This window comes from Taudactylus pleione, unplaced genomic scaffold (assembly GCF_031769625.1).
Source record: "Taudactylus pleione unplaced genomic scaffold, aTauple2 ptg000288l, whole genome shotgun sequence".
In the NCBI taxonomy this organism is placed as follows: Eukaryota; Metazoa; Chordata; class Amphibia; order Anura; family Myobatrachidae; genus Taudactylus; species Taudactylus pleione.
This window is the reverse complement of record NW_028284690.1, coordinates 1637806-1781984: the sequence shown is the minus strand read 5'-3', so window position 1 is coordinate 1781984 and position 144179 is coordinate 1637806. Positions and strand designations below refer to the sequence as shown.

The following is a 144179-nucleotide window of genomic DNA, read 5'->3' as shown; positions in this document are numbered from 1 at the left end:
ACTGCATAAGAAGAGACATTGTGATATCATAATGGGAGTGGCTATGTGTTGTGATAATCGGAGGGACAGTGCGACATCATAATGGGATTGACATTGTGATATCATAATGGGAGTACAAATGTGGTTTAGTAATGAGAATGACATTGTGATGTCATAATAGGAATGGCGATGTGATGGAAAAATGGGAGGGATAGTGTGGATTCATAATTAGAGAGACCTTGTGATGTCTTTATTAAAGTACAAATGTGGTTTAATATTGAGAATGACATTGTGATGTCATAAAGGTAGTGGCTATGTGATGTAAAAATGGGAGTGACAGTGTGACATCAAAATTACAGAAACATTGTGATGTCATAATGGAAGTATAAATGTGGTTTAATAAGAGTGACATAGTGATGTGATTTAAAAATGAGATGAACATTTAAAAATGAGTGGCGATGTGATTAAAAAAATGAGTTGAACAGTGTGATGTCATAATGGGAGTGGCTATGTGACAAAAATTGTAGGGACAGTGTGACATCATATTGGGAGTGACATTGTGATGTCATAATGGGAGTAGAAAATGCACTTTAAAAATGAATATGACATTGTGATGTCATAATTGGAGTGGTTATTTGACTTAAAAATGTGAGGTACGTTGCGACATCATAATGGGTTTGACATTGTAAAGTCATAATGGGAGTGGCAATGTGATGTAAAAATGGGATGGTTAGTGTGACATCATATTTAGGGAGACATTTTGATGTCATCATGGGAGTAGTAAAGTGGTTTATTAATGAAAATTACATTGTGATGTCATAATGGGAGTGGCAATGTGATGTAAAAATGGGAGTCACAGTGTTATGTAATAATGGGATTGACATTGTGATGTCATAATGGGAATGGCGATGTGATGGAAAAATGGGAGGGATAGTGTGACATGATAATTATAGAGACATTGTGATGTCATAATGGGAGTACAAATGTGGTTTAATAATGAGAATGACAATGTGATGTCATAATGGGAGTGACTATGTGATGTTAAAATGGTAGGGACAGTGTGACATCATAATTAGAGAGACATTGTGATGTCATCATGGGAGTACAAATGTGGTTTATTAATAAGAATGACATTGTGATGTCATAATGGGAATGGTGATGTGACGTAAAAATGGAAGGGTTAGTGTAACTTCATAATGGGAGTATATGTGTTTTAATATTTAAAATGACATTGTGATGTCCTAATGGGAGTCACAGTGCTATGTCATAATGGCATTGACATTGCAAGGTCATAATGGGAGTACAAATGTAGTTTAATAATGAAGATGACATTGTGATGCCATAAAGAAAGTGGCTTTGTGGTATAAAAATGGGATAAACAGTGTGACATCATAATTAAAGAGACATTGTGATGTCATAATAGGAGTAAAAATGTGGTTTAATACTGAGAATGACTGTGACATCATAATGGTAATGGCAATGTGACACAAAAATGGGAGGGACAGTGATACATCATAATTAGAGAGACATTGTGATGTTATAATGGGAGTACTAAAGTGGTTTAATAATGAGAGTGACATTGTGATGTCATAATGGGAGTGGCTATTTGATGATAATATGGGAGGTACATTGTGACATCATAATTGGATTGACATTTTGATGTCAATGGGAATGGCAATATGATGGAAAAATGGAAGACAGTGTGACATCATAAATGGAGAGACATTGTGATGTTATAATGGGAGTACTAAAGTGGTTTAATAATGAGAGTGACATTGTGATGTCATAATGGGAGTGGCTATTTGATGATAATATGGGAGGTACATTGTGACATCATAATTGGATTGACATTTTGATGTCAATGGGATTGGCAATATGATGGAAAAATGGAAGACAGTGTGACATCATAATTAGAGAGACATTGTGATGTCATAATGGGAGTACTAAAGTGGTTTAATAATGAGAGTGACATTGTGATGTCATAATGGGAGTGGCTATTTGATGATAATATGGGAGGTACATTGTGACATCATAATTGGATTGACATTTTGATGTCAATGGGAATGGCAATATGATGGAAAAATGGAAGACAGTGTGACATCATAAATGGAGAGACATTGTGATGTCTTAATGTGAGCACGAATGTGGTTTAATAATGAGAGTGACATTGTGATGTCACAATTGGAGTGCTGATGTGACGCACAACTGGGAGGGACAGTGTGATGTCATAATATGAGTGACAATGTGAATTCATAAAGGGAGTACAAATGTGGTTTATTAATGAGAATGACATTGTGAAGTAATAATGGGAGTGGCTATGTGATGTAAAAATGGGAGGGAGAGTAAGATATCACAATTAGAGAGACATTGTGATGTTATAATGGGAGTACTAAAGTGGTTTAATAATGAGAGTGACATTGTGATGTCATAATGGGAGTGGCGATGACGTAAAAATTGGAGGGTTAGTTTGACTTCATAATGGTAGTGGAATTGTAATTTCATAATGGAAGTACAAATGTGGTTTAATAATTAAAATTACATTATGGTGTCATAGTGGGAATGGCTTTCTGACGTAAAAATCGGTTGAACAGTATGACGTCATAGTGGGAGTGAAATTGTGATGTCATAATGGGAGTACAAATGCAGTTTAAAAAAGAAATTGACATTGTGATATCATAATGGGAGTGGTTATTTGACTTAAAAATGCAAGGTGCATTGTGATATCATAATGGGTTTGACATTGTGATGTCAAATGTGGTTTAATAATGAGAATGACATAGTGATATCATAATGGGAGTGGCGATGTGATGTAAAAATGTGTTTCACAGTGTTATGTCATAATGGGAGTGACATTGTGATGTCATAATGGGAATGGCTGTGTGGCATAAAAATTGGAGGGACAGTGTGACATCATATTGGGAGTGACATTGTGATGGCATAATGGGAGTGGTTATTTGATTTAAAAAAGGATGTACATTGTGACATCATTATGCGTTTGACATCGTGATGTCATAATGGGAGTGACATTGTGATGTCATAATGGGAGACGCGATGTGATATAAAAAGGGGGAGGGAGAGTGTAACATAATGGGGATGACACTTTAATGTCATAATGGGTGTACAAATGTGGTTTATAATGGGTGTACAAATGTGGTTTAATAATGAGAGTGACATTGTGATGTCAAAGTGAGTGGCTTTGTGATGTAATAATGGTAGGGACAGTGTGACATGATAATTATAATAATGAGAATGATACTGTGACATCATAATGGTAATGGCAATGTGACAAAAATGGGAGGGACAGTGAGACATCATAATTAGAGAGACATTGTGATGTCATAATGAAAGTACACATGTGGTTTATCAATGAAAATTACATTATGATGTCATAATGGGAGTGGCTATTTGACTTAAATATGGGAGGTACATTGTGACATCATAATGGGAACGACATTGTGATGTCATAATGGGAGTACAAATGTGGTTTTATAATGAGAATTACATTGTGATGTCATAATGGGAGTGACTATGTGATGTAAAAATGGTAGGAACAGGTTGACATCATAATTAGAGAGACATTGTGATGTCATAATGGGAGTACAAATGTGGTTTAATAATGATAATGACATTGTGATGTCATAATGGGAGTGGCTATGTGACAAAAAAATTGGAGGAACAGTGTAACATCAAAATGCAAGTGACATTGTGATGTCATAATGGGAGTACAAATGCAGTTTAGAAATTAAACAGAAATTGTGATGTCATAACTGGAGTGGTTTAATAATGACAATGATATTGTGACGTCATAATGGGACTGACACTGTGATCTCATTCTGGGAGTACTAAAATGGTTTAAAAATGAAAATGACATTGTGATGTCATAATCAGACTGGATATGTGATATAAAACTGGGAGGGTCAGTGTGACACCATAATGGGATTGATAGTCATGTCATAATCGGAGTACAAAAGTGGTATAAAAAAGAAAATGACATTGTGATATCATAATGGGAGTGGCTATGTGATGTAAGAATGGGAGTGACAGTGTGACATCATAATTAGAGAGACATTGTGATGTCATAATGGGAGTTCAAATGTGGTTTAATAAGGAGAGTGACAGTGTGATGTCAAAATGGGAGTGGTGATGTTACGTACAAATGGGATAGACAGTTTGACGTCATAATGTTAGTGACAATGTATATTCATAATGGGAGTACAAATGTGGTTTATTAATGAGAATTACATTGTGATGTCATAATGGGAGTGGCTATGTAATGTAAAATTGGGAGGGACAGTGTATCATCATAATGCAAGTGACATTGTGATGGCATAATGGGAGTACAAAAGGTGTTTAATAATGAGAATGACATTGTTAAGTAATAATGAGAGTGGCTATGTGACATAAAATTGGGACGGACAGTAGGGTATCATAATGGGGTTAACATTGTGTTGTCATAATGGGAGTACTAAAGTGATTTAACAATAAAAATGACAGTGTGATATCCTAATGGCATTGTAATGTCATAATGGGAATACAAATGTGGTTTAATAAATAAAATTACATTGTGGTGTCATAATGGGAATGGCTTTGTGACATAAAAATGGGTTAAACAGTGTGACGTCATAATGGGAGTGAAATTGTGATGTTGGCGATGTGATGTAAAAATTGGAGGGACAGTGTGACATCATATTGGAAATGACATTGTGATGTCATAATGGGAGTGGGTATGTGACAAAAAAATGGGAGGAACAGTGTAACATCAAAATGCAAGTGACATTGTGATGTCATAATGGGAGTACAAATGCAGTTTAAAAATGAAACATACATTGTGATGTCATAACCGGAGTGGTTATTTGACTGAAAAATGGGAGGTGCATTGCGACATCATAATGGGGTTCACATTGTGATGTCATAATGGGTGTAAAAATGTGGTTTAATAAGGAGAATGATATTGCGATGTCATAATGGGAGTGGTGATGTGATGTAAAAATGTATTTCAGTGTTATGTCATAATGGGAGTGACATTGTTATGTCATAATGGGAGTGGCTATGTGACATAAAATTTGGAGGGACAGTGTGACATAATGGGAGTATTAAAGTTTTTTAATAATAAAAATTACATTGTGATGTCATAATAGGAGTGACGATATGATGTAAAAATGGGAGTCACTGTGTGACAGATAGTGAGATATTGTGATGTCATAATGGGTGTGGCTATATGATGTAAAAATGGGAGGTACATTGTGACATCATAATAGGTTTGACATTGTGATGTCATAATGGGAGTACAAATGTGGTTTAATAATGAGAATGACATTGTGAAGTCATAATGGTAGTGGCTATATGATTTAAAAATGGGAAGGACAGTGAGAGATCATAATTAGAGAGGCATTGTGATGTCATAATGAGACTGCAAATGTGGTTTATCAATAAGAATGATATTGTGATGTCATAGTGGGAGTGGCGATGTGACATAAAAATTGGAGGGTTGGTGTGACTTCAAAATGGGAGTGGCATTGTGATGTCATAATGGGAGTACAAATGTGGTTTAATAATTAAAATGACATTGTGATGTCATAATGAGAATGGCGGTGTGACGTAAATATGACTTGAACAGTGTGACGTCATAATGGGAGTGAAATTGTGATATAATGAGAGTGACGATGTGATGTAAAAATGGGAGTCACAGTGTGACATCATATTGGGAGTGACATTTTGATGTCATAATGGGAGTACAAATGCGGTTTAAAAATGAAACTGACATTGTGATGTCATAACTGGAGTGGTTATTTGACTTGAAAATGGGAGGTACATTGTGACATCATAATTTGGTTGACATTGTGATGTCATAATGGGAGTACAAATGTGATTTAATAATAAGAATGATATTGTGATGTCATAATGGGAATGGCGATGTGACGTAAAAATAGGTTGTACAGTGTGACATCATAATGGTAGTGGAAATGTGATGTTATAATGGGAGTGGCAATGTGACGTAAAAATGGGAGGGACAGTGTGATATCATAATTAGAGAGACATTGTGATGTCAGAATGGGAGTAAAAATGTGGTTTAATAATGAGAATGACACTGAAATCATAATGGAAATGGCAATGTGACATAAAAATGGGAGGGACAGTGAGAGATCATAATTAGAGAAACATTGTGATGTCATCATTTGGAGTACAAATTTGGTTTAATAATGAGAGTGACATGATGTGATTTAAAAATGAGTTGAACATTTAAAAATGAGTGGCGATGTGATTTAAAAATGAGTTGAATAGTGTGACGTAAAATGGGAGTGAAATTTTGGTTTAATAATGAGAATGATACTGTGACATCATAATTGCAATGGCAATATGACAAAAATGGGAGGGACAGTGATGCATCATAATTAGAGAGACATTGTGATGTCATAATGAAAGTACAAATGTGGTTTAATAATGAGAATGGCACGGACATGTCATAATGGGATTGGCGATGTGACGTAAACATAAGTTGAACAGTGTGACGTCATAATGGGAGTGAAATTGTGATGTCATAATGAGAGTACAAATGTGGTTTAATAATGAGAGTGAAATTGTGATGTCGTAATGAGAGTGGCTGTGTGATGTAAAAATTGGAGGGACAGTGTGACATCATATTGGGAGAGACATTGTCATTTCATAATGGTAGTAGAAGTGTAGTTTAATAATGAGAATGACATTGTCATAATGGGAATGGCAATGTGATGTAAAAAAGGGAAGGACAGTGAGACTGCATAAGAAGAGACATTGTGATATCATAATGGGAGTGGCTATGTGTTGTGATAATCGGAGGGACAGTGCGACATCATAATGGGATTGACATTGTGATATCATAATGGGAGTACAAATGTGGTTTAGTAATGAGAATGACATTGTGATGTCATAATAGGAATGGCGATGTGATGGAAAAATGGGAGGGATAGTGTGGATTCATAATTAGAGAGACCTTGTGATGTCTTTATTAAAGTACAAATGTGGTTTAATATTGAGAATGACATTGTGATGTCATAAAGGTAGTGGCTATGTGATGTAAAAATGGGAGTGACAGTGTGACATCAAAATTACAGAAACATTGTGATGTCATAATGGAAGTATAAATGTGGTTTAATAAGAGTGACATAGTGATGTGATTTAAAAATGAGATGAACATTTAAAAATGAGTGGCGATGTGATTAAAAAAATGAGTTGAACAGTGTGATGTCATAATGGGAGTGGCTATGTGACAAAAATTGTAGGGACAGTGTGACATCATATTGGGAGTGACATTGTGATGTCATAATGGGAGTAGAAAATGCACTTTAAAAATGAATATGACATTGTGATGTCATAATTGGAGTGGTTATTTGACTTAAAAATGTGAGGTACGTTGCGACATCATAATGGGTTTGACATTGTAAAGTCATAATGGGAGTGGCAATGTGATGTAAAAATGGGATGGTTAGTGTGACATCATATTTAGGGAGACATTTTGATGTCATCATGGGAGTAGTAAAGTGGTTTATTAATGAAAATTACATTGTGATGTCATAATGGGAGTGGCAATGTGATGTAAAAATGGGAGTCACAGTGTTATGTAATAACGGGATTGACATTGTGATGTCATAATGGGAATGGCGATGTGATGAAAAAATGGGAGGGATAGTGTGACATGATAATTATAGAGACATTGTGATGTCATAATGGGAGTACAAATGTGGTTTAATAATGAGAATGACAATGTGATGTCATAATGGGAGTGACTATGTGATGTTAAAATGGTAGGGACAGTGTGACATCATAATTAGAGAGACATTGTGATGTCATCATGGGAGTACAAATGTGGTTTATTAATAAGAATGACATTGTGATGTCATAATGGGAATGGTGATGTGACGTAAAAATGGAAGGGTTAGTGTAACTTCATAATGGGAGTATATGTGTTTTAATATTTAAAATGACATTGTGATGTCCTAATGGGAGTCACAGTGCTATGTCATAATGGCATTGACATTGCAAGGTCATAATGGGAGTACAAATGTAGTTTAATAATGAAGATGACATTGTGATGCCATAAAGAAAGTGGCTTTGTGGTATAAAAATGGGATAAACAGTGTGACATCATAATTAAAGAGACATTGTGATGTCATAATAGGAGTAAAAATGTGGTTTAATACTGAGAATGACTGTGACATCATAATGGTAATGGCAATGTGACACAAAAATGGGAGGGACAGTGATACATCATAATTAGAGAGACATTGTGATGTTATAATGGGAGTACTAAAGTGGTTTAATAATGAGAGTGACATTGTGATGTCATAATGGGAGTGGCTATTTGATGATAATATGGGAGGTACATTGTGACATCATAATTGGATTGACATTTTAATGTCAATGGGAATGGCAATATGATGGAAAAATGGAAGACAGTGTGACATCATAAATGGAGAGACATTGTGATGTTATAATGGGAGTACTAAAGTGGTTTAATAATGAGAGTGACATTGTGATGTCATAATGGGAGTGGCTATTTGATGATAATATGGGAGGTACATTGTGACATCATAATTGGATTGACATTTTGATGTCAATGGGAATGGCAATATGATGGAAAAATGGAAGACAGTGTGACATCATAATTAGAGAGACATTGTGATGTCATAATGGGAGTACTAAAGTGGTTTAATAATGAGAGTGACATTGTGATGTCATAATGGGAGTGGCTATTTGATGATAATATGGGAGGTACATTGTGACATCATAATTGGATTGACATTTTGATGTCAATGGGAATGGCAATATGATGGAAAAATGGAAGACAGTGTGACATCATAAATGGAGAGACATTGTGATGTCTTAATGTGAGCACGAATGTGGTTTAATAATGAGAGTGACATTGTGATGTCACAATTGGAGTGCTGATGTGACGCACAACTGGGAGGGACAGTGTGATGTCATAATATGAGTGACAATGTGAATTCATAAAGGGAGTACAAATGTGGTTTATTAATGAGAATGACATTGTGAAGTAATAATGGGAGTGGCTATGTGATGTAAAAATGGGAGGGAGAGTAAGATATCACAATTAGAGAGACATTGTGATGTTATAATGGGAGTACTAAAGTGGTTTAATAATGAGAGTGACATTGTGATGTCATAATGGGAGTGGCGATGACGTAAAAATTGGAGGGTTAGTTTGACTTCATAATGGTAGTGGAATTGTAATTTCATAATGGAAGTACAAATGTGGTTTAATAATTAAAATTACATTATGGTGTCATAGTGGGAATGGCTTTCTGACGTAAAAATCGGTTGAACAGTATGACGTCATAGTGGGAGTGAAATTGTGATGTCATAATGGGAGTACAAATGCAGTTTAAAAAAGAAATTGACATTGTGATATCATAATGGGAGTGGTTATTTGACTTAAAAATGCAAGGTGCATTGTGATATCATAATGGGTTTGACATTGTGATGTCAAATGTGGTTTAATAATGAGAATGACATAGTGATATCATAATGGGAGTGGCGATGTGATGTAAAAATGTGTTTCACAGTGTTATGTCATAATGGGAGTGACATTGTGATGTCATAATGGGAATGGCTGTGTGGCATAAAAATTGGAGGAACAGTGTAACATCAAAATGCAAGTGACATTGTGATGTCATAATGGGAGTACAAATGCAGTTTAGAAATTAAACAGAAATTGTGATGTCATAACTGGAGTGGTTTAATAATGACAATGATATTGTGACGTCATAATGGGACTGACACTGTGATCTCATTCTGGGAGTACTAAAATGGTTTAAAAATGAAAATGACATTGTGATGTCATAATCAGACTGGATATGTGATATAAAACTGGGAGGGTCAGTGTGACACCATAATGGGATTGATAGTCATGTCATAATCGGAGTACAAAAGTGGTATAAAAAAGAAAATGACATTGTGATATCATAATGGGAGTGGCTATGTGATGTAAGAATGGGAGGGCCAGTGTAACATCATAATTCAAGTGACATTGTGATGGCATAATGGGAGTACAAAACTTGTTTAATAATGAGAATGACATTGTGATATCATAATGGGAATGTGACGAAAAAATGTGTTGAAAAGTGGGACATCATGATGGCAGAGACATTGTGATGTCATATTGGGAGTACTAAAGTGGTTTAAAAATGAAAATGACATTGTGATGTCATAAATGGAGTGGCTATGTTATGTAAGAATGGGAGTGACAGTGTGACATCATAATTAGAGAGACATTGTGATGTCATAATGGGAGTTCAAATGTGGTTTAATAAGGAGAGTGACAGTGTGATGTCAAAATGGGAGTGGTGATGTTACGTACAAATGGGATAGACAGTTTGACGTCATAATGTTAGTGACAATGTATATTCATAATGGGAGTACAAATGTGGTTTATTAATGAGAATTACATTGTGATGTCATAATGGGAGTGGCTATGTAATGTAAAATTGGGAGGGACAGTGCATCATCATAATGCAAGTGACATTGTGATGGCATAATGGGAGTACAAAAGGTGTTTAATAATGAGAATGACATTGTTAAGTAATAATGAGAGTGGCTATGTGACATAAAATTGGGACGGACAGTAGGGTATCATAATGGGGTTAACATTGTGTTGTCATAATGGGAGTACTAAAGTGATTTAACAATAAAAATGACAGTGTGATATCCTAATGGCATTGTAATGTCATAATGGGAATACAAATGTGATTTAATAAATAAAATTACATTGTGGTGTCATAATGGGAATGGCTTTGTGACATAAAAATGGGTTAAACAGTGTGACGTCATAATGGGAGTGAAATTGTGATGTTGGCGATGTGATGTAAAAATTGGAGGGACAGTGTGACATCATATTGGAAATGACATTGTGATGTCATAATGGGAGTGGGTATGTGACAAAAAAATGGGAGGAACAGTGTAACATCAAAATGCAAGTGACATTGTGATGGCATAATCAGAATGGATATGTGATATAAAACTGGGAGGGTCAGTGTGACACCATAATGGGATTGATAGTCATGTCATAATCGGAGTACAAAAGTGGTATAAAAAAGAAAATGACATTGTGATATCATAATGGGAGTACAAATGCAGTTTAAAAATGAAACATACATTGTGATGTCATAACCGGAGTGGTTATTTGACTGAAAAATGGGAGGTGCATTGCGACATCCTAATGGGGTTCACATTGTGATGTCATAATGGGAGTACAAATGTGGTTTAATAAGGAGAATGACATTGCGATGTCATAATGGGAGTGGTGATGTGATGTAAAAATGTATTTCAGTGTTATGTCATAATGGGAGTGACATTGTTATGTCATAATGGGAGTGGCTATGTGACAAAATTTGGAGGGACAGTGTGACATCATAATGGGAGTAATAAAGTTTTTTAATAATAAAACTTACATTGTGATGTCATAATAGGAGTGGCGATATGATGTAAAAATGGGAGTCACTGTGTGACAGATAGTGAGATATTGTGATGTCATAATGGGAGTTCAAATGTGGTTTAATAAGGAGAGTGATACTGTGATGTCAAAATGGGAGTGGTGATGTTACGTACAAATGGGATGGACAGTTTGACGTCATAATGTTAGTGACAATGTATATTCATAATGGGAGTACAAATGTGGTTTATTAATGAGAATTACATTGTGATGTCATAATGGGAGTGGCTATGTAATGTAAAATTGGGAGGGACAGTGTATCATCATAATGCAAGTGACATTGTGATGGCATAATGGGAGTACAAAAGGTGTTTAATAATGAGAATGACATTGTTAAGTAATAATGAGAGTGGCTATGTGACATAAAATTGGGACGGACAGTAGGGTATCATAATGGGGTTAATATTGTGTTGTCATAATGGGAGTACTAAAGTGATTTAATAATAAAAATGACATTGTGATACCCTAATGGCATTGTAATGTCATAATGGGAATACAAATGTGGTTTAATAAATAAAATTACATTGTGGTGTCATAATGGGAATGGCTTTGTGACGTAGAAATGGGTTAAACAGTGTGACATCATAATGGGAGTGAAATTGTGATGTTGGCGATGTGATGTAAAAATTGGAGGGACAGTGTGACATATTGGAAATGACATTGTGATGTCATAATGGGAGTGGGTATGTGGCAAAAAAATGGGAGGAACAGTGTAACATCAAAATGCAAGTGACATTGTGATGTCATAATGGGAGTACAAATGCAGTTTAAAAATGAAACATACATTGTGATGTCATAACCGGAGTGGTTATTTGACTGAAAAATGGGAGGTGCATTGCGACATCATAATGGGGTTCACATTGTGATGTCATAATGGGTGTAAAAATGTGGTTTAATAAGGAGAATGATATTGCGATGTCATAATGGGAGTGGTGATGTGATGTAAAAATGTATTTCAGTGTTATGTCATAATGGGAGTGACATTGTTATGTCATAATGGGAGTGGCTATGTGACATAAAATTTGGAGGGACAGTGTGACATAATGGGAGTATTAAAGTTTTTTAATAATAAAAATTACATTGTGATGTCATAATAGGAGTGACGATATGATGTAAAAATGGGAGTCACTGTGTGACAGATAGTGAGATATTGTGATGTCATAATGGGTGTGGCTATATGATGTAAAAATGGGAGGTACATTGTGACATCATAATAGGTTTGACATTGTGATGTCATAATGGGAGTACAAATGTGGTTTAATAATGAGAATGACATTGTGAAGTCATAATGGTAGTGGCTATATGATTTAAAAATGGGAAGGACAGTGAGAGATCATAATTAGAGAGACATTGTGATGTCATAATGAGACTGCAAATGTGGTTTATCAATAAGAATGATATTGTGATGTCATAGTGGGAGTGGCGATGTGACATAAAAATTGGAGGGTTGGTGTGACTTCAAAATGGGAGTGGCATTGTGATGTCATAATGGGAGTACAAATGTGGTTTAATAATTAAAATGACATTGTGATGTCATAATGAGAATGGCGGTGTGACGTAAATATGAGTTGAACAGTGTGACGTCATAATGGGAGTGAAATTGTGATATAATGAGAGTGACGATGTGATGTAAAAATGGGAGTCACAGTGTGACATCATATTGGGATTGACATTTTGATGTCATAATGGGAGTACAAATGCGGTTTAAAAATGAAACTGACATTGTGATATCATAACTGGAGTGGTTATTTGACTTGAAAATGGGAGGTACATTGTGACATCATAATTTGGTTGACATTGTGATGTCATAATGGGAGTACAAATGTGATTTAATAATAAGAATGATATTGTGATGTCATAATGGGAATGGCGATGTGACGTAAAAATAGGTTGTACAGTGTGACATCATAATGGTAGTGGAAATGTGATGTTATAATGGGAGTGGCAATGTGACGTAAAAATGGGAGGGACGGTGTGATATCATAATTAGAGAGACATTGTGATGTCAGAATGGGAGTAAAAATGTGGTTTAATAATGAGAATGACACTGAAATCATAATGGAAATGGCAATGTGACATAAAAATGGGAGGGACAGTGAGAGATCATAATTAGAGAAACATTGTGATGTCATCATTTGGAGTACAAATTTGGTTTAATAATGAGAGTGACATGATGTGATTTAAAAATGAGTTGAACATTTAAAAATGAGTGGCGATGTGATTTAAAAATGAGTTGAATAGTGTGACGTAAAATGGGAGTGAAATTTTGGTTTAATAATGAGAATGATACTGTGACATCATAATTGCAATGGCAATATGACAAAAATGGGAGGGACAGTGATGCATCATAATTAGAGAGACATTGTGATGTCATAATGAAAGTACAAATGTGGTTTAATAATGAGAATGGCACGGACATGTCATAATGGGATTGGCGATGTGACGTAAACATAAGTTGAACAGTGTGACGTCATAATGGGAGTGAAATTGTGATGTCATAATGAGAGTACAAATGTGGTTTAATAATGAGAGTGAAATTGTGATGTCGTAATGAGAGTGGCTGTGTGATGTAAAAATTGGAGGGACAGTGTGACATCATATTGGGAGAGACATTGTCATTTCATAATGGTAGTAGAAGTGTAGTTTAATAATGAGAATGACATTGTCATAATGGGAATGGCAATGTGATGTAAAAAAGGGAAGGACAGTGAGACTGCATAAGAAGAGACATTGTGATATCATAATGGGAGTGGCTATGTGTTGTGATAATCGGAGGGACAGTGCGACATCATAATGGGATTGACATTGTGATATCATAATGGGAGTACAAATGTGGTTTAGTAATGAGAATGACATTGTGATGTCATAATAGGAATGGCGATGTGATGGAAAAATGGGAGGGATAGTGTGGATTCATAATTAGAGAGACCTTGTGATGTCTTTATTAAAGTACAAATGTGGTTTAATATTGAGAATGACATTGTGATGTCATAAAGGTAGTGGCTATGTGATGTAAAAATGGGAGTGACAGTGTGACATCAAAATTACAGAAACATTGTGATGTCATAATGGAAGTATAAATGTGGTTTAATAAGAGTGACATAGTGATGTGATTTAAAAATGAGATGAACATTTAAAAATGAGTGGCGATGTGATTAAAAAAATGAGTTGAACAGTGATGTCATAATGGGAGTGGCTATGTGACAAAAATTGTAGGGACAGTGTGACATCATATTGGGAGTGACATTGTGATGTCATAATGGGAGTAGAAAATGCACTTTAAAAATGAATATGACATTGTGATGTCATAATTGGAGTGGTTATTTGACTTAAAAATGTGAGGTACGTTGCGACATCATAATGGGTTTGACATTGTAAAGTCATAATGGGAGTGGCAATGTGATGTAAAAATGGGATGGTTAGTGTGACATCATATTTAGGGAGACATTTTGATGTCATCATGGGAGTAGTAAAGTGGTTTATTAATGAAAATTACATTGTGATGTCATAATGGGAGTGGCAATGTGATGTAAAAATGGGAGTCACAGTGTTATGTAATAATGGGATTGACATTGTGATGTCATAATGGGAATGGCGATGTGATGGAAAAATGGGAGGGATAGTGTGACATGATAATTATAGAGACATTGTGATGTCATAATGGGAGTACAAATGTGGTTTAATAATGAGAATGACAATGTGATGTCATAATGGGAGTGACTATGTGATGTTAAAATGGTAGGGACAGTGTGACATCATAATTAGAGAGACATTGTGATGTCATCATGGGAGTACAAATGTGGTTTATTAATAAGAATGACATTGTGATGTCATAATGGGAATGGTGATGTGACGTAAAAATGGAAGGGTTAGTGTAACTTCATAATGGGAGTATATGTGTTTTAATATTTAAAATGACATTGTGATGTCCTAATGGGAGTCACAGTGCTATGTCATAATGGCATTGACATTGCAAGGTCATAATGGGAGTACAAATGTAGTTTAATAATGAAGATGACATTGTGATGCCATAAAGAAAGTGGCTTTGTGGTATAAAAATGGGATAAACAGTGTGACATCATAATTAAAGAGACATTGTGATGTCATAATAGGAGTAAAAATGTGGTTTAATACTGAGAATGACTGTGACATCATAATGGTAATGGCAATGTGACACAAAAATGGGAGGGACAGTGATACATCATAATTAGAGAGACATTGTGATGTTATAATGGGAGTACTAAAGTGGTTTAATAATGAGAGTGACATTGTGATGTCATAATGGGAGTGGCTATTTGATGATAATATGGGAGGTACATTGTGACATCATAATTGGATTGACATTTTGATGTCAATGGGAATGGCAATATGATGGAAAAATGGAAGACAGTGTGACATCATAAATGGAGAGACATTGTGATGTTATAATGGGAGTACTAAAGTGGTTTAATAATGAGAGTGACATTGTGATGTCATAATGGGAGTGGCTATTTGATGATAATATGGGAGGTACATTGTGACATCATAATTGGATTGACATTTTGATGTCAATGGGAATGGCAATATGATGGAAAAATGGAAGACAGTGTGACATCATAATTAGAGAGACATTGTGATGTCATAATGGGAGTACTAAAGTGGTTTAATAATGAGAGTGACATTGTGATGTCATAATGGGAGTGGCTATTTGATGATAATATGGGAGGTACATTGTGACATCATAATTGGATTGACATTTTGATGTCAATGGGAATGGCAATATGATGGAAAAATGGAAGACAGTGTGACATCATAAATGGAGAGACATTGTGATGTCTTAATGTGAGCACGAATGTGGTTTAATAATGAGAGTGACATTGTGATGTCACAATTGGAGTGCTGATGTGACGCACAACTGGGAGGGACAGTGTGATGTCATAATATGAGTGACAATGTGAATTCATAAAGGGAGTACAAATGTGGTTTATTAATGAGAATGACATTGTGAAGTAATAATGGGAGTGGCTATGTGATGTAAAAATGGGAGGGAGAGTAAGATATCACAATTAGAGAGACATTGTGATGTTATAATGGGAGTACTAAAGTGGTTTAATAATGAGAGTGACATTGTGATGTCATAATGGGAGTGGCGATGACGTAAAAATTGGAGGGTTAGTTTGACTTCATAATGGTAGTGGAATTGTAATTTCATAATGGAAGTACAAATGTGGTTTAATAATTAAAATTACATTATGGTGTCATAGTGGGAATGGCTTTCTGACGTAAAAATCGGTTGAACAGTATGACGTCATAGTGGGAGTGAAATTGTGATGTCATAATGGGAGTACAAATGCAGTTTAAAAAAGAAATTGACATTGTGATATCATAATGGGAGTGGTTATTTGACTTAAAAATGCAAGGTGCATTGTGATATCATAATGGGTTTGACATTGTGATGTCAAATGTGGTTTAATAATGAGAATGACAGTGATATCATAATGGGAGTGGCGATGTGATGTAAAAATGTGTTTCACAGTGTTATGTCATAATGGGAGTGACATTGTGATGTCATAATGGGAATGGCTGTGTGGCATAAAAATTGGAGGGACAGTGTGACATCATATTGGGAGTGACATTGTGATGGCATAATGGGAGTGGTTATTTGATTTAAAAAAGGATGTACATTGTGACATCATTATGCGTTTGACATCGTGATGTCATAATGGGAGTGACATTGTGATGTCATAATGGGAGACGCGATGTGATATAAAAAGGGGGAGGGAGAGTGTAACATAATGGGGATGACACTTTAATGTCATAATGGGTGTACAAATGTGGTTTATAATGGGTGTACAAATGTGGTTTAATAATGAGAGTGACATTGTGATGTCAAAGTGAGTGGCTTTGTGATGTAATAATGGTAGGGACAGTGTGACATGATAATTATAATAATGAGAATGATACTGTGACATCATAATGGTAATGGCAATGTGACAAAAATGGGAGGGACAGTGAGACATCATAATTAGAGAGACATTGTGATGTCATAATGAAAGTACACATGTGGTTTATCAATGAAAATTACATTATGATGTCATAATGGGAGTGGCTATTTGACTTAAATATGGGAGGTACATTGTGACATCATAATGGGAATGACATTGTGATGTCATAATGGGAGTACAAATGTGGTTTTATAATGAGAATTACATTGTGATGTCATAATGGGAGTGACTATGTGATGTAAAAATGGTAGGAACAGGTTGACATCATAATTAGAGAGACATTGTGATGTCATAATGGGAGTACAAATGTGGTTTAATAATGATAATGACATTGTGATGTCATAATGGGAGTGGCTATGTGACAAAAAAATTGGAGGAACAGTGTAACATCAAAATGCAAGTGACATTGTGATGTCATAATGGGAGTACAAATGCAGTTTAGAAATTAAACAGAAATTGTGATGTCATAACTGGAGTGGTTTAATAATGACAATGATATTGTGACGTCATAATGGGACTGACACTGTGATCTCATTCTGGGAGTACTAAAATGGTTTAAAAATGAAAATGACATTGTGATGTCATAATCAGACTGGATATGTGATATAAAACTGGGAGGGTCAGTGTGACACCATAATGGGATTGATAGTCATGTCATAATCGGAGTACAAAAGTGGTATAAAAAAGAAAATGACATTGTGATATCATAATGGGAGTGGCTATGTGATGTAAGAATGGGAGGGCCAGTGTAACATCATAATTCAAGTGACATTGTGATGGCATAATGGGAGTACAAAACTTGTTTAATAATGAGAATGACATTGTGATATCATAATGGGAATGTGACGAAAAAATGTGTTGAAAAGTGGGACATCATGATGGCAGAGACATTGTGATGTCATATTGGGAGTACTAAAGTGGTTTAAAAATGAAAATGACATTGTGATGTCATAAATGGAGTGGCTATGTTATGTAAGAATGGGAGTGACAGTGTGACATCATAATTAGAGAGACATTGTGATGTCATAATGGGAGTTCAAATGTGGTTTAATAAGGAGAGTGACAGTGTGATGTCAAAATGGGAGTGGTGATGTTACGTACAAATGGGATAGACAGTTTGACGTCATAATGTTAGTGACAATGTATATTCATAATGGGAGTACAAATGTGGTTTATTAATGAGAATTACATTGTGATGTCATAATGGGAGTGGCTATGTAATGTAAAATTGGGAGGGACAGTGTATCATCATAATGCAAGTGACATTGTGATGGCATAATGGGAGTACAAAAGGTGTTTAATAATGAGAATGACATTGTTAAGTAATAATGAGAGTGGCTATGTGACATAAAATTGGGACGGACAGTAGGGTATCATAATGGGGTTAACATTGTGTTGTCATAATGGGAGTACTAAAGTGATTTAACAATAAAAATGACAGTGTGATATCCTAATGGCATTGTAATGTCATAATGGGAATACAAATGTGGTTTAATAAATAAAATTACATTGTGGTGTCATAATGGGAATGGCTTTGTGACATAAAAATGGGTTAAACAGTGTGACGTCATAATGGGAGTGAAATTGTGATGTTGGCGATGTGATGTAAAAATTGGAGGGACAGTGTGACATCATATTGGAAATGACATTGTGATGTCATAATGGGAGTGGGTATGTGACAAAAAAATGGGAGGAACAGTGTAACATCAAAATGCAAGTGACATTGTGATGGCATAATCAGAATGGATATGTGATATAAAACTGGGAGGGTCAGTGTGACACCATAATGGGATTGATAGTCATGTCATAATCGGAGTACAAAAGTGGTATAAAAAAGAAAATGACATTGTGATATCATAATGGGAGTACAAATGCAGTTTAAAAATGAAACATACATTGTGATGTCATAACCGGAGAGGTTATTTGACTGAAAAATGGGAGGTGCATTGCGACATCATAATGGGGTTCACATTGTGATGTCATAATGGGAGTACAAATGTGGTTTAATAAGGAGAATGACATTGCGATGTCATAATGGGAGTGGTGATGTGATGTAAAAATGTATTTCAGTGTTATGTCATAATGGGAGTGACATTGTTATGTCATAATGGGAGTGGCTATGTGACAAAATTTGGAGGGACAGTGTGACATCATAATGGGAGTAATAAAGTTTTTTAATAATAAAACTTACATTGTGATGTCATAATAGGAGTGGCGATATGATGTAAAAATGGGAGTCACTGTGTGACAGATAGTGAGATATTGTGATGTCATATTGGGTGTGGCTATATGATGTAAAAATGGGAGGTACATTGTGACATCATAATAGGTTTGACATTGCGATGTCATAATGGGAGGACAAATGTGGTCTAATAATTAAAATGACATTGTGATATCATAATGAGAATGGCGGTGTGACGTAAATATGAGTTGAACAGTGTGACGTCATAATGGGAGTGAAATTGTGATATAATGAGAGTGACGATGTGATGTAAAAATGGGAGTCACAGTGTGACATCATATTGGGAGTGACATTTTGATGTCATAATGGGAGTACAAATGCGGTTTAAAAATGAAACTGACATTGTGATGTCATAACTGGAGTGGTTATTTGATTTGAAAATGGGAGGTACATTGTGACATCATAATGGGTTTGAAATTTTGAGGTCATAATGGAAATGACATTGTGATGTCATAATGGGAGAGGCTACGTGATGTAATAATCGGAGGGACAATGTGACATTATATTGGGAGTGATATTGTGATGTTATAATGGGTGTCTATTTGATGTAAATATGGGAGGTACATTGTGACATCATAATTTGATTGACATTGTGATGTCATAATGGGAATGGCGATGTGATGTAAAAATGAGTTGTACAGTGTGACCTCATAATGGGAGTGAAATTGTGATGCCATAATGGGAGTGGCAATGTGATGTAAAAACGTGTTTCACAGTGTTACGTCATAATGCGAGTGACATTGTGATGTCATAATGGGACTACAAATGTGGTTTAATATTGAGAGTGACATTGTGATGTCATAATGGGAGTGGCTCTGTGATGTAAAAATGGGTTGAACAGTGTGACGTCATAATGGGAGTGACATTGTGATGTCATAATGGGATTAAAAATGTGTTTTAATAATGAGAATGACAATGTGACATCATAATGGTAATGGCAATGTGAAATAAAAATGGGACGGACAGTGAGAGATCATAATTAGAGAGACATTGTGATGTCATAATGAGAGTGCAAATGTGGTTTATCAATAAGAATGAAATTGTGATGTCTTAGTGGGAGTGGCGATGTGACGTAAAATTGGGAGGGTTAGTGTATCATCATAATGGGAGTACAAATGTGGTTTAATAATTAAAATGACATTGTGATGTCATAATGGGAATGTCAGTGTGACGTAAAAATGTGTTGAACAGTGTGGCATCATAATGGGAGTGGCGATGTGATGTAAAACTGGGTTTCACAGTGTTATGTCACAATGGGAGAGGCTACGAGACGTAACAATCGGAGGGACAGTGTGACATTATATTGGGAGTGATATTTTGATGTCATAATGGGAGTACAAATGAAGTTTAATAATGAAAATGACATTGTGATGTCATAATGGGAGTGGCTATTTGAAATAAATATGGGAGGTACATTGTGACATCATAATTTGGTTGACTTTGTGATGTCATAATGGGAGTACAAATGTGATTTAATAATGAGAATGATATTGTGATGTCATAATGGGAATGGCGATGTGACGTAAAAATGGGTTGTACAGTGTGACGTCATAATGGTAGTGGAAATGTGATGTTATAATGGGAGTGGCAATGTGACGTAAAAATGGGAGGGATAGTGTGATATCATAATTAGAGAGGCATTGTGATGTCAGAATGGGAGTAAAAATGTGGTTTAATAATGAGAATGACACTGAAATCATAATGGAAATGGCAATGTGACATAAAAATGGGAGGGACAGTGAGAGATCATAATTAGAGAAACATTGTGATGTCATAATTGGGAGTACGAATTTGGTTTAATAATGAGAGTGACATGATGTGATTTAAAAATGAGTTGAACAGTGTGACGTATAATGGGAGTGAAATTGTGATGTCATAATGGGAGTAAAAATGTGGTTTAATAATGAGAATGATACTGTGACATCATAATTGTAATGGCAATATGACAAAAATGGGAGGGACAGTGATGTATCATAATTAGAGAGACATTGTGATGTTATAATGAAAGTACAAATGTGGTTTAATAATGAGAATGGCACGGACATGTCATAATGGGATTGGCGATGTGACGTCATAATGGGAGTGAAATTGTGATGTCGTAATGGGAGTGGCTGTGTGATGTAAAAATTGGAGGGACAGTGTGACATCATATTGGGAGAGACATTGTCATTTCATAATGGTAGTACAAGTGTGGTTTAATAATGAGAATGACATTGTTATGTCATAATGGGAATGGCAATGTGATGTAAAAAAGGGAAGGACAGTAAGACTTCATAAGAAGAGACTTTGTGATGTCATAATGGGAGTGGCTATGTGTTGTGATAATCGGAGGGACAGTGTGACATCATAATGGGATTGACATTGTGATATCATAATGGGAGTACAAATGTGGTTTAGTAATGAGATTGACATTGTGATGTCATAATAGGAATGGCGATGTGATGGACAAATGGGAGGGACAGTGTGGATTCATAATTAGGGAGACCTTGTGATGTCTTAATTAAAGTACAAATGTGGTTTAATAATGAGAATGATATTGTGATGTCAAAGGCAGTGGCTATGTGATGTAAAAATGGGAGGGACAGTGTGATATCATAATGGGAGAACAAATGTGGTTTATTAATGAGTGACATTGTGATGTCATAATGGTAGTGGCAATGTGACGGAAAAATGGGAGGGTTAGTGTAAGTTCATAATGGGAGTGGCATTGTGATGTCATAATGGAAATACATATGTGGTTTCATAATTAAAATTACATTGTGATGTCATAATGGAGTATGAATGTGGTTTAATAATGAGTGACATTGTGATGTCAAAGAAAGTGGTTATGTCATGTAAAAATGGTAGGGACAGTGTGACATAATTAGAGAGACATTGTGTTGTCATAATGGGTCAAATGTGGTTTAATAATGAGAATGACATTGTGATGTCATAAGGCTTTGTGATGTAAAAATGGGAGGTACATTGTGACATCATAATGGGATTGACATTGTGATGTCATAATGGGAGTAAAAATGTGGTTTAACAATGAGAAAGACACTGACATCATAATGGAATTTGCAATGTGACACAATAATGGGAGGGACATTGAGACATCATAATTAGAGAGACATTGTGATGTCATAATGAAAGTACAAATCTGGTCTATAAATGAAAATGACATTGTGATGTCATAATGGGAGTGGCTATTTGACGTAAATTTGGGAGGTACATTGTGACATCATAATGGAATTGACATTGTGATGTCATAATGGGAGTACAAATGTGGTTTAATAATGAGAATGACATTGATATGTAATAATTGGAATGGCAATGTGACGTAAAAAAGGGAAGTACAGTTAGACATTATAATTAGAGAGATATTGTGATGTGATAATGGGAGTACAAATGTGGTTTAATAATGAGAATGACAATGTGATGGCATAATGGGAGTGACTGTGATGTAAAATGTGAGGGACAGTGTGCCATCATAATTAGAGACATTGTGATGTCATAATGGGAGCGGCGATGTGATATAAAAATGGGAGGGAGAGTGTAACATCATAATGGGACTACAAATGTGGTTTAATAATGAGAATGACATTGTGATGTCATTAAGGGAGTGGCTATGTGATGTAAAAATGGGAGGGACAGTGTCACATCATAATTAGAGAAACATTGTGATGTCATAATGGGAGTACAAATGTGGTTTAATAATGAGAGTGACATTGTGATACCATAATGGGAGTGGCGATGTGATGTAAAAATGGGAGGGACAGTGTGATTTCATAATGGAAGTATAAATGTGGTTTAATAAGAGTGACATTGTGATGTGATTTAAAAATGAGTTGAACATTTAAAAATGAGTGGCGATGTGATTAAAAAAATTAGTTGAACAGTGTGATGTCATAATGGGAGTGGCTATGTGACTTAAAAATTGTAGGGACAGTGTGACATCATATTGGGAGTGACATTGTGATGTCATAAATGGGAGTAGAAAATGCACTTTAAAAATGAATGACATTGTGATGTCATAATTGGAGTGGTTATTTGACTTAAAAATGTGAGGTACATTGTGACATCATAATGGGATTGACATTGTGATGTAATAATGGGAGTGGCAATGTGATGTAAAAATATGAGATATGGTAAGAACTTACCCTTGTTATCTCTATTTCTACGAAGTCCATAGGGTTCCACAGGATACCTTGGGGTATAGGTGATGACGTCAGTCTTCAGGCACCACAGAGTTAAAGTTTTCAGCCTCCCAGGATGCATCTGGGTCCCTCTCCTATACCCCGCCCCCGGGCCAAGGCATCTCAGTTACGTCACAAGCCAATAGGCCGGAGGAGGAGAAGAAAGAGAGAGAAGAAAAAAAAAAATCTGGACACTCACAAGAATCACATTCTCACCATAGGGAGACGGAAAAAACGGTGACCAGAATAAAGCCCATCTGCAGTATAGGTGCGACAGGGCGGGAGTCCTGTGGAACCCTATGGACTTCGTAGAAATAGAGATAACAAGGGTAAGTTCTTACCATATCTCATATTTTCTACTTCAGGGTCCATAGGGTATCCACAGGATACCTTGGGGATGTCCCAAAGCAGTATCCTTTAAGGGTGGGGACGCTCCTGTGCTGAGAGGAGAATCCGCCGCCCGAAGGAAGCATCCTGAGAGGCAAAGATGTCAAAAGCGTAATACCTCACAAAGGTATTGACAGAAGACTACGTAGCAGCCTTGCAGATCTGAACTGCAGAGGCACCACGTCTAGCTGCAAACGAAGGACCCACAGACCTAGTGGAATGAGCCCTCACCAAGGAGGGAACTGGAAGACCTTCATGAAGATAAGCTTCTGAAATTGCCATACGAATCCAGCCTGCCAAAGTCTACTTTGAAGCAGGCCAACCCTTTTTACGGAAGCCATAGAGGACAAACAAGGCGTCCGACTTCCTAAAAGAAGAAGTGCGATCAACATAAATTCTCAATGCCCGCACAACATCCCAAGTGGCGTCACCCACTGAAAGTCCAGGTGAATTGAAAGCCGGCACAACAATTTCTTCATTGATGTGAAAACTGGATACCACTTCGGGAAGGAATCCCGGACGAGTGCGAAGCACCGCCCTATTCCTATGAAAATTCAGAAAAGGGGGTCTACAAGAGAGAACCCCTAAATCCGACATCCGTCTGGCCGAGGCAATGGCCAGAAGGAATATGGTTTCAGCTGTAAGCCATTTAAAGTCCACTGAGTCCAGTGGTTCAAACGGCGGTCCCTAGAGAACTCTCAGGACCACAGCCCAATTCCAAGGCGCCACCGGTGGAACAAAAGGTGGCTGAATGCGAAGAACACCTCGCATAAAGGTGTGCACATCAGAGAGCGCAGCAATCCTACGATGAAACCAGACTGACAGGGCAGACACCTGCACTTTCAGAGAAGCCAGGCGAAGCCCATGATCCAGTCCAGCCTGTAGGAAAGCCAACACCCTAGACAGGCGGAACTCCCTAAGGGAATAACCTCTAGGTCTACATCACCGGAAGAAAGTATGCCACACACGATGGTAGATTCTTGCCGAGGAAGGTTTACAAGCTCTTAGTATGGTTTGCACCACGGAGCTAGAAAAACCCTCTGGACCTTAGCATGACCGTTTCAACAGCCACACCGAGTCAGGTCCGGGTGAAGACAAGGACCCTATGACAGCAGATTCGGTCGTAATGGTAACCTCAGAGGAACGTCTACTGACAGACTCTGGAGGTCGGAGAACCAGTGCCGTCTGGGCCACTCGGAAGCTATCAACAGTAGCGTACCTCCTTCTTGATTTGAATTTCCGTAATACCCGCGGAAGAAGGGAAAACGGAGGGAAAAGGTAGGCAAACTTGAACATCTACTAGACGGACAGGGCATACACCAGAGACGCCTTTTCGTCTCATGTTCGAGACCCGTACACCGGCAACTTGTTGTTGTGCCGGGACGCCATGAGGTCTATCTCTGGAAGACCCCACTTGTCCACCAGACTCCGAAAGACATCCTGGTATAAAGACCACTCTCCCGGTTCCTCCTTGCTGGTTTAAATAGGCCACCGTGGTGGCGTTGTCCGACGGGACCTGCACAGGGTGACCCTGGAGAACCGGCTGTGCCCGCTGGAGAGCTCTTGACACCGCATGGAGCTCCAGAATGTTTATTGGAAGCTCCGCTACCGCCCGAGTCCACCTGCCCTGAAACAAGTGTGGACCCGTGACAGCTCCCCAGCACCGGAGACTGGCGTCCGTTGTTAACAGGACCCAGTTCGCCACCCAGAACGGGCGTCTGCAAACACCAGGTTAGAGACAGGCGAACATCCGGAGTGAGCCCCATCGTCTGGGACTTGAGACACTGAGGCAATCCATTCCATCTGGACCGGATCAATAGCAGCAGAGGTTTGGAGTGAAATTGGGCGTACTCCACCATGTCGAATACCGACACCATTGAGCCCAATAATCTCTTTGCCAAGTGTGTCGACACTCGACGACACTGCAGACAACTGCGCACCCTCAACTACAAAGCAAGGATCTTTTCCTCCGTCACAAAGATCCACTGCTGCCTGGAGTCCAATAAGGCCCCGAGGTGCAGGATCCTCTGAGACGGGGTGAGAGTGGACCTCTGCCAGTTTGTCAACCAGCCGTGATGTTGCAGTACCGCAATCGTCAGATCCAGATGGTGTAAAAGAAACTCTGGAGACCCCGCTATCAACAGGAGGTCGTCCAGATAAGGCAACAGTCGGACTCCATGCGTCCGCAGGAGAGCCGCCATGACCGCCATGACCTTGGTGAATACCCGTGGAGCAGTCACCAGGCCAAAAGGCAGTGCCCGGAACTGGAAATGTTCGTTGCAGATTGCCAATCTGAGGAACTGCTGATGGCGCAAAAAAATAGGGACATGCAGGTAAGCGTCCTGGATGTCCAATGACACCATGTAGTCCCCAGAATAATGGACCGCAGGGTCTCCATCCGAAACAGAGGCACCCTCAAGGACTTGCTGAGGGCCTTTAGGTTTAGTATTGAACGGTAAGACCCATTGGGTTTCTGCACCAAAAATAGAATGGAATAGAAACCCAGGCCCCTCTGGGAAATTGGAACATGCACTGCGACCAGCACCGGGCGAACTGAAGCAGGCGCCCCCCACTTTGGGGTCCCCCAAAAGGAAGCCTGGACCGTCAGGCCGCAGGTTTGTTATCTGACCTAGGAGCCGGACATCTGGTACTCCAGACCTGATTCTTGGGCTTGGACAATTTCTTGGCCCCAGCCTGCCGTGGACAGGACTGTACTTTAGGTCTACCTTGGGCCCTGTGAGGCCAAAAGGACGACCCACCAGCACTAGAAAGAATCGTAGCAGACAGAAGACATGCAGATTTTGCTGCTGCCAACGTAACTACAATTTTGTCCAGATCTGGACCAAATAGTACCTGTCCAGACCTTCTAATCCCTTTTTGGAATCCGCGTCCGCTTTCCAAGAACGCAACCATAAGGTGCGACGAGCAGCCACGGCTGCAGAGGAGATCCTAGAGGTGAGCATACAAATATCTAAGGCCGCTTCATTAATGTAAGTGGCCGAGTCTCGGAGATTGCCCACCAACTCGGTCTGTTCAGCCGAACAGTCAGAGTCCAAAGACGCCTCCAAATTATCCGCCCAGCGCTCCATAGCTCTGGCTACCCAACACACGGCCAGAGCCGGTCTTGATGCTTCCCTGCAAGGGAATAAACGGCTTTGAGGCAGATCTCCACCTTGCGGTCAGTGACATCCTTCAAGGATGACATCGAAGGCATAGGCAATGTGGCACTTTTGACTAGGCGTGTGACATGTGAATCCACTTGCGTAGGGGATTCCCGCTTAGAAAAATAATTGACCGCAAACGGATAAGCCACGGCTAAGCGTCTCTGGGGCTGAAACCGTTTACCTGGATTTTTCCACGCCTCCTCTAAATGATCCACTAATTGATCAGAAAGAGGGAACACCGTAGCCTCACCCTTAATATCCTTAAAAAGGCATATATGAATGTGGCCACCAAAGGATCAATATCCTCAATAACTAAAGCCGAGCGGACCGCTCGAATAAGACCAGGGATATACACCTTGGACTTAGCGTCCGGCTCTTTGGTACGGAGAGGTTCTTGGTCAGATAGATCCAGAATCTCCCCATGATCTGACGTCTCATCGTCATCCCCATAAGGAGCAGATAAAGACGCCACCGGCCATTATGAGGCCGCAACACAGACTCCCCCTGTAAAACATCGGACAAATGCTGAACCGATGTAGTTAAGAGTATTAACCCACGCAGGCTCCGGAGAAACCTGGGAAGGGACAGGGAGACTGTGGGGTACCATCAATTGTCTCGGGAACTCCCGCATGGGTGACGACACCACTGACTGCTGGGACAAACCCGTCTGGGTAAACGCAGGTGGCGGAGCTAGCTGGCCCACAAGGGTTGTAAGCGCCTTAGCGAAACAAGCCCAGGGAGGTTCCTGTACCGGGACCGTGACCATAATCGGCCGTGACAGTGCCAGGCACTGGGGGCATAACCCCTCCGCGTTACCCTCTCCCTCCGCTATTGGTTCCTGTACCGGGACCGTGACCATAATCGGCCGTGACAGTGCCAGGCACTGGGGGCATAACCCCTCCGCGTTACCCTCTCCCTCCGCTATTGGTACCTTACATTTAGTACACATGAGCTGGAGAGGAAAATCAGTCTCAGACATGATGGTAAGTATGTGACACTCACACCTATACGTATTGGTATAGTGTGAATAACACCCTGCACACCGCGCACCGCAAGGGCTTTGAGCAGAGCAAGATCAGGGACAGTAATAAAGCTGACAGTAGAAAGTGAAAGTACAGACAGCAGGCTAGCAGTTCAGTCACATACAATGCAGAAGAAACAAATCCCTGCACTATTAGCGCTGATTCTCAACTACTCAGACCCTCAGGCTGGTAGGACTCAGCGCTGCATACACTGACCTGTGACAAACAGAGGAGAGGTATGCTGGGGGACCCAGACCGCAATGCCACCGCTCACAGGCTTCCAGCAGTGTTCACCATGCTTTAAAGATGGCCACCGAGGAGCAGAAGATGAAGGAGGCCGGCCTGGGGAGGACAGCTGACACACTGTGGCCAATCAGGCAGAGCAGAGAGGCTGTGTGCAGCAGGGGAGGCGCCGGCTGTGAGACAGGGAAAGCGCGCTCCCCTGGCATGCATTTAACCCCTGGGACGCCGCAGCGCATGCCGCTCAGCAGCGGCCCGCTGTCCCAGGGGGTAGTGGAAACGCAGGTTGGTCGCCTGGCTCCACGCTGCAGCCAGTCCCCAGGGAGCCCCCTGCCTGGGGACTCAGGACCATGTGACCAGCAGGGACCCACCGCGGGACCCCGCTGCTTACCTGCATCCCCTTGGATCCGGCCATGGTCCAAAACATCTGGGGACACCGCTAGCCGTGACCCCAGATGTCTACCAGCATCCCCGGATCAGTACCGGCGTTCTGGTACCGGCGGGGTGTAGGGGAGACGGCATGGACGTCAGTACTGACTGTCCATGCTGTACTCCCAGATGTGCAGCCAGCGCTGCCTTTAAAAGAAACTTCAGGGGCTCTTCATAGCCCCCCTCTGCACAGTGCCTCCGACTCCGGCCAGGCACCGACGAAACTGAGATGCCTTGGCCCGGGGGCGGGGTATAGGAGAGGGACCCAGATGCATCCTGGGAGGCTGAAAACTTTAACTCTGTGGTGCCTGAAGACTGACGTCATCACCTATACCCCAAGGTATCCTGTGGATACCCTATGGACCCTGAAGTAGAAAATGGGATGGTTAGTGTGACATCATATTTAGGGAGACATTTTGATGTCATGGGAGTACTAAAGTGGTTTATTAATGAAAATTACATTGTGATATCATAATGGGAGTGGCAATGTGATGTAAAAATGGGAGTCACAGTGTTATGTAATAACGGGATTGACATTGTGATGTCATAATGGGAATGGCGATGTGATGGAAAAATGGGAGGGATAGTGTGACATGATAATTATAGAGACATTGTGATGTCATAATGGGAGTACAAATGTGGTTTAATAATGAGAATGACAATGATGTCATAATGGGAGTGACTATGTGATGTTAAAATGGTAGGGACAGTGTGACATCATAATTAGAGAGACATTGTGATGTCATCATGGGAGTACAAATGTGGTTTTTATTAATAAGAACGACATTGTGATGTCATAATGGGAATGGTGATGTGACGTAAAAATGGAAGGGTTAGTGTAACTTCATAATGGGAGTATAAATGTGTTTTAATATTTAAAATGACATTGTGATGTCATACTGGGAGTCACAGTGCTATGTCATAATGGCATTGACATTGCGATGTCATAATGGGAGTACAAATGTAGTTTAATAATGAAAATTACATTGTGATGCCATAAAGAAAGTGGCTTTGTGGTGTAAAAATTGGATAAACAGTGTGACATCATAATTAGAGAGACATTGTGATGTCATAATAGGAGTAAAAATGTGGTTTAATAATGAGAATGACTGTGGCAATGTGACACAAAAATGGGAGGGACAGTGATACATCATAATTAGAGAGACATGGTGATGGTATAATGAAAGTACAAATGTGGTTTATCAATGAAAATGACATTGTGATGTCAGAATGGGAGTGGCTATTTGATGATAATATGGGAGGTACATTGTGACATCAGAATTGGATTGACATTTTGATGACATAATGGGAATGGCAATGTGATGGAAAAATGGGAGGTACACTGATATAACTAGAGAGATATTGTGCTGTCATAATGGGAGTACAAATGTGGTTTAATAATGAGAGTGAAATTGTGATGTCATAAAGGTAGAGGCAATGTGATGTAAAAATGGGATGGAGAGTGCAACATCATAATGGAAGTGACATTGTGATGTCATAATGGGAGCACAAAAGTGGTTTAATAATGAGAATGACATTGTGATGTCATAATGGGAATGGCAATATGACATAAAAATGGGTTCAACAGTGTGACGTCATAATGGGAGCACAAATGTGGTTTAAAAATGAAAATGACATTGTGATATCATAATGGGAGTGGCAATGTGATGTAAAAATGGGAGGGATAGTGAGACATCATTATAATACCCCTTTCAGACATACATCCCGGGAAATTTCCTGCTCAGACCCGGGAATTTCTCCCGTGAAAAATCCCGGGTATTTGATCTAGACCCCCCTTTCAGACTACACTGTCTACCCTGGAAAATTCCCGGGTAGACCCCTTTCAGACAAGAGCAGGGTTTTTGAGAGTTTGACAGTTTTATTAAAGTGGACAGTAAGGCGCAGAGGGACAGGTGGGGAAAGTGACAGAGGGACAGGTGGGGAAAGTGACAGCGGGACAGGTCACTGAAAATATCTGCTCCTACTCCCTTTCTCCCCACCAGCCCCTCTCCCGTATGCAGCATGTGTGAAAGAGCAGAGCAGTCTCCCTGTACCTGTAGTTTCCCAGCACAGCTCCGTGCAGCATTGAGAACACGGGGAGGCTGTAACCTCTCCCTCCACTTCTGCCTGGTGACAGCCGGAAAGTTCCCCCGCTGGGGCTGAGGACAGAGAGCCGCTGATCTCAGTGCTGCTGCCGCTGAGTATGGGAAGGGGGGAGGTGCAGTCGCTGTTACCGGTGGCGCTGCTACCGCTGGTAATTACAGGGACGGGGGGGGGGGCACTGCTCTCAGTGCTGTCGGCGCTGAGTATGGGAAGGGGGGGAGGTGCGGGCGCTGTTACCGGCGGCGCTGCTACCGCTGGTAATTACAGGTACAGGGGGGCCGCTGCTCTCAGTGCTGCCAGTGCTGAGTATGGGAAGGGGTGCGGGCGCTGTTACCGCCGCTGGTGCCGCCTCCCCAGTGGCTCAGTCGGAGCCAGGGCCAATCAGAAACTGACTGGTGCAGCCCGGGAGTAAAATCCCCAGGTTGCAACGTTCACACTAGAGCAGTGTAGTCTTCCCGGGACTTAAGTCCCGGGAAGACCCGTGTTCCCGGGTAGGTACCTTTCACACAGACATGAGACCCGGGAATTTTGGCCGAGGCAGGCCAAAATCCCGGGAATCTCAGTATGTCTGATAGGGGTATTAGAGAGACATTGTGATGTCATCTTGGGTGTACAAATGTGATTTAATAAGGAGAGTGACAGTGTGATGTCATAACGGGAGTGACAATTTGAATTAATAATAGGAGTACAAAAGTGTTTTAATAATGAGAATGACATTGTGATGCCACAATGGGAGTGGCTGTAATGTAAAAATGGGAGGGACAGTGTGACATCACAATTAGAGAAACATTGTGATGTCATAATGGGAGTACAAATGTGGTTTAACAATGTGAGTGGCGATGTGACATAAAAATGCGAGTGACATTGTGATGTCATAACAGGAGTACAAATGTGGTTTATGACATCACAGTCATTAATTGGAGTGGCGATGTGATGTATAAATAGGTGTCAGTGTGACATCATAATTAGAGAGATATTGTGATGTCATAATGGGAGTGGCTATTTGATGTAAAAATGGGAGGAACAGTGTGGCATAATTAGAGAGACATTGTGATGTCATAATAGGAGTACAAATTTGGTTTAATAATGAGAATTACATTGTGATGTCATAATGGGAGTGGGTATGTGATGTAAAAATGGGAGTCACAGTTTGACAATAATTAGAGATATTGTGATGTCATAATGGGAGTGGCTATATGTAAAAATGGGAGGGACAGGGTGGCATCATAGTAAGAGTGACATTGCAATGTCATAATGGGAGTACAAATGTGGTTTAATAATGAGAATGATATTGTGATGTCATAGTGGGATTGGCGATGTGACGTAAAAATGGGTTGAACAGTGTGACTTCATAGGGGAGGCCCGCCCCATCAGGCTGTAGGTTTATCCTTGGAACTGAAAGCTGGACTTGTTTGGCCAGGAGTTACTGGATTGCGGTTTCCTGCGAAAACTGGTTCTGGAGGAAGGCTGACCATTTGCTTTTCCTTGTGGCCAAAGGGCTCAAAAGGACGACTGCCTGGGTCTGACAGTAAATGCTGAAGGCAGACCAGCTGTCTTAAAGACTGCCACCCTAGCCACAATTTTATCTAGTTCTGTGCCAAATAGAATGTCCCCCGTAAACGGAAAGGATTCCAGGGCTTTCTTAGACCCTGCATCAGCTTTCCAGTCCCTTAACCAAAGGGCTCTGGGAGCCACAACTGAGACCACTGATGCTTAAGAGGATAATATACCAGCATCCAATGCTGCCTGTCTAACATGAGATAATATCCTGCTGTTCCCTGAAAGTCTCTGGCAATCTGTTCCAGTGCCTTCATCCATCCCTCAATGGCTTTGGAAACCCAGGCCATAGCCGGGCGAGTAACAGCTCCTGATAGCGAAGACTGCCTTGAGACAGGCTTCAAGTCTCCTATCTGTGGAATCCTTAAGGGAGGATGCAGATAGTATGGGCAATGTGGCGCTCCTGACCAGATGTGCCACATGCAAGTCTACTGTTGGTGGAATTTCCCATTTAGCGCACAGGTGTATAAGGCCGCAACAATTTCTGTAATATGGAATTTCCTATCGGAGAATTCCATGCTTCTCCCATAAGTTCCGAGGTGCGCTCAGATTTGGGAAACTTAGCCTTTACCATTTTCTGGCGTTTGAATACTGGAGCCTTTCTTTGCACTGGCTTTTCATCATCTATGTTTAACACAGCTTTGACCACCCTAATTAGGGATGGGACATTTACTCTTGCTAAATGGTCTTCCTCTCCTGAGATTCCTGAAAGGAGCCCTGTATATCCCCACACTCAGACTATGTACCAGAATCTGTAGGCTGGACGGAGTGATAGGATGAGGCAGACCGCCTTCTGGTCTTTGGCAGTACCGGGTCTAGCTGCTTGCAGCAGTTGCTGAAAAGCTGCTAAGGATGAAGCCATACTCTTACTGGAGCGAGCATACACGTCCATCCATGACGGATGCATAAACATAGTAGGTTGCCGTTGTTGAGGGTACCCCATCATCGGGACTTAATTAGGAGCCGCCAACCGATCTACAACAATGAAGTGGGTTCCTGCCCAGAGGCTGGTAGGTTTAACTGATGTGGTGACTTTAAAACAGTGACCACATAATCCATCTTGTATGAAATCCTGTGGGGATAACCCCGCTTTGCAGGCCATACATGATACCAGCACAGGGGCCTCAGCCACCTGTTTCTTTCAATAGCACTAACAATGTTATGTCCAAAGTTCTTATGCAATGTGACAATGTTTCACACCCAAATATAACACACACACCTGCAGTAGAGGGTTTATGAGGGGAAACAGCAGTGATAGTTTAGAACGGACAGTTATTGAATAATAAAAAAGGCAGTATAACAGCAGTTCACAAGTCACATGCAATGCAGTGATATACAATAAAGAGCATATTGCAAATATATGTAATCAACTACAAAAGCACAGCAGCTTAGTAGGATATTTGAACTCAGTATAAACTGAACACTGTAGGAAAGGTAAACAGGGAGACTGACCCAACCTCCTGAGCACACCGAGAGCACCTGAGAGTAGTCTCTGGCTGACTCATACAGAGGGAGGCTGGGAGGAGCAACCAAGACGCGGGAAACCTCAAATCTGGACCAGCATCTGGGTCAGGGGAGGGGCCGCCAGGGAGAGCAAACCTCCCCTCTGCTGTATGGATACACCCGGCACACTTACATGGCTACCATTATTAGTCATTATTAGCCCCCGGTTGTCAGGATCCCTCACGTCCCGGTGGTCTAGTGTTGGAGGCAGTTTAGATGTGACTCCTCACTACAGCCTCCTCCGGGAGGCACAGCTGCTACATGGTTCCCCGTCTCAGCGGACGCAGGGAACTCTTATCTGCATCCCGATGTTCCCGCCTGCAGTCCAGGGCTCAGTCCAAGGCCCGCCGAAATCACTAGTTCCCTCAATGGTGTTGCGGCGCTGGCGGGATAAGTCGGAGTGGGCAGCACGGGCGTCAAGTCGTTCAGCTTGTGCTGCTCACTAAAAAAAACAACAACAACTTGTCACTGTCTGCACGGTGCACTCCTGCACACCAAACAAAAAAACTACGTGCTGCCAGGGCAGGGTATATATGGAGGAGGACCCAATGCATCCTGGGAGCTGAAGCTTGGTAACTGTTTGATGCCTGGGTCACTCCAACCACATACCCCAAGGTAATTCCAGTGGACCCCGAAGAAAAGGTACTGAGCCCATCCCTGCAGCTAGAATGGACTCTGAACAGAAGGCACAGGTACCCAGAGCCCGGTTTTGTCAGTCAGAATGAGATTTAAAACAAATCCTGTCCACCTAAATGGAAGGCAAATGTTATTCAGAACTTATTTTCAACATGTGGGCCTGATTCAGAGTTGTACACTACGCCGATATACACAGTTGAAAGTTTATCGGTAAACTGCCAATGCGTCCAAGTCGCTCTGCACATGTTTCAAGGTACATTACTGTAGTCGCTCGCTGCAACTATTTACTTGCTGTGATTGACAGTCAGGGACTGTTTGGGGGAAATAACGGGGAGTGGGCGGCAAAGAACGCAGGCATGTCGGTACCATTTTGGGAAAATGTAACATCCTGAGTCTGCGATCCCACAGGCAAGAGAAATGGTTTCAGCGCCCATTCTGCGCGACCGATGTTTCATACATCTGCGTGCAAAGTTGTACTTGCAAAGTCACAGGTGGGTGTCTCAATACATTTTTCGGCGTCTGTACACTTTGCTGTGCGAAACTATGCAAATGTCAAAAACGCAGAAGCAGCGGCATAATGGTGCATACACACGGTCAGATTTTTCCTTCAGATATGAACGATAACGATTTAAAAATCGTTCAGTCGTTCATATCTGAAGGAAAATCGTTCATATCTGACATGCCTGAACGATGGACGATCAACGATGCGCGTTCCCGATGGTCAGATAACGATTTCTGACATCTGATGTGTTTGCAGTCAGACTTGGACGATTCCATTCATTTTAATGCAGTCAAAAATCGTTCAATCGTTCAAATCGTTCAAAACTTTGGTCAAATCGTCCAAATCGTTTAATCGTTCAGTCGTTCATCTGACAAATCTGACAAATCTGACCGTGTGTATGCTCCATTAGGGTACAACTCTGAATCAGGCCTGATGTCCTATGTTGCCCTCTAATCTGTATGAAAACTCAATTCTCAAAAAGTTAACCTAAGTGTCTATCCTTTAATGGTTCAAGGTTGTCCTGAGAAAGTCTGCCGTCATTTGTGTAAAGAGCTTAAAAAAGATTACAGTTGTGTACACTATAAAAATACTGCAATTTGCTTGAAACTGATATAATTAACGAGGTTTAGCTCATAAGAGACTTGTTATTGATCTATTTACATAGCCACATGCTCTGATTGGGTGCTGAATCATTTATATGGTCTGACATTTTTGACACTCAATTTGTAGAGTTAAAACAATGTGTTCAACGGAACATACACATTATGCAAATGAAAGCCTAATCAGATATAAAGCAAAAAAAGAAACCCCACATCCATGCTCTCACAGATTGGGTTTGAATATGGGAAGTTAGTGGGTAAGTCGTAGAGTGTCTGATGGCTATTGGGCACTAAGTGGGATGGTTGGGGGACAATGCAACACTTGAGTTTATGAGAAGTAAGAACACCCATGATTCAACGTCACGTGGGAACTAGATGCTGCTTTTTAGTTCTGCTCAGAAATTATCATACATTAATTTCTCAAATTACTAATTCTTATATACACAAATATATGAAAGTGTGTGCATACCTACACAGTTGTCTGTGTTTGGGCATAAATTAATGTTATGTACATGCATCTGATAAACAATAGGCATTTTAGGGTAGTCAGAACACTGGAGCATGGAGGATGAATGGCCTTTGACAATGTAACTAGAAATCCCACATGGACCACTATAGGTGATATAGTAACTACTGGATTAAAAAATTGAAAGTACATGGCTTTTTTATTTTTTTTGTAACATCCCTTATATACTGCCCAATATGATTTTTAGTTTACAGTAGAATTTTCACAAATGTGTGAAGAAAGTTGTACCTGAGTAAATTTAAAACACTGAAACAGAAATGTTAGGCCAACTCTTGCTATGCATATTAATAAATATTCTTTATTTTTTTCAGTTCTGCACATTGCACTTTTACATGATCAAATCCAAAACACTTAGCAAGTGGATGTCTAATTTAGCTAAACCCTATATTCTTTTCATTACCATTTTGTACAAAATTACCATTACAATATTACTTATGGTACTAAAGGATGTAAAGCATGTGTGTACGTTTATAATTTTGAAATTAACAAAAAAAAAACTGGAGTGAGGGGAGAAGCGTGATGAGTCATTATAGAAATTACAGTCCAAAAGTAAAACAAAAACGTGCTTAACCTCTTCCCTATTAAAAAAAAAAAAAGAAAAAAAAGGGACAAAATTTGGTAAAAGTTTAATGTTGACAGACAGAAAAGGTGCAGTAGTCATTCTGATTGTTTCAAAGAAAGACAGCAGTAGTTTATTAAGTTTAAATTGCTCCAGCTGTAACCAACCAGCTACTACAAAGAGGATTCCTATGATCATGTAGAAGACAGTACTTGTTAAACTTTTCCTTCAGATACTGCCTGAATTGTTGCCGATTGCTGTAAAAAGACTGGTTGCTTGCCATAAAGGCCTGTATTTCATCTTGAGAGAGACCATCTTCCTCTTCTGAAGTGCATTCGGATTCATCCTGAAAATTAAACAAGACAAGGTTATTTCAATGTATTCTCAAACAAATGTGAAAACGTTAGTATAAATCCAATACGGTGAGAGTGCAAAACAATCTAAACCAGGAGGTTCCCAAACGCGGTCCTCATTGAAGTTCAGGTTTAAGCACAGGTGGTTAAATCAAATTGCCTAAGTCACATGTGCTCAACATGGATCTCTCTAAAACCTGAACTGTTGGGGAGCCTTGAGAACCGCATTTGGGAATCTCTGATCTAAGCGATTGTGAAAAGAGCAGATTTAATAAACTTAAGTGGAAGACACCATTATGTGAACTGTATCCTCACTAAAACAAGTACTTCCCCCTATAGCCAGCTTTATTTATATCTAAACAGCTAGAGTCAGCCACAACATTTAACATTCGGCCTTAGAGACATTGTCGAGTCTCTGAAAAAAAAAAACATACACAATCCTTGTTAACCTTGACAAAGCTTGACCAACAATCTTAAGAGCACATAGGAAGCCATAATAGCAGAGGACTTAGTAGCGCAGATAAAATGAAAAAAAAAAGGTAAGAGACATTCATCACTCTTTTTGTAGCCACCAATAACAAATGGGTAATATTTCCATAAAACAGCTAATTTGAAGGCCAATTCTAGAGTTTTTGGAGATGTTGATAGTCTGAGGGTGCAGACATAATTAAAAGTATGACTCCATGATACAAAATATTCATGAAAATCTATGGATGTGAGGAAATCGTTTTTGCTGATGGTAGATAGGCTGAAACGATTGGTGATTGACAAATTTAGGTCCAGAAGAGCACAAAAGGTTCCTGAGGATTTTTTTTTTTTTCTTTAAAAGGAGAGTTATGGTAAAGCTTCCCTTGGTTAACTGTCTTTCTTTGAAATCCATAGGGTTCACAAGGAGACACTGGGGTGTACGTAGGACCTGGAGGACAAGACACCAACAGCAAAGCTTTTCAAACAGAGGATGCTCCGGTCCTTCCCCCTATACCCCGCCCACAGCCTGAGGGCAACTCAGTTTTGTTAACAAGCCCAAGGCAGGAGCAGGATGGGAGAGAAAGAAGACTGGTACACTGAAGAATCACACTCTCACACAGAGAAGGAAATAAGTGACCAAGAGAAGAAACCAATAGAAGCCAAGTGCATCAGGGCGGGTGCCCTGTGGACGTCGAAAAAAGTTAACCAAAAAGGTAAGTTTTACCATAACTCCTTTTCTTCTTCAGGGCCCATAGGGCTCCACAGGGAGACAAGGGACATGTCCCAAAGCAGTTGTTCAAGGACGGGGACGCTCCTGAGCTAAGAGGAGAACCCGGCATCCGAAGGAAGAATAATGAGGCAATTGTATCAAAAGCATAGAGCCTAAGACAGAATACCATGTGGCCGCCCTGTATAGTTGTTCGGCAGAGGCGCCATGTTGGGCTGCCCACGAGGTACCCACAAAGTGAGTAGATACTATAGCTGGCATAGGAAGTCCAGTCTGTGTGTAAGCCTGTGAGATAGACTCTGGCCATATGGCTTTGCATGACTGTCTGCTAGCTGGCCATCCATTCTTGTGGAGTCCGTATGGGACAAAGAGGGAGTCAGATTTCCTGATAGCACGGTCCACGGAGATCTTCAGAGCACGGACCACATCCAAAGAGGCCTCACTTACCGGGAGGTCTGGTGATTGAAAGTCTGAAAGCACAGTTTCCTTATCAAAGGTGGAAACGAGAGACCACCTTAGGAAGGAAGCAAGGGCATGTCCTGATGAAAGATTAGAAAGGGGGAGCGACATGAGAGCGCCCCTAAATCTGACACTCTTCTGGCGGACGCTATAGCCAGAAGAAAAAGTATTCACTGTTAGCAACTTGCGTTCCACAGAATCCAGGGGTTCAAATGGAGGACCCTGGAGGGCACGAAGAACTACTGACAAATCCCAAGGAGCACCTGGAGGGACAAAGGGAGGTTGAATCTGGAGGACACCCTGGAGGAAGGTGTGGATATCCGGTATTGGAGCAAGTCTACGCTGGAACCAAATGGACAGAGCAGAGACATGCACTTTCAGTGAGGCCTGGAGGAGACCAAGCTCCAATCCAGCTCGAAAGAATCCCAGGACTGTGGAAATCCTAAACACTTGGGGGTCGTAGCTGCTGGTACGACGCCATTGGAAATATGTACGCCACACTCTGTGGTAGATCCGAGCAGAGGCTGGCTTACGTGCTCTGAGCATAGTTTTGACTACAGAGCTAGAGAATCCTTTTGACCTCAGGAGGGATGTCTCAAGAGCCACGCCGTCAAAGACAGACGACCAAGGTCCGGATACAGGCAAGGACCTTGAGACAACAGGATCAGACGTTGAAACAGCAGGAATGGAGTGTCGATGGAGAAACTCCGAAGAGCTGAAAACCAGTGATGTCTGGGCCAAGCTTGAGTCACCAGCAGGACAGTGCCTCAGTCTTGTTTGAACTTCCGAAGAATTCGCACGCAAACTGGAAGGCCCACTTCACTGGTGTGTCTACAAAAGATGCCTCGGCATCTCATATTCTGGATCCTTACACTAGCAGTTTGTGATAGTGTTGGGAGGCCATGAAGTCCACCTCTGAGAGGCCCCATCTGTGCACTAGGAGTTGAAAAACCTCTTGGAGAAGCAACCATTCCCTGGGATTCACGTTGTGGTGGCTTAGGAAGTCTGCTTCCCAGTTGAGAACTCCCAGAATGAACACCGCAGAGATGGCCGGGAGGTGACCCTCAGCCCATGTCAGAATGCGCAACACTTCTGTCATTGCTGCCCGACTTAGAGTGCCTCTTTGATGGTCGATGTAAACCAACTTAGTGGCATTGTCGGATTGAACCTGTACAGGTTTTCCGTGAATTATGTGCTGGGCCAGGTTGAGGGCTCTGTAGACAGCTCGAACTTCCAATATGCGAATTAGCAGGGTTGATTTGACCGATGTCCAACAGTCCTGAATGGAGTGCGGACCAGTCGCTACGCCCCAACCCGGGAGACTGGCGTGCGTTGTTAGAATTGCCCAATCCGGGAACCAAAAGAGGCAACTCTTGGTTAGATGAGATGTTTGTAGCCACCAAGATAGAGACAGACACACCTCTAGAGAGCACCATCGTCTGAGCTTTCATCAGATAGTGGGAACCCGTTCCACCTGGAGAGGATCAGCATTTGCAAAGGCCTGGAATGGAACGAAGCATATTCCACCATGTCGAAGGCTGACAACATGAATCCCAGAACCTGCATTGCTGAGGGGATCGACACTCAGCGACTGTGGAGACATCTGCGCACACGTAGTTGAAGTGTGGAGATCTTGTCTGATGTCAGATAGATTCTCTGACCCTGAGAATCCAGCAGGGCTCCCAGTTGAATCACTCTGAGGGATTCAAGGAGGACTTTTTATAGTTGATTAACCATTCTTGCTTGTGCAGGAAAGCAATTGTTAACTGCAGATGGCGGTGAAGCACTTCTGGGGATCCTGTTAGGAGCAGGAGGTCGTTCAGGTACGTTAATAGCCGGACACCCTGACCACGCTGGTGGGCCGCCATGACAGCCATAATTTTGGTAAACACCCATGGAGCTGTGGAAAGTCCAAAGGGCAGAGCCTGAAATTGGAAGTGTTGCCGGAGTATAGCAAACCGGAGATATCGCTGATGTGAGGGTGTTATAGGTAATTGTAGGTACGCATCCTGAATATTCAGAGATACTATAAAAAGTCTATATACTATAAAGTCCCCAGGCTCCAAAGCTAGGATGATGGAGCGTAGATTACCATCCTAAACTTTGGCACCCTTAGGAATTTGTTCAAGGATCTGAGGTTGAGGATAGGCTGATGAGACCCATTCGGCTTGTGAACCAGAAAGAGTAGAATAACCAGATCCTCACTGAGATAGTGGGACTGGCACAATTACCCCTGCTTGCAGCAAGGACAATATGGTTTTCTGGATATGCAAGGCCTTGTTCGGGTCTGAATGAGGGTCTGTGCAGAAAAGCTGGTGGGGAGACAGTCTGAGAAATCAGACGACGTACCCATTTGAGACCACTTCACTTATAAAAGTATCTGTGGTGTTTTGACACCAGTACTGGGCGAAATGAAGAAGTCGGCCTCCCACTCTGGGATATCCCAGAGGAAGGCCCATCCGTCAGGCTGAGGGTTTATCCTCAGGCTTTGAAGCAGGGCATCTGGTGTTCCAGGTTCCGCTTGGTCCTGGGTTTGGCGGCTCTAGTGTAAGCAGACTGCCTAGGCTTTCCTAGGCCTAGTAGAAGTAGTTACAATCTTATCAAGGTCTGTGCCCAACAAGATCTCCCCATTGTAGGGTAACCCTTCTAGGCCTTTCTGGGAATCCAAATCAGCCTTCCTTGAGCATAGCTACAGGGTATCCCTGGAAAAGAGTATATCGATTTCAGACAAGCTTCTACTTTCCTATCCGTAGGATCCTTCAAGTAAGTAACTGTAGGAATAGGCAATGTAGAGCTTTTTAATTAAACGTGTAACAAGTGAATCCACCGCAGTGGGTGCTTCCCATTTTGCACAATGAGACATAGGAAAAGAGTAACATGAGGTCAGTATGAAACCTCTTACCAGGCGATTGCCAGGCTGCAGCCATGAGCTCCGCTAGAAGATCCGATAGAGGGTTTTCTGCTGAAGCTACTTTCTGTCGTTTAAACAGAGGGTGCTTGGATTTAGGGGCTGGCTCATCATCTTCTATTAATAAGATGGATCTGTCAGCTGGCTCTCCACGCACAAGATGTGGACTGTGACGATAACACAGGACGCTTAGAGAGCTTACTGCGTAAGGGCATCACGCCTTGCAACATGTTTTGAAAGGCATTAGATGTAGCCATCAGACTCTGCACTGAGTTAGAGAGTATGTCTAACCCATGGTGGGGGTACAGGAGGTACCTGTATCTCCTAAACCTGATGTGACAACCCCTAAGGGGGGGGATTACTACTGTCATAATCCCCTCGATATAGATACAGTGGGGCAAAAAAGTATTTGGACAGCCACCAACTGTGCAAGTTGTTGCACTTTAAAAGATGAGAGAGGTGTGTAATTTCCATTATAGGTACACTAACTGTGAGAGACACAATCATAAAAAAAATTCCAGAAATCACATTGTATGATTTTTAAATAATTTGTATATTCTTGCGGAAAATAAATATTTGGACACCTACCAACCAGCAAGAATTCTGGCTTTCACAGACCTGTTACTTCTTCTTTAGGAAGCTCATCACTCGTTACCTGTATTAATGGCACCGGTTTGAACTGGTAACTGTATAAAAGACACCTGTTCACACCCTCAAACAGTCAGACTGCAACCTCTCCACCATAGCCAAGACCAGAGAGCTGTCTAAGGACACCAGGTACAAAATTGTAGACCTGCACAAGGCTGGGATGAGCTACTCGACAATAGGCAAGCAGCTTGGTGAGAAGAGATCAACTGTTGGTGCAATTACTAAAAAATGGAAAAAAAATACAAGATCACTGACAATATCCCTCGACCAGGGGCTCCATGCAAGATCTCACCTCGTGGGGTGTCAATGATCTTGAGAATGGTGAGGGATCAGCCCAGAACTACATGGGGGGACCTGGTCAATGACCTCAAGAGAGCTGGGACCAGTGTCACAAAGGTTACCATTAGTAACACACTACGTCGTCATTGATTCAAATCCTGCAGCGCACGAAAGATCCCTTAAGCCAGCACATGTCCAGGCCCGTCTAAAGTTTGCCAGTGACCATCTGGATGTTCCAGAGGAGGATTGGGAGAATGTCATGTGGTCAGATGAGACCAAAATAGAACCTCACAAAATACTTTGTTCTATAAATGTGAGGCACAGGAAAACCCCTGAATACACCTGTATGTTAAGGCAGTAGTCCGAGAAAAAACACTGGTCCTGACTGACGCTTGGATAAGATGCAGGAGCCCACTGCCTAAGTATGCAGCACGCAAGAGCCCTTTGCCTAGATATGGCACAGTGCAGCACACAATAGTATGCGTCAGACATCACAAATCTTTTATAGATGTATGCGAGTTAAAAGAACCAACTTAAATACACCTGTATTAGGGCAGAATTAGAGGAATGGTATAGATATATGCTGACAGTTAGGAAACAAAGACACAGACAGGCAGCGCCAGCATGAGTCACATACAATGCAGAAAGTATACTGCAAAGTGGCACTACAATCATCCGCCCAGATTTAGTGTCTGGGAAGGCTATAGTGTAGCATACACCAACCCAAGGGAGAGGTATGCAGGGGGACTGGACCACACGCTGGCCTGAGAGATTTGCGAGTGCACCATAGAAAATGGCCACCGGAGACATGAGGGGGCGTGGCCAGAGGAGAAAACAGCTCAGCAAAACCAGACCTCAGTGGAAAGGCTCGCTGAGCTGAAGGGAGGAGCCGCTACACAGGGAAGGCTGCCTCTCCTTGCTGGCAATTAACCCCAGGGACGCTGGCTCCCTTACTAACTACAAGTCCCTGGTTGTCTAGTGGAGCGCAGGGTATTGTGTGCCTGCTTCCACAGCCAGCACCTCCGGTCTATCCTGAGACCGGAGGTAGGACTGCTAATACGCGGGTCACCGCAAGCGGCGACCTGCTCTTACCTGTCCCCGTACGTCCGGCTGCAGTCCGGGATGTCCCGCGGGGCCCGGATAGCACAGACCCCGGGGTCCTGCCGAGATCCCCAGATCGGCACTGGCGTTGCGGCACCGGCGGGGTGACAGAGCGGCAGGGCAGAGGACAGTCTGCTGCTGCGCACTCTGATAGAAGAAACCCCCCCCCCCAAAAAAAAATCATATAAAATCAGCTTTGGGGCTGCTAAACAGCCCCCAAGCAATAACAGTGACCCGACTCCGGCCAGGCGCCAACTATAACTGAGGTGCCTCTGGCTCGGGTGCGGGGTATAGGGAGGATGGACCAGTGCATCCTTGGAGCAAAAGCTTTAACTGTGTGGTGCCCGGCATCCAGAGCCAACCTAAACCCCAAGGTCTCCTAGTGGAGCCTATGGACCCTGAAGAAGAAATCCCTGTTTTTCGCCGATTGCAGCTATTTGGATACCCCCATTAGGCTATTGTTTGTGGATGCAATATCCATGCGTATGTCCAGTCTACTTTGCTACAGGAATAGGAAATGCAGACGGAGCTCATTCTCTTCCCCTCTCTTTTTTCTGTCTCTACCTATCTAGAAGAGACCTACACCATTATAAAAGCTGCCATCAGTCTTGAAGGAGAAATATTCTGGCTACACATAATACTAAGTTGCACATAAAAATATGTACATGCACATCCTAGATATATTCACATTAATTATTTTTCTATGAGAAATGCCCATCACAATTAAACGCAGCCTGTAACAATTAATATACTAGAACTAAGGCTTTAATATGATAAATATTTCGGCAAAAACTATACCTAGTTTATGTAAATTCTGTAAAAAAATTATAATGCCTATACTTTAAATATAAACATTTTTGTAGGAACACTAACCAGGAGTTCCTTCAAGCTCTTTGTTTCTTTTCCACAGTCAGAACTGTGTGTGGGTTGTGCAGAGCCTAAACATTTACATTTTCCACTCCTGTGATCTGCCCATGACTGTCCAGTGCTTTCCATTGAACAGCAGCCATCAACCTTCCCATTTTTGGACTGATCACCATGCACAATGCTTGAGGTTTCTTGACTACAGGTTGCCTGTGTCTGTATAAATATAATTAAAAAATAAATAAATTACACACATACATACACACACACACACACATAAATAATGTCAGTTAAAATTCAGAATAGGTTTAAAAAAAATAAAGTCTAAACCAATAATTACTTAAGAATTCAAAAGATATAAATGCTGCCATTTTTCATTAGTTTTAAGATGTAGTAAAGCATTAAGACAGTTTTAACTCTTATATTAAAAATACAGTATGATATTGCCTACAATACTATTGTTATTTCAAGAATACTTATGTAATTTGGGTAATTAGTTTCTATAATGAATAGGTTAACCAGGATAGACAATTATTTTATAATTTTGCGAATGTTCATATCATTAGCCATACTATTGTTAAGTCTGTACGTCGTGAGGTCTTTACTTTTACACCATCTACACTTTAAAAACACCTAAATAAAAAAAAAACACAGAGTGCATAGTAAATATCCACTACTAGTTGCAGAGTAATATCCACAAGGACATGGATATGTGCACCAGTTTCAGGGAACTTTATGAAACTTGCTCTCTACAAGTAATTCCTTTCTACAGACGTGTCCTTGCTCATCTAGCCTCAATACACCACGCAGCATGGAATGCCTGGCGTGAGTGAGCCACGAGAGGAAGAATCCACATCAAAGTCCTCACCTGACTGGAGAACCGAAGGTATCTTAGCAGAACATTGAGGTTTTTTAAAAGCATATTGAGAAAAAAAAAAAAAAAACACCTAGACTAACACAGAGCGCACAAGCCCCTGGGCCCTGATCAGCTCTAATACTTGGGAAGATGGAATAAACACGAGAGGGTTGCACCCTCTGGTGTACTTCTGCAGCTGACACGACTTGCCTAGAGGCCGCTACTTACTGGGACAATTCAGACATTGCCCCAGCCAATGCAGGCACCCAGGACAGCATCAGCAGGTGTAGGGACCAACACAGGATCAGACACCGACTGACTTCACAGGTGTCACACAAGGCCCCCAATCTGAACGTGAATGTGCCAACTTCTTCTTACACGTAGAGCATGCAAACACTTTCTGGTAGGTATTCCCCTTATCAGATGGGACAGACTGCATAACCCTTTTCAGCCATAAAGAGAATAGGAAAAAGGCAAAGGAGACAACAGGAAACACTACACACACAGACAGTAGGAGAGAAACACAATAGGCAGCAATTATCCTATATAGATATATGGAAAACAGTAGCAGCTATAGAGGGGGAGACAATTCACAAGGATACCCCCACTCGCTATCTGAGGAAAGGCTGTAGCAGGAACTCCAAATATCTCCAATCCCTTCAGTGCAACTCACGGACCACAGCAGAGGAAGGAGGATGAGCGCTGACCATGGGGAATCTGCTACTGTATGATGATGGCACCAGGAGGAAAGAGAGGGGAGAGACCACCTCCTTTACAGGCTAGCAATGGGGAGAGCCCAGGCAAAGTAAACTTTTTCCCCAACGCAGCCACCTGAGCGAAGGCACCTGATTGGCCCGGCGCCAATGCTAAGCCCCGCCCCCATCCATGTTCCCGCTGCAGCCGATTGTAAGCTATGCCACAAAACTCGTTTTTTTATTATTTTTTTTTTCCTATGGATTACCTAAAAGGCTGGAGCACCACGACTATCTCCCCTGCCTATTGCTACATGCCAGTGCGTGGATAGCACAGAGTACGGCAACCCTGTGGCTAGGGACCAAGGTCCACTTATTACCCGTTTATACCCCATACTTCAGTGTTCCCCAGTGGATGAAGAAGAAATAGAGTTTACGGTTTGCATATTAATTTGGTTATCGATTTGTAGTTAAATTAATTTTTCTCCTACTACTTTTAACTCACATTCGCATTTTCACATTTATACTTCTTCTTCTTCTTCTTTCCCTTAAGGCTGTCTTTTGATGAATTGGCCCAACATTCTACACAACTATAGCCTTCTTCCTCTTTATCACAGTTGACACACAAATATTCCCCTATAAATGACAGAAGTTAAAACAAAGTTTTATTAATAAAAAAAAGAACACATCAAACAAATCTATAACCTAAAGTACTGCAAATGAATACCTGTTTCATCATGGTTACAAATTCCTTCAGAGCAGGCCACGTCTGACCCCTCCTGAGAGCCCGATTCACTACCCTCCATGCTAGATGAATAGCCGCAATCACTGCCATTAGAACGCGGTGTCAAGCTTGCTATACAAGTACATAAAAACAGAGCCACAAGTATGTTGTTTAGATCGATTGTCACATGTGTCATACAAGAGGATACAACTACTTAAAGCCTCAAATTCTAGTTTACAGTTTGTTTTTTCTCATACCTGCGATTGGTGAAAGATGGGGATTTTGAACGAAATTGGATATATCTCACGAAAACACAGGGACGGCGATAAGCTCGCAGAACTGTGTGTTTTCGCCTATTTTGGGGTCAAAAAACGTCACTCATCATGGATTTTTTGGGACACATCAGGTCCAGAAAAATATCCACGATAAGTGCCAGCGTTGGGTGGCATTTCGGGGCTAAGAGGATAGTCCCGTTGCGATCAATTAGCATCACTACTTTAGTGCTGCGAATTGGACACCCCAGTTAGGTTGCTTACCTGTTAAATCTTTTTCTTCGACTCCATAGGGGGCATAGGGGATGACACTGGAGTGGTGACTCTGGGCACCAAATAGTTAAATTATAGTTACACACAAGCCCAGGCTCCTATCCTCTATACCCCGCCCCCAGCCACAGGTCATCAGTTTAGTTTGCAAGCCCATGGCAGGAGCGAGGCAGAAGAGAAGGACGTCTGGCATACACACAGAACCATCCAAACCATGGAAAATACAGCCGGACAGGTCACCAAGGAAACAGTCAGGTGCGTCCTGTGCCCTCTGAAGTTGAAAAAAGGGACTTAACAGGTAGGCAACATGATTTCTCCTTTTCTTCTTCCTCAAATAGGGGGCACAGGGATGATACTGGAACGTCCCAAAGCTGCCCTTTATGGGAGAGGACCCTCCTGAGCTGCAGTGAGCACAGAATGCCCGAAGGCGTCGTCCAAGGAAGCTAAGGTATAGAAGGTATAAAACTGGATGAATGTATAAGACGACAATCATGTGGTAGCCTTACAGAGCTGTGCTACAGCAGCCCCACAGCGTGATGTCCAAGATGAACCCACTGACCAGGTGGAATGGCAGTTACCACGGCAAAGTAGGAAGGTTCGCCAAGGAGTAAGCTTGACGAATTGTGATGTGGAGCTAGCGGGCCAAGGCCTGCTTAGTAGCCAGCCAGACCCGCTTATGAACGACAGATAAGACTAACAGAGAATCCGACTTGCGAATCTCCCTGGTCCTCTTAAAGTCAGAGAGCCATTACCACATCCAAGGAAGCCTCTGGCTGAGAAGGAGCCACAGTCTGGATAGCAGGTACCACAATCTCTTGATTTAGGTCGAAGCGAGACACCACCTGGAGCAGGAAGCCCAGACGAGCAGCACAGCCCTGTCGGAATGGAAAATAAGGAACAGGGAGCGACAAGATAGGGTGCTAAAATCGGACACCCTCCTGGCCAACACAATGGCTGGCAGAAGAACAGTTTTCCAAGTGAGCCAGCGTAAATCCAGTCTGTAACTGTTCAAAGGGAGCTGACTGAAGACAGGTACCAGGGAGCCACAGGAGACACGAGAGGGGGCTGGACGTGGAGAACTCCCTGAAAAAAAGTTTGTACGCCGAGAGCAGAGCTATCTGCCTTTGGAAGAGGACAAGGCCGAAACCTGGACCAAACACAGACCTGTCTGCAGAAAGGAAAGGATACGGGAAAGGCGGAAAGACCTGGGGTTAAGACCCCTAGTCGTACACCAAGAAAAATGGGTACACCAAACCCGGTGATAGATACATGCCGAAGAAGGCTTCCAAGCCTGCAGCGTGGTCCAAATGACACTCCTGGAGAATCCTTTTGGTCTTGGGATGGATGTCTCAAGAGCCACCCCGTCAAAGAGACAGGTCAGTACCGGATAGAAACACGGACCCGGAGACAGAAGAGCAGGCCGCAGAGGAAGATGCAGTGGTGCATCGTTTGAGAGACCCAGTAGATCTGTGTATCACACGCGCCAAGGCCAATCCGGTGCCACCAGGATCAAAGTGCCTGCCTCCAGTTTGAACTTACGGAGAACCTGAGGAATCAATGCGATCAGAGTGAAGGTCAAAGGAACCACTAGGTCATCTACCAGGAGAGGTTCTGCATCCCTGGTGCTGGAACAGCATCGCGGTAGCTGACGATTGAAACGAGACGCCATCATGTCGATGTCCAGTAGGCACAATGGTGGACTTGGAAGACGTCAGCGCCCACTCTCCTGCATGAACATCCCGACTACTCAGGAAGTCCGCTTCCCAATTCTGAAATCCCGGGATGAAGACTGCGGACAGTGCTGGAAGATGATGCCCTGCCCAACAAAGAACACTGCTGACTTCCTGCATGGCTCCCTGACTGCGGGTGCCATCCTGGTGGTTTATGTACGTCACTGCAGTTGCATTGTCCGACATTACCTTCACCGGACTTTCCTAAAAGAGGTGATGTGCCTGACACAAGAGAGTCCTGTATACGGCTCCAGGATGTTGATGGAAAGCTGGCTCTCCTGAAGAGCCCAATGGCCCTGAAAGGTTAGGTGACAGGACACTGCCCCCCAGCCCCAAAAACTTGCATCAGTGGTAAGAACCACCCAGTCCTGGATCCAAAAGGGGTGTCCTTTGTCCAGATGTAAGCACTGGAGCCACCACAGTAGGGAGAGACGTACTTCCTGGGGAAGAATGAGGGGTAAATTTACTAAAATGGGAGTTCCAGGTATCTTCTAGAAGGTGCTAGATAAATAATAAGAAGAATCTGATTGGTTGCTATGGGAAACATCACTTCCCAAACAGAACTCCCATCTTAGGAAATTTACCCCTGAGAGTCTGTGCTTGAGGTTTGGGCGAGACTTGATTTATCGGTTTAGAATAACCCTTTAGGGAGGCCGGGAGTGGAACTGACCGTACTCCACCATGTTGAACGTTGAGACTAAAGACCCTAGAATCTGCATGCACAAGTGTATGGACACCCGACGCTGGCCTAGAAAGGTGCGGATTCTGGCTTGTAAAATCAAGATCTTGTCCAGAGGGAGGAAGACTGAGCTCTGGAATTCAACAAGGCTCCTAGGTGGAGCATCTCCTGGGACGTGATAGCGTGGATTTCCGCCAACTGATTATGCATCCGTGGGACTGTAGAAGCTCCAATGTCACATAAATTTGATCTGTGAGAACTGTTGGAGACTGGGCCAAAAGAAGCAAGTCCAAATTCAAAGACAGATTAGGAATATGCAGAGGCGCTCCCTAGTTCAGCAGCCTAGGTAGTTCTAGGTGGTACCCGGCCACCAGCCACAAATGTCTATATGCAAGAACTATTAGAAGAATCTTTGGCGCTACTAGAATACCAAAAAGAACAGATTAGATTCTACCTCAGAGCTGAGACTGTTTCAACCAATCCGAAACGCATTGGTTTAATTGGACACCCATCTGCAACACAAAAAACACTTAAGACGTGCTGCCATTGCCGCCATGACCTTTGTGAACACACGAGTGGCCGTGGACAGACCAAAGGGTCACGCCTGAAACTGATAATGGTTGGTTTGTATTGCAAACCTGAGAAAGTGTTGGTAATTGGCTCGTATAGGCATATGCACATAGGCATGCTGGATATCCAACGATGCCATAAAATCCCCCGGTTCCAAAACTAGGTTGATGGCCCGTAGGGACTCCATGCAGAATTTGGGAATCCAGAGGAATTTGTTCAGGTGTTTCAAATTGAGGATGGGTAGATGAGAGCAGTCCGGCTTCTGAACCAGAAACAGATTGGCGTAAAAGCCTAACCCTGGGACGGGGGAACTGGAATAACGACCCCAGAGCGAATACACTCCTCGAGAGCTTCCGCCTTTTCTGGCTGTGTAGGAAGGCAGTGGAAAAGAACCGGGAAGGCGAATGCTGTCAACAAGTGAACGGAGGTCTCTGACCCAAGCATCTGTCGTGGTCTGCACCCACATTACCTAAAAGCGTAGGTCTCTGACCCAAGCATCTGTCATGGTCTGCACCCACATTAACGAAAAGCGAAGAAGCCTGCCTCCCACTCCGAAGAGGCATGTTTTTCTTACTTGCTTGGCAGCCCGGACACCTAGTGGGCAAGGTTTGCTTACCTCTGGGCTTCAAGATTTAGGGGCCGAATTCTGGCTTCTGGGAAATGGTTGACCTCTGGCTTTGCCCTGTGGACGAAAGGAATAAGACTTTAGTCCTAAATGAGAGTCTGTGCCTTGAGGATTGGCCGAGACCTTATCCATCGCTTTGGAGAGGCCAGGAGTGAAACGTTGAGACCAAAGACCTCAGAATCTGCCTGCACGAGTGTATGGAAACCCGATGCTGGCTTGGAAAGGTGCAGACTGGGTTTTGTAAGGTCAAGATCTTGTCTGGAGGAAGGAAGAGTCTTCGTTCTGTAATCCAACAAGGTTCCCAGGTGGGGCATCTCCTGGGACGGTAATGCTCCTACAGCGGGATGATTTGGAAAAGTGAAAGCGTACTCCCAAGACACAACGTCTGACCCAAGCGTCTGTTGTGGTGTGTATCCACACTACTGAAAAGCAAAGAAGCCGGCGTCCCACTCCGAGGTCCCCGAGGAGGCCTGCCCCATCATGCGGCAGGCTTGTGCACTGGCATGGCAGCCGGACGTTTAGTGGATCAGGGTTGCTTACTTCTGTGGGCTTGAAGCTTTTAGGGGCCAAACCCTGGCTTCTGGGAAATGGTTGACCTATGGCTTTGCCCTGCGGATAAAGGAACAAGAGACTGACGTCCTAGGTCTCGGGAGTGGCGACTGACGGTAAGAAAGAATTTAGATGCTGCTAACGTGGTCACTATCATGTCCAATTCCGGACCGAACGTCACGTCACTTGAAAAGGGAAGGGCTTCCAGGGTCTTTTTGGATTCAGTGTCCACCTTGCAGGTTCGCAGCCTGAGTGCTCTTCCGGATGCAATTGTCAAAGTCAAAATTTTAGAAGTCAGAATCTGTGGCTGCTTCAGAGAGATAAGAAGCTGCTTCTCTAACATGCGCAACTAGGGCGAGTCCACGTCTCCACCAGGAGGTCTTCCAACTGTGCTTAATACGGAAAGTCTGCAACTGTTTTCTGCCTCGGCTCCTTGCATACAGGGAGCCGCCTTACCTTGTCCCCGATGAACGCCAGCTGCGGCTTCAGATGCGTAGGAGTCTGCGGCCGAAGTCCCTGAACCAGGCGCTAGGGCGGCAGAGGGGGCGTCCTATAGGAAGCCTTACACTGTCCGCTCGTTGTAAAAATTAAATAAATAAAATATAATAAACTGCGTGGGACCACCTAAAGTATAAACTGACGCACAGCTCCTGCCGGCACCAAACAAACTAAGGTCCTGTGGCGGGGAGAGGGGTTCAGAGGAGAGGAGCCTGTGCTTGTGGATAATTTTAATTTTCTCTTTGGTGCCCAGACTGTCCTCTGCAGACTATACCCAGTGTCATCGTTATGAACCCTAATGGAGGAAGAAAAAAGGCTAACAAACACTTCATTCTATATTTTATACTTACAAATAAAAAAGGTCTAACACAAAGCAAAATGCAGATACCTTTTTTTGTTTTTGGAGATGCCAACAGATCACCGCCACTTGGACATGTGCATGAAGAATTTTCATTTGTTATTACAACTTCTACACTACCACTGTTGTCTTCTGAGGAACTGCAGGAGTTGCAACCAATTTCCATAAAGCCTGAAGGCTCCTTAAAGAGAAAAAATAAAATAATAATAATTACCTAACAATTTCTATCAGAGACAGAAATATACACATAAAACAAAATCACTCTGAGATGCTATATCCACGGTCTTAAACCAATGATGACATGCTTAAATATAGGAGTTTTACTGCAACTCTTTCACTGGCTACCCGGATCATCTGTGACCGTACAATATAGTGCAGGAGTAGGCAATGTGTGGTACGCTAGCTGCTGTGGAATTACACCTTCCAGCATGCCCTACTACAATTTTAGTATACCTTAGGAACAGAACTGCAGCAGGGTATGCAGAGAGGTGTAGTTTCCCTGATAGAATATACCGTAGTGCACTGTGCAAGCACTTAATTGTAATCAAAGAGATTGCATGTAAAGACCTAGGAAGAAGGTTCACAGAACACTATCTAATGGAAGGAGGGCTGATGGGGTGTTTTTGTGGATTGTTAAATTAGTATTTAGCTTTGCAAACTTCTTGCCAATGCTCAAAGTTGTAAGAATAAATACTGGGTTAGATTCTATGCTGACTTATTGCTATTAAAATGTAATGGATTAATATAAAAAAGTAAATAAACACTACACTAAAAGTAGTATTTTAGCATACTTTAACAGGATTTTTTTATTTACTGTATGTTAAATCCCTTCTCAGTCTGTGGAGAGCACTGGAATATTGGGGTATAGAGATGCAGCATGAAGGAAAAAAAAATAAATGAAATGAAATTAACACAAAAAAAAAAAAAAAGACTGAAGTCTGCGGTGCCCCTCCTCTATATCTAGACGACTGAGAAGAACTATTTAGCAAAGCCCCAGCAAGTGGATAATTAAATTTAGGGGAGAGAGAAGAAATCAACATCAGAAATAGGAACTTGTCAAAAAAAAAAAAAAAAAAAAAAAAAAAAAAAACAGTCCAGGGTATAACAAACGAGGATGCAATTACAAAATGGAATAATAGTTGTTTTGGCTAGTCTCAATATAGGGGCATCTACTGATTGTTCAGAATCATTCAAAGGAAATAAAAAGGATGGAAGTCGTACGGTCCACGTAGATCTTCAGAGCACATCCAAAGAGGTCTTACCTGCCGAGAGGTCAGGTGATTGAAAGGCTGGTACCACAATTTCCTCCTTTAGGTGGAAACAAGAGACCACATTGGAAAAGGAATCAAAGGCATGTTCAGAATCATCCTGTCCCTATGAAAGTTTAAAAAGGGGGAGAGACATGAAAGCTCCCCTAAATCTGATACCCTACGGGCAGATGCGGTAGCCAGAAGAAACAGTCTTTGCAGTGAGCCACTTGACATCTACCGATTACAGGGGTTCGAACGGAGCTTCCTGAAGTGCTTGGAGCACCACTGCCAAATCCCATGCAACCACAGGAGGGACATAGGTAGGCTGTATACGGAGAACACCTTGCAGGAAAGTGTGAACATTTGGTAGAGCCAGTATGCGCTGATTAAACCAGAGACCTGCCCTTTCAGAGATGCTCGGCGGAAGCCTAGATCCAATCCAGCCTGAAGAAAGGCAAGAATTCTAGACATTAAAAACTTAGGGGGGGGATCTGGGGGGAGTCATAGTTTTCTTGGAGCACACCATTGGAAATATGTATGCCATATTATGTGATAAATCCTGGCTGAGGTCGGTTTACGGGCCCTGACCATGGTCTGGACCACAAGGCTGGAAAATCCCTTAAGCCATTAGGAGGGATGTCTCAAGAGCCAAGCCTTTAAAAGACAACTGGGCCATGTCCGGATGTAGACATAGCCTGAGACATCAGGTCTTCCCGTAGAGGAAGGTGAAGAGGAATGTCTATGGAGAGACTCTGAAGGTCGGAGAACCAATGGCGTCTGGGTCAACACAGAGCTATCAACAGGACTGTGCCAGCTTGAACATCCGAAGAACTTGAGGAAGCAGGAATATTGGGGGAAAGAGGTATACCAAATGGAAGGTCCATTTCACTGACAAAGCGTCCATGAAGGCTGCGTAGGGGCCCCTTGTCCTGGTTCCATATAATGAAAGTTTGTTGTTGTGTCTTAAGGCCATGAGATCCACATCCGGCACACCCCATTTGTCTACCAGGAGCTGAAAGACTTCTGAATGTAGAGAGCACTCTCCTGCACGCACGTCGTGATGGCTGAGGAAATCTGCTTCCCAATTAAGAACACCCGGGATGAATACCGCGGAGATGGCATTCAGTCCATGTGAGAATGTGGGACACTTCTGTCATTGCTGCTCGACACAGAGCGTCTCCTTGGTGATTGAGGTAGGCCACTGCCATGGGGTTGCTGGACTGTACTTGCCTGCCCTGGAGAATATCTGAGAGTGAGAGCTCTGTAATGGCTCAAGGTTCCGAGACATTGATTGGTAACTTTGCCTGGACTAGGGTCCAGTAGGCCTGGAAGGAGTGCTGGCCGGTCACTGCACCCCACCCTCGGAGGGTTGCGTCCATAGTAAGGAGAGCCCAACCCGGGATCCAAAAAGGGCGACCCTTATCTAAATGGAATGTCTGTAGCCAGGCTAGGGACAGGCAAACCTCTGGGGGGGAGCCCATCATCTAGGATCGAAGTAGAAGGGGTAGGCAGTTCCACCTGGAGAGGATCAGGTGTTATAGGGGCCTGGAGTGAAACTGAGCAAACTCCACCATGTCGAAGGTGGATACCATTGACCCCAATGTCTGCATTGCAGCATGAATTGACACTTGGCCAAGAGGGCTCCTAAAATGTACCATTCTATGAGAAGGTATCAGGGAAGACTTCTTCCAGTTGATCAGCCACCAGTGCGTTTATAGGAAGGCAATGGTTACCTGCAGATGGCGGTGAAGAATCTCTGGGGAGCTGGCCAACAGCAACAGGTCGTCTAAGTACGGGAGTAGTCTGATCCCTTGACGACGAAGGGAGACAGCCATAACTGCCATGATTTTGGTAAAGCCTCGAGGGGCCGTTGAGAGACCAAACGCTAGGGCCTGAAATTGGGAATGCTGCTGTAGGATAGCAAACTGGAAATATTGTTGATGAGAACGCACTATAGGTACATGTAAGTAAGCGTCCTGAATGTCCAGAGACACCATACAATCCCCAGGCTCCAAAGCCAGGATAATAGAATGGAGGCTTTCCATACGTAACCGGGGCACCCCGATAAACTTGTTCAGAGATTTGAGGTTGAGGATAGGCCGATGAGACCAGTTGGGCTTCTGAACCAGGAAAAGGGTAAAATAATAGCCCTTGCATCGTTGTGAGGAGGAGACCGGAAGTATTACTGCTGAATTCAGTAATGACTGAATGGCTTTTTGGAGCAGTAGGGCCTTGCTTGGGTCTGATGGAGGCCCTGTGCAAAAGAACTGTTGAGGCGGTCGCCTTTGTAAGGATAGAGTATATGTGTGGGAGACCACTTCTCTTACCCAGGCATCTGATGTGGTCTGATGCCAAAACTAGGCGAATTGAAGAAGTCTGCCTCCCACCCTGTGAGCCCCCGTCCCGTTCGGCTGTAGGCTTGTCTTCAGACTTGGCAGGTGGACGTCTAGTAGCCCAGGCTAGTTTGGCCCTAGGCTTGGGGGCCTTTGCTGATGCTTGCTGCCGTAGAAAGGACTGACCCTTAGCTTTTCCTTGAGGGCAAAAGGACCGAAAGGATGACATCCAAGGCTTTGTATTAAATGTAGAGGGCAGGAATGCAGTCGTGGAAGCGGCCAAAGTAGTCACAATGTTATCTAATTCTGGATCAAATAGGTTATCTCCAGAATAAGGAAGGGACTCCAGGGGCCCTTTGTGAACCTGAGTCTGCTTTCCAGGAACAGAGCCAAACAATAAGGCGAGCCACTACCAAAGTGGCAGATATCCTAGAGGCCAGGAAAGCCGTATCCATAGCTGCTTCTCCCAAGTAGGAGGCTGCATCTGTAATGAGAGATATGTAGGACAGCTGTTACCTCGAAGCATCAGGGTGTTTTCGAATTTTACACCTTTTACCGGGCATATTCCATGCTTCACTCATGTGATCAGATAGCTGATCTGAGTTAGGGAACACTGGTAAACCTTTTGTTTAAAAAGTGGTTGCATTTTTCTTAGTAGTGGGTTCTTCCTCTTCTATTTGTAAAAAAGATTTTACAGCTCTCACAAGAGCAGATATATGTAATTTAGAGGGTGGCTCCTCGTCTCCTAAAACGGAGTCAGTGAAAAAGGTCTGCATCTTCTGCCTCCCCAGATGATACTGTATAACAGAATCACATAACTGGGTGGACTGGAAACATAACACTGCAAGTTTATTAGGTTTAGTAGGTAAAGGCTTTTCCTTTTGCAACATTTGCTGTAAAACTGTAGGAGGTATTAGCCATACTCTGTACTGCGGTAGAGAGTACGCCTACCCATGGGGGAGGAAAAGGTTTTGCAGGCAGTACCTGCTGTGGTCAACCCACAGGGGGGGCTATCACTGGGATTGCCAAGTTGTCCGCAATCTTTGTCAGTACCTGAGGGGCCTGAGTCTATGCAACAATTTGTACAAAGACCATCCTGAATGAGGTCCTCTTGGGCTAAGCCCGCTGAGCAAGACTTACAAGACACCACAGTAGGAGCAGCAGCAACAACCTGCTTGTTATACTTTCCTCTGCTAGACAAAGCCACAAGAATAATAAAACAAACAGTATTATAGAGTGCAGTGAACACCCTGCAGTATGTGTAATATGGCACAGTGTGTGCGCAACCGTGCTATATAGTATGTGACAGCCCTCACAAATATATAGGAGATGTGAGGTACAATGAACCCCCTATACCTTAGTATGTCAGGGTAAATTAGAAAAAAGTATAAGGTATAAAAAGGTATAAGTTGACAGTAGATCAGCGCTAGCACAAGTCACATACAAATGCAGAAAAAAAAAAAAAAAAAACACTACACATCTGCAATTGGTACTACTATCAACTACACAGACGGCAGTGGCTGGCAGGATATAGCGCTGTATAACCTGGCCCGTGGGAGAGGTATACAGGAAGACTGGACCCAGCGTTCCCGTAGACATGTGAAGCAGAAAATTGCTGCTGCACGTCTAAGGGGGTGGAGGGTGAGGGAGGAGCAGCTCAGGGAACGGCTAGACCACAATGGAATGGCACCCTGAGGTGGGGGGAGGGGATGCAGGGAGAGCGCCTTGTCCCCGTGCTGACGTTAACCACTGGGTCCCCTGGCCTCTAAATATGCCTCTGTGCCAGTATATTAATGCCCCGGTGGTTTATTGGAGTCGTGGGTACACCAGTGTCCACAGAAGCTCCTACGGTCCCCGTCTCCTGAGACCAGAGGCTAGAATGCGTAAAGACACGGGCCCGCACAAGCGGGGGTCCGCCTTACCTGTCCCCTGGATTCCGGGCTGCAGTCCAGGGAGCTTGCTAGCTGGTCCCCACAAGAGTCCCGCCGGGAGTACCTAGTCGGGGCTTGGTGTCACGACACTGCAGAGGGGTGATTGAGCAGCAGCAGACATGTCCAAGGGACAGTTTTTTGCTGCTGCTCAGTTTAAAACAATAGAAATAAAAAAATAAATCTTAAAAATCAGCTTGGGCTCCTTGAAGCAGCCCCAGTTAAAAACTGTGACCCAGCTCCTGCCAGACACCAACGAAACAGAGTTGCCCTCAGGTTGTGGGCGGGGTATAGGGGGAAGGACGGGAGCATCCTGGGATTAAAAAGCTTTGCTGTTGGTGTCCGGTCCTCCAAGGTCTCGCCTACACCCCATTATCTCCCTGTGGTGCCCTATGGACCCTGAAGAAGAGGAAAATTATGCCAAATTCTGTTCAGAGTTAGACAATAATTGGGCATATTGTGATTCCTCCACTGGACAGTGGAGTATAAGCTCCTGTTGGACCAAATACTTAGTAGACATAACAGAAGAACTGTTTTAGAAAGAGCTGAGAAAAGTTTAATTTGGCAGCAAAGCGCATATAGCCATATATATATATTTTTTCCCCAGATAGGTTCCACCAGCTCAGCACTACCAGTGGAAGGTGAGCAAAGCAAACATCACAGGACAAAAAGTATCAGATCCAGTCTGCCCAGAAAATAATTGTGAATTTGTCAGAAATGTTGAAAGGGGGATAAAAAGATGAATACATTAGTGTGGAACATTACTACAGAAGAGAAAAAATGAGAGATATGGTAAGAACTTACCTTTGTTATCCATCTTCTTTCGAAGTCCATAGGGTCTACAGGATTGACCTTGGGGTAAAGCTGGATCTGGATCACAGGCACCACGCAGTTAAAGCTTTAGCTCCCAAGAAGCACTGGGTCTACCCTCCTCTATACCCCGCCCCCAAGCCACAGACACCTCAGTTGGTAAGTATCCAAGGCCGGAGGAGGAAAAACAGAGAGGGAAGACTGGAACACCCAAGAACCATACTCACAGAAAGGGAGACTGAAAACCGGTGGCCAGCCACACAGCCCATATGAAGCCAGGTGCGTTAGGGCGGGCGCCCTGTGGACCCTATGGACTCGAAGAAAGAACAAGAACTTACCATCTAATTTTCTTCTTCAGGGTCCATAGGGGATCCACAGGGTTGACCATGGGGATGTCCCAGAGCAGTCCAATTAATGGCGGGGATGCACCGGTGCTGAAAGGAGAATCCGGCGCCCAAAGGAAGCATCCTGAGAGGCAAAGGTGTCAAAAGCATAGAACCTCAGAAAAGTCTGGATAGACCATGTGGCTGCCTTACACAGCTGAACAGCTGAGGCGCCACGGCTAGCTGCTCACGAGGAACCCACAGACCGAGTAGAATGAGCCTTAATAGAGGCTGCAACAGGCAAACCCTGCTGTGTAGAAGCCTCACAAATAACCAAATGAAGCCAACGGGCCAGATTTTGTTTGTTGGGAGGCCACCCCCTCTTGTGAAAACCAAAGAGGACGAATAAGGAATCCGACTTCCGAATAGAACTAGTCCGGTCCACATAAACTTTGAGAGCAAGGACCACATCCAAGGAAGCCTCACCAGCCGAGAGATCAGGTGACTGAAAGGCCTGCACAACAATTTCCTGATTAATTTGGAACTTAGAAACCACTTTAGATAGAAAAGCTGGACGAGTACGAAGCACCACCCTGTCCTGGTGAAATATCAGAAACGGAGGATGACAGGAAAGTGCCCCCAAATCGGACACCCTCCTGGCCGAAGCAATCGCAGGAGTCTTAACAGTCAACCACTTGATTTCCACCGACTCAAACGGTTTCAATGGAGGGCCCGAAGCATAACCGCTAAATCCCAAGGAGCTACTGGGGGAACGAAGGGAGGCTGAATCCTGAGAACACCCTGGAAAAAGGTGCGGACATCTGGTAGTGGAACTATCCTTCACTGGAAAAGCACAGATATAGTGCACACATGAACTTTCAAAGAAGCTAGGCATAAGCCTAGGTCCAAACCAGACTGAAGGAACGCCAAAATCCTAGAAACACTAAACACTTGAGGATCGTAGTTTCTCGTCTCACACTCTGTGGTAAAACCTGGCGGAGGCAGGTTTGCACGCTTGCTGCATCGTGCTGATGACCGAGCTAGAAAAACCCTGGGACCTTAAGATGGATGTCTCAAGAGCCACGCCATCAAACACAGACGACCCAGATCCGGGTAAAGGCAGGGACCCTGAGAAAACAGGTCCGGACGTTGAGGCAGAAGGAACGGAGCGTCGATTGAGAGACTCCGAAGATCTGAGTACCAAGGATGTCGGGGCCAAGCCGGAGCCGCCAACAGAAGCGTGCCGCCATCCTGTTTGAATTTCTGAAGAACCAGAGGAAGTAGGGATATCGGAGGGAATAGATATGCCAACTGGAAGGTCCATCTCACCGTGTCCACCAGGCTTGCGTCGGCATCTCGTTTTGGACCCGTACACGGGCAACTTGTGATTGTGACAGGATGCCATGGGGTCCACCTACGGCAGTCCCCACGAGTAGTTGAAACACCTCTTGGTGAAGCAACCATTCCCCGGGTTGCACGTCGTGACGGCTGAGGAAGTCCGCCTCCCATTTGAGGACTCCTGGAATGAACACTGCCAAGATGGCTGGAAGGTGGCACTCCGCCCAAGACAGGATGCGTGACACCTCTGTCATTGCTGCTCGACTGCGAGTGCCCCCTTGATGGTTGATATGCGCCACCGTGGTGGCATCGTCGGACTGAACCTGCACGTCCTTTTGTGAAAGAGTGTGACATGACAACTGGAAGGCCCTGTACATGGCCCGAAGTTCCAGAATGTTGATCGGGAGAATTGCTTCTTCCACTGACCAACAGCCCTGAAGTGAAAGTGGACCTGTCACTGCAACCCAACCCCGGAGACTGGCATCTGTTGTGAGAAGAACCCAGTCCGGGATCAAAAGGGGCGACCCCTGGTGAGAGGAGATGTCTGAAGCCACCAAGCTAGAGACAGGTGCACCTCTGGAGACAACACCAGCATCTGAGTCCTGATCCGGTGTGGTAATCCATTCCATTTGGATAGAATCAGCCCCTGCAGGTGCCTGGATTGGAATTGGGCATACTCCACCATGTCGAACGCTGACACCATGGACTCCAGAACCCTCATTGCCGAGTGAACAGACACCCGGCAACTCTTCAGGCAACTGCACACCCGCCGTTGTAGGGAGGAAATCTTTTCTGGGGTCAGAAAGATCCTTTGTTGATGAGAATCCAGAAGGACTCCCAAATGAACCATCCTTTGTGATGGAATCAGAGAGGACTTCTTCCAATTTATCAACCACCCGTGCGCTTGCAGACAAGCGATCGTCAGGTGTAGATGTTGTAGAAGTACCTCCAGAGTGCTTGCCAGCAATAGGAGGTCTTCGAGATACGGCAGAAGCCATACACCCTGGCTCCATAGATGGGCAGCCATGACAGCCAGAAGTTTGGTGAATACCCTTGAAGCCATGGAGAGGCCAAAGGGCAGAGCCTGAAACTGGAAGTGGTGCTGTCGTATAGCAAACCGCAGATACCGCTGGTCTGAAGGTGCTGTAGAAACCACAGGCACCTCAGTTGTTAAGCAGCCAAGGCCGGAGGAGGAGACTAAACAGAGAGAAGGAAGACCGGAACACACAAGAAACCATACTCACAGAAATGGGAGACGGAAAAACCGGGGACCATCCACACAGCCCATTTGAAGCCATGTGCGTCAGGGCGGGCGCCCTGTGGACCCTATGGACTTTGTAGAAACAGAGATAACAAAGGTAAGTTCTTACCATATCGCCTGTTTTCTACTTCAGGGTCCATAGGGGGTCCACAGGGTTGACCTTGGGGATGTCCCAAAGCAGTTCAACTAAGGGCGGGGACGCTCCTGTGCAGAAAGGAGAATCCTGCTCCCAAAGGATGCATCCTGAGAGGCGAAGGTGTAAAACGCATAAAACCTCAAATAGTCTGAATTGAAGACCAAGTGGCTGCCTTGTACAGCTGAACAGCGGAGGCACCACGTCTAGCAGCCCAAGAAGGACCCACAGACCGAGTGGAATGAGCCTTAACAGAGGCTGGGACAGGTAAACCTTCCTGTATATAAGCCTCACGAATAACAGAACAAAGCCAAAGGGCTAAAGTTTGTTTGTTGGCAGGCCAACCCCTCCTGTGAAAACCAAAGAGGACAAAGAATCTGATTTTCTAACAAAAGCAGTCCGGTCCACATAAGTTCTGAGAGCACGGACAACGTCCAACGAAACATCACCAGCTGTAAGGTCAGGTGACTGAAAAGCTGGCACCACAAGCTCCTGATTGATGTGGAACTTAGAGACTACTTTAGGCAAAAACTCAGGACGAGTGCGAAGCACCGCTCTGTCCTGGTGATAAATTAAGAAGGGGGGACTATAGGAAAGCGCCCCCAACTCAGATACCCTCCTGGCTGAAGCAATAGTCAGGAGAAAAACAGTCTTAAGTGTTAACCACTTGAGGTCAACTGACACAAGAGGCTCAAACGTAGGTCCCTGCAGGACCCGAAAGAACCACCGCCAAGTCCCACGGAGCCACTGGAGGCACAAAGGGAGGCGAGATTTGAAGAACACCCTGGAAAAAGGTGTTAACATCAGGCAGTGTAGCGATCCTACGTTTGAACCACACAGACAGAGCTGACACATGAACCTTCAGGGAAGCCAGACGTAAGCCCAGGTCAAGACCTAACTGGAGAAACGCCAAAATCCTAGAAAACATGAACACCTGAGGATCAAAGTTTCTGGACTCACACCACTGAAAGTAAGTGTGCCACACCCTGTGGTAAATCCAAGTGGAGGCAGGTTTACGCGCCCTGAGCATGGTACTGATGACAGAGCTCAAAAATCCCCTTAAGACTGCTGTCTCAAGAGCCACGACGTCAAAGACAGTCAACCCAGATCCGGGTAAAGGCAGGGCCCCTGAGACAGCAGGTCCCGACGCTGAGGTAGAAGGTACGGCACGTCGACAGACAAGCTCCTGAGATCAGAGTACCAAGGACGTCTGGGCCACGCTGGAGCCACCAGCAGAAACGTGCCTCCGTCCTGTTTGGCAACAGGGAGATCGGGGGAAACAGGTAAGCTACGTGGAATGTCCACTTAACCGACAGCGCGTCCGCCAGACTTGCGCTGGCGTCCCTTGTCCTTGAGCCATAAACAGGCAACTTGTAGTTGTGACGGGAGGTCCAACTCCAGCAGTCCCCATTTGTCCACGAGAAGTTGAAACACCTCTGGGTGAAGCGACCATTCCCCTGGGTGCACGTCGTGACGGCTGAGGAAGTCCGCAACCCAGTCGGGGACTCCCGGGATGAAGACTGCAGAGATCGCAGGAAGGTGGCACTCCGCCCAAGACAGGATGCGAGACACCTAACATCGCCGCCCGACAGAGTTCCTCCCTGGTGATTGATGTACGCCACCGTGGTGGCGTTGTCGGATTGCACCTGTACCGCCCTTCCGTGAAGAGCGGTGCCGGACGACAGCAGAGCCCTGTACACGGCCCGCAGCTCCAGAATGTTTATCGGAAGAATCGCTTCCTCCGCAGACCAACGGCCCTGAATAGACAACGAGCCGGTCACTGCCCCCCAACCCCGTAGACTGGCATCTGTTGTGAGCAGCACCCAGTCCGGGATCCAAAAGGGGCGAACCTCGATGAGATGAGCTGTCTGAAGCCACCAAGCTAGAGACCGGCGCACTTCCGGGGACAAGATCAGTGTCTAGGATCGGATCCAGTGAGGTAACCCGTTCCATTCGGACAGAATCTGCCCCTGCAAGGGCCTGGAATGGAACTGGGCAAACTCCACCATGTCGAATGCCGACACCATGGACCCTAGGACTCTCATTGCCGAGTCGAATTACCGACACCCTGCAACTGCTCAGGCAACTGTGTATCCTCAGTTGTAGGGAGGACACCTTTTCTGGAGTCAGGAAAATCCTCTGCTCCCAGAAGGGCTCCCAAATGGACCATCCTTTGCGATGGGATCAGAGATGACTTGTTCCAATTTATCAACCACCCGTGTGCCTGAAGACAAGCAATGGTCAGGTGGAGATGTCGAAGTACCACCTCCAGGGAGCTCGCCAGCAGAAGATCATCCAGATACGGCAGCAGCCGTATACCCTGGACCTGAAGGTGGGCAGCCATAATTGCCATCAGCTTGGTGAACACCCTCGGAGCCGTGGAAAGGTCAAAAGGCAACTCCCGAAACTGGTAGTGATGTTGCAGGAGAGCAAACCTCAGCACCTGCACACCAGCGGTATCTATGGGCACGTGGAGATAGGCGTCCTGGATATCCAGGGAGACCATGGAGGGTTCCATCACGTAACGTTTCCATCCTGAACTTGGGAACTCTGAAGTATTTGTTCAGAGACTTCAAATTCAGGATAGGGCAATGAGAACTATTGGGCTTCTGTACAAGAAGCAGAGTAGAATAGTCCCCCACCCCGCGCTGAGACTGTGGAACGGGAACAATGACCCCTGCTTGTAGCAAGGATTGTATAGCCACCTGAATCTAGGAAGCTTTGGTCTTGTCCAGAGAAGGACTCATGCAAAAAAACTGGTGGGGCGGCCTGAACCGAAAAGACAGGGCGTACCCCTGAGAGACTACTTCTCGAACCCAGGCATGCGTGGTGGTATTGTGCCAACACTGGGCGAATTGGAGTAGTCGGCCTCCCACACTGAGGTCACCCAGAGGGAGGCCCGTCCCATCAGGCAGCAGGTTTATCCTCCTACTTGGAAGAAGAGCGCGGAGCACTCCAGGCTTGCTTCTTGGATTTAGTGGCGGTCTTAACCGCCGACTGCCTCTGCAAGGACTGACCTTTTGCCTTACCCTGAAAGGAACGAAAGGCCGAGCTCCGGACCTTGGCAGGCGTTGCTGCTGAAGGGAGGAAAGCTGACTTGGATTTAGCCAGGGTATCCACTATTTTGTCCAAGTCCGGACCAAATAGCAATTCTCCATTGAAAGGTAAGGCCTCCAGACCTTTCTTTGAATCAGCGTCTGCTCTCCAGGACCTCAGCCATAAGGATCGGCGGGCAGACACTGCTGCAACCGATACTCGAGAGGTCAGCAGACTAGCATCCAAAGAGGCTTCTCCAATGTAGGAAGCAGCGTCTCTCATCTGTCCTAACAATGCCCTCTGGACATCCGGAGCATCATCCGGAAAGGTATCCTCTAATGCGTTGGCCCAACCCTCAATGGCCTTGGCCACCCAGGAGATGGCCATGGACGGTCGGGCCACTGCCCCTGAGAGGGAGTAAATGGACTTTAGGCAAGTCTCAACTTTTCTGTCCGTGGGATCCTTCAGCGAGGATATAGACGGTAATGGCAGAGTAGCGCTCTTTATTAAACGGGTGACATGGGAATCCACCGCCGGTGGAGTTTCCCATTTTTTACAATGTGCCTCAGGAAAAGGATAACTAGAAGCCAACCACTTCTGTGGCAGGAATCTCTTACTGGGCGCCTGCCAAGCCACCACCATATGATCCGTCAACTGATCAGACAGGGGAAACACCGCAGAAGCCACCTTCGTTTTTTTGAAAAGAGGATACTTTGACTTAGGAGCTGGTGCCTCATCCTCTATTAGGAGAATGGCTCGCACCGCCCTAACCAGTGCTCGCACATTAATGGACGACTTGGTATCTATCTCCTGGACCGATGTGTCCAAGTCCGTTTCTTCATGAACCTCCCCATCATCTGAGGGCCCCTTGGAGTCCGATAAATGCGCCACCTGCGCCATTAGTGCGCGTTTTGGCGCCCTTGAAGGCATGTTACTCTGCAACATTGACTGAAAAGCCGAAGATGCGCCCGCCAAATTATGTACTGAGTTGGAGAGCACATCCACCCAGCGTGGAGGAGCCGCCACAGGGGCCGGGAAGGGCAACACAGACTGCTGCATCATAGGGGAAGCCTGTATATAACCACGCATAAGGACCATCAGACTGAGACCCGGGGGGGGGGGGCTCCACAATAATTGCGGGACACCCGGGGAATGGGGGATGGCCGGCTGGGGCAACGCCCTAGTAGGGACAGCAGTTGGGACCGACAGACTGTCCGCAATAGACACCAGCACCTGAGAAGATATCGCCCATGGTGGTTCCTGCTTCATAGGAGGTTTTGATGGGCCAGGAACCACCTGGCACCGTCTACACAGGCCGTCCTGTGACAAATCCTCCCTATCCACTCCTGCAGAACAGCGTCCGCAGGAGACCAACACTTGAGCCACGGAGTGCTCAATCTCCTCTTCCGACATGACAAAATATATTATATAAATAAATATATCTGGCAACAGAGCAGAATCAAGCGCACTCACCAGTGTGCTGAACAACAGCCCACAATATGGCACTGTGTAGCACACAACTGTATGTGACAGACCTAACAAATACGTGATTTATATAGGTGAGGTCTGTAGAAACGCCCCTCCCCCACACACCTGTAGGGCTTGTAGGAGAAGGAAAGGGATAGATATAGGCTGACAGTAAGTAGAAATAAACACAAGACAGGCAGCACTAGCAAAAGTCACATACCATGCAGGAAGATATACTCACTGCACCTTTCCACTACAATCAACCTGCCAGATACAGTGCTGTGTACACTGTCCTTGATCGGGGGAGAGGTACACAGGGGGACCAGTCTGCGTGCTCCCTGAGAGATCTGCGCTGCCAGAGAAAATGGCCCCCAGAGACCTCAGAGGAGTGGCCAAGGAATCTGCAGCTCAGCGACGCCAGACTTCGTGCTGAAAGGCACGCTGAGCTGAGGGGAGGAGCCACTAAACAGGGAAGGCTTCCTCCCCTGGCTAGCTATTAACCCCCGGGTTGCCGGCAACCCGCTTGCCACTAAATAACCCTGGTGGTCTAGTGGACTGACGGGGTATTCCTCCGATGGAGGGGGAGCCCGCCGCCACCACTAGCTCCCCCGGTCTGTCCTCAAAACCGGGGGGCATAGGACTGCATTTTACTGGCACCCGCGAGTCTCCGCTAATCAGCGACTCGCGACTTACCTGTCACTCCCCGGCATCTCCGGCAGCAGTCCAGGGAGGTCTAGTACGGACTCTGGCCTCCCGCCTCGATCCCCAGTGCAATACTGGCGTCGCGGCGCCAGCGGGGAGTAAGAACGGCAGCGTGGGCGTCTGCACAGACAGCCCTTCGCTGCCACTCTGAAGAGCCCAGTAAAAATAAAAAATGAAAAAGGCTCTATAAAAAATTAAAAAGCTTTGGGGGGCTGCTTCTGCAGCCCCTCTGCGCAGAGTGACCCGACTCCGGCCGGGCACCAACTCAAACTGGGGTGCCTGTGGCTCGGGGGCGGGGTATAGAGGACGGACCCAAGTGCAGCCTTTGTGTTCCCTCTAGCTCCGGCGCGAGGCAGGGCGCCGGAGCTAGAGGGGGCATGTCCGTGCGCGCGCGCGAGAAGGGGGCGTGGTCATCAAAAAGGGGGCGTGTCTATAAGACGCGTCCCCTTTTCGTCACTCTTGGGGGCGTGCCCGGCACTTACGGACACGCCTGGCAGCCCCCAAGCCCTGCAGACAGGGAGAATAGATGACGGGCGCATGCGCCCGGCGTCTATTCTCCGGCGGTGACCGGGTCACTGCACATTTCTTCACCCGCGGGACACTGCGACCCGCGGGTGAAGATGGTTCCCGCAGGCTGTTAGGGCAGGGCGCTTTTTGCCCTCCTTCTGGAGGGCAGGGCGCTTTTTGCCTTCCAGAAAGAGGGCAGGGCGCCGCGCCCCGCTAAAACAGCCTAATGGGAACGCTACATCCTGGGAGCAGCTAAAGCTTTAACTGCGTGGTGCCCGTGGATCCAGATCCAGCTATACCCCAAGGTCAACCCTGTGGATCCCCTATGGACCCTGAAGTAGAAATATATATATTTATATTATCAAATCTATTGGGAAGTCAAGTGGCTAACTACTGGCGAACCCACAAGCATGCAAAACAGGACCACAGATGTGGTACCGTGTAGCACGCAGCTATGTGACCGACCTCACAAATATATAAATTCATGTAAGTGAGGTCATAGAAAAGCCCTTCCCACACACACCTGCCAGGACCATAGGAGAAGAAGGAAAGGGATAGGTATAGACTAACAGTATTTTGACATAAAGCAGACAGTCAGCGCTAGCAAAAGTCACATACAATGCAGAAGTTAATACTCATTGCACCTTGTCACTACAATCAACCTGCCCAGATTCAGTGTCTGGGAGGGCTATAATGCTGTGTACACAAGGGGACCGGTCCACGCGATGCCTGAGAGAGCTACGCTGCCCTTGTAAAGATGGACGTCGGAGACTTCAGAGGAGGAATGGCCGAAGGAGGAAGCAGCTCAGCGACACCACACCCGAGCGAAAAAGCCGCGCTGAGGAGAGGAGCCGCTGAGCAGGGAAGGCTGCCTCCCCAGGCCGGCTATTAACCACCGGGATGCCGGCTCCCGCTTGCCGCATTAATCCCTGGTGGTCTAGTGGACGCGCGGCGTATGCCTCAGGTGTGGGGGAGCCCACTGCCAGCGCCTCGGGTCTGTCCCCAGAGACAAGACACTGCATGTACCTGCTCCCCGTCGATCTGGCAGCAGTCTAGGGGATCCCCCAGAGCCTAGCTAGCACAGTCTCTGGGGTCCCGCCGTAATCCCCAGATCTGTACTGGCGTCACAGCGCTGGCGGTGTGTAGGAGCTTAGGGGCTGTCAACCAGCCCCCTGTGCAAATGGTGACCCGACTCCGGTCGGGCACCAACTTAAACTGAGGTGCCTGTGGCTTGGGGGCTGGGTATAGAGGAGGATGGACCCATTGCATCCTGGGAGCTAAAGCTTTAACTGCGTGGTGCCCGTGGTTCCAGATCCAGCTAAACCCCAAGGTCAACCCTTTGGACCCCTTATGGACCCTGAAGAAGAAAGCTATACAGGTTGAGTCTCCCATATCCAAATATTCCGAAATACGGAATAATTTTGGCATGACTGAGATAATAAAACCTTTGATTTTTGATGGTTCAATGTACACAAACTTTGTCTAAGGCACAAATTATTAAAAAATATGGTATAAAAATACCTTCAGGCTGTGTGTATAGGGTGTAAATGAAACAAATTTATTTCATGTATGTACACAAACTTTGCTTAAGCCACAAAAGTATTGAAAATATTGTATAAAATGAGCTGCAGGCTGTGTATATAAGCTGTATATAACACATAAATGTATTCTGTGTGTATATTGGGGTCCCATTCCCAAGATATTTCATTATGATAGCAATTATTTCAAAATACGGAATATTCCGTTATCCAAAATACCTCTGGTCCCAAGCATTTTGGATATGGGAGACTCAACCTGTAATATTATACACGGTTAGAAACAGAAGGATAGGAGTTATCTGTAATAAGGATTTAATCATTATAAAATGTAAATCACAAACAGAGTTTCCTGTGGCTGGGAGAAAGATGTTGACACTGTAGCTGCCTCAGATTCCGGTCAGCTTTCCACATAGATGAAATACTGACAAAAACAGGAACTATATATATGAGGGGTTAAGAATAAATAGCACCATCAGCATTAATAAATATCTGCCCAAAGGCAACCACATATAAGTACCACCCTCAGGTTCCCATAGGGAGAGAGGAGACAGCTTCCAAATCCACAACATTGGCCAGAGCTGTCTTTTTGTTATGGTCACTGTAAGTAGCAGGTATCCACCCTAACAGCAACAGGGATTGGCATATATTTTGCAAAGAAAAACAGCCTCCCAAATTTTAATACAGAAGGCAATGCTCACAACACTTAATACATTAAACCCAAATGAAAGACTTAGCATCCTCAGGTAGCAATACTGTAAAGCTCTGCTCCAAGGGCACCTGGGGAAAAATTTTAGTTATGGTAGCCTTACCTAGATAACTCCTTTTCTGCGAGGTCCATAGGGTCCACAGGGATACCATGGGGATATTATGGTTGGAGATATCCAGGCCCCAAACAGTTAAAGCCTCAGCTCCCAGGATGCCTCCATATATATCCCTAGTAACTGGCCTTCAGTTTTGTTAACAAGCCTCAAGGCAGGAGAAGGAAAGAGGAGACGGAAGAGCAATTGTACACCAGAAACATTTATACAAGATGAGGATTCCGTGACCGAAAGAAAAAAATTATCCATGCAACCAGGTGCGTCAGAGTGGGTGCCCTGTGTACCTCGAAGAAAATGAGTTATCTAGGTTAAGTCTACCATAAATAATTTTCTTCAAGGTCCATAGGGATCCACAGAGATACCATGGGGATTTCCTAAAGCAGTTCTCCTAGGGTGGGGGATGCTCCTGAGCAGAAAGGAGAACTCGTCGCCAAAAGGAAGCATCCTGAGAGGCAAAAGTATCAAAGGCATAGAACTTAAGAAAAGTGTGGACAGAAGACCACGTGGCTGCCTTACACAACTGTACAGCAGAGGCACCACGACTCAATTGTTACGATGGCCCTACAGACCGGGTAGAATGTACTGTCACCGTGCTTGGGACAGGGAGATCAGCCTGTGTGTACACCTTAGAGATAGTCATATGTAGCCATCTCGCCAGAGTCTGCTTGCTAGCTGGCCATCCTCGTTTGTGAACCCATATAATACAAAAATCTGATTTTCTAACAGTTTGTACGCTCCACATAAATACGGAGAGCACGTACTACATCCAGGGAGGATTCACCTACAGAAAAATCTGAAGCCTGAAAAGCTGGAACTACAATTTCTTAATTCACAAGAAAACGGGACACTACCGTAGGAAGGTAACCCTCCCTTGTACGAAGAACATCTTTATCCTGGTAAAAAAAAAAATCAAAAATGGGGAGCGACAAGTTAGCGCTGCCAAATCAGAAATACTGCGTGCAGAAGAGATAGCGAGGAGAAAAAGTGTCTTTACTGTGTCCAGGGGTTTAAATGAGGTAGCCCCTGAAGAACCAATGACAAATCCCATGGTACTACCAGTGGAACAAAAGGAGGCTGAGCTCGCAGCTCTCCCTGAAAAAAAATTCTAATATCTGGTAATGAGGAAATCTTCCTCTAGAACCAGACTGACAGTGCAGAAACCGGCACTTTCAAAATGGCCAGGCGGAGACCACGGTCTAAACCCGCCTGGAGAAAAGCCACTGCCCTGGAAATCCTGAACACCTTAGGATCATACTTTCTGTGGGAACACCACTGACCAAAAGAATGCCAAACCCTATAATTGATGCGGGTAGAGGCAGGCTTTCATGCCCTAAGCATTGTCTGAATTACAGAAATGGAAAAACCTTTTGCTCTTAAGATGGGAGATTCAAGAGCCACGCCGTCAAAGCCAGACGAGATAAGTCCGGATGCCGGCAGGGACCCTGCGTTAGCAGATCCTGCCATAGAGGAAGAGGATACGGTCTATTGATAGATTCTGTATGTCGGTGAACCAATGACGTCTGGGCCATGCCGGAGCCACCTGTATTACTATTCCGCCTTCCTGCTTTAATTTCCCCGAGAACCATTGGGAGGAGGGAAATCAGAGGAAAAAGATACGCCAGCTTGAAAAGCCATCTTACTGCCAGTGCGTCCACAAAAGGTTGCTGATGGGTCTCTGGACCCGGACCTGGGGACCTTGTGGTTGTGATATGACGCCATGAGATCTCTCTCTAGTAGACCCCGTTTACCAGTAACTGAAACACTCCCGGAAGGAGAGCCCATTCTCTGGCGTGCATGTCCTGACGACTTAAGTCTGCTTCCCAATTGAGTACTTCTGGTATGAATATTGCCGAGATGGCCAGAAGATGACGTTCTGCCCATATCAGAACCTTTGTCACTTCTTTCATGGATGCGCAACATCTCGTGCCTCCGATAATTGAGGTAGGCCACTGTAGTCGCATTGTTGGACTGGATCTGGACTGGCCTCCCCTGGAGCAGGGGAGGCCAGTGCCATGACAAGTGCTTTGTATAGTGCTCACAGTTCCAGAATGTTTATTGGCAATGACTTTCCTGACTTGTATCTTCCCTGAAAGGTGTGATGACCTGTCACTGCCCCCCATCCGCGAAGACTGGCGTCTGTGGTGAGAAGCACCCACTTTAGAATCCAGAATGTGCGACCTTTGTTCAGATGATCTTTTCTCAGCCACCACAGGAGGGAGTGACAAACCTCTGGAGTGAGAATGATCCTCTGGGACCTTATTAGATGATACTGTCCGTTCCACTTGGAGAGAATCAATTTTTGCAGAGGCCTGGAATTAAACAGGGCATACCCCACCATGTCAAAAGTGGATACCATTGATCCCAGTATCTGCATTGCTAACAATGGATACCCTTCGCTTGTATAGCAACTTGCATTCTCGCAATCTTGTCCTCTGGCAGAAACACAGTTTGTGCCCGAGAATCCAGAAGAGCTCACAGACGTACCATCTCTGCTGTGTTGGAGAAAGCGACGACTTCTTCCAATTGATGATCCAGCCGTGCTTTTGTAGGCAGGCTATGGTCAGTTGAAGATGGTTTTGTAAAACAACCGGAGTCTGCGCCAATATTAGAAGGTTGTCCAGATATTGCAGTATTCTGACTCCGACACGTGAGATAGGCCATCATTTTGGTAAATACCGGGGAGCCTTAGATATGCCAAAGGGTAGCGCATGAAATTGGTATTGTTGCTGAAGGACAGCAAACCGTAAAATATGTTGGTGGGATAGTTAGGAACATGCAGATATGCATCCTGAATGTCCAGGGAAACCATGTAATCCCCTGGTTCCATTGCCAAAATATTTGACCGGAGAGTTTCCATACGAAACTTGGGTACAATGATAAACCTGTTGAGGATTTTTAGATTTAGTATAGGACAATGAGCCCCATTCGATCTCTGAACCAGGAACAGATTGGAATAACCACCACTTCCCTGTTATGACACAGGAACTGGGATTATTACCCCCGCCTGCAGCAAGGAGTGAATGGCTTCCTGAAGGGTCAAGGCCTTAACTGCATCTGATGGAGGATCCATGCGAAAAAACTTCTGGGGAGGATGCCTTCTGAAAGTGAGGGCATACCCCTGAGAGACCACTTCTCGGGCCCAGGCAACTGTTGTTTGACGCCAAAAATCCGCAAACTGAAGATGGCCTCCCACCCAGGGATCCCCCAGGAGGAGGCCTGCCCCATCAGGCTGAGTGTTTGTCGTCTGGTTTAGAAGCTGGACCAGACCTCCTAGTTTGTCGCCTTATGAAAACTTAGAGGAAGACTGTTCCCTTGCTCGGCCCTGAGGACGTTAAGAACAAAAAGAAACCTGTCTATAGTTGCTGTAGATGGCAGACCTGCTGACTTTGAAGCCGTCAAGAGTAGCTATTATTTTATCAAACTCTGCTCCAAAGTCTAAAAGTCTAGCATCTACTGCAGCTACTCCCAGAAAGGAAGCCACTTTCTGTATATGGCAGATATACATCCTCTGGTCACTGGTAGCATCTGGTAGTGAATATTCCAATGCCCCCATCCATTTTTCAACAGCTTTGGCTACCCAGGATCCAGCCATAGCTGGACGAGTAACAGCTCCAGATGATAGAAAAATTGAAGCATGTTTAAGACAATATTTTCATCTGTGCCATTTCCATCAGCATCTTCTCTGAAGGATTCCAATGTAGCATTTCTGATTAAATGAGTCACATGAGTATCCACAGTAGGAGGTACCTCCCACTTAGTACATACAGAAGCCAGGAAAGGATAAAACGATATTATTTTATTCACATAAAACAGTTTGTCCGGATTACCCTCATGCCCAATCCATAAACTCAGTGAGCTGTACAGATACAGGAAACTCAGTTTTGGCCACCTTCCGGTGGTGAATAATCATTGGAGCCTTCTTATTATGAGCTGGTTCATCATCCTGAATATCTAGGATTGATTTAACCGCCCTCACCAAAGAAGGAACCATCCACTGTGGAAGAATGGTCCTCTTCCCCCGAGCTAGACCCTGGAGAGGAACCCTGTGCATTGTCCGATTCCTCCGATGATGCTTCTGAATCCATATGTTGGGCAGACTGATAAAACAAGAGATATGGTAAGAACTTACCTTTGTTATCTCTGTTTCTACGAAGTCCATAGGGTCCACAGGGTGACCTTGGGGTATAGCTGGATCCTGGATCCTCGGGCACCACGGAGTTAAAGCTTTTAGCTGCTCCCAGGATGCACTTGGGTCCAACCTCCCCTATACCCCGCCCCAGAGCCACAGGCACCTCAGTTGGTAAGCAGCCCAGGCCGGAGGAGGAGACGAAACAGAGAGAAGGAAGACTGGAACACACAAGAACCATACTCACAGAAATGGGAGACGGAAAACCGGTGACCAGTCACAGAGCCCATATGAAGCCAGGTGCGTCAGGGCGGGTGCCCTGTGGACCCTATGGACTTCGTAGAAACAGAGATAACAAAGGTAAGTTCTTACCATATCTCTTGTTTTCTACTTCAGGGTCCATAGGGGTCCACAGGGTGACCTTGGGGATGTCCCAAAGCAGTCCAACTAAGGGCGGGGACGCTCCTGTGCTGATAGGACAACCCGGCGCCCAAAGGATGCATCCTGAGAGGCGAAGGTGTCAAACGCATAGAACCTCAAAAAGGTCTGAATGGAAGACCAGGTGGCCGCCTTACAGAGCTGAACAGCAGAGGCGCCACGGCTAGCAGCCCAAGAAGGGCCCACAGACCGAGTGGAATGAGCCTTAACAGAGGCTGGAACAGGTAAACCCTCCTGCATATAAGCCTCAATAATAACAGAACGAAGCCAACGGGCTAGAGTCTGTTTGTTGGCAGGCCAACCCCTCTTGTGAAAACCAAAGAGGATAAACAAAGAATCAGACTTCCTCACAGAACTAGTCCGGTCCACATAAACCTGGAGTGCACGGACAACGTCTAAGGAAGCCTCCCCAGCCGAAAGATCAGGCGACTGAAAGGCTGGTACAGCAATTTCCTGATTAATGTGGAACCTGGAAACCACCTTAGGCAGGAACTCAGGACGAGTGCGAAGCACCGCTCTGTCCTGATGAAAAATCAGAAAAGGGGGACGACAAGAAAGCGCCCCCAAATCTGAAACCCTCCTGGCAGAAGCAATTGCCAAGAGGAAAACAGTTTTAAAAGCTAGCCACTTGAGCTCCACTGACTCCAAGGGCTCAAAAGGCGGACCCTGTAAGGCCCGAAGAACCACCGCCAAATCCCACGGGGCCACAAAGGGAAGCTGGATTCTCAAAACTCCCTGGAAAAAGGTGTGTACGTCCGGCATAGCAGCGATCCTGCGCTGGAACCACACCGACAGAGCAGACACGTGCACCTTCAGCGAAGAAAGACGTAATCCTAAATCCAAACCCGACTGAAGGAAAGCCAGAATACGCGAAACCCGGAACACCTGGGGATCATAGTTTCTGGCCTCGCACCACTGAAAGTAAGTGTGCCACACTCTGTGATAGATCCTCGCGGAAGCAGGCTTGCGCGCCCTCAGCATGGTGGTAATAACGGAGCTAGAAAAGCCCCGAGACCTCAGGACGGCTGTCTCAAGAGCCACGCCGTCAAAGATAGTCGACCCAGATCCGGGTGAAGACAGGGTCCCTGAGACAACAGGTCCCTCCGTTGAGGTAGGAGGTACGGAGCGTCGATGGACAGGCTCCGCAAATCGGAGTACCACGGCCTTCTGGGCCACGCTGGGGCCACCAGGATCAGTGTGCCTCCGTCCTGTTTGAACTTGCGCAGGACCCGAGGCAGCAGAGATATCGGAGGGAACAAGTAAGCCAGATGAAACAGCCATTTCACCGACAGCGCATCTATCAGACTTGCGCCTGCGTCCCTTGTCCTTGACCCGTACACAGGCAGCTTGTGATTGTGACGGGACGCCATCAGGTCCAGCTCTGGCAGCCCCCACTTGTCCACGAGTAGTTGGAATACCTCTGGATGAAGCGACCATTCCCCGGGATGCACGTCGTAACGGCTGAGGAAGTCTGCCTCCCAATTGAGGACTCCTGGGATGAAAACTGCCGAGAGAGCTGGAAGATAGCGCTCCGCCCAAGCCAGGACGCGGGACACCTCCGACATCGCAGCTCGACTGCGAGTCCCTCCCTGGTGATTGATGTACGCCACCGTGGTGGCGTTGTCTGACTGCACCTGAACGGCCCTTCCGTGAAGAGCGGTGCCGGACAACTGCAGGGCTCTGTATACTGCCCGCAGTTCCAGGATGTTGATTGGAAGAATCGTTTCCTCCGCCGACCAACGACCCTGAAGTGACAAGGAGCCTGTCACCGCCCCAGAACCCCGGAGACTGGCATCTGTCGTGAGCAGAACCCATTCCGGGATCCAAAAGGGGTGCCCCTCTAGGAGATGAGCCGTCTGCAGCCACCAGGCTAGGGACAGACGCACCTCCGAGGACAACACCAGCATCTGAGAGCGGATCCTGTGTGGCAATCCGTTCCATTCCGAAAGAATCAGCCCCTGCAGGGGCCTGGAATGGAACTGGGCAAACTCCACCATGTCGAATGCCGACACCATGGACCCCAAAACTCTTATCGCTGAGTGCACCGACACTCTGCCACTGCTCAGACAACTGTGAATCCGCAGCTGTAAGGAGGAGACCTTCTCTGGAGTCAGAAAAATCCGTTGCTGACGAGAGTCCAGCAGGGCCCCCAAGTGAACCATCCGCTGTGATGGGATGAGGGAGGACTTCTTCCAGTTGATCAACCAGCCGTGCGTCTGTAGACAAGCGACCGTCAGGTGGAGATGCTGGATCAGTACCTCCGGGGAGCTTGCCAGCTAGAGGAGGTCGTCTAGATACGGTAGCAACCGTATTCCCTGGCTCCGAAGATGAGCCGCCATGACCGCCATCACCTTGGTAAATACCCTCGGTGCCGTGGAGAGACCAAAGGGTAGAGCCCTGAATTGGTAGTGGTTGTGGAGAATAGCAAACCGCAGAAACCGTTGGTGCGATGTTGCTATAGGCACATGGAGGTAGGCATCCTGGATATCCAGGGAGACCATATAGTCCCCTGGTTCCATCGCCAGAATGATGGAACGCAAAGTTTCCATCCTGAATTTGGGAACCCTGAGAAACCTGTTCAGGGGCTTCAAATTGAGGATGGGGCGATGAGAGCCATTGGGTTTCTGTACCAGAAACAGCGTAGAGTAATACCCCATCCCACGTTGAGACTGTGGTACGGGTATAATGACCCCCGCCGTCAGCAAGGCCTCTATGGCTTCCGGAACCTGCAAGGCCTTGGTTTTGTCCCGAGAAGGACTTGTGCAAAAAAACTGGCCAGGCGGCCTGTGCCGAAAAGACAGGGCGTACCCCTGGGAGACCACTTCTCGCACCCAGGCATCCGTGGTGGTATTGTGCCAGCACTGGGCGAATTGAAGAAGTCGGCCTCCCACTCTGGGGTCCCCCAGAGGGAGGCCCCTCCCATCACGCAGAAGGCTTATCTTCTTGCTTGGAAGAAGGGCGCCTAGCACTCCAGGCTTGCTTCTTTGGCTTTGAGGCGGTCTTGGGTGCGGACTGCCTCGGGAAGGACTGACCCTTTGCCTTGCCCTGAACCCGAAAGGAACGAAAGGCCGAGCTCCGGACCTTAGCAGGTGTAGTAGCTGAAGGGAGGAGGGCTGACTTGGATTTTGCCAGGGTATCTACTATTTTGTCCAGGTCCGGACCAAATAGTAATTCTCCATTAAAAGGTAAGGCCTCCAAGCCTTTCTTTGAATCCGCGTCTGCTCTCCAAGACCGCAACCACAAGGATCTACGAGCAGACACTGCTGCCGCCGAAACCCTAGAGGTCAACAGGCTAGCATCCAACGATGCTTCTCCAATGTAGGAGGCGGCATCTCTCATCTGTCCTAACAACGCCCTCTGGACGTCCGGAGCTTCATCCGTAAACGTGTCCTCCAAGGCGTTGGCCCACCCCTCAATGGCCTTGGCCACCCAGGAGATGGCCATGGACGGCCGGGCTACAGCCCCTGAGAGAGAATAAATAGACTTTAGACAAGTCTCCACCTTCCTGTCCGCAGGATCCTTCAGCGAGGATATAGACGGCAATGGCAAAGTAGCACTCCTGATGAGGCGTGTTACATGGGAATCGACTGCAGGCTGAGTTTCCCATTTCTTACAATGCGCTTCCGGGAATGGATAATTGGACGCCAAGTGTTTCTGTGGCAGGAAACGCTTACTGGGTGTCTGCCAGGCCACCGCCATGTGATCAGTCAACTGATCAGACAAGGGGAACGCTGCAGAAGTAACCTTAGCTTTTTTAAAACTAGGATACCTCGACTTGGGAGCGGGTGCCTCATCCTCAATCAGAAGAATGGCCCGCACCGCCTTAACCAGAGCCCGCACATTGATGGAAGACTTAGCGTCTACCTCCTGGACTGAGGCATCTGAGGCTGAGTCATCCTGCACCTCACCATCATCCGAGGACCCCTCAGAATCCGAAAGATGCGCAGCCTGCGCCATGACTGAGCGTTTAGACGAACTGGAGGGCACGTCACTGCGCAACATCGACTGAAAAGCCGAAGATGCTGCCGCCAAAAATTGGACAGTGTGGGAAAGCGCATCCACCCAGGGTGGAGGAGCTGCCACAGGAGCCTGAAACGGCACCACAGCCTGCTGTGCCACAGGGGTGGACTGAATATACATTGGCAACCCCGCATAGGGACCAACAGGCTGAGACCCCGGGGGAGTCTGCAATAATTGTGGGACACCCGGGGAATGGCAGGCTGGGGCAACGCCCTAGTAGGGGCGGCAGTCGGGACCGACAGACGGTCCGCGATGGACACCAGCACCTGGGAAAACATCGCCCATGGTGGCTCCTGGTTTAGACATACCAGGGAGCGCCTGACACCGTCCGCACAGGCCGTCCTGTGACAAATCCTCCCTATCCACTCCTGCAGAACAGCGCCTGCAGTAGAACAATACCGGAGCGCTCAATCTACTCCTCAGACATGACTTAGGAAGAAAACGTGCGCACTCACCAGTGTGCTGAACAACAGCCCACAATATGGTACTGTGTAGCACACAACTGTATGTGACGGACCTCACAAATACGTGATCTATATAGGTGAGGTCAGTAGAAACACCCTTCCCCCGCACACCTGTAGGGCTTGTAGGAGAAGGAAAGGGATAGGTATAGGCTGACAGTAAGTAGAAAAAAGACACAGACAGGCAGCACTAGCAAAAGTCACATACCATGCAGGAAGATATACTCACTGCACCTTTCCACTACAATCAACCTGCCCAGATTCAGTGTCTGGGAGGGCTATAGTGCTGTGTACACTGTCCTTGTTGGGGGAGAGGTACACAGGGAGACCGGTCTGCGTGCTCCCTGAAGATCTGCGCTGCCACTTGAAGAAAATGGCCCCCAGAGACCTCAGAGGAGGAGTGGCCGAGTAACTGCAGCTCAGCGACGCCAGACTACGTGCTGAAAGGCGCGCTGAGCTGAGGGGAGGAGCCGCTAGACAGGGAAGGCTTCCTCCCCTGGCTAGCATATTTAACCCCCAGGTTGCCGGCATCCCGCTTGCCGCATAATTTACCCTGGTGGTCTAGTGGTCTGGCGGGGTATGCCTCCGCTGGAGGGGGGGCCCGCCGCCACCGCTAGCGCCCCCGGTCTGTCCCCTAGACCGGGGGCATGGGACTGCATTTACAAGGAACCCGCGCACCGCCGCTAATCAGCGGTGCGCGGCTTACCTTAATCTCCCCGGCGTCTTCCGGCAGCAGTCCCGGGGGAAGCCAGAGTCGGCTAGTAGAGGCGTCGCGGCGCCAGCAGGGAGAAGGAGCGGCAGCGTGGGCGTCTGTACAGATAGCCCATCGCTGCCGCTCTGGAGAAAAAAACTATAGTAAAAAAAAAATTAAACTAAGTTAAAATAAAAAGCTTTAGGGGGCTGCTCCTGCAGCCCCCCCCGCAGGGTGACCCGACTCCGGCCGGGCACCATCTTAAACTGAGGTGCCTGTGGCTCGGGGGCGGGGTATAGGGGAGGTTGGACCCAAGTGCATCCTGGGAGCAGCTAAAAGCTTTAACTCCGTGGTGCCCGAGGATCCAGGATCCAGCTATACCCCAAGGTCACCCTGTGGACCCCTATGGAACCTGAAGTAGAAAAAGATAATTTGCGCTTAGGCACCTTCTACCGGTCTGCTTTCAACATTAGATGGTGCCATACTCTGACTAGAATGGCCATAAACATGGAAAGATGCATAGGAGGTGCAAACATAGCATACTGTGGACACCCCATCCAAGGAGGCATTGTGGGAGCAGCCATACGATCCACAGCCTTCCTCATAACCTGGGACAAAGAGGATACCAAAGATAGCTCTTGTCCAGGGGCAGGTAAACTGGACTGGTGAAATGGCTCTTTATAATAGACAACACACAAACCATCCTTTAAGTTCTGAAGGGACAAACAGGCCATACTGGATTTACATGAATCGGCACAGGGGGCTCCCCATCCTGCTTCCCTTTAACTTTTGACATGTTCAATAAAAGGTAATAAATGCAATGTTATGTGACAGCCTTCACAAAATCTTAATGAATGTGAAGCGCTCAAAAAAATACCTCCACCCCAAAAGGATGAAGAGAATAAACAGTGATAGTTATAATCGACAGACAGAAATAAAAAGACAGTGTCAAAACAGCACCTAGCAAACAGTCACATACAATACATAGGCAATATAATTACAATTGAGTAAATCAACTACACAAACACCAGGAATGGTAGGATATAGGGGGTCATTCAGACCCGCTCGTGAGCGGCAGTACGCTCGCAAGCGGGTCGATGTTCCCCCACTGCGCATGCGCACGACGCAGGGAGCTCCGTCGTGCGCATGCGCGAGACCCGGCGAGCGACGGGCTCTCCATCGCTCCGGGTCTCGCACCAAAGGGGGCGTGCTGTCGATGTTGACAGCACGCCCCCTTTGGTGGGCGTGCCTGCCAGACGGAGGCGTTCCCATGGGAACGCCTACCGGCTGAAGCGGCCACACTGACATCACTAGTGATGTCAGTGGGAGTGATTTTGGCTCTGATAGAGCCAAAATCACTCCAGGGCTTGCGGCAGCGAGACCCTACCGCAGGGTCTCCGTCGCAAGCCCGATGGTCGCGATGGTCAAGACCATCGCGACCATCATCATGGACGCTCGCTATAGCTGTGGGTGGTAACCCACAGCTATGCGAGCGTCCATGAGGACGCTCCAAAAAAAGGTAGGAGGGCCCTGATACAGAGCGAGCGCTCTGGTCAGAGCGTTCAGCTCTGAATCAGGCCCATAGAGCACAATATACCTAAACCAAGGGAGACTGAGCCAAACCCTCCTGAGACCAACAGCTACAGCAGCGCACTGGTAGTGGACCGTGAGCGTCTCAAATACACGTGGAGGGTAGGCGGCGCAACCCATCCGCGCAAATTCCTTCATAGGGACTGCGTCTGAACTGGAGGAGGAGCTGCCAGGCGAGCGCCTATCTCCCACTAAGCTACATCAACCAGCCGGGTACGCTGGCCTCATGGCAGCAGATATACATTTGCTGCAGATCCCCAGCGTCAGATGATAAGGCCTCTGTGGTCTAGTGAGGACGCAAGCTCCCAGGCCCTGACTGCAGCGGCTTTTGGTGCCGGAAGCAAGGACTGCCACGCGTGATTCCTCATAAGCGATGAGTCGCCTTACCTGACATCTCCATGCGTCCAGTTGCAGTCCGGGTCCCGCCAGAATCACGAGTGTCACTGGTGTTGCGGCCCGACGGAGGTAGATGGAGTCGTAGTATATGCATCTTAATTTAGACGCTTAGTACTACCAACTCAAAAACAGAAAATAAAACCTAAAATAAAAAGCTTAGGCCTGAGTCCCGTTACAATGGTGCGTCTTATTTCTGCCTGTGGCTAGGAAGCCATGGCATCCTTGGAGCTGAAGCTTTTGGTGGGATCAGGGGTATTTTGGATAACGGAATATTCCGTATTTTGGAATATTTGCATACCAAAATTAGATATCTTGGGAATGGGACCCAAACATACGCACAGTAAACATTTGTGTTTTATATACACAGCCTGCAGGTAATTTTATACAATATTTTCAATAATTTTGTTGTTCAAGCAAAGTTTGTGTACATACATGAAATTCATTTATGTGTCATATACACCTTATATATACAGCCTGAAGGAAATTTTACACAATATTTTTAATAATTTGTGCCTTAGACAAAATTTGTGGACATCAACCATGATATACACTCCAGCTTAATATTGTCAAAATAGACGAGTGGTGGGGGAAGGGTTATGGCTGAATGAGAATCTAAAATGCATCGAGCACTAGAGAATGCGGTTGCAGTAAACTTACATTTTGCTGACTTGTAACTGCGGTTTCGGTAGTTTCTTGTGAAGCTGGTAGATCACAAGGGCACTTATTTTTTCTCCTATTTTTCTTCTTTTGACGTTTCTTTTCTTGCTTCAGTTCTTGAACTCTCTCTTCTTCCAAAAACTCTTCACACAGCTGTTCTAATCGGCTTATTCCTTGTACCTTCTCAACGGTCACCTACAAAACAGGAATAAAGGACAGATATATTTCTTAAATGAGTACTTAAGCCAACAGGCTCAATTTCTGGGTTTGTTGCAAGCAAAGAAAGTTTTGTAGATTTTCTGTAAATCTCCATAGCACTGTTCTGGTTTTGTGTCTTTTCAAAATGCAGGCCTGCTGTGTTAAGGAGGAGATCAATGGGAATGGGCATGGCCGGCGTTCGATTCCCGTCAGCGGCAGCCCGACAAGAGCAGAGTTAGAAGCAGCGGAAGCCCGACAGCGCTGCAAATCCCGATCGTGGATAGGTAAGTATCTACTAACCTAACCCCCCTAACCCTCCTTAGGGGTGCCTAACCCTAACTTCCCTCCCAAGTGCCTAACCCTAACCACCCCCTTCCCCGCTGCCTAAACCTAAGTCCCCCGAGGGGGGGTGCCTAACCCTAACCCTCCCCCTAGCCTAACCCTAACCCCCCCCCAGGAGCCCTAAACCTAACCCTCTCCGCTCGCGGTGCCCGGCATCACTACGATCGGGATGCCGGGCTCCGGTCTCCCGGCGTCGGGGAAATGCGGGCGTCTACATCTAGACGCCCCCAAATTTCATCCTTGCCGGGAAATGATAGACGGGAAGCCGGCTGCCGGTATATAGGCAGTCGGTTTCCCGATTGCTTCCCGATCAATGCACATTATGTGCATGAAACCTCAGACTTCAGCTTTTTTGTTTTCCAGTGCTCTATGCTTGTACAATGATGAGACAGTTCAAACATACCAAAAAAAACATCAATCTTTAATGCTTTTATAAACCTCACTTAGCTGACCCTGTAATCACTGGTAAAAAAAGGTAATTCACAAAAATACAGCTAACTGTCCAAAAAGGGGATTTTTGGTTACTTACCATTGAATCCTTTTCTCCGAATTAGGCTGGGGGACACTGGACCAGGGGGTTGTAGATGGGACTGCAAGTAGCTGGCACTTAAACTTTAACCCAAGCTCCTCCCCTCTGCAACCCCATGACTGCAGTACAACTTCAAAAGTGCCTGGTAAGGAGAAGCAGTAACTCAGTGTAACTGTTATAACAAACAAATTAACAGTCCCGCAGGGACCAGCGTTGTAAAAAAATGCAACGCAACATGACTGAGCGGGAGGGAACGCAGTGTCCAGGATTCAACAATAAGTAACCAAAAATCCCCTTTTCTCTTTCATCAACGCTGGGTGACACTGAACCATGGGACATTCAATAGCCACCCCCAGGGGAGGGAATCATCAGGCTGCCTGACCGAAGAACACGACGCCCAAAGTGGGCGTTGCTGGAGGCAAAAACATGAAACCTTTAAAAACGTGTGGACAGAGCACATGTAGCTGTGCTGCAGACTTGTTCAGCCAAGGCCCCATGATGCGCCACCAGCCAGGAGGTTGCTACTGGCCGAGTAGAATGAGCCGTCAGTGAGTTGCTCGGGCAGTTCAAGGGAAATCATTGACAACATTGTATCTTTTAGGAGTCGTCCAGTGTGTAGATAGATAGGTACATAAAAGCTACCTGGATGGTATACAAGGCAGCTCCTCCTCTTGCTCTATGTCTAAGTGATATGCTAAGCTCTCTGACAAATATATAATATCCTAAACATGGGTGGAAAAACTGTGCTACCAGAAAATAGAGGAAAAGGAATTAACCGTAATTCTAATTTTGTGGTTCTCCTGTTCAATCCTCCATGGCAGTATAATAGGAAGGGCAAAGAAACTAAGCCACATATGTTGCATAATCAAACATCTATTTAAAGTGGGAATTCAACTGTTTTCTCGTGCCCGGAACTAGACGGCGCCCACAATTCAATTGTTCTGCCTTTTGAGCGCACAAAGAAGGAGCTGCACACACTTCTGCTTGCAGCCTCCTGAGTTGGTGAGCAGAAATGTGTGATATGTCATAGGAACAACTACCATAGGTGCAGCTTTATGGGTCCCAGACCTTAGGGGGGAGGGGTGGGGGGCATCTTCCTGGTCAAAGTTACATGTGTTTTATACATTTTTCACCAATAGGGCTCCTTTGCTATGGGGCCTTCAAATACCTAGTAACCCCCCTGAGATAAGTTGGGAGACATGTTTTCCAGTCAGATACTTAGGGGGGGAATTCAATTGTTTCTTTGGACGCATCTAAAGCAATGGGTGTCTGATCAGAGCAACAATTGAATTGTTCCGACAGGCGCCCAAAGACACAATTGAATTCCCCCCCCCCCCCCAAGTGTCTGACTGGAAAACATGTCTCCCAAACTACAGCTGTAGAGGATAATATACCCACCAGATGACTAAAGAAGGTACGGATAGATGGTCAGCCTGCTGCCTTGCAAAGCGCTTTCCCAAAGGCTTCAGCATTTTATGCCCAAGAGGTTCCCACCACTTCAGTTGAATAGATGGGCTCATATTAACATGCATGTCACCTTAAGCCCAACTTTCTTATGTTTGCTTCTCAAATGCATGAAAATCGATTACAGGGAAATCCTTCCAAGCAAGCCAACTACTGTTCTGTATTCCTATGACCCTATGTTCTGAATATACATAGATTACTCCAACAAAATCTGGTAAATGAATGCTCTTCTCTATTATGTCCACTGTATGTGGATAAAAGAAAAAGTCTGCTAAATATAAATACAACTTATTGTAAGACGTCTGTATTGGATCTTGGAACCAAGTTATCGTTGTAATTTATAGATTTATTTTTTTTAAAGTGTTCCTTGAACTATAGTGCTCAACACTTCTGACACAAGAAATAGTCAACATGTACAATACCTTCAGTGCCATCAAAGTTCTCAGTGTATCAAAGTGCCTGTACGGTTCAAACTGGACATCCAACAGAATATTAAGAACTAGACTGAAATCCCACATTGGAACAAATAACCTAATTGGTGAAAGACTGCTATTCATTGCTTGGAAGAAATTAACGATAAATTTGCCTTATACCAATATGGTCCCCAATAAAACACTAAATGCAGATACTGGTACTTTGAGCGTGGTTAGGCAAGATCTTTACAGAGTCCATTCTGTAGAAAGTCAAGGATATGTGAAATGGCTGCCTTAGCTGGTTTTAGCTTATTCTAACATATTTTAATAAATCTCACCAAACTCTGTAGCACTTGAGGACTAATTGAGAGCCATTGTTACAAACAACAGATAATGTTTTGTGAATTTCTCAAAACACAACCTGTTGGGAAATCCTGTGGATTGAGATGCACTGCTCTATAACATATTATTGAAGAGTTCTCTTACTTGCCTTAAAAAAAAATGTGATTAGAGACCAAGTATATTTACTAAACGACTTAGCAGCAGAACAATATTATTAAATGCAAATCACACTAGTCTTGCCTTTAATAGTTTTGCCCTTTTAACCACTTAACTGTAGATTTTTCCAAAAAAAAAAAAAGTCAGAAATTGCCAGGTCCGCAGATGAGTCCGGGGAGTCAGGAGATCAGTTCTGCACATGTGTAGAACAAATGTCCTCTTCAAAAACACAGCGGGGCGGTGCGGTCGCACCTTGTTAGCTGAAGTACAGTTGGCTGCATTCGCATCCCATACGACCAAGTCAGTCAAGTGGTTAAATCCAGCAACCAGAAGAGTGGCTTAGTAATTATACCCCCAATACTCCATGCGAGTTAACATATGTTAAACATATGTTTGAAAGACTGTACAAAAACAAATTAATTCTGGCCAAAGAGGTAGTTGTTCCATCTGAATTATCTCTCAGGCTACTGGGAACCACAAATATCATGGTCAAAGTGGAAGGAATGCGATCACTTCTACTTTCTCTTTTTTCTAATAATTTCCTTCTTCAGCAGGCAAGGGATGAGAAAATAATGGATGGAAGACATAGGCTATTTGAAACCTCTCCATGGGATTGACAAGGCTTCCACTCCTCTTGTCACTGGAACTTTGTGTGAAAAGAAGAACCAGAATATTCTGACCTTCTGGTTTTCAGCCATAATGTCCACTTAAGGAAGCTCCAATTTTTTACTCTGTAATTGAAAAACTGCCTAATGTAAAAAAATATTCCATAGAACTTGCTTTCAGCTCAGATAATCCACCACTGCATTTTCCATGTCTGACATTCCTTTCTGCCCAATATATCAATTTCGCTACTTCAAACTATCACATGTGGCTCCACAGCAATTTATGAAGGTCAACACTGCTCTATGGCCCGTATTCAATTAGAGGTGAAAAGTCGGAAAAGTTTTGCCTGTCCGACTTTCCGCCTCCTTCGCCTGTTTCAGAGACGAAAACTTTTCGTGCATATCCCTGCTTTTTGCCCTACTCAATTCCAAAATAGGCGAAAACGGAAACCGACAAATGCAGAACAGGCGGAAAGTACTGTTAGAAGTGGGGAAATCAGTCTGTAGCCCTAAAACAGATGCAGTAACATATGAAATCAATGTAGAATGTATTAGCTCTAAGAAAAGTGTTTGGGGTACTTAAGTAGTTTAAATAGCTTCTTATTAGCGTCTTTGTAAAAAGTGATGAAGAATGGCATAAAGCTGTATTTTTTGGTGAAAATAAGTAGTCCAGGTAAATTTGGGGTACTTGAAAATGGGTGCTAGCATATTTTTGTCTCTAAAGTGAACTTCAAAAAAAAAAAACGTCAAAAAAACGCACCTGCGGCATGGCATGCACCTGCCCCATCCTTGCACACCCCTAAGAAGTCTACTTCGCTAGTTTTTATGCTTGTCCCCCCACTTTTTACTTTCGCCCCCCAAAATGAAAGTACTTTTTGGGATGTTCTGATGTAATTTTTTTTTTGTGTTGAATTGTTCTTTGAGGGACTGTCCCAGTAGTTTCCCCACGTTGGCACCCCAAAATAACGATTTTGCACTTTTTTTTCTCCTGCTATTCATAGGAGATACTTTTCCGCCTATTACATTGCATTGAGTTTCCGCTTAGTTGAAATTGTCCTGGAATTGAATATGGAGATAATTTGATAACAGGCAGAAAGTCCGAATTTGCGGAAACTTTTCGCCAAAAGGCACTTCGCCTCTAATTGAATAAGGGCCTATGTCTGGGAATACCTGGAAGGCCAGATCCAATTAGCAGCAAACTATGTTGAGCAACTTGTTGCTCATTAATGCAGGTTTTCAATTGGACGAATCACAGCTTTCTGTTTGGGAACCACTGACCTAGTCTGTAATTGCAAACTTTTTTAAATCACGATACCCTAGAATCCTTATTTTAAACTTAAAAAAGAGCATACATAGTGCAGCACCTCCTCTGGTACACCCCTCAAAATGATTATATGTGCAATAAACATGTAATTTTCTCTAAAATGAAGAAAAATGGGTAATTACTCAGGACATGTATTTTGATATAGGGGATATCTATTGACAGGAAATGAATTTTTAATCTTGCAAATGGGGAGTTGCTAGTGTATTTTGATTAGCTCCCCATAGCCATCTTGAATTTCAAAGATGGCGCCGTGAGCGAGCCAACTGCGGCTCACCTTATCACCCAGTCTCTTTGGGCTGGCTTAAACTAGACAGCGCAAGGCAGGCAGTCTGACTGAGGAGTAGCTAGGAAAACTTCCTGAAGAAAGACGGATGCCGCAAGTCGTGGTGGGAGGCGGCCAAATGGCCACTGCGCTTATCTGAATAGCTGTTCAGTAGACACCTGCCGTGTATATTGTGTGATTGCAGAAGTTCCTGGGTCTGGCTAGGTGGTACCTGGGAGAAGTGGGCCCGGGACACATACTCCATGCCCCCCTTTAATCTGGCTCCAGACCAATGGAGGCTGTTACATGTGAAAGCCTCAGCCAATAAGAAATGGTCTAATTCTCATTGACTATTGCAGTCACATTGGACAGCCGACAAGATAGCCGCACCTTCAGCTACAAGTTAACCACAGTCAACTGGTTGTTCGCGAACGACACTTTGGCTACCCAAGCTTTAGTTAAACACTGTTGAGTTACAAAAATATTGCAAACTATCTTTATGCCCTATCAAGTGCACCAAGGTACGGCAAATACAAATCTTATAGCAACGAAAAAGTGACATGCAAAAACTCAGATAGCTAAAGCAGCGTAAAATCCAACACAGAGTGCAGCTCCACATCAAAATAATTATATAAGCCCCATAGGGTCGGTTTCTGAATGCAAAAGCATCTCACAATTTTTTGTAACACCGCATATATGTCGTGGCTTACATTAGCAATTCAAAGCATCCACAAGTTTCTTATATGCACATCTAAATGGCTTCACAATGATTGTGGAATGGCCAGTTGCCACCCTGCAACCCCTCAATCATACATAGTAAAAGCGTGTCGACAGTTGCGAGTTGATGCCAAGTTGCAACATGCAAAGTTAATGCCATTTTCAGTCCGATCTTCTGTACCAAGCAAGGGGTAGATGCAGGTGCCTTTGCTCGTGATGATGGCTGCTCTCGCAGACTGAAAGCTAGGGTGTTGTTGCATAGGTGCGTCAGACTCAAAACATGTGGATGTCCCCATAGCTCTTACAATTGCTGGAAATTGTCAAAATTGCATATTACATCAGGCTCAGAGTCTCCATTAGTATTATGACAAATTAAACTACATCCACCTTCTTTATCCCCATTCAGCAAGCAACTAGAGTACTTAAAAGAGAACCAAGAGCCACAATACCGATCCAGATGGAAATGCAAGACAGAAAAATAGAACCGCTAAAAACAAAACAAATTTGGTCAACTCTAACAAAATATTTAGGTCATAAATGGGTGGGCGTCGAGCGTCCCCCACTGGATGCAGCAAAGAGAAATTCCTATTTCATTAACTTGAGAGACAATGGACCATGGGGATGTACCATTTCGGGAGGGTATGCTCACACAATTACTGTGTAGCCCCTTTGTCCTTAAGCAATGAATTTTGTTACAGCATTTACAGTGGACTATGTGGGCTGGGTGACACTGGACCTTGGAGTTGTATATTGGAACTGCAGGAGCTAGCACTGAAAAAAAAAAATCACCTGTAAACCTAGCTCTTCCTCTGTGCAACCCCAGCATGCCAGTACAAGTTTAAAAGTGTCCGATAAGGAGAAGCAGTAACACAGTTAAACTGTTGTAACAGCCAACGAAACCTTAGGAAAATAATGGTCCAAAACCAAACACCACACGAATGAGCGTGTCCCACAGCTTGATTCAGAGAAAAAGATTCAACGGGTAAAGAAAAATCCTTTTTTTCTTCATTAAGGCTGGGGGACAGTGGACCATGAGACGTTCAACAGCCACCCCAACAGAACTCGGAGTTCGAGTAGGATCGATAGGACAGTCTCTAAAGACGATCAAAGACCCTGGAGTTGAAGACTTAACACCACGGCACCCCAAACAAGGAGACTCATCTGTGGTCACAATGACCCAAGCTGGGATGAGAATGGATAGTCCCAGGAGCAGATGATCGGAAACCAGTCACCACTAAAGGGAGTGATGCGTGCTGGCAGACAAAACCAAAAGCCGAGATGAGAGGTCCTCCGTGCGCCTTGACCAATTCCAGAGAATTTCCCAATGGAATTCATGCGAATGGAACCTGGCCTACTGAATGGTGTCAAAGGTGGAGACTATCGTACCCAACAGCTTCATGCACAGCAATAGTGACAGACAGGGCACTGACAAAACCCTAGTGACCAAAACCTGGAAGTTCCGGGCTTTAAATTTCAGGAGGAACACCTGCTGCAGAGTGGTGTCAAAGACCACCCCCAGGAACAGGGGGCACTGACAAGGCATCATGTAAGACTTCTCATAATTCAGGATCCAACTGTGATCCTGAAGAACCTGCACTGTGCAGTCCAGGTGAGCCTGCAACAGAGAAACCAAATTGGCCTTCACGAGGAGATCCCTCTAATAGGGAATGACCACAATCCATTCTCTGTGTAGCAGACTCATCATGACCTCCATGATCTTCGTGAAAATGCGCAGGACTGTGGCCAAACTGTATGAAAGGCCCAGAACAGAGAGTGGCAGACAGTGAATCGGAGCAGGGAGTGATGACCTGCCCAAATAGGAACGTGAATGTACGCAACCCTGACGTTGAGCGAGGACAAATATTTGTTGGCCTCCATGCCATGGATCACCGATTGGAGAGATTACATGCGAAAACAATGCAACCAAATTCTGGTGTTGAAGACCTGAAGATTCAAAATCGGGAGGTAGGAGCCATTTGGCTTGCGAACAATAAAGAGTTTAGAGTAGAGAATCCCAGTTTCCTTTCCAAAGATGGAACAATAACCCTTTTTGAAAGTAGAGAACCGATAGCCTCATCCAAGTCCACTCTTTTCTGTGTCCCGAGGAAGAGCCATTGCAAAAAAGCGTCACAACTGCGGACCCCCTCGGGAAACTATGCCCTGCACCCAGACGTCAGCCTACCCCCAACCAAACTGGGTGGGGAAGAGACCCCATCAGGCGCACTTCTACGGAGCCTTGCCACCAGAGCGCCTATTAGCACCAGAAAACATACCCCTAGGAGACGAACCCTTGCCGTGGAAAAATCTGCCTCAAGCAGACTGACCTAAAGTGAACATTCCACCTCGAAAGGTAGAGCGAAAAGTCTGAAAATGTGAACTTTTTTGGGCAGCCACAGGAAGAAAAGTGCTTTTCCCCCTGGTAGTTTGGACAATAATGGCATCTAACTCAAACCCGGAAAACAAAAAAAAACACCCCAACAAAGGGAAGGGATGCTAATGAACGCTTGGATTCGGCGTCCCAAGGGTGCAGCTAAAGCGCAATCCGAGTGGCGATGACTGTAGCCGAAAACCCTGGAGGCTACCTGAGCGCCGTCCTAGACAGCCTCACAAACATATTCAGCTGCACCTCGAAGTTGCTCCACTAAGTCCAGTAATTCTTTCCTGGATAAATCACTCTGAAATCCCGCAAAAGGACAAATAACTACACATGAGCCAATAAAAATGGACTTAAAACAACCTTCCAATTTCTAATCCAGCGGATCCTTAAAGCACACAGAGCGCTGAACAGGAAGAACAGTGTGCTTAGCTAAACGTGCCACCGCTGCATCAACCTTGGGAGGTTGCTCCCATTTGGTCACATGGTACACCAGAAGGGGATAAAGAAACTAAAATTGTGAGGAATGAAGAACTTATCGGCATCTTCCGGGCCTCCTTGACAAGATCCAAGATCCGAAGGGAAAGTAACAATCCTCTTGTGCCTACGTTTAAACAGCCCCACCACCTGCGCTTGGGTATCCAGATCTAAGCAATCCAGAGACTGCCATACTGCTGTAATGAAATCTTCCATGCCTTAACACAAAGACGTCTCCAGATCCCCAACCTCTGGGAGTACCACCTTATCCGAAAGTTCACCTTCCTCCTCTTCCAAATTCAAAGCTTCTAAAAAGACGCCTAGAAGGAGGAAGATCCTTATGTGCCTCACGTAGCTTAGGACCCTAGAAGAACCAGTCCAGATAAAAGGAAACTCTCAAATCCCCTACGCTGTATGCTCAGGCGACCCAGTACCCTGCAGAGAAGATAAAGTGAAGGTAAACTATGCCTGTAAGAATTCCCAGCCCGCAGAGGCAGATGAAACTGTAGGATGGCTGCTCAAGCTTCCCCAGGAACAGTCCAGAAAAATATAAATACATTTGCTTGGATACAAGAAGATATTAAATAGCAAGACAGTTCTTGGTTACCATAAAACATAAACCCCAATGCAACAAAAGCTGAAAAAAAAAAATAAAAATAAAAAAAAAGCAATGGGCTTACAAACTTTTTTTTTACATTTATATTTAAGTCAATTGTTGGGATCTACCTCAAAACTTTTGCGCAGAGCATCAACCCCAAGATAGAAAAGCATTTGCCAAGTTTGCTCCTCAGCCCGCAACTTCTGCCAAATTCGGTGAAGTCTCTCATACAGATGAATCCCGAGGCATATTAAAACTTCTTCTTGTGCTATGTCTATTGTCTTAGCATGTCTTTCCCGACGTCTTGATAGAAAAGGAAAATATAGCAAAGCAAAGAAAAAAAAAAAAATTATGAGTAAAGATGTGTACACAAACATACATATACAAAAATATATGACTGAATACATGTGTATCTATATTAGCAATTAATTGATAGTTGCTTTGTTTGTTTCAGAATATACACACAAAAATGATATATGGTAAGAACTTACCTTTGTTATCTCTCTTTCTACAAAGTCCATAGGGTCCACAGGGTGACCTTGGGGTATAGGTGCGCAGAGTCATCCGGGCACCTTACGCAGTAAATTTTCTCCCAGGATGCACTGGGTCTCCCTCCTATACCCCGCCCCCGGGCCAGAGGCATCTCAGTTTCGCAGCAAGCCAAAGGCCAGAGGAGGATAAAAGATAGAAGAAAGTCTGGAACACACTAGAATCACATTCTCACACAGAAGGAAACGGAAAACCGGAGCGAAGCCCATCTGAAGCACAGATGCATCAGTGTGGGTGCCCTGTGGACCCTATGGACTTAGTAGAAAGAGATAACAAAGGTTAGTTCTTACCATCGCTCTTATTTTCTACTTCAGGGTCCATATGGGGACGTCCCAAAGCAGTACCCTCAAGGGTGGGGACGCTCCTGTGCAGAGAGGAGAATCCGCCACCCGAAGGGTGCATCCTGAGAGGCAAAGGTATCAAATGCATAATACCGTAAAAAGGTCTGGACCGAGGACCACGTGGTCGCCTTACAAAGTTGAACAGCCGAAGCGCCACGGCAATCTGCCCACGAAGGACCCACAGAGAGTAGAATGAGCAGGAACAGAGGGCTGCACTGAAAGGGCCTCATGAGTATAAGCCTCAGAGATCGCCATGCGAAGCCACCTAGCCAAAGTGTGCTTATTGGCTGGCCATCCCTTCTTGTGGAAACCATATAGAGGACAAAACAAGGAGTCTGACTTCCGAAGGGAACTAGTACAGTCCACATAAATCCTGAGAGCACGTACCACATCCAATGAGGCCTCACCTGCCGAGGGGTCTGGGGAATTAAAGACCGGCACAATCATTTCCTCATTAATGTGGAAACTAGAGACCACCTTAGGAAGGAAACCAGGGCAAGTCAAAAGCACTGCCCTGTCCTTGTGAAAATCCAGAAATGGGGAACGACAAAAGAGAGCCCCCAAATCAGACACTCTTCTGGCAGAAACAATAGCCAGAAGAAAAACGGTCTTAGCAGTATGCCATTTGAGATCCAGAGTCCAGAGGTTCAAATTGAGGGCCCTGGAGGGCCCAAGGACAAAAGCCAAATCCCAAGGTGCCACAGGAGGACAAAGGTAGGCTGAATGCGAGGGACCCCTTGAAGGAAAGTGCGGATATCAAAGAGGAGCAACCCTTCGCTGGAACCACACTGAAAGGGCAGAGAATGCACCTTCAGGGTCCAAGGTCCAAACCCGCCTGAAGGAAAGCCAAAACTCTGGATACCACAAACACTTGGGGTCATAACCTTTGGGTCGACACCATTCAAAAGTAGGTATTCCACACCCTGTGGTAAATCCTTGCAGAGGCAGGTTTCCACGCCCTGAGCATGGTGTTAACCACAGTGCCGGAAAACCCCTTGGACCTTAGGAGGGATGTCTCAAGAGCTACACCGTCAAAGACAGACGACCCAAGTCCAGGTCAAGGCAATGGGCACCACGCAGTTAAAGCTTTGCTGCTCCCAGGATGCACTGGGGTCCGTCCTCCTCTATACCCCGCCCCCTAGCCACAGGCACCTCAGTTGGTAAGCAGCCAAGGCCGGAGGAGGAGACTAAACAGAGAGAAGGAAGACTGGGACACACAAGAAACCATACTCACAGAAATGGGAGACGGAAAACCGGTGACCAGCCACACAGCCCATATGAAGCCAGGTGCGTCAGGGCGGGCGCTCTGTGGACCCTATGGACTTCGTAGAAACAGAGATAAAGCTAAGTTCTTACCATATCTCTTATTTTCTACTTAAGGGTCCATAGGGGGTCCACAGGGTTGACCTTGAAGCAGTTCAACTAAGGGCGGGGACGCTCCTGTGCTGAAAGGAGCACCCGGCGCCCGAAGGATGCATCCTGAGAGGCGAAGGTGTCAAACGCATAGAACCTCAAAAACGTTTGAATTGAAGACCAAGTGGCCGCCTTACACAGCTGAACAGCGGAGGCGCCACGTCTAGCAGCCCAAGAGGGACCCACAGAACGAGTGGAATGAGCCTTAACAGAGGCTGGCACAGGTAAACCCTCCTGTGCATAAGCCTCACAAATAACTGAACGAAGCCAACGGGCTAACGTTTGCTTGTTGGCAGGCCAACCCATCTTGTGAAAACCGAAGAGGACAAACAATGAATCCGACTTCCTAACCGAAGCAGTCCGGTCCACATAGATTCTAAGTGCCCGGACTACATCTAAGGAAGCCTCACCAGCTGAAAGATCAGGTGACTGAAAAGCTGGCACAACAAGTTCCTGATTAATGTGGAACTTTGAGACCACTTTGGGCAAAAACTCAGGACGAGTGCGGAGCACCGCTCTGTCCTGGTGAAAAATCAGAAAAAGGAGGGCGACAGGAAAGTGCCCCCAATTCTGACACCCTCCTGGCAAAAGCAATTGCCAGGAGAAAAACGGTCTTAAACGTCAGCCACTTAAGTTTCACCGACTCAAGCGGCTCAAAAGGAGGACCCTGCAAGACCCGTAGCACCACCGCCAAGTCCCAAGGAGCCACCGGAGGCATGAAGGGAGGCTGGATACTGAGAACACCCTGGAAAAAGGTGTGAACATCTGGTAATGTAGCAATCAGTCGCTGAAACCACACGGACAAAGCAGACACATGAACCTTCAGAAAGGCCAGGCGTAAGCCGAGGTCCAAACCCGACTGAAGAAACACCAAGATTATGGAAAACGGATCATAGTTTCTGGATCACACCACTGAAAATAAGTGCGCCACACCCTGTGGTAAATCAGTGCGGAAGCAGGCTTGCATGCCCTAAGCATGGGACCAATGACCGAACTGGAGAAACCCCTAGACCTCAAAACGGCTGTCTCAATAGCCACGCCGTCAAAGATAGGCGACCTAGATCCGGGTAAAGGCAGGGCCCTTGAGACAACAGGTCCCGGCGCTGAGGGAGAAGGTACAGAGCGTCGATGGAGAGGCACCTCAGATCGGAGTACCAAGGACGTCTGGGCCACGCCGGAGCTACCAGCACGAGCGTGCCGCAGTCCTGCTTGAATTTCTGCAGAACCCGAGGAAGCAGGGATATTGGAGGAAACAGATACGCCAGGTGAAACGTCCATTTCACCGACAGTGCATCTACCAGACAGGCGCCTGCGTCTCTTGTCTTTGACCCGTAAATGGGCAACTTGTGATTGTGACGGGAGGCCATCAAGTCCAGCTCCGGCAGCCCCCACCTGTCCACGAGTAGCTGAAACACCTCTGGGTGAAGCGACCATTCCCCGGGAAGCACGTCGTGACGGCTGAGGAAGTCCGCCTCCCAATTGAGGACTCCGGGAATGAAGACTGCCGAGATCGCTGGAATGTGACACTCCGCCCAAGCAAGAATGCGAGACACCTCCGACATCGCTGCCCGACTGCGTGTTCCTCCTTGGTGGTTGATGTACGCCACCGTGGTGGCGTTGTCGGACTGCACCTGAACCGCCCTTCCGTGAAGAGCGGGGCCGGACGACTGCAGGGCCCTGTATACTGCCCGCAGTTCCAGGATGTTGATGGGGAGAAGTGCTTCCTCCGTGGACCAATGACCCTGAAGCGATAATGAGCCGGTCACTGCCCCCCAACCCCGGAGACTGGCATCAGTCATTTGCAGGACCCAGTCCGGGATCCAAAAGGGGCGCCCCTCGACCAGATGAGCTGTCTGAAGCCACCGAGCCAAAGACTGCCAAACCTCCGGGGACAACACCAGCATCTGAGAGCGAATCCGGTGAGGTACCCCGTTCCATTTCGATAGAATCAGCCCCTGCAGGGGCCGGGAATGGAACTGGGCAAATTCCACCATGTCGAATGTCGACACCATGGACCCCAGAACTCTCATAGCCGAATGGACCGACAGGCGGCAACTGCTCAGGCAACTGTGTATCCGCAGCTGCAGGGAGGAGACCTTCTCCGGAGTTAGGAAAATCCGTTGCTGACAAGAATCCAGCAGGGCTCCCAAATGAACCATCCGCTGTGATGGAATCAGGGAGGACTTTCTCCAATTTATCAGCCACCCGTGCGCTTGCAGGCAAGCGATCGTCAGGTGGAGATATTGAAGCAGTACCTCCGGGGAGCTCGCCAGCAACAGGAGGTCGTCCAGATATGGCAGCACCCGTACATTCTGGTTCCGAAGATGTGCGGCCATGACCGCCATAATCTTCGTGAACACCCTCGGTGCCGTGGAGAGGCCAAAGAGTAGCGCCCGGAACTGAAAATGATGTCGAAGGATAGCGAACCTCAGATACCGCTGGAGCGAAGGTGCTATCAGAACATGGAGGTAGACGTCCTGGATATCCAGGGACACCATGTAATCCCCCGATAAATCCCCCGGTTCCATCGCCAGAATGATGGAACATAACATTTCCATCCTGAACTTGGGAACTCTGAGGAATTTGTTCAGAGACTTCAAGTTGAGGATAGGGCGATGAGAACCATTGGGTTTCTGCACCAGAAACAGAGAAGAATAGTACCCCGTCCCTCGTTGTAATTGAGGAACGGGAACAATGACCCCTGCTTTCAGCAAGGACTCTATAGCTTCCTGTATCTGTAAAGTCTTGGTCGTTATCCTGAGAAGGACTCGTGCAGAAAAACTGGTGGGGCGGTCTGTGCCAAAAAGACAGGGCGTACCCCTGGTAGACCACTTCTCGAACCCAGGCATCTGTGGTAGTATTGTGCCAGCATTGAGCAAATAGAAGTCGGCCTCCCACTCTGGGGTCCCCCAGAGGGAGGCCCGTCCCATCAGGCAGGTTTATCCTCCTGCTTGGAAGAAGGGCGCCTAGAACTCCAGGCCTGCTTCTTGGGCTTAGAAGCGGCCTTGGTCGCCGACTGCCTCGGGAAGGACTGACCTTTGGCCTTGCCCTGAACCCGAAAGGAAGAGCTGCGTACCTTGGTAGGTGCAGAAGCCGAAGGGAGGAAGGCTAATTTAGACTTAGCCAGAGTATCCACAATTTTGTCCAAGAGTGGACCAAAAAGCAACTCCCCATTAAAAGGTAAAGCCTCCAGTCCCTTTTCGGAGTCTGCGTCAGCTCTCCAAGACCACAGCCACAAGGACCGACGCGCCGACACAGCTGCAGCCAACACACGAGAGGTCAGCAGGCTTGCAATGTAGGAAGCCACATCCCTCATTTGTCCTATCAACGCTCTCTGGATCTCCGGAGCATCTTCCGGAAAAGGTATCCTCCAAAGCGCTGGCCCAGCTCTCAATGGCCTTAGCCACCCAAGAGATGGCCATGTACGGGCAACCGCCCCCGAGAGAGAGAGAGAGAGAGAGAGAGAGAGAGAGAGTAGATAGACTTTAAACAAGTCTCCACTTTCCTGTCCGTGGGTTCTTTCAGGGACGAGATCGACGGCAAAGGCAGCGGAGCGCTTTTAATTAAGCGGGTAACGTGGGAATCCACCGCAGGCGGAGTTTCCCACTTCCTGCAATGAGCCTCAGGAAAAGGATTGTTTGAAGCCAACAGTTTCTGCGGTTGGAACCTCTTGCTGGGCAACTGCCAGGCCCCTGCCATATGATCCGTTAACTGGTTGGACAGGGGAAAAACCGTCGAAGCTACTTTGGCCTTCTTAAAATTAGGGTACTTCGACCTGGGAGCCGGCGCATCCTCCTCTATATGAAGGATGGCCCGCACCGCCCTAACTAATGCCGGCACATTAATGGAGGACTTAGCCTCCACCCCCTGGGCCCCGGCATCCGAGTCAGAGTCTTCATGGATCTCCCAGTCATCCGAAGACACGTCCGTGTCCGTAAACTGTGCCGCCAATGAAGCCGGAACGGGTCGCTTGGACGCCCTTGGTGGCAAATCACTGTGCAACAGTTTTGAAAGGCCGATGACGAAGCCGCCAGGCTCTGAACAGAGCTGGAGAGGACATCCACCCAGGGAGGGGGTACCGCTTGAGGATACCCCTGAAACGGTACCATCGACTGCTGCGGTACCGTGGGAGATTGCACGTATACAGGCAAACCCGCATAAGGACCCACAGTCTGAGACCCGGGAGGAGACTGCACCAGACGCGTCACGCCCGGGGAATGGGGGATGGTAGGCTGGGGCAACGCCCTAGAAGGGACCGCAGTCGGGACCGCCAGCCGGTCCGCGATCGACGCCAGCACTTGTGTAAACATCGCCCACGGAGGATCCTGCGCCACTGGGGGTTTAGAGGGACCAGGTACCAGCTGGCACCGTCCGCACAGACCGTCCTGAGAGAAATCCGCCCCGTCAACCCCTGCCGAACAGCGTCGGCAGGAAAACAACACAGGAGCCACGGAGTGCTCATTCTCCTCATCAGACATGTGACAAAACTTCTGCAATAAAAAATGTATCACCGAAAAGAGGTAAGGCGTATAACACCCACACACTCCCAAGTATGCAACACAAACAGCCCACAATCTGGTACTGAGTAGCACACCGCAGTATGTGACGGACCTCACAAATACGTAGATCTATATAAGTGAGGTACACAGAAAGAACGCCCCTCCCCCACGCACCTGCGGGCCGTAGGAGAAGGAAAGGGATAGGTAAAAACTGACAGTGAGTAGAAAAAAGCACAGACAGCATGTGGCCGGAGGCCGGCCCCACGTGTGGAATGGCGGCCGCGGCACTGAAGGGGTTAACCCCTGTGCTGCGGCGCCATTTTTAAAAGGGACACCGGGCGCCATATTTAAAATATGTTAGCGGCGCTAGGCGCCGAGTGTTTTCCATTAAACTGTTTTAAATGTGTAATACCCTGCCGCGGTCCAGCTACGCTCTGGCGGCCACGGCAGGGATGAGGTAACCCCCGGTGTGCCACACCGGGGGAGAACGGAGTGCCGGGAGCTGCTCTGCACTCCACGCTGGGACCGGGGAGTGTGACTCCCGGCGTCCCAGCTCCACAGGGACGCCGCTGGTCCCTCCGTGCCGGCTGCTTACTGCGGCCAGGCAGCGGAGGGCAGGGCAGGATGCCGACCGCTGGGGACTGAGCTCCCGGCGCCCCAGCTACCCAGCGAGGTGCTCTGCGTTGGAGGGCCGGGGGCTGTGTGTTGCGCTACAGCCCCCGGGCAGCCTCCGGAAATGGCAGAGCTAGGTGCTGGCTGCTGGGGACCGGGAGCAGCGCTCCTGGCGTCCCAGTGCTCCAGGCCAGCAAGAAGCCGTTGCCGCCGGGACAAGTGTCCCGGACAGCAGCGCTAAGCGCCACAGGCAGGGAGGACTGGACTAGCCGACTCCCTGCCCAGCGCTGGTTAACCCTCGGTGCGCGGCACCGCAGGCACAGTGTGCTGCCGCTGGGAGCCTAGCTCCCGTCGCCCCAGCCCCACAGCAGAAAAAGGCAAGCAGTTAACCCTCGGTGCATTGCGATGGGCGCACACTGGGGGTCGGGAGCTCTGGCTCCCGATACCCCAGCGCAGAGAGGCCACCCACTGGTAGACCAGAGAAGCCGGCTCCCAGTGCATCGTGACTGGCCAAGATAGGGTGCGCACAGGGTGACCGGGCTAGCCGGCTCCCTGTGCAGTGTTAGATGGTGCACTGGGGACCGGTAGCCTAGCTCCCGGGGGCCCCAGCAGCATGGCCAAGTGGCTGCACGCTGGGGGACATGGAGAGCCAGCTCCCCGAACCCCCAGTGCTGTGAGCCGGATACAGCAGAGAGCCCCAGCAGTCCCGGACTGCAGGGCTAGGGGAACCCAGCGCTGAGCGCTGGCAGTGTAAAATACAAATGAATATAAATGCATTCAAAATGATTTGTGCAGCACTGAGCCAGGACAGCAGGTCCTGGGCTACAGTGCTGCAGTGTGTAACAGCCTGATGCAGGGCACAGGCTTGGTGTATATGTATAAAACAATGTATTTTAAATGTATAATTTAAGTAAAGTGCACTTACCTGTGGAGGTCCAGGGGGATCCGGAGCTCTCTGTGGGCTGCTGGGTCCCCCAGCCTCCTCCCTAGGGGAATAAAATGTTCTCCTATGCAGCCTCAAGCCTGGAAGTGGTATGGAGGGGTGCATAGGAAGCTGGCTAATGCAGCCAGCTAAGTGGGTTTAGGGAGCTTCAAATCACTTCCCTTCCATGGCCAGGAACCGTGCCCGAGGACCATGCTTGCCCACCTCTGGAGTTCAGATTCAGGCAGAAGTAGGAAGATAGGTCCCTTAGCAGGTTCCTGGAAGTCCGTTTTTGGAGGGAGATCCTTATCTTCCCAGGCTGTATCCAGACAGAGCGGAGCCGTGGGCGTTGCCCAGCTCCGAGGGTGAGCCCAGGCACAGGGGAGTCACCACTCCCCCTTGCCATAAGGGACAATGTTAAATGTGCATGTGGCTAGCACTGGGGAAGTGTGTATTAGAATGACATAAAAAGAGGGCCTGTGAGCCCTGTATGCGGACATCTTTGAAAATCCTGTGTGGAGGAGACCTGCTGTATGATTCCTGTAACATCTTGTATGCTGATATTCCCCTTCAATCTGAAGGGAGGGTCTTTTTTAAGACTGAGCAATAAACACCTTGCCTGACTTCAATTGTGCCTCAATCCTGCGACCAACAGAATTGCGCAAAACGCTATTCCGTTCTCCTGCTGTTCTGGGTAAGAGCTCTGTGTCTCCAAGTTCAAGCCCTCTGCCAGCTACCGTGCAGACCTGGTCCATTGCGAGGGATCAGGTGGGAACAGCCGACACCAAACAGGGAGGTGTGTCCGCAGATCGTCAAACGCATACGCAGCAGAAGCGGTTCCAGGCGCCGATGTAGGAGCCTGACTGTACGTAAAAAGCGGTTCCAAACGCCGATGGTAGAGTTTGGTGGTGGCAGCATCGTTAAACGCCCACGGCGCAGTGGGCGGAGTCAGTGACAGGCGGTCACTGACGGTGAGTGGGAGTCCAAAAGCACTAACCCGTGACCAGGGCCGGCCTAGACGAAAGGCGTCCGGTCACACAGCAGCACTAGCAAAAGTCACATACCAGGCAGGAAGTTATACTCACTGCACCTTCAGCTACAATCAACCTCTCAGATTCAGTGTCTGGGAGGGCTATAGCGCTGCGAACACTGTCCTTTGCAGGGGGAGAGGTACGCAGGGGGACTGGTCCACTGTATCCGCCTGGGAGCTCTGCGATGCTGCCTGGAAGATGGCCGCCGGAGAGCACTGAGGAGGAGTGGCCAGGAGATAACAGTCCAGCGGCGCCAGCACACATGAGAGAAGGCGCGCTGGGCTGAGGGGAGAAGCGCTAAAGCAGGGAAGGCTGCCTCCCCTGCTAGTAATAAACCCCCAGGGAAGCCGGTTCCCCGCCGGTACTTACACCCTGGAGGCCAGCAGACACGCGGGGTATACCAGAGTGGGGGAGCCCGCCGCCGCTACTAGCACCGCCGGTCTGTCCCCTGAGACTGGCGGCTAAAAGACTGCATTTGTTCCCCGCGCGCAGCGCTGCACGCGGCTTACCTGGCCCCGTGGAATCCGGCAGAAGTGCTTGGGAGGTCCCGGAGCCACGCTAGTACTGACTCCGGGGTCCTGCTGCGATCCCCAGATCAGTACTGGCGTCGCAGCGCCAGCAGGGCTGTTGGAGCGGCAGCGTAGACGTCCAGATGGACAGTCCATTGCTGCCGCTCTGAAGATAGTAAAAATAAAGAATAAAATCTTCTTTTAAAAATAAAGCTATGGGGCTGCTTTTGCAGCCCCACCGCGCAGGGTGTCCCGACTCCGGCCGGGCACCAACTAAAACTGAGGTGCCTGTGGCTCGGGGGCGGGGTATAGAGGAGGACGGACCCAAGTGCATCCTGGGAGCAGCAAAGCTTTAACTGCGTGGTGCCCGTGGATCCAGATCAAGCTATACCCCAAGGTCAATCCTGTGGACCCCCTATGGACCCTGAAGTAGAAAGAATTTTTACCTGACTGGTGAACAGTTTATTTAGTTATTTTCACAAAATAGTGCAACACTTATTTATAAAAATAAGTATATACATCAATATGCAGTCATTTTAACAAATTAGTAAAAAATAAATAGATCACTAAAATAGTAAATAAATGTCAAAAAGTAAGCAAAACGCTAGAAAGCCAAGTCTAGCAAGTTACATACTCATACCCTCCGGCGAACTCTGGCTCAGCTCTACCCAAAAGATGAGCAATGAAGTCAGTCTCACAGCAGACATGAATGTGTCGTTCATGTGGACAGCAGCGAAGACCTTCGTAGAGTGCAGCACAGTAGCCCTTCTCTTTACTGCAATCCAGTTCACCAATTAAGATGTTATATGCTCTAAGTACTTTATTCTTGCAATCTATACAAAACCTACAAGTAAAAGAAAACATTTTCAGAGTTGACAAAAAACATAAGAATTATAAAATTGAAATTAAAATCTATCCATGTGCATAGTTCTGTGTTCAAATACCAAGGGGCATATGTATCACAGCTTGATGCGAGATAAAATTGCGAGATATATATCACCAATCAGCTTCTAACTCACATTTTGCAGGCGGTGTGTAAGAAATGATAGTTTGGAGCTGATTGGTTGGTGATATATATTTCACAATTTTATCTCACATCAAGCTTTGATACATATGCACCCAAGAAGCATATTTATCATTATAATTTTTACAAAAATAATGTGAAAAAGGGTGTTATCACACCCTTTTCAAATTATTTTAGTATCGCTTTAACGGGCTACTTCACGCACTTAAATTCGTATTTATTTAGTAAGCAGATTGCATTTCCCATACTTGTAATAGAAAATGCGAACTGTTTCAGATTCACTAAAATAAATTGTGAAGAAATACCGGGAGGGAGCCCTGCAATAATAATGCTATCTTGAGATGGCATTATATAGTGGATGATTATGTTTGATTTAAAAAAAATAATAAAAAAAATACAATGTCTGAATAGCAGCTTGTGTCTGTTTTGCCGGTGTTTGGGAGCAAATTGCTGATTGTCATTTGCTCCAGTGCATTACCAGATTTTATTTCCAACCAACCATCTAGTTTGATGGTTGGAGGAAGGTTGGTCTGGTGTATGGCCAGCTGAACAGTGCATGTTTTACAGATCTCGGTATCACAACTGAAATAATTAATTCCAACTGTGTCAGACAACTAGGAGATCTGCTCTGTTATGGGCCCTGGGGACTGGAGTTTGGAAACAATGCTTTAACACACACAAGCACTAGAAAAAAAAAATCTCACCATTTAATAACCCTCAGATTATTTTTCAGATCTTTAAATAGCTGCACAGCCACAGAGGGGTCCTAAAATGTTGAAGTCTTAGACATTCTTACATTTGTAGCTGTTAGTTTTCAATTTATATTCGTACTGCTAAAAACACAGGTGGCTTAACCATAACATCAAGTATGGCTGATCCATCAAGAGAGCATCCCTAAAAAATTCAATATACATCATCTAGCAACATGAATCTTAAAAATCAATATACTTACTTTTATTTATAAGATGCATGTTGCTAAATGATATATATTGAAATTTTTAGGGATGATCTCTAGATAGATCAGCTAAACTTGATATACTATTTACAACTGTTTGTTTACGTTAGGAGATTGACACACTCCTTTGAACCAGCAGCTCACTGATATCGCCACCCTGATCTTTAGTTTTTATTATACAGGTGACTTAACCCTCTAACACTAGGGTTGGCAATAAGCGGCACCCCAGCTGTTTTAGAACTACACATCCCAGCATGCCATAGTTTTGCTATTTGTACATGCTAAAACATTGCAAGGCATGCTGGGATTGTAGTTCTACAACAGCTGGAGAGCCGTTTATTGCCCACCCCTGCTCTACACTAATACATTTTACTTCTTTACTCAGTTACCATTAAAAGATAAATGACAAAGTTGAATACAGAAAAGAAAAAAAATAAATAAAATAACTGTAGAGAAACTAACCTGTGCTTCCGAAGGTAATTTTCCAAAGTTTCCAACAGACAACTGGAATCAATTAAAACCACTTCATCACGGCATTCCTGGGACATTACTTCCCAAATATCCATCCAGTTACCCCTATAAGTAGAGAAACATCTTATGCTTTTCTCTCTTCACATACCAGACAATGGGGGGGGGGGGATATCAAACATTCCAAAAGAGGACAAGTTGCCCATATTCTACCCATTATTTTATAGAATGCATTTGATACATAACTAGAAAATGTTTGGTTGCTATGGGCACTTGTACTCTTTTGCAGGTTGATGTATCTCCCCTTAGAGCATCACCAGAAATAAGCCTCAAAACATAATTAGCTGCATCAAACTGGTACTTCACACAATGTGACTCATTCATATACCTTCCAAAAAGTATTTTTTTCTAGCTTTATACTAACAATACAAGTGTCTGATTTTTAACAGTGAACCTCCACATGCAGCAGCAACAACTGCAGGGAAGAGATTAGGTTTGATTTCTTGCATTGGAGAACCCAATCATGACATTCCAATGTCTGTGCTATTTCCAGAACAAGAGCCGCAACAAGGATGGACAGTACGCATTGATCTGCAGATTGTCCATGTTAAGGTCCCCATACACGGTGCAATAAAGCAGCCGATCTGTCTGACTGGTACGATTTGGCTGCTATATCGCACCGTGTATGGACCTGATGTCGTACCGAGCGTGCACCCGTGGGGTCGTACATCGCACCCCCAGATCTTACTGCAGGTTCAGTTGATCAGGGGATGCGATGTGCGATCCCATGCAGCGCTATGCGGGAGGAGAATAGGGAGGAGAATAGAATAGGCATATGGGGCGGTCGCCAACCCGATTGCACCATGTGTGGGGACCGCCCGATATGTCGGACGCCGGATCCCCCATCGCACTGCACGGTGCCTATCGCACAGTGTATGGCTGCCATTAAGCGGAGTACACATCTAGCAGATGGAGTGATCTGCAGCTATATCTGTAGATGATGGTTGTTCATACACACTGAACCACCATCATCCTTCCATCGAGCCACAAGTCCCGCTGGCCGGGGGACGCGCTGTGTCCCCCTCCCCGTGGCTGCACGTGTACAGGCGGTTGGCTGATCGCCCGTACACGGTGCCCCAATATATTTGCCATCGGCTGTACAAAACAGCCAACGACGTTGTTCACAGACGTATCGCTGGTACACACTGGATGACTGGCATATACGATATAATGGCCGATCAATTGATACCAATATATCTGCCAGTGTGCACCCAGCATAAAAGAGTACTTATGCTGGATACACCTTACAGAAATATGATGATTGTTCATACGAAAGGGGATTGAAATGCCGGCGACTGTTTAGCCGCCGGTTCAAATCTCGACAGCGGATGCCTGACTGGGGCAGGAAAGTATACCAACTTTTCCCTGTCTCCAATTAACCCTCCCTTAGTGGTGCCTAACCTCCCCCTTTAGCGCCTGTGGGGGGGGGGGGGGGGGTGAGTCTAACCCTAACCCTCCCCCCCAAGGGTGCCTAACCCTAATACCCCCCCCCCCCCAAACCTAACCCCGCTAGAGTCCCTAATTCTAAACCTCCCCCCCAGCTAAGGGCGCCCCGGACTTACCTTCGTTTAGGCTGGCGTCCTTGGTGTTCCGGCGTCAGGATTAACATAGGAATCAGTGTTTCGACGCCTATGTTAAATCCATTGCCGGGATTCCGCTGTCGAGAATGAGACAGACGGCCTCTCATAACTACATCCCTTTCATACACCCTGAACAACCATCACTGCCATCTAAAGATATATCTTGCTTCTGCTTGTCACATCGTACCCCTCCTCCCCGGTAGTCTCTGTAGCAGGGTTGCATAAAAATTAGTTTTTAAAAAAAAAACAAAAACAAAAAAAAACTGATTTGATTTAAATCAGATTTTTGGGATTTAAAATAGGATTATTTTTTTTTATTAAAAATGTTTTTTTTTATTTTTTTGTTTTTTTTAAGTAAACAGTTTAATTTTAGATGTTCACACCTTGTTTTAGTAATACATGAACAATTTTCGAAGTGAAAACAGTAACAAAATTAACACAGTTATAGAATTAAGTACACACTAAACCATTGCATCAAGAAGTACAATTAGGCTCTGAATTTTAATCAGTTGTTTGAGTCTGAGTCAAACATGTACATGTCTTTGTCCACGTCCTTCCTCAACAGAAAAGACAACCAGCTTAGCTGCTTTTTCATTTCCCAATCTGTTGAATGTTTGGGATTGTACAAAACAGTATGTTGAAAAAATACTTTAAATTTCTGCACTTGATGAAGTCTGCCATAGTATTCTAGCGTAGGTCACTTGGTAGTATAAGCCTTTTCCACCTGCTTTTTTGTATTTAGCTGCTGAAAAATGGACATTTCTGAAGTGATTAATAATAGCAATATGTTCCTTAACTCCTGGAATGTTGAGGTCATGTGCTTGTTCAGACTTCAAAAGTGAAACTGAAGAGCTATGGGGATTTATTTATTACCAGTTAGTTATATAGCCCACACATATTCCGCAGCGTTTTTACAGATAATATTTGTCCATTCACATCAGTCCCTACCCCAGTGGAGCTTACAATCTATATTCCCTATCACATGCACACACACATACACACTAGGGTTAATTTGTGTTGGGAGCCAAGTAACCTACCAGTGTATTTTTGGAGAGTGGGAGGAAACCGGAGTATCCAGAGGAAACCCACGCAAGCACAGAGAGAATATACAAACTCTGCACAGGTAGGGCCATGGTGGGAATCGAACCAATGACCTCTGTGCTGTGAGGCAGTAATGCTACCATTACACCATCTGTGCATCTCCTATACAACATCCCCAGCTGAGCAAAAAAAAAAAAAAAAAAGACTGCCCCCACCTACACGTCTATCTCTTTCTAAGCAAAAGTTGTAGTTTAACGTTTTGATTTAAATCAGGATTTAATAATTTGATTTAAATCGTTGATTTTAATCATGCAACCCTGCTCTGTAGCAAGTGTACGGGCAGTTGGCTGACTACCCGTACACACAGCACAATGCACCAATATATCTGCAGATATACTGTGCATCGGCTATGTAGCACGGCCGACGTGATATGTCTAAACAAGGTCGTTCACAGAAATATCGCTGGTACACACTGGCAGACGCACACACGATATATTGCCCACGCAATCCATCGCCCAATATATCTGCCAGTGTGCACCCAGCATTAGTCACACACACACACCCTTCCCCAAATCTAGCCATGAAAAGGGTAGAGAGTTGAAGCATTTAAGAAAGGATTCAACATTTTCTTAACCAAATACTATTTACACTGGCATCACAATATATTAGCTTGATACTAGGAATTGTATTTTGCAAGTAAGCAGCTGGGACTAGAATTTGGTAAATTTAAATGGTTTTTGTCTTCTATATAGAATAGGAATTTTAAGGATGAAAGTTTAAATGTAATGAGCATAATTAGTGTTTCAACCAAAATAACCATGTGAGCCAGCTATAGCCATAACAATCACACAAAATACTGTAAGGATGCAATCTAATTTAACCCCAACAATGAAAGTGTTCAATCTAGTTTTATGGGTACGGTGCTGATCACATTTTAAAATTGATGGGCAAAAGTTTAGAAGTGATGCGCTACATCGCCAAAAAATTGTATATTATCGTAATGCATCTTAATGCGTACAGTGACCAACTGCATATTTAAGCCAGTGATCGCAAATACGCGCTATAGAGCATATTTTACTCGGTATCTGGGACTGGGGAATCACTTTTTCAGAACGGGTGGGTCCCCGGGGATGCATTCCGCTGCGGCCAATCCCTGACTCATTGAATGAATGATTGAGCCTGGCCGGACTGCAGGCAATAAAAGCATCAGGAAGGAGAAGGCATATCCGTGGGAGACCACTTCTCTTACCCAGGCATCGGATGTGGTTTGATGCCAAACTTGTGCGAATTGAAGAAGTGGGGAGCCCCAGGGAGAGTTGCAGGCTTGTCCTCAGACTTGGCAGGTGGATGTCTAGTAGCCCAGGCTTGATTATCCCTAGGCTTGGAGGCTTTGGCTGATGTATGTTGCCATGGAAAGTACTGACCCTTGGCTTTGCTTTGAGGGTAAAAGGACCGAAAGGATGTCGTCCGCAGCTTTGTATTATATGCAGGGGGCAGGAATGCCATCTTGTTAGTCGCCAAAGTAGTCACAATTTTATCCAATTCAGGACCAAATAGGATGTCTCCTGCATAAGAGCCAGTTTTGGATTCTGAATCAGTTTTCCAGGAATGTAGCCAAAGAATACGGCAGGCCACTACTGAAGTGGCAGATATCCTGGAGGCTAGGGGAGCTGTATCCATAGATGCTTCACCTAAGTAGGAGGCTGCATCTCTAATGTGAGATATGTAGGACAGCTGTTCCCTTGAAGCATCAAGGGGAAAAGACTCTTTTAGGGCTTCTGCCCAACTCTCAATAGCTTTTGCCACCCAGGCCGTAGCCCTAGCAGGACGAGTAATAGCTCCTGTAAGAGTATATACATTTATGACAAGCTTCTATAATTCTATAAGTCTATCTGTGGTCTCCTTCAAGGAGGTTGCAGTATGAATGGGCAAGGTGGCATTTTTAACTAGACGTGTTACATGAGAATCCACTGTTGGGGAAACTTCCCATTTAGTACAATCAGTAGCTGGATGCGGGTAAAAGGAACTGAACCGTTTTGGTATTTGAAACCTTTTACCGGGCATATTCCAAGCTTCACACATGTGATCAGATAGCTGGTCAGTATGAGGAAACTCTGGTAAAACCACCTTTTGTCACTTAAAAAGTGCATGTATTTTCTTAGGAGCGGGTTCGTCCTCTTCTATTTGTAGAACAGTTAACAGCTCTCAAGAGCAGGTATATTTAGTTTAGAGGGTGGCTCCTCTTCTCCTGAGACGGAGTCAGAGTGATCTGCGTTTTCTGCCTCCCCAGATGATATCTCAGAATCAGTTAACGGTGTGGATTGGGAAGACATCATAGTACGTTTAGTAGGTAAAGCATTTGCTGAAAAAACAGAGGTATTAGCCAAAATCTGTACTGAGGTAAGACAGTACATGTCAATCCATGGAGGAGGTAAAGAATTTGCAGGGGGTACCATAGGTGGAGCTACCACGGGGACTGCTACTTGGTCCACAAGTTTTGCCAGAATTTGTGAAAAGGCAACCCAGGGTGGGTCCTGAGGGAGAGACACCGTGGCTGATGGACCTGGGGCTGTGTAACAATTAATACAGAGACCATCCTGAATGAGGTCCTCTGTGGCTAAGCCTGCAGAGCAGCTGCTTGTTATTCTTTCCTCTGCCAGACAGTCACAAGAATAATAGAATACACAGTATGCTACAGTGCAATGAACAACTTGCAGTATGTTTAATATATGGCACAATGTAGTGTGCAACCGTGCTATATAGGATGTGATTGTACCTCACATCTGCTATTTAAGTGTGAGGACTATGAACTCACAATACCTTAGTATTTCAGGGTATAGTAGAAAAAAAAGGGACAGGTATAAACTGACAGTATAGAACACAGATTGGCGATAGCACAAGTCACATAGAACCGCAGAAAAAGAAACAAAAAAAAAAAAAAAAAAAAAACTACATGCCTGCAATTGGCACTAAAGTCAACTATACAAACCACAGTGTCTGGTAGGATACTGCGATGTATAACCTGGCCCGTGAGAGAGGCATACAGGAAGACTGGACCCAGCGTTTCCCGAAGTCCTGCTTGCCTAATATGGCTGTCGTGCTTCTCTGAGGGGGAGGAGGAGCAGCTCAGAGAACACCAAGACCGCAATGGAATGGGGCCCTGAGCTGGGGGAGGGACTGCAGGGAGAGCGCCTTATACCCTGGCTGATGTTAACCACCGAGTCCCCTGGCCTTTACAATATGCCTCTGTGCCAGTATCGTTATGCCCCGGTCGTCTAGTGCAGTAGTGGGAGAGCCAGTGTCCACATCAGAGCCTCCGGCCTGTATCCTGAGACAGGAGGCGAGACTTCACCAAGACGCGGGTCCCCGCAAACGGGGTTCCGCCTTACCTGTCTCCTGGATTCAGGGCTGCAGTCTGGGGAGCCTGCTAGCTAGTCCCCCTCGGAGCCCTGCCAGGAGTAACTCGCACAGGCTTGGTGTCACGGCGCCATGGAGGGGTGATGGGGCAGGGAGTACAGACGCCCGTTTGGTAAAAAATAAAAAATAAATTAAATCATAAAATTAAAGCTTGTGCTGCTTAGGCAGCCCTGTTATAATTGTGGTCCAGAGCCTGCTGAACACCAACGAAACTGAAGTGCCCTCAGACTGTGGGCGAGATATAGGGGGGGGGGGGGGGAAGGACTGGGGCATCCTGGGATTGAAAAGCTTTGCTGTTGGTGTCCGGTCCTCCATGTCCCACCTACACCCCAATGTCTCACTGTGGAGCCCTATGGACCCTGAAGAAATAAAATAATTGTATGTTTTTGATATTCAAAGAAGCTGCACATAGGGCCATCACTGCACATAGGTTTATCTTTTCATACATTAGTACACATTTTCAGCATAACCAATATAAAGTGTGATCATTTCTACTTACCCTAAAGGCTTTGGTTTGTGTGTATCAAGAGAATGTAACTGGCATCTTTTATTCTTCTTGCTTTTTGGAATTGCTTCGATCATATTGCTCAGTTTAGTCCTATGATGAGAAATTAAGGAGAGAAGTCCTCAGATATTGTTGAAAACCAAAATCTTTAGTTTATACCCCTTTTACACGGACATAAAAATCCTGGGTTTTTGCACTTCAACACGCATCAACACGGGAATTTGTTAGTGGAAATGGCTCAAGCCAGGTCTTGTTACATGGGGATCCAGCACCGGTAGCTTGCAGAGTGAACAAGGGTCGTTTCCGTGTCATCCTGCAGTGTAATCGGTGCAACCCAGGTCATGATGACCCATGTCGTGCCGCATGAACGGCGCCGCAGTATGAAAGGTGGTCTGTCCCAGGTCTGACCGGGTTGAAACAGTGTTCCAAATCCCGGGACAGACCAGGGACTTTAGTGTTAAAGTATATTTGGATATCTTTGGCATTACTGGTGCCTTATCTGGTTTTAAATTAGGGCGTAAACTCTGTCAGCAGTATTGTAGCTCCAATTTTTTTTTTTTTGTCTTGCCTAGTTACTTTATCCAGCGATTCTTCAGTAGAAGTGCTGTTTGGCATTCACATTTCAATGGCCACTGTCATTTACTAATTATTTTTGATTGACAGAAGACTAGATATTTCTAAACCAATATGCCTATTAAATATAACTATTGCTACTGCTAAAAAGGTGTTATTGGTTGATATTGACCTCAAACATGTAAGCTAAATAACAGGTTTGGTTCGGTTCAAAGGAAAAGTTACCATTATTCATGAACTGGGTGGGGTCAAACACGTAAAAGTGGTTTCAAGCAGTTTTCATAAAATACAAGTAAAATGGATATCAATTATGCTAATAATGACCTATGCGAAGGAACCACCCATATACAAAATTACATTTTAGGCAAAACTTGTTGCCAATTGCGCTCTGTGTCTGGATGACAAATGTCTATTTGATAACACCTTATTTAATGTACTTCTGGAAGTTACTGTCCAATAGTGCCTTCTACTCTTTTTTGTTGTTGTTTGGAGGTTCTCAGTTACTTGTCCTGCGCACAGCAAAATTAAAATTGGATTTTTGAACTCACCGTAAAATCCCTTCCTCGAAGTCCATCTGGGGAACACTGCGGTTAGCCATGAGGGGTTAGAGGTCTAGGAGCTTGGCACTGAACTGGTTAAGAAAGAACAAAAACCCAGCCCCCTCTAACCTACACATCACATCAGTTTGGACGTTTAGCAGAGCCGCATAGCGGGAGTAGTAAAATCACTTAAAAGAAAAACAAAAAAACTCAAGAACGGCAATGGCCTCGTATTATACAACATAATATCAGGGAGGGATCGCAGTGTTCCCCAGATGGACTTCGAGGAAGGGATTTTACGGTGAGTCCAAAAATCCAATTTCCTCGTCCATCTAGAGAACACTGCGGTTAGCCATTACACGTGGGACCTCCCAGAGCAAGCTAACATGGGGGGGGGGGGGGGGGGTGAAACGGCCAGTAGGGCCTTACGAAGAACCTTACACCCAAAACTTGCATCCCCAATACCAAAAAGGTATGAACTGGTGAAGGTATGCACAGAGGAGTAGGTCGCTGCTTTGCACAGCTGCTCCACCGAGGCCCCATGGCGCACAGCCCAAGAGGCCCCAACTGCCCGAGGACAATGGGCTCTGAGAGAAAGCGGAACATTCCAAGATACGCAAGCCTGACGAATGGCAGAAGTGACCCACCGAGCAATAGAAGCCCGGGAAGCAGACAAACTCCTCTTCAGGCCATCGAATAACACCAAGAGTGAATCTGTACACCGTATGCCAATTGTACAATCCAAGTAAATACAAAGAGCCCGGACCATATCCAACAAGCGCAGCAAGGAAGAAGCTGTAGAAAACTAATACTGGGGAAATGCCGGAAGAACTAGATCTTGATTTTAGAAATTTAGACACCACCTTAGGAAGAAAGGATGGCTTTGTACGCAAAATCATACGATCCGAATGAAAATAAAGGTGGTCTATAAGATAGTGCGGCCAACTTAGACTCTTCTAGCCGAAGTGACAGCCAACAAAAATACAACCTTAAAAGTGAGGTAACAAAAGTACCACAGATTCAAGTGGCTCAAAAGGCATCTTTTGAAGAGCCTCCAATACCAAGTTTAAATCCCCGGGGGGGGGGGGGGGGGGGGCTGGTGGAGACAGGAGGTACATATGGCGCATGAACATGAAGGACAGTTTGTAAAAAGGATATGACTTCCAAAATATTGGCCAAACGTTGCTACACTTGTCTCTTCAGTGAAGACAACCAAAGCCAGAGGACAATCCATCCTGAAGGAAGGACAGACTGGGTAGACAAAAACCAGTGGTTGAAAGACCTCGTCCTTCACAACAGGAGATGTAATGCTTCCAGACCCAAATGGTAAATTATGTAGGTTACCGGCTTACGAGCTTGAACCACGGTCCGAACCACTGGCTTAGAGAATCCTCAAGCTCTTAAGATCTGGGTTTAAAGAGCCATGCCGTCAAAGCCATCTGACGCAAACTTTGGTGTAGACATGGACCTTGTTGAAGAAGGTCTACCCATAACAGAAGACGGAACGAATCGAAGGAGAGAGAACCACTGGCGACAAGGCCAGTCTGGAGCAATGAGGATGACCGGAAGACCCTCCCGACGGATTCGTTGAAGCACTCTGGGTTACATGGACAGAGGCGGAACAGATCACCCAGACTGAAGGAACAAGAGGATGACATTGCATCTACCAAGGTCGCCTGAGGGTCTCTGGACCTCGCTCCGTACAGAGGTGGTTTCCCACGATCTACTACTGCAACTTCCGCTCTCCAGGATGAATGTTGTGGCGACTGCTTCCCAGTTGTCCCGACCGAGAATGTGCACGGCCAAGATGGCGGGTACACAAAGCTCTGCCCAACAGAGGATGTGGGATACCTCTCTCATGGCTTGCATGCTTCGAGTCCCGCCTTGTTTTTTGACACAAGCCACTGCTGTGGCATTGTCCGAATAAACCTGAACAGGAAGGGCCTGTAAGGATTTCTGAGCCAGTAACAGTGCATAACTAATTGCCCGCAACTCGCGAATATTGATGGGAAGAACAGACTCCTGAAGAGACCAACGACTTTGAAAATGTTGATTCAAAAGCACTGCCCAACGCCCATCCTGTCAGGCTGGCATCTGTTATGATAATCACCCAATTCCAAATTTGAAAGGGAGGAGCCCTTTGTCAAATTCGGGGTGTGAAGCCACCACTGTATGGAGTGAAGAGTCCAAGGAGACAGAGTGAGAAATTGCCTGTCCAGTCGAGGATATGTCTTAACCCAATGGAGAAGAATCTAGTGTTGAAGGTGTCTGGCATGAAATCTGGAGAATAGAACAGACTCGAAGGCTGCTACCATCCTTCATAGTACTTGCATGCACCGGAGAACGGAGACTCGATTCTGCTGAGAAACCGTACTCCGGATTGTGGGTTCTGGACCTTTTGTGATGGAAGGAAAACTGAGAAACTATGTCGAATAAGAGACCTAGAAACACCATGCGTCGAGATGGCAGTAGGCTTGAGTTTTTAAAATTCACCATCCATTCAAGAGCCAGAATGGTAGAGATCGTGACATGTAGATGGATCTATTAGCAAGAGATTGTCCAAGTATGAACAATGGTTACCCCAGCGATCCTTAGTAGAGACCATATGAGCCATAACTTTCTTGAACACTCTTAGAGCTGTAGAAAGTCTGAAAGGTAGGGTTTGAAATTGGAAGTGCGGATGCCCCACCGCAAAACAGAGGTGGTGTTGATGCCCTCTCCAAATGGCAATGTGGAGGTGTCTTTGAGGTCTATGGATGCCAAGAACTGGCCAACTTCAATAGTGCCGATGACAAAACATGAAGATTCCATTTTGAACCTTGCCAGAAAAAAAAAAAAAGGTATGGATTTAGAAATTTTTGATTCAAGATCAGGCGAAGAGACACATCTGATTTGTCCAGTAGAAAAAAGGTTGAAATAGAAACCTTCTCCCTGTTGGTGAAAGGGAGCCTGAGTGATAACTGCTACATTTAAAAGAATGACCAGACTGCAGTAGAGCGTGATGTCTGCCTGAATTTTGTGGTAAAGGAGTGGAGAAAAACCTGTGTGGTACGTAGTCGCCCAAATCGTCAAAGTTCCCTCTGATTATGATGCCCTGTGTCCACTGATCTGGATTTGATTGAAGCCAAACATCCTGAAACTGGAGGAGAAGGGTCCCAATGACCTGAGAGGGTTATATGGCCCCAGAACGTCATGCAGAAGGCTTCTCTGTTGGATTAGCAGCAGGTCGACGAGGTGCCGGTGGTGCCTTGTGCTCTAAATGCTCCCCTACGGGTATAATTGGACATACTTTGAAACAACTGAAAGATCCTCTTCCTTGTGGTCGAAAGACAAAAAAATGCGGAGTTCTTCTCTTAGGAGCAGAAACCCCAGTAGCCTGCGAAATGATCTTATGCTCGGAATCAAAATAGAAACTCACCCTCAAAAGACACTGCTTCTATAGTACGTTTTGAATCAGGATCCGCATTCCAAGAGCGAAGCCAGATCAACCTCCGGGATGAAGTTGCCAATGCAGAAACCCTGGACTGCATAGAAATTGTGTCCAACAAAGCATAGCTCCTCAAGGGTACAGAAATCCGAATTTGTATCATCAGAAGGAAGACCAGACAACATCTGGGCTACCCAGGCTTCAACAGCTCTAACGACCCAAGCACTAGCTAGAACAGGACGAAGAGAACCTCCTGTAAGTGTAAACATGGACTTCAGAACAGCATCAGTCTTTCTATCAGTGTGATAATTTAACTTCACAGATTGAACGGTAGGAATAACTGTGGCCTTTGCCAACCATGTTACTGGCGCATACACCCTAGGGGAAACCTACCAAGGTTTCGTATTTTCAAAGGGGTACAAGAACCTAAACTTTCGAGTGGCCTGAAATTATGTCAGGTTTAAGCCAAGCCTCTTTTAAAGTCTTCCCAAAATTAGACAATGGCGGAAAGGCAGACAAACTTGTTCTTACGCTTGAAGAAAGAGGTAGAAGCAGTCTCTGTAGTATCAGTGTCCTGTATCTGAAGAGACCACATCAATTAATTGTTTCACGCCTGAGAAAGCTGGAGAATCTTCCTCCCAGCCAGGATCTAATTCCCCCTCCTCAGGAGAGGAGTCAGCAGCGCCAAGTCTCCGGGAAAAGCAAAAGGGGATAGCAATGACCGCTTCTTTGTAATTATTTTAGTAAGAGATTAAACCATCTCAGTTGGCATTACGAGCCCATTCAGGTTCGTCTGATGGAGCCAAACCAGACGAGGTGGCCACATGTGAGCTAGGAAGAGGGTCACTTACATGGGATTGGCAGAGCTCAGCAACAGTATTCGCCATGGATCTTGCCCATTCCGGAATAAGCGGTGCTTCATTTGAACATCCTGGAGCCGTATACGCGGTCCTGGTATCACATGCTGCGCAGAGCAACTCTGGTTCCGTACAACTTTGGTAATTTCTTACCACAATTATATATATAGCCGAGCATTGCTTAGGTATCGAAGTCTTCTCTGGCTTCCCTGACATGTTGTCACAATAAAATAAATCTTTCCTTTGCCCAACACTTAATATAGCTGCCTAGCCAAACAGACCACTGAGGATTAGTGCAGTCTGTCAATTATCGATAAGCAGCCTGAGCAAGAAGAAAAGTACACTGCTTCCCTCAGTGGCCAGCCTTCGGTATGCAATACACAGAATCGCGGTCAAACTCTAAATCACGCTGTGACCATATTCCTGACAGTGCCTCCTCGGACCACGGCCAGTAAGACGGAGCCCGTAAAATCGGCAAAACCGGTTCAGTGACCCCACAGAGGCAAAATGGGAGTGGGTTGTGACTAACAGACATTCCCTGCTAGCAGGGACTGAAACACTGTAATATAAAATAAATAGATTATAAATTAAATTAACTAAAAGAATAGACAAAATAAAAACGTGCCTTACTCCTGTGGCACTAAACTAAAACTGAGGTGATGTGCAGGTGGGAGGGGTTTTCAATTGTTCTTTTCTTAACCAGTTCAGTGCCAAGCTCCTATACCTAGACCTCTAACCGCACATGTAATTGCTAACCGCAGTGATTCCCAGATGGATGATAAAAGGAACTTTATTATGAGATCACTGAGCAGTTTGCAAAGGGTTTTCAGTACTATTGGGGAATATGAATACCAATATTTCATCAGGGACTTCAGAATTAAAGCAAATGTGATAAACGTGGTAACACGTTAATGAATTAGAGCAAATGAATGAGAAAATGAATGAGCAACTTACCCACACACATAAAACAACGTGTACAGCTTTGTTGCATCAGCCATGCAACTGTGTGAAAGAGTAAGTACACCCTTAGCACCCACGGAAAGAGGGTCCACGGCTGGATTTCCAGACTCCACAAGTTGAGTGAAAAGGCGCTCCACACTTCTCCGACAACCTACACATGGGACGAGCTGAGACAGTGCATTAAAGACTTCTCGCGATGTGACCATCATTGCAATACTCAAATCTTGCTCTTTGAGCATGCCATGGCGCTGAAAAACAAAAAAATAAGATTGAGGAACACGCTTTCTGTGTTAACATTTCCAAAATTAAATACAAGCATTAGCAGTGAAAAGGATGATTTTGACAAATGGTGTGATTTTAGAAATACAAATTCAGTATAAAATGACTAATTGAACAAAAGAAAAAAAAAAAAAAAACACAAGATGACCACAAAATAAATTCTCTAAATGTACAAATGAAAATAATAAATAAAAAAATTAAATAAAAAATGTAATCCACCAAAATGATCATGCAATCCGGTTACGGACAATACAAATTTGTAATGTGGAATGAATTAAAATTAAAAAAAAAAAAGGTACCATCACTGGGTTGGTAGACAGATGATAGTGTCTTAAATAAGATCCAAAGTGTAATGTGATAATGCAGCTATAAGCAAGCAAAACTAGAAACCCACACAAACTGGTTAATTCAGTTAACAGAAAGTGTCCACAGATCTCCGGCACTTTGAACACGAATATTTGCACCTCTGTTGGTGATTGCAATGTGTGCAGTCGACATTATGAGCGCACATGGCAGAGAACTAAACGCAGGCCTTAGTCTTTCACAAATGAACAGATTCTTTGATAATTAGGTGTATAGCTCAACTTAATTTGAGGCTTCAATTAGCGCTGGTTAGTGTAACAAAAGTCACTGCAGTGTTCAGTTCAATATATCCTAAGACCACTGGACTAATTATTGTCAATCGTAACCTTGGCCCTTTTATAGGCAATCTCCTCTCATTCCATAAAGATAGGTATAAGATAATAAGCAGTGTGTAGGGTAAGATTGCCATTAGTCGCATATCTAGTCCAGATCGATTTGTCACCACACTGCTGTAGGTCGTCACTTACCAGATAGATTTGTCCACTTTATCTTTGAGAATGTCCATTCAAAGAATCATGTCACTTGATAGCACCCACACTGCACCACTGAGGAAGAAAGAATCTCAGTCGCTCCTTTGTGAAGTATGACATTACTGCAACAGTGTTTTTTGATCAGGATCCCCAATTGCTCCTGTGTTGCCTGGGATCTACTGTTGATAGCTACAATAAATAAGTGAGCTGGCCACTCAGTCTGACTTGATCCAGAGCACCCACTTGACAATATGATCCTGTAGGTCAGGGGTCCTCAACCTTTAAGGCAGTGTGGACTACATTAAAAAAATGAGGCGAAGCCGAGGGCCACTAAGCTTTACTGCGGTATTTAGACTCTGCCCCCCTCACACAAAAATGTCCCATAACTGCCCCCCCTATGCAGGGCCCCCCGTAGTAGTCCCCTCCCCCCCTAGGCAGGGCCCCCCCGTAGTCCCCTCCCCCCCTAGGCAGGGCCCCCCCGTAGTCCCCTCCCCCCCTATGCAGGGCCCCCAGAAGTAGTCCCCTCAGCCCCTATGCAGGGCCCCCAGTAGTAGTCCCCTCAGCCCCTATGCAGGGCCCCCAGTAGTAGTCCCCTCAGCCCCTATGCAGGGCCCCCAGTAGTAGTCCCCTCAGCCCCTATGCAGGGCCCCCAGTAGTAGTCCCCTCAGCCCCTATGCAGGGCCCCCAGTAGTAGTCCCCTCAGCCCCTATGCAGGGCCCCCAGTAGTAGTCCCCTCAGCCCCTATGCAGGGCCCCCAGTAGTAGTCCCCTCAGCCCCTATGCAGGGCCCCCAGTAGTAGTCCCCTCAGCCCCTATGCAGGGCCCCCAGTAGTAGTCCCCTCAGCCCCTATGCAGGGCCCCCAGTAGTAGTCCCCTCAGCCCCTATGCAGGGCCCCCAGTAGTAGTCCCCTCAGCCCCTATGCAGGGCCCCCAGTAGTAGTCCCCTCAGCCCCTATGCAGGGCCCCCAGTAGTAGTCCCCTCAGCCCCTATGCAGGGCCCCCAGTAGTAGTCCCCTCAGCCCCTATGCAGGGCCCCCAGTAGTAGTCCCCTCAGCCCCTATGCAGGGCCCCCAGTAGTAGTCCCCTCAGCCCCTATGCAGGGCCCCCAGTAGTAGTCCCCTCAGCCCCTATGCAGGGCCCCCAGTAGTAGTCCCCTCAGCCCCTATGCAGGGCCCCCAGTAGTAGTCCCCTCAGCCCCTATGCAGGGCCCCCAGTAGTAGTCCCCTCAGCCCCTATGCAGGGCCCCCAGTAGTAGTCCCCTCAGCCCCTATGCAGGGCCCCCAGTAGTAGTCCCCTCAGCCCCTATGCAGGGCCCCCAGTAGTAGTCCCCTCAGCCCCTATGCAGGGCCCCCAGTAGTAGTCCCCTCAGCCCCTATGCAGGGCCCCCAGTAGTAGTCCCCTCCCCCCTATGCAGGGCCCCCAGTAGTAGTCCCCTCCCCCCTATGCAGGGCCCCCAGTAGTAGTCCCCTCCCCCCTATGCAGGGCCCCCAGTAGTAGTCCCCTCCCCCCTATGCAGGGCCCCCAGTAGTAGTCCCCTCCCTCCTATGCAGGGCCCCCAGTAGTAGTCCCCTCCCTCCTATGCAGGGTCCCCAGTAGTAGTCCCCTCCCTCCTATGCAGGGTCCCCAGTAGTAGTCCCCCCCTCCCCCAGTAGTGCCCCCAGTAGTAGTCCCCCCCCTCCCCCAGTAGTCCCCCCCTCCCCCAGTAGTGCCCCCAGCAGTAGTCCCCCCCCTCCCCCAGTAGTGCCCCAAGTAGTAGTCCCCCCAATGCAGTGCAAAGACACATACGTAAAAAAAAAATAAAAAACACTTACCTGAATCGCCGCTCCTGCAGCCGCTGCCGTCCGCTACTCCGTCCTTCCGGGCCGGTCCGCTCTGCATTATGGGAGAGACTTCATGACATCTCTCCCATCACCCACTGCGGGAGCCGGAAGATGGAGCTCATGAGTGAGCTACAGCCTGGCTCCTGCAGTGGGCGCAGCAGCCAGTGAGAGTCTGTCTGACTTTCATTGGCTGGCTGCCAAAGCAAACACACTGCTGGTGGTGGTGTGCTCGTTTCTGTGTGTAGTGCAGACTGCACTCACTGCGGTCTGCACTACAGTAACCATCGGTGGGCCACGGGGAATGGCTCCGCGGGCCACGGGTTGAAGACCCCTGCTGCAGAAGGCTGCTAGCATAGACTATTTTTATTTATTGACCACTGCAGGCTGTTTAAAATAATTATCTACAGTATATATGTAGGATTTTCTTTTTAGACAGCCACAGATACCATTTTATTCTTGCCAATTACATTCTAATAATACTACTTTTTATGTTTTATTGCTGCTATAGAGCATTTTGCTATGTGATAATATATGTGGTTTTAACATTTTGGCACGGTTATTTTATATATATTTTTTGTATATTTTCTATCTCAAGGAGAGCTCCTGCACAAGTTCAAACACAGCATCAAGTACTAGCCTGAGGTCCCATGGAGCAACAAGGTAATTGACAGGGGAGCAAATACTCTTTATAGGAAGTAAATTAATTTGTCAGAAGCCCCTTGTGCTGTGTGAAGAGAGGAACACCCCAGCATACAGTGCTGCTGTATAGATTACCCATTCTAGACCTAAGTGGCATTCCCTGTGTCCTTAGCGTCGGTTTAGTAGTTCCACACGCTGATGTTGTAATTCAATAAAGCATGTTTCTGATCCATCAGCTATAGATGAGAAGTGCGCATATGCCACCTTTCCAGCAACCAATATACAGTAGTGGAGGAAAACATTTTCATTAATGTACAAACGTAAAAAGGTCTTCAGCTGTTGGGACTGTACTTCATGTGCAGAGTGCTGTATTTTGAAACAACTCTCCTTGGGTCATTCCATATCAGATCACCCAAAACAAATAAAAAAAAGAAATGCCCACCACCGAACTAACAATAGATAAGAATTTTTTTTTTTTTAGACAAGAGGATGTTAAAAAAAAAAAAAAATTCTGCCAAATATCTTGGCTGTCTGACCGGTAGTTTGGAAAATATTGTATTTTTCAAAATGTATTAAACTATTTACTAAACACGGCTTCCTTATTTAGTTTTACAGTATCACAGGTACTAAGTATTAAGGAAGCCAACCCTGGTCCTCAAGAGCTACTAATACCCCTTTCAGACATATCGAGAATCCCGGGAATTTGGCCTGCCTCAACCAAATTCCCGGGGAGCCGCATATGTCTGAAACGTACCTACCTGGCAACACGTTCCCAGGTAGCCAACCCTTCAATCGACCAGGGTTTTTCCCGGGACTTAAGTCCCGGGAAATTACCCTGCTCATGTCTGAATGGTGCTACCCGGGAATTTACTCCCAGGCGTCAAACAGCTTGTGATTGGCCGGACGCGGCTGCCTGTTGATGACCTTATCAGCAGCAGCCGGAGAGTGGAGGACAGACACCACACATAGCGCTACAAGGCAGATTTAGGTACCGGAACAGCTGCCATACATGCTGCAGAGAGGCCCGCAAGACTACAAGGTGAATTTGGTGCTGACAGGGGAGAGAGTGCAGTACCAGGTGTTTGGAGAGGAGAGGGGTACCAGGTGTGTACAGGTGGTTGCAGATCATGTCACATTGGAAGGAGAAGGTGGTTCGTGAGCTCTTACATGTGAGGGGAGAGGAGGAAATAAAAGCTCAAATCACAGGCACTGTTAAGGATGCCATGATCTAGTGTTCCCTCTAGCTCTGGCGGCAGGCAGGGCAATCTTGTGCGCGCGCCGAAGGTGCGCGCCCGGAAAGGGGCGTGGTTATAAAAAGGGGGCGTGTCTACAAGTCGCGTCCCCTTTTCGTCATACTTGGGGGCGTGCCCGGACATGCCGGGCAGCCCCCAAGCGCTGCAGAAAGGGAGAATAGATGTCGGGCGCATGCGCCCAGCGTATATTCTCCGGCGGTGACCGGGTCACCGCATGTTTGTCCTCCCGCGGGACACTGCGTCCCGTGGGTGATAACGGCTCCCGCAGGCTGTTAGAGCAGGGCGCTTTTTGCCCTCCTCCTGGAGGGCAGGGTGCTTTTTGTCCTCCAGAAGGAGGGCAGGCCGCCGCGCCTCGCTAAAACAGCCTAGCGGGAACGCTACATGATCTATGGTGACATTGCCAAAATCCTGGCCAGCCGGGGTATTGCAAAGACACAGCAGCAGGTCCTTAATAAACTAGCCTAAAGAAGCAATATAGAAAGGTTCATGACCACAATTGTAATCGCAGTGGTGTGGCCCTTATAGGATTTATGCAGTTCAGCTTTTGGGCATACAGCACTATGCCACCCCATCGCTCTATCATCGTGATGCTGGCACACTGTCTGCAACGACAGCCACGCCTTCAACAACTCCTGAGAGCAGCCAACAGAGGCTGGCAATATTGCAGGTCCTATTTGGTGACCCAGATGATGACTCATCTAACACCATGATCATTAAACCAAGCACTGCCACAGATGTGACCGCTCCATCGCAAAGGCAAGTTTCTGAGCCACAGACCCAGGGAGAAAAGTCCCCCCCTACGTCTGGGTCACTTCACGCACCATAACAAGCCATGGAGAGGCCAAACAAGCAGGATATTGTGTGGTACTCGCCAGGGGTAGCATACCACCACAAGGCGATCGCAAGCCTCCTGCTCGGGGCAATGGGCTGTCTCCATCTAGTAGTGTGCCTGGCAAGTGACGGGGTCAGGAGTTCCAGGATGTAATTAAAAGATGCCTTTGCGACATCCTAAAATTTGCAATCCATTGGTTCTCTGTAAACCCCTGCACCGTAGCCCAGAAAGACTCTCCATGTGGACGATCTCAAGATCATATTGTGCGAGATGACCCTCCGGGTCACTCTCAATATGGACGAGACACTGGACATTACCAAGGCTCTCCTCCAGCGTAGGTAATGTCGGCGCTTGGATGCCCTCTCCACCACAAAATGCTCCCTTCTCCTCAGGATCTCACACTGTACTATTAAGAACAGTGTGAGCAGCTTCAGCCATGCCTCAGTTGCTGTATAGCACACCAAATCCACTAGACAAAACAAGCTCTCCATGCTACACAGATGCTTGGAAATACAGCAATGCCTTATGGGTGCCCCTTCCAGTCCCTTTATACCAAGCCCCCACCTTTGCATGACCTCATTGTGTGCCAGCATAACATCCACTTAAAATGACAAAACTGTTTTTTCTCTGTAAAAATCTCAAAAACCTTGCTCTCGTCTGAATGGTGCTACCCGGGAATTACCCGGGTAGAAGCTGTAGTGTGAAAGGGGGATCTCTACCAAATACCCGGGATTTTGCACAGGAGAAATTCCCGGGTCTGAGGAGGAAATATCCCAGGTCGTATGTCTGAAAGGGGTATAACTTCACGGTTTCCAGACCACCTAGCAGGGCACAGATGTATTCATTACTCACTAACGCATTTGAAAAAAAACACAGGTGGAGCTAATTATTTCACTTGTGATTCTATGAGGAGACCTGGAAAACATGCACTGTTGGTAGCTCTCGTGGACCAGGGTTGGCTTCCTTAATAAACACCCGTGATTAAAGTATCACGGGTGTTTATTAAAGAAGCCAACCCTGGTCCACGAGAGCTACCAACAGTGCATGTTTTCCAGGTCTCCTCTCAGAATCACAAGGGAAATAATCAAGCTGACATTCTATTACGGTTTTACCGCATAAATAATTTACACAAGAAGCCATGAAATTTAAAAACTTAACATAACTGAAGTTGAGTCAACAATAACATTTTCCCCTTGTATGGAACCTGTTGTAACAGTCTGTAATTTTCCTTAAAGTGTCAGCAGACAGTGTATACTGCCTACCAGCACTTAGATAGTAGGCACTTCAGTTACACAGAGGACATGAATAAAAGGAACAAAAACACACCTCTTGAAGGCCAGGATAACGGGGCAGATGTATTAACCGCCAAAGCAGCATCAGCGCACGTGTGCCAATAACGCTCCCCCCCCGTATGATTGGGGGGCTGGGCAGTAAATGCCAAGGGCGCTATGTGCCCCTGTGGTTATCGGCACTCCTATCTACAAGTTGCATAAAACCTCAGAAAGGACTGGATGGAAGACCACGTGGCCACCTTACACAGCTGAACAGCCGAAGCACCACGGCGAGCTGCCCACAGAGTAGGACAAGCTTTAACAGGCCTGCCTGTGCGTAAGCCTCTGAAATAGTCATATGAAGCCATCTAGCCAAAGTTTGTTTGTTGGCTGGCCATCCTTTCTTCTGAAATCCAAAGAGTACAAATAAGGAATCCGATTTCCGAAGGAAACTGGTCCGGTCCACATAAATAATGAGAGCACCGACCACATCCAAGGAGGCCTCACCAGCCGAGAGGTCTGGTGACTGAAATGCCGGTATAATAATTTCCTGATTAATGTGGAAATTGGAAACCACTTTAGGAAGGAACCCAGGGCGAGTGCGAAGCACAGCCCTGTCCTAGTGAAATATCAGAAAGGGAGGACGACAGGAGAGCTCCCCCAATTCTGATACCCTCCTGGCCGAAACAATCGCCAGGAGAAAAAGCGACTTGGCTGTCAACCACTTGAGCTCCACCGTATCTAGTGGTTCAAATGGAGGGTCTGAAGAACAACCGCCAAATCCCAAGGCGCCACTGGGAGGACAAAGGGCGGTTGAATCCGGAGGACACCCTGGAAAAAAGGTGCGGATATCCGGAAGCGGAGCTATCCTTCGCTGGAACCACACACAGTGCAGAAACATGCACTTTCAACGAGGCCAGGAGTAGGCCAAGGTCCAAACCAGATTGAATGAATGCCAATATTCTAGAAATACGAAACACTTGAGGATCGTAATCTCTTGTGCGACACCACTGAAAATAGGTATGCCACACTGTGGTAGATCCTGGCTGAGGCAGGCTTGCGTGCCCTCCGCATGGTGCTGATGACAGAGCTAGAGAATCCCTTGGACCTTAAGATGGATGTCTCAAGAGCCACCCCGTCAAAGACAGATGACCCAGGTCCAAGTAAAGGAAAAGACCCTGAGACAACAGGTCCAGGCGTTGAGATCTGAGTACCAATGACGTCTGGGCCAAGCTGGTATCACCAGCAGGAACGTGCCTCTGCCCTGTTTGACCTTACGAAGAACCCGAGGAAGCAGGGATATCGGAGGAAATAGGTACGCAACCTGGATCCACTTCACTGATAGAGCATCCACTAAGCTTGCTTTGGCATCTCTTGTTCTGTACGGGAGCACTGGCAACTTGTGATTTTGAGGGGAGGCCTTGACGTCCACCTCTGGGAGACTCCATTTGTCCACTAGAGTTGAAACACCTCTTGTGAAGAGACCATTCCCCTGGATGCACATCATAACGGCTGAGGAAGCCCACTTCCCAATTGAGGACTCCCGGAATGAACACTGCAGAGATGGCCGGGAGGTAACACGCTGCCCAAGTCAGGATGCCTGACACTTCTGTCATTGCTGCCCGACTGCAAGTGCCTCCTTGATGGTTGATGTACGTAGTGGCGTTGTAGGACTGAACCTGCACGGCTTTTCCTTGAAGAACGTGTCTTGTCGTCAGTGTCGGACTGTACCTGTACAGGTTTTCTGTGAAGTATGTCCTGGGCCAGTATGAGGGCGTTGTACACGGTCCGAAATTCCAGAATGTTGATCAGAAGAATTTCTTTGTCCGCTGTCCAACGTCCCTGAAATGAGTGCGGACCTGTCACCATACCCCAACCCCGAAGACTGGCATCCGTTGTCAGAAGGACCTAGCCCGGGTTCCAAAAGGGGCGACCCTCGGTGAGATGACCTGTTTGTAACCACCAACACAGAGACAGGCGCACCTCCAGAGAAAGCACCAGCATCTGAGTCCTGATCCGGTGGGGTAATCTGGTCAACTTGGATAGTATCAGTCCCCGCAAAAGGTAGTGAGTGAAACTGGGCATTTTCCACAAGGTCGAACGTGGACAACATAGATCCCAGAACCTGCATCGCCGAGTGTACCGACACCCGCCGGCTGCGGAGGCATCTGTGCACCCGCAGAGGAGATTTTTTTCTGGAGTGGGAAAAATTCTCTGCTGAGGAGAATCCAGAAAGGCTCCCAAATGAACCATCCGCTGTGAGGGAATTAGGGAGGACTTTTTCCAATTGATCAGCCACCCGTGCACTTGTAGGCGGCTGCATCCCTCATGTGACCCACTAAAGACCTTTGAGCCTCAAGGACCTCCTCGGGGAAGGTGTCCTCCAGCACATTAGCCCAGCACTCAATGACCTTGGCCACCCACGAACTAGCCATGGACGGGAAGGCCACAGCTCCTGAGAGAGAGTAAATAGGTTTCAGGTACGTCTCCACCTTCCTGTCTGTAGAATCCTTCAGGGAAGAAATGGAAGGCATAGGCAGTGTAGCACTCTTAATCAGGCGAGTAACATGAGAATCTACCGCAGGTGGCGATTCCCATTTTTTGCAATGACCCTCAGGGAATGGATAACATGAGACCAAACGCTTTTGCGGTGGATACGTCTAACCAGGCAATTGTCAGGCCTCCATCATGTGGTCTGTCAGCTAGTCAGAGAGAGGGAAAACTGCTGAAGTCACCTTTGCCTGTCTAAACTGAGGGTATTTGATTTTAGGGGCAGGAATGTCATCCTCTAACTATATCCGCCCTATTAGCATGAAACACAAGGAAGGTGGTTTAGAGGACAGAGCACCCAATACTGAAACTCTACGAGCCGAAGCTAAAGCCAGGAGGAGGACCATCTTCCAAGACAAGTACTTAATATCAATATCAAGGTTCAAACATGGGCGACTGATGAAACAAAAGCACTAAGTTCAAATCCCAGGGAGCTATCGGAGGTACAAAATGAGGATGCACACGCAAGACCCCCTGAAGAAAGTTCTGCACCTCAGGAATGAGTGCCAATTCCGTTGAAGGAAAATGGAAAGGGCAGAACCTGCACCTTTAAAGGCCAGAATCCAACCCCGTCTGGAGAAAAAAACAGAAACCAGGACAACTGAATGTCCTAGACGGAAGACCCCAACTGGAACACCATGAGATATAAGAGCGACAGATGCGATGATAATGCGCAGCCGAAATTGGCTTCCTGGCGTGTAGCATGGTGGGAACAACAGTCTGGGATAACTCTACATCTTCAGATATCGGTTACAAGAGCCACCCCGTTAACGCAGTTGCGCTAAGTTGGGGTGGACGAAAGGACCCTGCTGTAGAATATCCGGGCACAGTGGAAGGGCCCACGGGTCGCCTACCAATAGGGACCGAAGGTCCGAGAACCAACTTCTCCGAGGCCAATTCAGAGCCACGAGAATGACAGAGGTTGACTCGTGTTTTATTCATTTTAGAAGACGAGGGAGAAGTGGAATTGGATGGAAACAGGTAAACAAAGTCGTAGATCCACGCAGCTGTCTACTGCTTCCGCCTGCGGATCTCGAGTTCTTGACACGTAGACTGGGAGCTGATGATTCAAACATGATGCTATGAGGTCCACCTGAGGACACCCCCATCGGCGTATCAGCGCGTTGAACTCATCTGGATGAAGCTTCCATTCCCCGGGATGGATGTCCTGGCGACCTAGGTAATCTGCTTCCCAGTAGTCCACACCCGGGACGAATACCGCCGACAGGATTATGGACTAATTCTCAGCCCACCGGAGAATCGAGGGGGGGGGGGCGAGAGAGAGAGACAGAGGGGGGGGGGGCGGGGGCGAGAGAGACAGAGGGGGGGGGCGGGGGGCGAGAGACAGAGGGGGGGGCGGGGGGGCGAGAGACAGAGAGGGGCGGGGGGGCGAGAGACAGAGGGGGGGCGGGGGGCGAGAGACAGAGGGGGGGGCGGGGGGCGAGAGACAGAGGGGGGGCGGGGGGGCGAGAGAGAGACAGAGGGGGGGCGGGGGGGCGCGAGAGAGACAGAGGGGGGCGGGGGGCGCGAGAGAGACAGAGGGGGGGCGGGGGGCGCGAGAGAGAGACAGAGGGGGGGCGGGGGGGCGCGAGAGAGAGACAGAGGGGGGGCGGGGGGCGCGAGAGAGAGACAGGGGGGGCGGGGGGCGCGAGAGAGAGACAGAGGGGGGGCGGGGGGGGCGCGAGAGAGAGACAGAGGGGGGGCGGGGGGGCGCGAGAGAGACAGAGGGGGGGCGGGGGGCGCGAGAGAGACAGAGGGGGGGCGGGGGGCGCGAGAGAGAGACAGAGGGGGGGCGGGGGGCGCGAGAGAGAGACAGAGGGGGGGCGGGGGGCGCGAGAGAGAGACAGAGGGGGGGCGGGGGGCGCGAGAGAGAGACAGAGGGGGGGCGGGGGGCGCGAGAGAGAGACAGAGGGGGGCGGGGGGCGCGAGAGAGAGACAGAGGGGGGCGGGGGGGCGCGAGAGAGAGACAGAGGGGGGGCGGGGGGCGCGAGAGAGAGACAGAGGGGGGGGGGGCGCGAGAGAGAGACAGAGGGGGGGCGGGGGGGCGCGAGAGAGAGACAGAGGGGGGGCGGGGGGGCGCGAGAGAGAGACAGAGGGGGGCGGGGGGGGCGCGAGAGAGAGACAGAGGGGGGCGGGGGGGCGCGAGAGAGAGACAGAGGGGGGGCGGGGGGGCGCGAGAGAGAGACAGAGGGGGGGCGGGGGGCGCGAGAGAGAGACAGAGGGGGGGCGGGGGGGCGCGAGAGAGAGACAGAGGGGGGGCGGGGGCGCGAGAGAGAGACAGAGGGGGGGCGGGGGGCGCGAGAGAGAGACAGAGGGGGGGGCGGGGGGCGCGAGAGAGACAGAGGGGGGGCGGGGGGCGCGAGAGAGAGACAGAGGGGGGGCGGGGGGCGCGAGAGAGAGACAGAGGGGGGGCGGGGGGCGCGAGAGAGAGACAGAGGGGGGGCGGGGGGCGCGAGAGAGAGACAGAGGGGGGGCGGGGGGCGCGAGAGAGAGACAGAGGGGGGGCGGGGGCGCGAGAGAGAGACAGAGGGGGGGCGGGGGGCGCGAGAGAGAGACAGAGGGGGGGCGGGGGGGCGCGAGAGAGAGACAGAGGGGGGGCGGGGGGCGCGAGAGAGAGACAGAGGGGGGGCGGGGGGCGCGAGAGAGAGACAGAGGGGGGCGGGGGGGCGCGAGAGAGAGACAGAGGGGGGGCGGGGGCGCAAGAGAGAGACAGAGGGGGGGCGGGGGCGCGAGAGAGAGACAGAGGGGGGGCGGGGGGCGCGAGAGAGAGACAGAGGGGGGGCGGGGGGCGCGAGAGAGAGACAGAGGGGGGGCGGGGGGCGCGAGAGAGAGACAGAGGGGGGGCGGGGGGGCGCGAGAGAGAGACAGAGGGGGGGCGGGGGCGACAGAGACAGAGGGGGGGCGGGGGCGACAGAGACAGAGGGGGGCGGGGGCGACAGAGACAGAGGGGGGGCGGGGGCGACAGAGACAGAGGGGGGGCGGGGGGCGACAGAGACAGAGGGGGGGCGGGGGCGACAGAGACAGAGGGGGGGCGGGGGCGACAGAGACAGAGGGGGGGCGGGGGCGACAGAGACAGAGGGGGGGCGGGGCGACAGAGACAGAGGGGGGGCGGGGCGACAGAGACAGAGGGGGGGCGGGGGCGACAGAGACAGAGGGGGGCGGGGGCGACAGAGACAGAGGGGGGGCGGGGGCGACAGAGACAGAGGGGGGGGCGGGGGCGACAGAGACAGAGGGGGGGCGACAGAGACAGAGGGGGGGCGGGGGCGACAGAGACAGAGGGGGGGCGGGGGCGACAGAGACAGAGGGGGGGCGGGGGCGACAGAGACAGAGGGGGGGCGGGGGCGACAGAGACAGAGGGGGGGCGGGGGCGACAGAGAGAGAGGGGGGCGGGGGCGACAGAGAGAGAGGGGGGCGGGGGCGACAGAGAGAGAGGGGGGCGGGGGCGACAGAGAGAGAGGGGGGGCGGGGGCGACAGAGAGAGAGGGGGGGCGGGGGCGACAGAGAGAGAGGGGGGGCGGGGGCGACAGAGAGAGAGGGGGGGCGGGGGCGACAGAGAGAGAGGGGGGGCGGGGCGACAGAGAGAGAGGGGGGGCGGGGCGACAGAGAGAGAGGGGGCGGGGCGACAGAGAGAGAGGGGGGCGGGGGCAACAGAGAGAGAGGGGGGCGGGGGCAACAGAGAGAGAGGGGGGCGGGGGCGACAGAGAGAGAGGGGGGCGGGGGCGACAGAGAGAGAGGGGGGGCGGGGGCGACAGAGAGAGAGGGGGGGCGGGGGCGACAGAGAGAGAGGGGGGGCGGGGCGACAGAGAGAGAGGGGGGGCGGGGGCGACAGAGAGAGAGGGGGGGCGGGGGCGACAGAGAGAGAGGGGGGGCGGGGGCGACAGAGAGAGAGGGGGGGCGGGGGCGACAGAGAGAGAGGGGGGGCGGGGGCGACAGAGAGAGAGGGGGGGCGGGGGCGACAGAGAGAGAGGGGGGGCGGGGGCGACAGAGAGAGAGGGGGGGCGGGGGCGACAGAGAGAGAGGGGGGGGCGGGGGCGACAGAGAGAGAGGGGGGGCGGGGGCGACAGAGAGAGAGGGGGGGCGGGGGCGACAGAGAGAGAGGGGGGGCGGGGGCGACAGAGAGAGAGGGGGGCGGGGGCGACAGAGAGAGAGGGGGGGGCGGGGGCGAGAGAGAGAGGGGGGGCGGGGCGAGAGAGAGAGGGGGGGCGGGGCGAGAGAGAGAGGGGGGGCGGGGCGAGAGAGAGAGAGGGGGCGGGGCGAGAGAGAGAGGGGGGGCGGGCGAGAGAGAGAGGGGGGGCGGGCGAGAGAGAGAGGGGGGGCGGGCGAGAGAGAGAGGGGGGGCGGGCGAGAGAGAGAGGGGGGGCGGGCGAGAGAGAGAGGGGGGGCGGGCGAGAGAGAGAGGGGGGGCGAGCGAGAGAGAGAGGGGGGGCGAGCGAGAGAGAGAGGGGGGGCGAGCGAGAGAGAGAGGGGGGGCGAGCGAGAGAGAGAGGGGGGCGAGCGAGAGAGGGGGGGGGGCGAGCGAGAGAGGGGGGGGGGGGCGAGCGAGAGAGGGGGGGGGGCGGGCGAGAGAGAGAGGGGGGGGCGGGCGAGAGAGGGGGGCGGGCGAGAGAGGGGGGCGGGTGAGAGAGAGAGGGGGGGCGGGCGAGAGAGAGGGGGGGGCGGGCGAGAGAGAGAGGGGGGGCGGGCGAGAGAGAGGGGGGGCGGGCGAGAGAGAGGGGGGGCGGGCGAGAGAGAGGGGGGCGGGCGAGAGAGAGAGAGGGGGGCGGGCGAGAGAGAGAGAGGGGGCGGGCGAGAGAGAGAGAGGGGGCGGGCGAGAGAGAGAGAGGGGGCGGGCGAGAGAGAGAGAGGGGGCGGGCGAGAGAGAGAGAGGGGGCGGGCGAGAGAGAGGGGGCGGGCAAGAGAGAGAGAGGGCGAGAGAGAGAGAGCTGGGATGTATATCCCAGACCCCCTGGCCTGGGATATACATTTGTCCAATTCCGGGCCAAAAATCATGTCGTCTGTGAAAGGTAAACCCTCCAACGCACGCTTGGATTCTGCCTCCGCTTGCCAAGCACGCAGCCAGAGGGTTCTGCGGCCCAAAATAGCTGAAGCAGATATACAAGCACTAATGTGACTGATATTCTTAGAAGCTTCTCCCAGGTAAACTGTAGACTCGCGGATGAGTTCTGCTAGTAGACTTAACTCAGCTCTGGCGGTACCTCAGACCTGTAATCAACTGGTCAGCCCAGCAAACCACAGCTTTGTTAACCCAAGCAAAAAGGGTGGGTCTAAGCTGAGCACCCGCTGCAGTATACATGGATCTTAGTGTTGTCTCCAACTTACGATCTTAGAAAGATGGGAGACAGACGCATCTACATGAGGAGGAGTTTCCAACTTTTTCATCATGGATGATGGAAAAAGGATAGCTAGACTGAAACAGACGTGGAATTTGGAACCGCTTAATCAGTTGTTTCCAGGCCACTGGAGATTCATGAAAGAATTCACACTCCTGGGATGCAGGAATTATATCCTGAGGTAAATTGAGGATACACTCCCTTCCCACCAATAAGATTCCCTGTACTTACATCCCAGAGAATTACTCACAGCCTACCAGCCAGGGATGAAGTCAGGAGAACCTTCTGTATGTGCTGCACACTACAGCCTCTGTGGCAGGGATGTAGCCAGGAGCCTTCTGTGATAAGGCTGCTGCACACTACCTATAACGGAGAGATGCAGCAAACAGGTTAAACTGCAGTAACGCATTTCTTACAGCAACTGCAATGATACAGGGAGCCCGCTCTGTTATGCTCCGCCCCCTTTCTTAATGCCCCAAGGGATTGAAAATGGCTGCACACGCTGCAGTAATCATCTCCCCCTGTGTAAGCCCCGCTGAGTAGGAGCCGCTAGCCACCGCTCTCATCAGGGGAAAGGGGAGATGTAGAAATGAATGAGCAGCGCTATAGCGCTCTCTGAAGCCAGCACTCTCAGCGGGGCAGGATACGGGGGATGTGCAGTGTATGTACTCACTGCGCTTCCCTGGACGGCTTCCCTCTGAACAGCACTTCTGTGGCAGCTGGTTTCTTCTTGAAGTCAGTGTGTAGAAGTGCTGTTTGGTGTTAAGAAGCTGTCAGTTGCTTTTGAATTAGCACTATACACTCCTTCCTGTTAACCCAGAGGGAATAACAGGGCACCAGGTAGCCAGACTCCACCTTTAGAGAGGTGGCGAAGGGTACCTCCAAAACAGTGTAAAAGATGTATTAAAAGAATAAAATAAAATCAAGTGTCTTGCTGGAGCACATCAGAATGTGACCAGCTCCGTTTGGCACATTTTCTAAACTGAGGGCTGATGGGGCATAGAGAGGGAGGAGCTTCACACTTCTAAATTATTTAAAGTGCCAGCGCCGATTATCCATGCCTCTCTACCCCAGCGTAAGCAACTTCCTGTGTCCCCTAGTGGATGAAAGAGAGATCCTCCTTTCCTGCAGCGCAGCACCTGCAGGAGAGCAGAGTGGGTGCAGCAGTGCGCTCAACCTCCTTGTCAGACATGTCTGCCAATATATGTATATATGGGAAGCATGAAGCGCAAAACTGGGTACCCACAAGTATGCAAAACACTGGCCCAAAAATATGGCACCGTGCAGCACACAATCGTATGTGACAGACCTCACAAATACTTGAGTCTATATATGAGAGATCAAGGAAAGCTCCCTACACACACCTGTCAGGGCTGTAGAAAAAGGAAAGGGATAGATATAGACAGAATCGAAAAAAAGACAGACAGTCAGCACTAGCATAAGTCACATACAATGGAGAAGGAAATTACTTACTGCACCTTGGCACTACAATCAACCGCCCAGATTCAGTGTCTGGGAAGGCTATAGTGCTGTATATACTAACCCCAGGGGAGAGGTATACAGGGGGACCAGTCCGCACGCTGCCAGACAGATCTGCGATGCACCAGTAGAAAATGGCCGCCGGAGACCTCAGAGGGGGTGTGGTCGTAGGAGGAGAGCAGCTCAGCATTGCCAGACCTTAGCGGAAATGCGCGAAGAGCTGAGGAGCCGCTAAACAGGGAAGGCAATTAACCCCGGGACGCTGGTTCCCGCTTCCAGCTGCCAGTCCCTGGTGGTCTAGTGGACGCGCGGGGTATGGGGGCCTACCGCCACTGCCAGCACCTCCGGTCCATCCCCAGAAACCGGAGGTAAAAGACTGCTCAATACGCGGATCACCGCAAGCGGTGATCCACTCTTACCTGCCCCCGTAGTTCCGGCAGCAGTCCAGGGGAAAAACGAATAACTCAAAAAAAAAAATGTAATCAGCTTTGGGGCTGCTAATCAGCCCTCTGCACAAAACGGTGACCCGACTCCGGCCGGGCACCAACTAGAACTGAGGTGCTTGTGGCTCGGGGTATAGAGGAGGATGGACCCAGTGCATCCTGGGAGCTAAAGCTTTTAATTGCATGGTGCCCGGGATCCAGATCCAGCTATACCCCAAGGTTTCCCTGTGGAGCCTATGGACCCTGAAGAAGAAAGGTCTGCAATACAACAGTAATCAAATGTCAACTTCATTTTTTTTTTCTCTAAAACCTGTACCATGCTGATTTTGTGTTTGTGGTAGTAATGTATACCTTTGTTAAGCACCTAACAAAAAATTGGGATATCTGATGTTTATTTAACCTTGTGTTTTTAATGCTGTTCCAAAATCTTGAATTTTTGCTGTAACTCGAAACGTTACCTTAGAGGTCCAAATTTTGTGGTAATTACATTATAAACATCAGTGATACTTTAAACTAAATAAATAATCCGCAATTAGTAATAGTTTAATAAACTGAGAAATCAATATTTCAGAAACTAACGGTCAGTCAAGATATTTGTCAGAAATACTTTTTTTTTACGTCCTCTCAACTAAAAAATGTCTGTAGAAATTTGAGATGGGTGGTAGACACACCTGGTTGAACTGACGTGGAATGACCCCCTGGTCTCCGTGTTACTTTTCTAGGTATAGTATTCATATTTGTAAAACTGACATTTTAAAGTGAGAAACTTTCTGTGTTGAACTACAAGATGTCCTATTCCATGCAGTTGGTGACACCAGTCATCTTGTGCCACTCTTAACATAACATTAAAATGAGTTAAAAGGAACTTTACCTGGCGAAAAAGAGATTGGAGTAAAAACAGTCTTCTCTGCTGTTCTGAAACTGTATTATCTACTCTTTTTGAAAAAAGGGACTGGATGGCTTCCTTTATAGCAAAATGCTTTGCTTTAACTCCAAAAAGACTGGTGGAGAAAAATTACCTGGATGGGAAGTTCTATGAAGTATTCACAAATTACTATGCCTTTCAGTGTCTGGTATAATCAAAACTCTGGTCACTGAAAAGAAGCAACAATTCCTAGGTGGGTAGTCTGCCCATCATGCCGACTCCTTGACAGAGGACTTGAGAAATGAATGCATAGCTACACTAGACGGATAACCTCTCTGTATTCCAATCACCTTTCCGCTGCCTTACTGACCTAAACCAAACTGGGTCTATTGAAGCCTTTTGCTGCAAGAAAATAGTGAAGGGCTTACAAAAGAGAGCTAAGAGGGAGTCTAGCTAAGGCTTGGATTACCATTTCACTATAACCTGCAAGACACTTAAAACCTGCACTCAGCAAGCCTGAGTGCAGGTTTTAAGTGTCTCTCGCAGGTTATAGTCCAAGCTTCATTAAGCAGGCCTTCCAAATGAGCAATTCACACAGACCAACACTGGTTTCTCCATCTTTTTAGATAGCAAAAGATCATATTGAATTATTTTCTGTACTTGATCTCTAACATCTGCATTACAGCACACTGTAGATAGTCCACTCCCAGCTTCCTCTTGGAAAGGAATTCTAAGGTTCATAGCCTTCTGTCACTTCAGTCAAAAGCACACATTTAAGCTTAAATGCAAATAGCACTAGTTTTGCTAAAATGATCAATAGAGTTCACAGGAGTCAAAATAACCACTCATTTTACAGGGAATTTTGCACAAATGTACAAAGCATATTTTTTATTCACTACCACAACATTTCAGTCAACTTCATGTGCATTGCAGAGTACATCTAATTCACTTAAATATCTGCACAGATCCAGTACCTGTATAAACTGCTTCAGCTGCAAGGTGTCAATCTGCTTATCAAGTGTCAACATGTTGTCCGAAAATTCCATCACCATCTGAAAATAAAGTTAAAGGGATTTTTGGGTTTAGTTTACATGTTTAAAAACAGCAAATACAATAAAAATATTAGAAACATACAGATGTGTTCTCATACACCCATCATTTTTGATTCATAATAGTGCAAGATACCTGTGCGATTCCCAGACTTATACTTTTTCCTGGGACCTAGCCACATACAAAGTTGACTCCTGTGTCCCAGGCACTTAGGATTAATGATTTTGTTGCAAGAAATTGGGATAAAGTAGCAGAATAAGCTTGGAGCAACTCTCTCCTATTGATCCTCTGTCTTTTGCCTTTGTTGAAGCAGATTGGATGGCAGTAGTATATTACATTAAGACAGGGCTCGACAAATCCCAGGGGACAGGTCGCCATGTCTACCAGATTTTGCAGTGAGGGAGGAAGCAGATACTCATCAGCTCTGACGGAGATTTGTGCCTATAGTATTGCTGTTTTCATATCATGCACAGTAGTGCATGTGCTGTCGCCTGTGGTGACTGCTGTGCCTGTGTCCGTACCCGGCCTGAGGTGACGATTCCTCTCCATCCTGGCCTGCTCTGATCCCTGTTGTCTGTCCCAGTTTAGGCTGATCCTCCTGTACGTCCTGGCTGTCTACTGTCTCCCATCTCTGGCTGCATAGAGCTCTCCGGTAGTAGGGTCTATGTGTGGCCAGGGATTGCGGAGCGGCTTCAGAGGGACAGTGGTGTGACCATGAAGGAAAGGGGGTTTTGTTGTACTTTCTGGCACCATTGTTTTATGTGAAATGTGGTCCGTTATTACTGGAGGGTGGAGGTGGAGCAGGGGAGCTGTGCAGAGCAGTGAGGGAGCCTCCATTTTACTGTATCCATTCAACTGTGACCATTTTGTGGTCTAGTATAGTGTGTATAAAGGTTGCACAACACACAGAGCTGTGCTCCTTACTCACTACTGTCATTTTTTGGGGGGGCGGTGGTGTGGCTCCTAGATTTTTTTAAAAATTATCAAGCCCTGCATTAAGACTAACCCCAACATCAAGTGTCAACAGTGAACGTCGAGTTGACATACTGAATGTCGACAAAAATGACTGCATACTGATGGGAAAGCTTTCCCAACACACAATGAAAGCAAGCCTGTAAAATAAATTATGCTGCAATGCTTCCCTGACTTAATTGTATAGATGAACAAAGGAAAGACTAATTTCCATGGAGGTATGAACAATTGATCTCAAAATGCAGGTCTGAATAAGGAAAGACAGAACATGCTCTAATTCTTCTACTTGCAGATATCTGTCCACCAAAATTATTTAATGTAATTTGACAATTGAATTTGTGTTTTGATTAAAAGTGATTATTAGACCATTTTTAATTGTAAGAAACGTTAGAAACAATTAGAAAACTGCAATTATTCACTTTTACCAGTTTGTGCTAGATTGGAAACCAATCCCCCAGGGGCTATCCAATTAGCCCCGAAGTCCATCCCAACACTTCGTGGATTTTTTTTTTTCAGAACCTGATGTGTTCTAAAAAATAATTCCCTGAAGTGTGCTGTGTTTTCGTCGCCAAAATGAAAAAAAATACATAGTTCTGAACTTATCTTGGATCCAAATAATCATATTTGCCCAAGCAAATTATAGGATACTGTGATAAAAAAAAAAAAAAAGGGAGGACGAAAAAGAGGATTATTGCGAAAAATCCCCATTTTTCGGCCCCAAAAATATTTCAGGGCTAAATGGATACCAGACTTAGGTTGTTTCCACATTGTTGTTAAGTAGTTTGTGTTTTATCCAAACATGTTAAAGTTGAAGAAAATTTGTTAGTATATAATGTCCATTCATCAGTTTAGGTTAACAAATAACGTCACTGCATCACACTACAATAATATCCCTTTTACACAGAGCTAAAAATCCCGGGTCGATGCGCATTGACCGGGATTTTTGTCGGTGTAAATGGATCCACCCGGGTACAGGGACCTGGGGATCCAACTTTGGTATTTTGCGGGGTTGGCCTCCTGTTGTTCCCGTCACCCTGCAGTGTAAACAGCACAATCCGGGTCACGATGACACAGGTCGCACCGCATGCCGGCCAATTGACCGGCTTCAGTGCCGCTTAGAGTTGCCTGCAAGCATCCACTTCAACGCCAGAAGAGCCAGGTCGCTGCAGACCCAGCTCTGGTGTGAACGGCGCTGACTCGGGAATATCCTGGGATGGTGTCAGGAAAGTTCCGGGTCTGATCCGGATTGGAACCCTGTTCCAACCTCCGGGTCAAACCCAGAACTTTGGCATTAAAACGGTATAACTTTGAACTGTATTACGCCTCTTGGTGAATGCAGCTCCTATTGTAAGTCTAGTAGAACCCTTTCTTCTATGGCGACATGCGGACAGATGTAGCGGGCATTGAACACAAAAATGCTTGTGTATTTTATTATCAACTGATTGTATTATCTCGACTTATTGCTACATTTTTTTTTTCTTTTTGTAATCTCAATACTCTTAAAGTAGATACAGGTTGAGACTCCCATATCCAAATATTCCGAAATACGGCACCTTAGTGGGAGAAAGCAAGTTACCACAACCAAATACCCAGCTTAAGTTGTGGTAACCGGCATTCTCCGACTTAAATGATTCTAGTCGCACTTAACTTCATGGTTAATTGAATAGCTCCGCAAACTCCTCCCCAGACTATTTAGCATCAGGCCGAGTTGAATCAACGCAATATAATATTTTGGAGCGCAAGTAGCTCCCATCTAAAGAGACTGGAAGGTATTCAATTGTTGTGGGCACCTAGCCCCAAGGCTGTATTTATCACAGATTTCTGCTCGCACCCTCTTGAGGCGTGAACTGAAATGCATCAAAAGTTGAGCTATGGGGCTGGCGCAAGTGCTGGGCATGCCTTAACTACAGCGATGAAGGGAGATAACGGTTTATGCAGCTAATCCCCTGAATTTGGGTACAAGAATGCAGCTGTCTAGATCAGCACGAGGCTGGCCGCACAAACAATTTAATAGCTACCGTCACTTCAGACGGGAGCGCAAAACAATTAAAACACCCCCTAGAAATTCATTTGAAAAAAGTTCCATCTCTGCTACCTATTATGGGGCATATTCAAGAAGACGCGAGGTCAGAAAGGTTTTGCCTGCCGTACTTTGCGGACTCCGCGTGTTTTGGAGGTGAAAACATTTTTCGTGCGCGGCCTCGCTATTCGCCCTATTCAATTGCAAAGGACACAACGAAACTTAAAACAGGCGAAAAGTGCCGTCAGATTTGAGAAAATCAGCCTGACACCCCCCAAAAGATGCACTAACATTGGGGATCAATGTAGATACCCACGAATAATCCTACTGAAGCTATTTGGGGTACTTAAATGCTCTCAATAGCTTCTAATTAGTGTATTTGCACAAGTGATGAAGAGTAGCATTTACCAGTTTTTTGGGTGGAAAACAACTAGTCCCAGCAAATCTGAGGTACTTGAAAACGGGTGCAAGCATGGTTGAAAATCACAAAAGTGAAGTTTTAAAAACGCACCTTCAGCAAGCACATGCAATCCAAAAACACCTTCCCATACTTGCATACTCCCAAAAGCTTATTTCGCTAGTTTTTAAGTATGTACAGCAACTTTTGTTTTTTACCCCCTTTTTCAATTTTATTTTTTGGGGTGTTCAATTTTTTTTTAATGATCTTTTTGATGCAGGTAACCTTTGGGGACCTGTCCCAAGGGTGCAGGGTGGTTTCCCCACCTTACACCCCAAAACCGCAATTCTGCACTTTTTTCCTGCCAGGTTTCATAGGCGAATCTATTTCACCTATGCCAATGCATTGACTTTTCGCGTAGACGAAAAGTCTTTGGAATTGAATACGGGGATAAGTTTTTGCCTGGGGAAATTATGTCACCAGCGAAACTTTCGCCAAAGGCTGCTTTTCGCGTCTAATTGAATATGCCCCTTAGAGTCAGTCTCAAAAGCAAATATTATGCCCCGACCACCTCCCCTTGGCTTCATCCTCCTTTGTCGTACATGGTCGAGAGGAGATATGTGGTTTTGCAGAAATTAATATTTTCACAGCTTGCAGCCACAGCTCCCAACTGTTATGTTACAGGCTGTCTTTGAAAAATTACAGTTGGGAGCCGACTGGTTGGTCGATTATCACTCTCCACTTTATCACTTCCCAGAGCTTCATACATATGCCCCATAGACAGTCATCACTATCAATTTTACACTTACACCAGGGCCAGTGATGACGCAAGTAAAGGCCACTAGGCGATTTTGACAGGCGATTGCACGATAACGACGTAATTATCGTGCAATCGGCCATGTAAATGACAAAATAAAAACGACCAGCGATGCATGCACTGATGGTTTTTGCCATCTAACATCAACCGTACATGCTGGTCAACCTGACGTACGGGTATGATGGATGTGCCTGGACTGAACGTTCAGTCTAGGCACATCATTAGACGTACAAACGACAGCACTATTGCAATGTCGTAATCGTGCTCTCGTTTGTATGTCTATAAGTGGAAACGCACCTTAAGACTTCTGGGCTACCATGCTTGCCTTAACTTCAGACTACACAACCTTACCGCACTTTTGTTGCAGTTGCATTATTGCACACTTCCCACCTCTGCCTCAGTAGCAGAGAGTCTGAGTGAGAAATGGACAACTATGCCATCGCATTGAATTTGTACGCAATGGCTATGCGAAAATATGTAAGTGTCAGCGCCACTAATTTTAATCGAGATGAGACTACGTACAAAGACAGCATCGGCAGCAGATTGCTTGATAATCAACATTCTGAGTAACCCTATGGTCACGCAGAATGACTGCTTCATGTTCTATACTGTACACTGATCGGGTGCAATTGAATTGTTTAATTGTGCGACTCCCAGCTAAACTGAGGGGAGCTATTCCATTGTGTGCATTTTTTCTGGCATCCTCATGAAGTAGAGAGCAGAAATCCACCCAAAGTCAGGATTTCGGGCACCGAAACTAATCACACCAGGTAGTTTGCAAGGGTTCAGCAGCTTTACAGGGCTAATCCCACTGCATTTGGGCACGACATGCGCAATAAGTAATAGGCGCCCACAGCAAAACAATTGAATACTGCCCATCGGGTGCCCATTAGAGGCACACAAAAACCATTGAATTCCCCCTAAGTGAATATACTTTGTTTGCTGCACTCATTCAATAAATTTACACTTTATAGGAGAAGAATAAATGGCAAACACAAAATTTCACCAAACTTGAAGAACTATAGCCATTTTATGTGCCAGTTAGTTAAGACTGATAAAGAAATCATAACAGAAAATTAAAATTAGGGTCAGGAGGAAACTAGACGGGGATTCAATTCATCGTGATGGAAGCAAATTGTAGCATCAAAACATCTAATCCTGTCAATCTAGATCACAAGTTTTGCCTTACAAACGATAGGGGAGAATACAATTTCCCTACACGGATGCAAAGTGCTGGTCATGAATGGCATATTGCATTCACTGTTATGGGAAGTCTCCCTTGGCACCTGCAAGGTCACCACTACCGTAAATGGGGAATGTGTGCAGCCAGGAATCATGGTGATGAGAGCCAGTACATCACGAACAATTGAATTCCCTCCCATAAGAGGTGCTATCATGATTAGCTGATAAGTAATACTTATACTCGGCCGGGCATCACTGCAAGCACATCACGCTGAACTGAATTCTACTCTAACAGTAGAACTAGCTTTAAATGTCAGAGGTTATAGAAAATAAAATAATCTTACATAAAGCCTTTTAAAAACTAGAGAACATTTAAAGGTTTTATTAGCTTTTGCTAATGAGAGAGAGACGGGTCACAGTGCAGCAATGAGATGTGTGTATCTATCCTACAGGCCAGCGGGAGAGTGAGAGGCCTATGACTGGAGACAATAACCGCCTGCACCGGGGGTGAGAACCTTCACGTAGTGCGGAACAGCGGACTGCGGCCTGCTAGTGCGAGGCCTCCTCCTGTCAGGAAACAATCTGGCCGGGAGCCCCAGACCTGCCCTCTCCCCCTCGCACAGCCTCTGCCTCGGTGTCGGGGCAGGAGAGGCGAAAGCCCTGCAACTAGCGGACCGGGACGCTCACCGTTAGCGTGTCATCGATGTACAGCGGGATCTGCCGCCTATCAAAGGGGAATTCCTCCTCTCCGTCCCTGCACACGGCCACCAGACGCGCCATCTCCGCCACTGCTCGCAGCGCTCCTGCTGGAACTCAATCACAAGCGGGCAGTGTCGTACATAGCAAGCGGACCCCGCCCTCAGCCCCTGAACGGCGGTGTGCGCCGTTCCGCATCAGCTGTTTCCACAGTCGCCTCTGTGCACGCTCTCAGCACAGGAGCGCAGCACGTCACCCGGCGGGCAGTGCCACCTAACTAAAAAACCTAACCTAGGTACTAACCAGAGGTAATGTTTGATTATTTATTTTGGATTTATGGGGCACTCTCCATGTCGAATCAGCGACCTTAAAACTCTGACTTTTTAAATGAAAAAACTTTATTGCTATTATTATAGTTAAAACGGACAGAAAGTTCCTGTGCGGTATATGATATGTAATTGTATACCTGTTACCTCCCAACACTCCCTCCCTATTTCGGCGGGACTGTCCCGTGTTGTGGATTTAGACAGGAGACAGGACTCGGAGTGGGTCTTGTGCGAATAAAATGGACAGAGTTTCGTCATGAATCTGGTGTATTGGGGCGGGGCTTATTTTGCCCCAATTTTGAATGTATGAATATTCGGGGATACGTGCTTTGTGTTGCAGAATACATACAGTAAGATAGAACGCCTAAACTAATATCCAAGTTTGCAATAACATGGCACTTTCAACATTTGCCCCAGAGGGAATGCGAATGGTTGATTCTAGTTCCCCTTCAGCTAAAGGACGCAGACGTGACGCAGAGTGAGGGCGGAAGTGCGTGTTATTTTGTCCAACTATAGTATCTGGCCACCAATAGTAGAAATTTGTACCCTGGGGACGAGCTGGGATCAAGAGGGAGCTTGGTCATACATCACAGGGGTGTGGTAGAATGTCACAGGAGGGGAGAGACTTGCCTGTTGACATGTTGTAATGGTTGCTGCTATTTCCAAGTTGGAGAAAGGACCTCTGTGACGTAGACACCACATGACCGCTGCAGGAGGCTGGACCGCTCCTGCGTTACCATCCACTAGGGCATAGAGGGGGAATAAATATCTGTGGCGAGCCACCGTGCCCGAAGCGTAGCGAGCCCGCGAGGGGACACTTTTGGTTCCCCGTTAGCATCCCCGCCCCTCCCCCTTTCAGGCCGAGTCACGTGGGTGTGACGTCACAGGGCCATCAGCCCTCTATAGTCTAGAACTAACCATGTTGTAATGCCCAACTGCAACCCCACACAGGCTTTCTCCCCTTGGATACCACGTAAGCTATGGCAGGTTGCACAGCTCTATTCACCGAATGGGATGTAGTAAGGAAGGCAGCGGTCGAAATGCCGACCTGCGTCCTGACTGTGAAATCCCAGCATTGGACCGACGCCTATCATTATCCAAACACCGATGCCCGGCATACCGAACGAAGGTAAGCCAGGCACCGGGACCTCTTAGCCGCTGGAGGCGGGGTTAGGTTTAGAGACTTAGGGTTAGGCACCCCCCAGGAGTGTTAGGGTGAGGGGAGAGGGGGTTAGGTTTAGGCACCCCTGGGGGCCACGTTTAGGCACTAGGGGGGTAAGGAGAGGGTTATGGTTAGAACGTACCTTAGACAGGATTTTCAGCTTTCTGCCTTCCGGCGTTGGTATTACATCCGCTGGGCTTAAGTCCGGCGGTATGTCGTACCGATTCCCACCAAATCATGCCTCTCCATGTAAAACAACTGTCCAAACAAAATCGGGACAGTGCTTGAGAGCTTTGGGAATTCGCGGTGGCTAGCTAGGGAGTCATGCACTTATCT

The 144179-nt window shown here is 46.7% G+C and overlaps 1 protein-coding gene across 2 annotated transcripts; it reads right to left on the bottom strand.

Annotated features, from left to right (window-relative positions):
* Positions 1 to 36805: 36805 nt before the first annotated feature.
* On the bottom strand, positions 36806 to 142617 carry GGNBP2 (gametogenetin binding protein 2). 2 transcript variants are annotated; one of them, XM_088482441.1, is made up of 13 exons: positions 142347 to 142617; positions 136196 to 136273; positions 117623 to 117876; positions 111267 to 111365; positions 104664 to 104777; positions 102863 to 103066; positions 92475 to 92649; positions 82546 to 82740; positions 52753 to 52903; positions 47175 to 47303; positions 46953 to 47083; positions 44909 to 45115; positions 36806 to 37438 (listed from the first exon to the last, which is right to left on the bottom strand). In XM_088482441.1, the coding sequence occupies exons 1-13, from the start codon at positions 142437 to 142439 to the stop codon at positions 37235 to 37237; spliced, it is 2034 nt and encodes a 677-aa protein (XP_088338567.1). In that variant the 5' UTR covers positions 142440 to 142617; the 3' UTR covers positions 36806 to 37234. The 2 variants fall into 2 exon arrangements, with proteins under 2 accessions (XP_088338567.1, XP_088338566.1); XM_088482440.1 differs by having other exon boundaries at positions 102857 to 103066; positions 142347 to 142616.
* Positions 142618 to 144179: the final 1562 nt, after the last annotated feature.

What these genes read in the sequence shown, in the direction of transcription:
- GGNBP2 (XM_088482440.1), bottom strand. Translation starts at nt 142,439, where the DNA reads ATGGCGCGTCTGGTGGCCGTGTGCAGGGACGGAGAGGAGGAATTCCCC. An exon ending in ACGTTGTTTTATGTGTGTGG is followed by an intron (nt 111,366 to 117,622) that starts GTAAGTTGCTCA and finishes TTCTCATCATAG; the next exon opens with GACTAAACTGAGCAATATGA. An exon ending in AATTACCTTCGGAAGCACAG is followed by an intron (nt 103,067 to 104,663) that starts GTTAGTTTCTCT and finishes TTTTACTTGTAG; the next exon opens with GTTTTGTATAGATTGCAAGA.